We start from the raw sequence: 103,728 nt of genomic DNA on the forward strand, positions 1-103,728 counted from the left end.
TTAACCTCATCATTGATGTACAATGCTACTCCACCACCTTTGCCTTTCTTCCTGTCTTTTCTAAACAGCACATAGCCTTCAATACCTGTACTCCAGTCATGAGTACTATTCCACCAGGTTTCTGTTATCCCTATAATATCTGGTTTCACTTCCTGCACCAGTAGCTCCAGTTCCTCCATCTTGTTCCCTAGGCTCCTCGCATCTTATTCCCTAGGCTCCTCGGGACTGGGGATGGAAGGGACAGCAGGCTGGGCCTGCTTGCACAATGGTTGGGTACAAATACCTAGTCTAAATGCCAAAGGTAAAGCAGATATTTGTGAGAACTCAGTCTTTCTTGAAAGTCTCCGGCCACCATCATCATTATGACTAGTATTGTTGTTGCTACAGTCGTGCCTCCCATGTGCTAGGTGCTGTATAAACATGGAGGATGACACAGTCCCTGATGGAAAGAGCTTATGCTATAAAAAGGCAGGGAAACAGACAGTGGGGAAGAGAAGCACATCATACAAGGAAAGTGTTCATGGGGTGGTTTTCCATGTCTCAATAATAATAGAGGGGAAGATTTTCAAAAGTACAAAAGTGAATTAGGCATCTAACTCCCATTTGCCCTTTGCAAGTCTCGCCTGTGAAGTTTTAATAAACACAGTTTAAAAGAGAGAAAAACTATCTGGGTGTGCTCTCCAGCCTTGCCATAGTTATAACACACCCTAAAGTGGAGCAGATGACTGGTAACACTGTGGGACTGAAGGGATTAGTATTTAAATCAATTTCCACTGAATGTCTGTGGGTGGTGGTGATAGGTTTGTCCACAAAACTCAGCACAGACCTCAAGAGGCACAGCTTTAGGGGGCTGAAGTCCCTGGGGGTTGGGAGGCTGGGGGGGAAAAACATCCTGCCATTCTCCTTCTGCCATGATTCAGAGGAAACTGTGCAAAGCAAACCTTGCAGAGGGCCTGGTCCAAAGTCAACTGAAGTTAGTGGGAGCCTTTCCACTGATTTCAATGACAGGATCAATAAATTGGCTCATTCCCCGAGTTTCCCGCCTTATCTGTCATCTTCCCCAGACCTCACGGCATCCAGAGCTGGTAGCCTCCATTCTAGCCTTCTGCCTCACCACGGGGGCAATATCAGCTGTTCATCAAAATCTTAACCATAGCGATGATAAGTGACCGTCTACTTCTCTGTTGTTCCTCTTGCTCCCTTTCCCACCTTGCTTGCCACCATTGCAAATTCTTGCTTTGATTATTCAATTTCCTGATTCTCTCCCTCTCTCTTATATCCACTACTTTCACTACCATACTCCTTGTCTCCCATTCTCACGCTGCCTTCACTCCTCCCTGTCAAACCTGGGCCCTTTCTCTCTCTCTCGTTTTGATCATTGTCTCTTTTCAACGCCTTTCTTCCTCTTCCCTCTCTCTTTGGGGCTGGTTCCTTTGCAGGTACACAGCAGTGGTGATGCCAGTTCAGTATCAGTATGGCACAGGGAAGAACTCCCGCAGGAGGGTTTCCATTATGATCGTGATGGTTTGGATGTTGGCGTTTGCTGTATCCTGCCCCCTCCTATTTGGCTTCAATACCACAGGTAACAGCAATTTCCAGAGCAGGATTAGAAATGGGGGTCCCCAAAGTTGTCCCAAAGGCCAAACGTGGCCTACAAAGTCTGACTGTCAGAGTCAGCTCCTGAGAACTACAAATACTGCATCTAAAGAGGGGAAGGGGTCCAATTCACAAAGAGGCCCTATATTTTAGGGCACTGTCCAGTAAGACATTGGACTGTGGCACCTGCTGCCGTTCTAGTGCATTGGTCTGTGCTTGATTAGCTCAGCCTAGACTTTACCCAGAAAGTGGAGGCACTCACACAGACAGACAGATAGGCCAAGATGTAACTTTGCTGACCTATATCTCTGGAGATGCACCTCTGTGGCATAGTCCCTAGGCTGCATTAAACACAGGCTACGAGTCACACTTTGGTTCACCTTGATGTGCACCAAAACATCCTTGTAGTTCCTGAAGTCCATAGCAGCCTAACCACTCCCTGTGCTCTCTCTCTCTCTCTCCCTCCAGGGGACCCGAGTGTCTGTTCAATATCCAACCCTGATTTTGTCATCTATTCCTCAGTGGTATCCTTTTACCTTCCTTTCATGGTCACCTTGCTGCTTTATGTCCGGATTTATTTTGTGCTGAGGCAGAGACAGAAGAAACGAAGCCTCTCCAGGCAGGGCAGCCATAGCATCAGCATCAAAGCCTGTTACACACAGAAAGTAAGACCCAAATGAAAGCAGTCTGAACTCACCAGATGTCAGAGAATTCTCTGCCTCCATCCCCATCCTTTAAACTGAGCCTGGGGAGCCTATTACTTAGTGCTTTCCATCACTACATAGGAAACCCGGGTTTGACTCTTGCTGACTAATCTGGGAGGGGTTGGGAGTCAAGGCACTCAGTGTTAGGCGTGAAGGAAGAAAAATACCTCCTGTTGCTCAGCAGAAACACCCCTAGAATAGGGGCTCCAACCAAAGCCTGGACAAGTCCTCACACAAGGGGATACTGTTCTGGAGCTTGTATCCATATCTCCACTTTCTAAGACCATCACAGCAGAGAAAGGCAAGGCCTAAACAGATGTTTCTTCAGAGCTGTGACAGAATGACCCTGCAGCATTCTTGCTCCCCCCCCCCCTCACCATTTTTATGGATATTTTAATTATCAGAACCTCAGGATGTGCAAACTGTTAAAGCTCTCCTCACCTAGCAGACTCAAAGGGTCAAACAGCTACAGAATTCTGCTTGCTCTGTTCCATATGTGGTGCCACAATATTGCATTAATGTATGAGGTTTCCTCACAATAATGCTACACTGGAAAATATGCATAAAGGGAGGCAGGGAATACCACTAAGCAAAAATATACTCCAAAGTCAGGTGGCTGGGAAGTGAAGGGTTCATATCCAAGGCTCTTGTTCACCCAATTAAAGATAGAGCTAGGGCACAGGTCCTAATTTAGGCTCCTAACTTCCACTGATATTAGTACAAGTTAGGAGCCTGATCACTTTTGACGATCTGGGCCTCGGTGCAAAGTAGAGATGCACGTCTAAGTCATCCCACTGTAAGACAGTGTGGGAAGTTCAGCTCCAGCTCCAAGAATGGATCTGGAACTTCCCCAAAGTTTGAGTGAATTTGCATCCTGTGCATTGATTCAGGCCTACTCTTTGCTGCCAAAAGGGAACAAGAGCTCCTGAGTCCTGCTTTACACATGGCCTGGCAAACTGCATTGTTCACCCATAGTTCCTGACATTTCTGTGGATTCCTCCATTTCAGGAGCACAAAGAGAGGAAAACTTTGCACCTTGGGCACCAAGACCCCCTCTCATCCCATCTGCAGCTAAACTCCCCAATTCAAGAGCTCTCCCCTGAAAAGAAGCTGCTGACCCCCTGTGACTTGCAGCAGTACTGCAGCTTCTGCCACCAAGCTTCCTTCCCCAGGGCCAGGACCAATGGAAATGAGCTAAAAGAGAAGAGGAGAAGCAGGGAAAAGGGCTTGGAGGTGCATACACTCAGCAATGGCAATATCTTGACCTCTTTGAAGCTAGTCCACCAGCAGCCCCGGGCAGTACAGCTGAGAGAGAGGAAGGCCACACAGATGCTGGCTATCGTTCTGGGTGAGTGAGAAGCATTCTGCTTAACCATCTCACAGGGCGGGGTTCTGTGAGGCTAAGTATTTGGAAAGTGCTTGGAGATCTCCACATGGAAGATGCAATTGAAATGCAAATTACCAGCATAAAGTAATAAGGGATTTTTGTAACTCAGGGCCCCAGCTGGTATGAATTGTTACAGTGCCACTGAATTCAGAAAGATCTCTTCTTCTGCAGAAGGAAACATTAAGGGACAAGGAAGAGACTTAAAATTTCTGATAATCATCTCAACTTTTGGGTGTCTCTCTGGACAGTGAATGTTTTGATCTATCACTTATTTTTGACCACCACCACCCCAGGTGCAGGTCAATAAGAAAAGTCCCTTCGGGCTTGTCTTTACTCAGGGTAAGTCGACCTAAGTTATGCTACTCCAGCTATGTGAATAACGTAGCTGAAGTCACCGTAACTTACTGCAGTGTCTACACCGTGCTAAGTTAACCTGAGTTGACGGCAGACACTCTGGTTGATGTCCCTTACTCTTCTCAGAGAGCCAGAGTACTGGGTAGGGTTGCCACCAGTCTAATCAGACAAACCCAAAACACCCTTTCCCTGCCCCTGCCCTGCCCCTTTCCCGAGGCCCCGCACCCTGCTCACTCCATCTCCCCTCCCCCCCCCAGTAACTTGTTCTCCCCCACCCTCACTCACTTTCACCAGGCTGGGGCAGGGGGGTTGGGTGCAGGAGGAGGTGCAGGAAGGGTGAGGTGCAGGCTCTGGGAGGGAGTTTGGGTGCGGGCGCAAGGCTGGGGTGTGGCCTGTGGGAGGGAGTTTGGGTGCAGGCTCAGGGCTGGAGTGCAGGCTTGGGTGCAGGCTCTGGGAGGGAGTTTGGGTGTGGGAGGGGGCTCAGGGCTGGGGATGGGGTGCAGACTCCACCCAGGCAGCGCTTATCTCGGGTGGTTTCTGAAAGCGACTGGCATATCCCTCTGGCAGTGGTTACTAGGCAGGGAGGCCAGAGGGTCTCTACGCGCTGCCCCCACCTGCAGGCACCTCCCTGGCAGCTCCCATTGGCCGTGGTTCCTGCCTCTCTCTCTGTAAATAAGACCACACCTCTCTATTGGTTTCTGTAGTTTAGTGAGTTACATGTGTTTTAAAGAGCAGGAACCAGCCTGAGTTGGTGAACATGTGCATGCAGGGAACATAACTGTGGTGGGTGTTGTTAACCTCACTTTACAAAAGGGGAAAATGAGACATGGAGAGGTGAAGTGACTTGCCCAGGCACACATCTGGCAGAAGTAGCCAGTCTGGCATGGATATAAGTGGGGGCAGAGTTTAGCCCTGAGCAACAGCATTAATCCAAAATCAATACATTCTCTCATCTCTCCTTTAAACCCTAGGGACATTCATAGTCTGCTGGCTGCCATTCTTCATGACCCATATCCTGAACACCCACTGCCAGGCTTGTCACATAACCCCGGAGCTCTACAGTGCCACCACATGGCTTGGTTATGTAAACAGCGCTCTCAACCCCATCATCTACACAACCTTTAACACTGAGTTCCGCAAAGCTTTCCTCAAGATCTTGTGCTGCTGACAGCGGGCGTGGAAGGAAAAAGGCTTGATTTAATAGTAAAGCCAGGAGGGTAGGGCAGGCAGGAGCCTACTGAGACAGTGCCATAGTGAGAGGCCAGATGGATAGATGCTCTCAGCAATCAACAGTGAGAAAGCTTGGGATCTTCTATCCCACAAGTCCCAAACGCTTCAGCTAAAGAAGAAGCTCCACTGGCTGTTGCTGTATCAGGGTTTCTATCCCCTGCAAGCTGTAGCCACTAGAGAGCAGCCTGGCATGAGAACACACACTTCAGCAGGTCAGGCGCTCTGGTCTCTGGAGTGCAGAGCACATACACTGCCCAGTGCAAAACAAATGGGAGCAGGCCAAGTTTGGCTGGCTTCATTCACTGAATCACAAAGCTCCCACTTGGATTCCCTTAAATGCTTAAGGTTTCCGCAAAAGCAGGCTAAAGGTTCTGGGGAGGTGGAGAGCCAAAGCAACACCACACACCTCAGTGGCTCTCTAATTCAAACACGAGCACACACCGGAACATTAATCACAGCTGTGTAGCCTCATTAAGAGTTCTCAGGCATCTCTAGCCTTTAGGAATATAGCAGACACATGGGAGTCTTTAGGGTTTGTCTACACTGGGATGGGAGGTGTGATTCCAGCATGTGTAAACATACCCACAACTAGCTTTAATTTAGGGTTTATCCACACGCACTTTATTTGTGGAAAGCTGGAGTGCGACTATCCCACACAAACCTGCCATGGGTTAACTATATATGGGGACTATCATAAGCATAATTCTCAAATCTGGACCTTAGCGTCCAGAAATCTGGGTGCCTGCATGAAACCCTCTAAGCTTAATTACCAGCTTAGATTTGATATCGCTGCCACCATCCAAAAATTCCAGTGTTTGGATTATTCTGGTTCTCCCCAAACCTTCCTGGGAACCCCAGACTCGATGCCCTGACTCTACACAAAGGGAAATACCCTATCCTTCCCCCTCTCTCCCACCAGAATTTCTTCTCTGTGCTAACCTGTGAGTTTACTGAGTGCAACCCTTCTTTACGATCCATACCGAAGATGTCTTTCCTCTCCTTCCCAAAGACAACCAATATAAGGAAACAGAAGTTCTCCGCTCTCTTCTCCCGCTTGTTATTCTCCTCCCACAATTCCCTGTGCTGACAAGATTCAACCCTCCGTAGATCTACACCAAGAGATTTTTCCCTCCCATTCTTCTTCTTAGCCTACCCAGAGAGAAAAACGCAAAGTCTTATAAGAAAACTTTTATATAAAGAAAAGAAAAGACATATAATATCTTTGTAGATAGGTCAATACAAAAGGTTCAATTGCTTAGAGAAAGGAATAACAGCTCTTATTCGAAGAGATACAGATTTTATATTCAGCAACTACACACATGTAAATTACAAAAACATAACAGCCTATTATTTTCTCCTTTGTTACTTTACACTGGAACTGAGATTAGCGTCTTGAGTTATAGAAAAGATCCCTTCACTAGTGAGAGCCAGACAAAGACACAGACCCAAACATTCCCTCCCCTGAGCTTTGAAAAATCCAGTTTCCTGATTGGTCCTCTGGTCAGGTGTTTGGTTCTCTTTGTTAACCCTTTACAGGTAAAAGAAACATTAACCCTTAGCTATCTGTTTATGACAGGGACCCTGCTGATGAGCCGGGACTAGATCAAAGCATATTAATGAACTATTAATGCATGTCAGGAGGACCCACACAGTCGGTTTGCCCATGGCAGGCTAGCGCAAGGTAGATTTACAGCCCAGCTTGCCATGAACAAAATGTTTGTGTTGATAATCCCCTAGCTAACATGAGTACCAATAGCAGTGAAGTTGTGGCAATATGAACCTAAGTATGCACTGGCTGCACAAGTAAATACCCAGGGTCCTGGGTGGGCTTGTATAGCCTGCACTGAAGCTGGTGTTACTGTGACTAGTATGATGCTAGCTAGCGTGACAAAGTTCCTCCTCTACCTTAGTGGGTCCTGCGCTTATTGGCAGATTTGCTCACCTCACAGATTCACCCTGTGGGTCAGGAAACAGCCCAGAGACCTTCCCCTCTGGTAGGGGTCACAGTCCAGGTTTGGAGGGGAACCCAGACCCACCCTCTACTTTGGGTTCCAGCCCAGGGGCCTGTGGACTGCAGCTGTCTAAAGTGCCTCCTGGAACAGCTGCACGATAGCTACAACTCCCTGGGCTACTTCCCCATGGCCTCCTCCAAACACCTTCTTTGTCCTCACCCCTGGACCTTCCTCCTGATGTCTGATAACACTTGTACTTCTCAGTCCTCTAGCAGTGCCTACTCACCTTCAGCTTCTTGCATGCCTCTTGCTCCCAGTTCCTCACATGCACTTCCTCTCCCCTGGCTCCCTTTAGCCTGACTGGAGTGAGCCCTTTTTTAGCATCAGAGGGGCCTTAATTAGAGTCAGGTGCATAATAGCCTCACCTGACTCTTAGCAGGTTAATTGGAGTCAGGTGTTCTCATTAGCCTGGAGCAGCCCCTGCTCTGGTCACTTAGGGAACAGAAAACTGCTTATCCAGTGGCCAGTGTATCTCCTTTCTGCTACTCTGCTGTTCCCAACTGGCCTGGGTCTATCACACTAGATCAAAGCTTATCTGGGTCTGCCTACATGTGCTGCACTCACACCTCTGACTGCAGTGTAGGCATACCCTTAGCTTCTGTGCATATGCTTTAAGAACTTACTCATCCTTTCGTTGCTGGTTTCTCTCACTGTGGAGAGCACATTGCTAACAACGGGTGTGTTTGTACTGTCTTCTTGATGAGATGTCAGGAATGTGCCCACTGGGGTGTATAAGAACAAGAGAGAAATTGCTCCCCACAAATCTACTGATGAGACTAAGTGAGCGAGCTAGTAAATAATGTACAGAGGAACCAGTGTTCCCCTGTTGTCTCCATCGAGGGGTTGACCTCTACAATCAGTTCAGTTTTAGTAGTTAAAAGACCACAATCCAAGCACTCAGACATTACAGAGCAGTGTAGTATGAAAACCTAGACAGAGTGGATAGGATAAGCCATTAAACCAGCTCAGGGGCCAGACCCTCTGCTGGTGTAAATCAGCATAGCTCCACTGAAGTCACTAGCACTATGCCCATTTACATCAGCTGAGGATCTGGTCCTAAGATCTGCCTGTAGGTTTCAAAGCTTAGGTTGTTTTCACTCCTAGCAGCGATCTCATTCACTTCACACAGCCTCTTTGCTGCTGGTATCTTTTTGTTGTTTGTTATATATAAACTCATGTGACTATGCCTAAAATTAAGTAATTTTAGAATCAGTTTTGATGATGCCAGCAAAGTCTAGCTTGCATACAGAGTCTGTTGTGTTGTGCTGATAATGCAGGAGGGGTTCTTGTTCCCTGGGTGAGATTTGTATTAGTAAATTAGATTGTGTCAGCAGCAGCTCACCAGGTTGCCATATGTATAATGTTGCCTTCCAAGGATCAGCAATAAATTGGCAACTAATGATCTACTGTATATGCTGTCATCTCTTAGGGCCATTAAACAAGTGATATTGGTTTGGATTCCACTATAATATGGGTGGCAGCCACATATTTCTGTCTTCTGCCATGAGTGGTCTTCTTGCTGCCTAGCTACTATACAGGAACCAAGAGCTAGAAAGAGACATAGGTGGAGGGAGGTGACTACTGCTGAAGGGTTTATCCTACTAGTCCCTGACCCATTTGACTGCTCTATTCACATTGCTGTCCCTCACAAGAACACAGCTTGAGTAACGGCTTAGCTTTGTTTTTACTGATGTTATAATATTCAAGTACACACAGCTATGGCAATTGCCCCATAGTGTCCCTCGTGGTAGGGAAGAGTGGGGAGTCAATTGTAAAGACTAGAATAGAAGGAACCCACAAGGGGAGAGGCAACTTTTGATTTAGTCCTGAGTGGAGTGCTGGAGCTGGTCCAAGAGGTAACTATAACAGGACCGCTTGGAAATAGTGACCATAATATAATAATATTTAACATCCTTCTGGTGGGAAAAACATCTCAACAGCCCAACACTGTGGCATTTAATTTTAAAAAGGAGACCTATGCAAAAATGAGGGGGTTAAACAGAAATTAAAAGGTACAGTGACGAGAGTGAAATCCCTGCAAGCTGCATGGACCCTTTTTAAAGACACCATAATAGAGGCCCAACTTAAATGTATACCTCAAATTAAGAAACACCAGTAAAAGACAAAAAAGAGCCACTGGCTTAACAACCAAAATGATAAAGACGAGTAAAGCAGTAGAGAGAGATAAAAAGGCATCTAATTACAAAATGAAATCAGATCCTAGTAGAGTATAAAAGGATCATAAACACAAGCCAATTAAGTGTAAAATGTAATAAAGAAAAGAACACAAGAGGAGTTTGAAGAAAACGATAGGCAAAAGAACCAGAAGGTAATAAAATTTTTGTAGTTATAATGAAAAAGCAGAAGCGCTAAACTAACAGTGGGGCACCCTGATGATTGAGATACAAAAGGGCGGTTAAAAGACGATCAAGTCATAAAAGATAGCGAGAATAAAAACGGCATTCTTTGTCCTCTTCAATGACTGAGGATGTTTAGCGAGAGATTCGCAAACCTAAGCCAGACTTTTGTAAAGTGACAAATCATGAGAACTGTCACAAGTGGAAAGTGTCACTAGAGGAAAGCTTTGCGAATAATGAACAATAACATTAAACCAAAAGCACGAGACCAAAATAGAAGACAAATCACCAAAGTTCTAAAAGAAACTCAAATGTGATTGCGGACTATAACTAAAAGAGAATTGGTAACCTGTCACTTTAAATCGGTTCGACCAAATACTGAAAGATAAGACTAATGTAACTAATATTGTAAAACAGAAAGCTCTTATAGGTGATACCCGCAAGAAAAAAGATGGTAAAGTCTAGAAAAAAACTAATACCAGGGAAATTAATGAAACACATAGAATAAATTGCTCAGACACATAGAAGAAAAACATAAATTGTGGGCAAAGTCAAATGGTTCTGTAAAAAAAAAAAAAAAAAAAAGAAAAAAGAAAAAAAAAAAAAAAGAAAACAAAAAAAAAAACAAAAAAAACAAAAAAAAATGAAAGAAAAAAAAGGAAATCGTGCCTACTAAAGTCTAAAATTACAAGATTACTATTAGAGGAGGTCAACAAAACGTGGACATAGTAATATTAGATTCCAGAAAGCCTGTGAAGCAAAGGTCCCTGCGACCAAGGCCATCTATCTAGCAATTCAGTTCGCAGAGATGAAAAGAAGGCAAGTCACATTTCAATGACGAAAAAGAATCTGGATAAAAGACAGGAAAAAACAGGGACGAAGAAAATGAAACTGTGCAAATCTAGACATGAGAGAGCGGACATGAGCAAGGGGCAGTGGTTTCCCCAGAGTGCAGGATCAATCCTATCAGATACAATTATTCATAATGACCTGGAGAGAAGTGGATAAAACAGTGAGGTAAAGTTGCAAAGATGATACTAAACTGCTCAAATAGTTAAAAGAACCAAGCAGACTGTGAAGAATTAAAAAAATCTCCAAACTAAGTAAGACTGGGCACAAAAGGGCAAATGAATTCTAATGTGGATAATGTAAAAGAATAAGCAGCATATGGAAAATACACAACTATCACAATACAAATAGAGGGGCTAAATTAGCTAACAGCAACTCAGGAAAAAAATCTTCGAGTCATATGGGATATTCACTGAAGATGCCACACGCAGTGTGCAAAGACGTCAAACAACGCAAACAAATGTAGAAAAAAATAAATTAAAGGGGACAGTGAATAAAGACTGAGAAATATTATTGCCCTAAATAAACTCCAGGTAAGTCGCCACAATACTTGAATAACTGCATACAGTGTGCTCACAAACTCATCTCAAAAAGACATACTGGCACTAGAAAGGTTCAGAGAAGGGCAATCAAAAATTATAGGGTTGTGGAATGAGTCCCATATGAGAAGATAAGAGGCTAGGATTTAGCTTGAAAGGGAAAGAAACAAGGAGATTGATAAAGAGATGAGTAAATCATGAGTAATGTGAGAAAGTAGATAAGGAAAAGTTATTATTATCCATAAATCAAACATAGGCGCCACCAAAGAAATTAAAGCAGGCAGGTTAAAACGAACAAACGGACGTTCATTCTCACAACAGAGGCGAGTTAACTGTGGAACTCCAAATTGCTGAGGTTGTTAGGCTAGGACTAAATAACAGGTTAAAAAAAGACTGGAAATAAATTCATGGAGGAGTTAAGTCCCATACGGCTATTGCCAGGAGGGGTAAGGCAATGGGGTCCTTCTTATAAAAGCCATCTGTTTGTCAGAAAAAGAGAGATGATCACTGATCATGAATCCTGATTAGCTCACTCAATATCTGGGGCACTCATATAAGCATTGTCCCCCAACACAAAAAAACACCCACCCCCCCCCCCCACTGTCATAAGAACAGAACCGGGCTAGTATGACCTTTGGTCTGACCCAGATAAAGGCATTCTTTGTAGTATCATTTATGAGGCTGCGGAGGCCCTGTGACTCAAGAAGATTCTCAACGCGCTCCGCCGACTGGACACAGCCTGTGCTGGCTTGGTACGTATCAACTAACGCACGTACGGCGGTAACAGAACAAAATGATTGCTCGAATACGGCGATATAATAGAATCAACATTAACGTGATATATCGATCCCCGAACATGCTTATATCGATTCCGGAACTCCACCAAGCCGAGTGGAGTTGCGGAATCGACAGGGGGAGCTGCGGACGTCGATCCCGTGCCGTGAGGACGGTGAGTAATTCGATCTTAGATACTTCGACTTCAGCTACGTTATTCACGTAGCTGAAGTTATGTATCTAAGATCGATTTTCCCCTGTAGTGTAGACCAGCCCCTTGTGTCACCACACAGGGTCTCCCTAAGTCCTGGCCTGGAGTCAGCAATCATGGAATGAGTTACTAACTAGTGTCCCTTTATGATCCTATCCCTTACTGGCGGATATTCATCCCTTGTAATTCCTGAATAGGTTGATCACGTCAGTCCTGCACGGCATGGGCCCCATCTCAAGAGCCAAGGCATCTAAAGCTTGTCTCCTTTCACAAGAAGCCCTTTCCCAGCTGATCTCACGACATTTCTTTCAGATTCTCTCACCGTACAATATTAAGCCTGATACATCAGTGGCTACAGTTCAGTCTCTTGTCTTGCTCCTGAGCTCAGACTTTGATGTGTTGTTACCCACACACTTGTCATCTGAAGCTGTCGATCTATTCATGCCCTTGCCTATGCCACAGCTCCTTTGTTTAACGGCTAAACATTCTCCTTAGCTTCTATATAGCTGAGATCTATTAATATCCTTTCGGATGCTAGTAATTGGCATCCTTGGGACTCTGCTTGGGAAGGTGCCCTGGAAACTGTATCAGTCAAATAGAATGATGCAAAGCAAGTTTGCAGCCACTGGTTGTGGCTTGCTATAGTATTGGCACTTCTATACACCCTTCATCCACCGTACCCAAAATGCTTTACAAACATTAAGTGATGACTGGCCTCCCAACACCCTGTGAGACTGGCATCGTTACCCCCTTTTTACAAAGTGGGAACATGAGGCACAGAGAAGAAAAGATTTGCCCAGTGTCATACAGTAGAACAGTGACATAGCTGGAAATCAGTCTGTGCTCTAAACATCATACAGTAATATTTGTACTTTGAAAAATGTGGCAGACGTGTTTTTGATCTGTGCCAAGACAAGCCCATGGTGTCATCCTTTCACCTGGCTTGTGTCTCTGGGCAACACAAACTGTCATACACAGTGTTTTCAATAAGTGGAACATTAGGGGGGTGGGGCAGGAATTTAGCCTCTAGCTCAGAGGTGGGCAAACTATGGCCCAGGGGCCACTTCACTCTCCAGACGTTTTAATCCAGCCCTTGACCTCTTGCAGGGAAGTGGGGTCTGGGGCTTGCCCGCTCTGGTGCTCCAGCTGGGGTTGGGGTCTTGCTCCATTCTGCACAGCTCCTGAAAGTAGCAGCATGTACTCTCTCTGGCTCCTATGCATGGGGCAGCCAGGGGGCTCTGCACACTGCCCCCACCCCAAGCGCCGGTCCCACAGCTCCCATTGGCTGGGAACCGCAACCAATGGGAGCTGCAGGGGCAGCGCCTGCAAACAAGGCACTGCGCAGAGCCACCTGGCTGTGCCTCCACATAGGAGCCAGAGGAGGAACATGCTGCTTGGGAGCTGCTTGAGGTAAGCGCCACCTGGAGCCTGCCACCCTGTCTCCCTCCTGTGCCCCAAACCCCTGCCCCAGGCCTGATCCCCCTCCTGCCCTCTGAATCCCTCCATCTCAGCCCAGAGCACCCTCCTGCACCCCCAACCCCTTATCCCTAGCCCCACCTGAGCCCACACCCCCAGCCAGAGCCATCCTGCACCCCAACCCCCAATTTTGTGAGCATTCATGGCCCGTCATATAATTTCCATACTCAGATGTGGCCCTCAGGCCAAAAAGTTTGCCCACTCCTGCTCTACCTTGTCTTGCTGCTAATGCTCTGAGCCAAGAAGTTTGCTGCCCCTCTGAAACCTCTATTAATTATTTGTATTACAATAGTGCCTAGAGGCACCAACCTCAATTGTTCTGTGTTCGTAGACTGCTTAACACAACTATATCCCCAGAAAGTGAGAACACAGTCCCTCAGATGGCGTGTGCCCCATTGGTTCAAGATCAAACTGTTCTCTAACCTCTAAGGTCATTTCAGAATTGAGGGAGGCACACGGAGGGCAGTAATAAAAGCCCAAGCTGTAATCAGAATGATGTGATTTTAAGGTCAGATTTCTTGGGAACCACCAGGGGTAGGAAAGCTCTTACTTTGTGCGGTTGCTAGCTGTCCACTGGCGTACTGTTTAGTATTAGTTTATGTCCCTGGTTGTTAATGAGCTAGGGGATATCAGATCTTAAAACAATCATTGATCTCTCCAAATACAAGCTACCTACCTAACAAGTAAAGATTTTTTTAGGCATTCCAATCACCCTGGTCCAGTCCGTCACACAGGCAGAGTTTGGCTCCAGCTAATGCTTTGCATCTCTACAGTTAGTGCCTTTCCAGCAGAGTATTTCAGACAGCTCACTTTACAAGCAAATACCCTTTTGACCAGCTCTGCCAGTGTGCATCGTTGGGTGCGTCACTTCACTGGTCTGTGCCCTTGTTTTACAATGGGGATGGTAATGCTATTGTTCCCCAAAGGAATGGTGGGGAAACTGAGACACAGAAAAGTGATTTCCAAGGTCATTCAGCACATCAGTGGTCAAGCTGGGGTGAGAACCCAGGAACCCTGCTTCATGATCCTTTGCTCTGACTAATGGACTGTATTCCTTCCATTGTTTCTTAACTGAAACGTTTTCTCTTTTAACTTCCAGTTCCTATTATTTTTGTCCTTGCTGTTTAATTTGGTTTGTTTTTTTCTAACATCAAACAACAGGGCGGAGAGATGAGCCATGACTTTGTATTCTCTGCTCATGGACACCAACCAGCCTGAGCTGTCTCGTTTTGCACCTTGGCTGTTTTATTGATTTTCAGTAAGATACCGATAATTACATTAGGGGAGACAGAGTATACAAATACACTCATGGATGCCAGGAGGGATGGGGGTCAGCCTCCGGCTGCTGTGATGCAGCTCCCAGTGCCAGGGATGAGGAAGAACCTATGTTGCCATTGAGGCTGGACAAGTGGCAGGGAACAGGGAAGGTTTATGTAGCGTGTGCCTGGGTTGTAATAGTACTTTCCCCTTCACCCCTTACCTGCCAGGCAGCAAGAGCGCCTTAGCTAGGCTGGGTACTGTGCATATGCACCAGCTGCACTGAGCACCAGCAGATGGCTCCTTCATGGCTGTTGAGAGATACCAGTCTCTTTGATAACTGGGACGGTGGGTGGAGCCCACCAAATCAGGAAAAGACCGGCCCTTCCTTAGGTGTGTGTGGTGGCAGGAGATGCACCATGCACCATTTTGACAGTCCTGGAGACTGACATCCTCTCTCCATCTGCCTGTGCTGCATAAATCAGATGCAAGCACATGTATCTCATCTCTGACTTGGGAGGACAGTCTCTAGGGATGAGAGGGAAGTTCAGTCTCAACGGTCAGAGCCATTCAGTCTTTGGCCTCTGCCAACAAGGGGACCCTGTATAGGGCTGTCCTTAGGATTTATGGTGCCCTAGGCGGGATTTTTAAACTCGTGCCCCTGTGAATGTCTTGCTCTTAGCAACACAAACATAAGCTTAGACTATTGGAAAACTTGCCACATGCATGTTATTAAAACCAGTTTAACTTAATTAAGCACACTGTATTGCTGATGGACTAGCACTAAAGAAGTAGCACTATAGAAAAAATTCTGATTTGACAGAATGATGCAAATAAATATAATTTTTTAAATTTGTCAACTTTATTGAAATTTTATATGAAGAGGTATTGAAACAGGATTTGTTTTTAATTAAAGCAATCTTCCCATGGCTTTTTTGCTTGCAAAATCAGTAATAATGTCATTGAATGACAAAGACAAAGTGATGTCTGTTTGACTGCAAAGAACAGCAAGACCAAGTCAAGTGTCCTGACTCCTTAGTAGAGCGAGAGATTAGTTTTTAATGAGCTTTAGTTTTGAGAAAACTCCGTTCTCCTGATGCTACTGTTACAGAAATTGTCAGTAGAATACAAAGTGGCAATGTACACATTAGGATATATGTCAACAAGTTTGCTGGTATGGAATAAACTGTACAATGTCCATCCATATCGATGTTTTGCATGTGGCAACATTGATGACAGCATGTACTCAATTCTCATACAGTTCAAGTCCATTTAAATCAAAATTGATCGCCGGTGCTTCAGGAGGCTCTCTAGGTCAGGGTCCCCAAACGGTGCACCGGCGGTCGGTGCCATGCGCGCTGCAGGCCTCTCAGTGCATCCCGCCTGTGCCCTGGCCGGAGACGAGCACTGTCGAAATGCTAACCCAAAATTCGGCGGCCATTTATAGGCGGCAATTGCCTCTGGGATGATCCGCCGGCTTGCTGCGCACACAAGCAGCATGTCATCCAGAGGGTGCCGCTGAAATGCCACTGCGAATCACTGACAGCATTTTGGCAGATGCTCATTTCTGCAACCTACCACGGCCTTCATCTGGCACCGCCAGATGAAAAGGGGAGCCACTGCTCTAGTTCTTGCACTTTGTCATTAGTTGCTCTTGTTTTCCTATTTCGTTGATAATTTAGTCCTGCTCAGCGAACCCACCTACCAGCTGAGTGAATAAGAAGGGTAACAGCCAGGCCGACAAGACCGGGTTGAGTGGCTCAGCCAGGGTTATCAAGGCCTGCTCAGCCTGCTGCCTTAAGCCTGGGGTGGTCTTGGGGATCCTCACAGCCATGAGTGCTGGTTTGGCCAGTTGGCCGGGTGACCTGGATGCAATGGGGCAGCAGCCGGAACCCCAGAGCATTGGTGGGCTAGAACCACATCAGCCGCCGCTGCCATCAAAATCAGCTTCACGTGCCACCTTTGGCAGCATGTTGCGTAGGTTGGAGGCCCTGCTCTATCACACTGTCAAGGAAGCAATAACAGTTGTTGAGGGCTCTATTTAGCAGTAAAGGCTATAGGAAAGTCAGTCAACATTTTTGTTTCTCTTGATGAAAACTGGCCCACTCCCTTCCCCATACCAAACTTGTCACAAAATAATTGTCAACAACTTAATTTCTGTTTTGGCTAAGATATGATTGATTTAAAAAAAAATATATGAAATTGAATTCAGGATTGTTAGCAAGCATTTTGGCGAACAAAATTTTAAATGACAATCTAAATGGCAACGCAGTACTGCTTTCATGCTTGGCTCACCCCAGCCTGCTGGTCCAACAGCTGGCAGTAGAGGAGGAGATAGGTGGAAAACTGCAGGACCCCAAAATCCACTCCTTGGGTGCAGAGTGGCAACAGCAGCAGAAAATCCTCAGGTCCAATCACACGCCAATGGGCGCCACCGCCAGCCCAACAGACCATGGTGAAGTTAGCACAGCATCTGATCTCAGGGACGGGGCACCCATGGAGCCACAGCAGCTCATCATGCCCTGTACAGCTTCCCCCGAATGAGATGGATCACTGCCTGCCCATGGGAGAGACATGCTCCCCAGCTAGGGTGACCAAATCCAGATGTCCTGATTTTATAGGGCCAGTCCCGATATTTGGGGCTTTGTCTTATATAGGTACCAATTACCCCCACCTAGGGTGAGCAGACAGCAAAGTGTGAAAAATCAGGATAGGGAGTGGGCGGGGGGGAATAGGAGCCTATATAAGAAAAAGACCCCAAAATTGGGACTGTCCCTATAAAAGTGGGACATCTGGTCACCCTACAGGTGAGTTTCCTTCCCCCACCCCTTCCCAGAGACCCTAGCAGCCAATCTCCTCCCTCAGACTGTGCTGCATTTGGCTCTCTCTAGGACCCAGCAACCCTGCTCTTCCATGCTCCGCTGCTTCCCGTCTGTCTGGGCTCCCAGCAGAGCGGTTCCCCCAGACCTAGTGGTGCCCTAGTCGGCTGCCTGTTCTGCCTATGGCTAAGGACGGCCCTGACCCTGTAGTGCAATGGTCTTTGCTGCAGACATATTGTCTGCAGATCAGACACAGAAGGGAACCTATAACACAGACTCACGCCTGGGGATTACGCTTGCAGGAAGGAACCACATCGCCTAGGCTGTGGTGTCTCTTTAGGTGGAAGAGAACTAAACCTAATTGTGAAGAAGGTAAAACAAGCTTTAGGAAGGGGAAACTGCCTGCAGCCAGGTTACGGAAAAAGAGCAGGAGACATGTTTGTTCAACAAGTCTGGGCCCTGTCATTCTGCTGCTGAATCTGTTTGGCTGATTGACTCAATTACATCTTCGGTTTGATGTGATTATGCAGCTCTGTGTATTTACCAAACCCTGTTGCATCCAGACTTAAAATGAAGCAACTTGCTGGAATACGGAGCAGGAGCAGAAAAAAAAAAGACACAAAACAAAGATACCATACCAGGCAGTCAATTCCCTCCTCAAAAGTCCTTATGGTTTTGATCAGCTGATCTAACAGATTGAGTTCAGTAGAATACTGTTATAAGACTCGGTGTGTGCAATGCCCCTTCAGACAATTGCAGCTAGACAATCACTACATACAGGCAGCTCCACAAGAATATACAACCTACCTGGGACAGGCTCAGGGAAGAACATCTGCCATCTTGCCTAGTGGAACTCATTCTCTGCTTGCAATTTAGTGTGGATGCAGGGCCAAGGGGTTATCAGCTCCAATCAGCTCTTCCAGTTGGGACCAGCCTTAAACACAAATCAGAGTATTTATTGATCATTAGCCAAGCAAAGTGAGGCCCAACACTCAATTATCTGTTTGTATCTCATGTGATGTGATAACTTTGGAACACAGCATCTGATCACTTCCAAAATTTCAGGGAATGTTCTATGCATCAATGAGCAGAAACCAGTTGATGTTGGTGAAAACCAGAAGAAGAAAAGGAGCGATGCATGGAGTCCCTGGCATCTGGTTAGCAGACCAAGTGGCTTCAATCACCTCTATAATTGTTTATAGAGCAAAGAATCCCTTGATAGCAGCTATTAACACGCTAGCATAACAACACCCCCCAGCTCAGCTCTGCTCTTTTCCCCAGGGGAGTTGCAAATGCTGACACTGTGAGTAACTTTATCTCTCAGACAAAACTATCATGTCAGTTTTATCTTACACATCATCCAGGCACTTAGTCTAAATAACTACACTGCCCTCTGGGTGAACATTTTAACTGAGCATTTTACTTCTCAAGAGTAACAGTGAATAAGTTTGGGAGCAGTTAGCCATTCTTTGATTGCTTCCCATCTGATCTTCTGCCTTTATACCAAAGAAAGATAAAATATCATAGTTTCAAATGATTGCAGGTAGTTGGGGTTCGACACTTACCAACAGCTCGTTCTGATACTCCCATTCAGTAACTGCATGTCTTTATGTCATTGTGCCTCAGTGAGTCACAGCTGAGGATGCCAAATTCAGGACAAACTGCTGAGAAATTGGGCAGACTCAGCCCAAACTGGTGGTTATTCTCTCATTAGATTATACCAAGCCAGTAACAAAAGTTAACTTCTGTCTCACCACACTGGTCAACAGGAAGTCAAAAATGCAGTTTCCTTAGGCATTCCAGCCCTAGTCTCACCACCCAGACACTAGACTCTATGATGAGTGGTTACTGAAAACCAACGTCATCAAACACAGGGTTCTTCTAATCCCAAGAGAAGAGCCACTTAGCCAAGTCAATATGTAGCTCAGATCTTACCCAATAATCACACTGATGCCAATCCTTTAGTAACTAAGAGCTAAAGGTTTAATAATAGAAGAAGAGAGTTAATAATGGTTACTAGATAATATACGTACAAATAACTGTAAGTCCTTATGTCAGGTTTGTAGCAGTGATATTACAGACTGCTAGCTTGTAAAGTCTCTGGTAATTTCCAAGAGGTTGGTAGGTCCTCAGTCCATAGTTCAAAATGTTCCTTTTAGTTGTAAATCCACAGTCCAGAGAATGAGGGCAGGAAACAGGCAAAATGGAGATATCTCAGGGGACTTTTACATCCTCTGCCATCTGCCTGGAAATTTACTGTTTCACAACAAAGCTCACCACCCAGTTTGTGGAAAGTTACTGGCTCTAGATGGAGTCCAGGGTCACATGAGCATATCACATGTCCTTACATGCTTTGATACTCACAGCAGCAGCCATTGCCCATATTCTTACTGAGGCATCCACAGGCAGGCTTACTGGGTGAGATGAGTTTCTTCAATTTCCCACTGTTTGAGTGAGGAGCCCTTAGTGGGCCATCAACACATAGCTATATGGCCTTGATGTAAATTTTACCTGGTGAGTGTTACCCAGGAATATAGCACATGTGTAAGCTACCAGTGCATAGTCAATATTCATAACTTCAGATGCAAAGATAGTACATGCATATAAACAGAATAATCATATTTAGCAAATCATAACTTTTCCATTTACACATTACATGACATACTTTGTTCAAGATTTGTTGCAACTGTATAAAGTGGTAATATCAATTAAATAAATGATCGTATTCAATCATACAGAATTGCATGCTGGCTGGCTGAGGTTGGACAAATCCTAAGCATGGTATCTTCTAGCTTTTGTTCAATGAGTCCTTGCATGGTCAGATGCTACTGACACAGTCCAGCTCTGTTACTCCCAAACTAGCCATTCTCAGCCCCCTGCAGGGCAAAAGCCCTTCCAGCCTGTGCTTCCCTGGCCATCATCCATATCAGCCCTTCCTTGGCCCAGCAACTCTCCGACTGCCACAGATAGAACTTACAATTTCCAACTCCTAGTTCCACTCCCTGCTTTAACCACATGATAGTGCTGGGGGCGAGTGAGGAAGGCCAACGAGAGACTGTCTTATGAATTTGGTCACATATAGTTAAGTATCTTCTTGCTGCCAAGCACCAGGCAGAAGCTGTATCTCTCACCTTCCTGTCCCCCCAGGAATATGAGGCAGGGAAAAAAACCTCACAACCAACAAAAGTATTAATGTAATTAAAAATTAATATCAGCATAATTACTTAAATATCATTAAAGGGCAAAACCAGGCTGCTGTCTGATCAGCAAATGTGGCTGATCTTTCTGGCTCCCTGCTCCAGGGATCATTGTCAGTTTTAATAAGCTTTATCCCATAGCCACAAATGAGACTAATTGAACAGTACAGCAAAGGCTATTTCTAATCAGGCAGGAACAGCTCACCATTTCACCCTGCGGTTTTCTCAGCAACTCATCACTGCCTGTGTCAGCAAGAAGGAGTCTGGACATGACGAGGAAGTGGATTCGGGTGACCGGGCACATTGTATCAGCTGTCACATGACAGCCTTTCTGTCCAGCCGTGGTGTGTGAACCGGCTCGGTAAATGCGGGTGGCTGATTGTCTTGTAGATGTCTGTGGGTTGGGAGGGGATGGCATAATAGGCCTGAGTATCAGGTGTGAAGCAAGAGCATCCAGCTTCTAGCTTCTCTGGAAGCACAGGCTTGAAGCTCATCAGTTCCATTTTAGCCTTTTGTCCTTCTAGTCAGACATGCAGCATTGGTTTAGAATAGGGCTGTCCATTAATCGCAGTTAACGCATGTGATTAATCTCGATTAAAAAAATTAATTGCAATTAATCGCAATTAATCACACTGTTAAACAATAGAATACCAATTGAAATTTATTAAATATTTTGGGATGTTTTTCTACATTTTCAAATATATCAATTTCAATTACAACACAGAATACAAAGTGTACAGTGATCGCTTTATATTTTTATCATTTCTACAGTACAAATATTTGTAAACAAATCATTTCATACAAATACTGTAGTGCAATCTCTTTATCCTGAAAGTGCAACTTACAAATGTAGGTTTTTTGTTACATAACTGCACCCAAAAACAAAAAGTAAAACTTCAGAGCCTACAAGTCCACTCAGTTCTACTTCTTGTTCAGCCAATCGCTAAGAGAAACAAGTTTGTTTGTATTTACGTGAGATAACACTGCCCACTTAATTACAATGTCACCTCAAAGTGAGAACAGACATTTGCATGGCACTTTTGTAGCTGGAGTCGCAAAATATTTACATGCCAGATGTGCTAAAGATTCATATGCCTTTTCATGCTTTGGCCATTGTTCCAGAGAACATTCTTCCATGCTGACGATGCTCATTAAAAAAAATAATGTGTTAATTAAATTTGTGACTGAACTCCTTGGGTGAGAATTGTGTGTCTCCTGCTCTGTTTTACCTGCCTTCTTTCATATATTTCGTGTTATAGCAGTCTCGGATGATGACCCAGCACATGTTCATTTTAAGAACACTTTTACTGCAAATTTGACAAAATGCAAAGAAGGCACCAACGTGAAATTTCTAAAGATAGCTACAGCATTCTACCCAAAATCTGAGAGGGATGAGGTGTGGAGCATGGTTTCAGAAGTCTTAAAAGAGCAACACTCTGATGCTGATGCAGAAACTACAGATCACAAACCACCAAAAAAGAAAATCAACCTTCTGCTGGTGGCATCTGACTCAGATGATGAAAATGAACATGCACCAGGCCACACTGCTTTGAATCGTTATCAAGCAGAACCCGTCATCAGCATGGACACCTGGCTTCTAGAATGGTGGTTGAAGCATCAAGGGACATACGAATCTTTAACGCATCTGGCATGTAAATATCTTGGTACAACATTGCCATGTAAACACCTGTTCTCACTTTCAGGTGATAGTCTGAACAAGAAGCAGGCAGCATTAACTTCTGCAAATGTAAACAAACTTGTTTGTCTGAGTGACTGGCTGAACAAGAAGTAGGACTGAATGGCTTGAAAGCTCTAAACTTTTACATTATTCTATTTTTGAATGCAGGGTGGTTGTTTTTACATAATTCTACATTTGTAAATTTAACTTTCATGATAAAGAGATTGCACTACAGTACTTGTATTAGGTAAATTGAAAAATACTCTGTTTTTTACAGTAAAAATATTTGTAATCAAAAATAAATATAAAGTGAGCACTGTAGACTTTGTATTCTGTCAGGTTTCAGAGTAGCAGCCGTGTTAGTCTGTATCCGCAAAAAGAACAGGAGTACTTGTGCCACCTTAGAGACTAACAAATTTATTTTAGCATAAGCTTTCATGAGCTACAGCCCACTTCACTGGATGCATAGAATGGAACACACAGACAGGAGATAGATGCATGTTGTGACAAAGTTCCTCCTCTACCTTGGTGAGTCCTGCGCTTATTGGCAGATTTGCTCACCCCGGTGATCTTCCCCACAGTCTGGGTCAACTCCTGATCAGGAGTTGGGAGGTTTGGGGGGAACCCGGGCCCGCCCTCTACTCCGGGTTCCAGCCCAGGGCCCTGTGGATTGCAGCAGTCTATAGTACCTCTTGTAACAGCTGCATGACAGCTACAACTCCCTGGGCTACTTCCCCATGTCCTCCTCCAAACATCTTTTTTATCCTTACCACAGGATCTTCCTCCTGCTGTCTGACAATGCTTGTACTCCTTAGACCTCCAGCAGCACGTCCTCTCACTCTCAGCTCCTTGTGCCTCTTGCTCCCAGCTCCTCACACACACTTCCTCTCTTCTGGCTCTCCTTTGCCTGACTGGAGTGAGCTCCTTTTTAAACCCAGGTGCCCTGATTAGCCTGCCTTGATTGGCTGCAGGTGATCTGATCAGCCTGTCTGCCTTAATTGGTTCTAGCAGGTTCCTGATTACTTTAATGCAGCCCCTGCTTTGGTCACTCAGGGAACAGAAAACTACTCATCCAGTGACCAGTATATTTGCCCTCTACCAGACTCCTGTACCCCACCTGGCTTGGGTCTGTCACATATCCCTCCCCACTGCTCAACACCAAAGGGTTGGGGAACTTGGTATGCCAGACACTGCACACGTGACAAGCCATCAGCATTACCGTGACGGCTCCCTGCTCTGTGTTGCACATGGAACTGGAAAGGTTGGAGGGGTAAGAACCACCTGGTCACCCTTGTGTTCTTCTCCTTGTTCCGCTGCATCCATTGAAGAGGGGCATGGTTGGTCACGAGGACAAACCTGCCCCTGACCAAGTAGTAGTACAATGCTTCCATGGCCCATTTTATGGCGAGGCACTCTCTGTCCACCACTGCATATTTTTGTTCTCTAGGAAGGAGTTTCCTACTGAGGTAGAGAATTGGGTGTTTCTCCTCCCCGACCATCTGGGATAGAACGGCCCCTGTCATAAACAGATAGCTAAGGGTTAATGTCTCTTTCACCTGTAAAGAGTTAACAAACAGTGACCTGCAACACCTGACCAGAGGACTAATCAGGAAACAAGATACTTTCAAATCTCGGTGGAGGGAAGCCTTTGTTTGTCGGTTTTGGGGTTTGCTTTGTTCTCTCTGAGTCCTGGAGGGGACTAGATGTGCAACCAAGTTTCTTGCCAATCTCCCTGCTACAGTCTCTTATATATTCAGAATAGTGAGTATTGAGTAAAATGGCGGTTATAGTCTTTTGATTGTTTCTGTATTTGCAACTGTGTATCTGGCTGGTAGAGTTTTAATGTGTATTTGGCTGAAAGTATTTTAAATTGTATTTCTTTTGGAGAAGGCTTTTCTCCATTGTCTATAAGCTGAAAGACCCTGTAATATTTACCATCTAGATTACAGAGATAGAAAAAAAGTAAAAGTTTTCTTTTTATTAAAGGTTTTGCTTTTTAAAGACCTCTTTGATTTTTTCCCCAGTTGAGGCTCAAGGGAACTGAGTCTGTACTTACCAGGGAAGTGGTGGGAAGACAGAGAGAAAGAAGGGAGGGGGAAAGGGGGAATCCCTTTGTTTAGATTCACAGAGCTTGAATCTGTATTACCTCTGGGTGAGGTGGAAAACCTCTGTTTTAAGATTCAAGGAGTTTGGATCACAGTATCTTCCAGGGTAACCCAGGGAGGGAAAGCCTAGGAGAGGCACTGGTGAGGGAAAGAGTTTACTTTCCTTGTGTTAGGATCCAGGGGGTCTGGATCTTGGGGGTCCCCAGGGAAGGTTTTGGGGAGACCAGAGTTTATCAGGTACTCAGAATCCCGATTGGTGGCAGCGTATCAGATCTAAGCTGGTAATTAAGCTTAGAGGAGCCACTGGCACCCGATAGGGCCTCATTGTTATTCTGGCCCCAGGGTTCGTGACGATGTGGTGATATGTCTCGGTTGTTCGACCTGGTTTTGTCGAGAACACATCTGGTTCCGGAAGATCATCTCAGATGCTAGTACCTCATTTTGGACTCTAAGGTTCAGATTGGGAAAGTATACTATGACAGTGTGCAGCGTTGGATAGACCAAGAAGCCATAGAATATTATTTCTTTTTCTCGCTAGCTTCTAATAGCAAGAGAAGGTTTTTAAACTACTGCTAGTACCTCATTTTGGACTCTAAGGTTCAGATTGGGAAAGTATACTATGACAGTGTGCAGCGTTGGATAGACCAGAGAAGCCATAGAATATTATTTCTTTTTCTCTGCTAGCTTGCTAATAGCAAGAGAAGGTTTTTAAACTACCACCTGAAGGTATCAAGGACTGCCTCCACCTTCTCTAGGTGAGTTTCCCAGTCTGGGGTATGAATGACCACATCGTCCAAGTAGGCAGCAGCATAACTGTTATGCGGGCATAATACCTTGCCCATGAGGAGCTGGAAAGTAGCTGGGGCCCCATGTAGTCCAAAAGGGAGAAGGGTATATTGAAAAAGACCCTCTGGTGTAGAGAACGCAGTCTTTTCCTTTGCGTCTTCAGCAAGGGGAATCTGCCAATACCCCTTTGTCAAGTCTAGAGTAGTCAAGTACTGGGCATTACCCAGACGGTCCACTAGCTCATCTATGCGAGGTATGGGGTACGCGTCGAACTGGGATACTTCGTTAAGTTGCCGAAAGTCGTTGCAAAACCTTGTGGTGCCATCAGGTTTGGGCACCAGCACGACTGGGCTGGACCACCGACTATGGGATTCTTCGATGATCCCCAACTCCAGCATTTTTTTTAACTTCTGCTTTTATTTCCTCCCTTTGGCCACTGGCACCCGATAGGGCCTCATTGTTATTCTGGCCCCAGGGTTCATGACGATGTGGTGATATGTCTCGGTTGTTCGATCCGGTTTTGTCGAGAACACATCTTGGTTCCAGAAGATCATCTCAGACACCTCATTCTTCTGGTCTGGTGTTAAATCGGGACACACTCTCACCTGTTTGGAAGGCTTGTTTTCTGCCGTGGGTACCAACACCATTACCCGATCCCTTGGTTGGAACTGTCGGACTTTTGCCTGGCGACTGTAATAGGTTCTCTGGGCCTCCTGTGCCTTTTCCAAATGTTCCCGTACAATAGAGGTGACACCGGCTATCCGGTCTTGCATCCGTATTATATGTCCTATTATATTTCTCCCCTCATTGGGTCCTCTTCCCAGATCTCTCTGCGATAGCTAGTATGCCACAGGGGTGATGCCCGTATAATAACTCGAAGGGGGAAACCCAGTTGAGGCCTGAGGTAGCTCCCAGATAGCGAACATAAGATAGGGGTAGGGTGTCCCAATCCTTCCCGTCCCGACTTACCACCTTCCTTATCATAGCCTCGAGGGTTCAGTTAAACCTTTCTACCAACCCATCAGTCTGCGGATGGTAGACTGACGTTCTCAGGGTATGCACATGTAGCAGCGTACAGAGGTCCTTCATTAGCTTTGACATAAATGGGGTTCCTTGGTCTGTTAATATCTCCTTTGGTAGCCCCACTCGGGCAATGATCCCCACCAGCTCTTTGGCTATTGTTTTAGAGGCTGTGTTCCGCAGGGGGATGGCTTCTGGGTAGCGAGTAGCATAGTTCAAAACAACAAGTATATATTGGTGGCCCCGAGCTGTCTTCTCCAGGGGTCCCACTAGGTCCATGGCTATTCACTCAAAGGGGACCTCTATAATGGGAAGGGGTACTAAAGGTACCCTAAGGTGGGGATGGGGACTGTGCAGTTGGCACTCCGGGCAGGACGCACAGTACCTCCGCATTTCTTCATGTACTCCGGGCCAAGAACCGTCGTAGGACTCTTGCCAGGGTCTTCTCTACCCTCAAATGCCCCCCAAAAAGATGACTATGAGCAAGACTTAATACAGCGTTCTGGTGTTTTTGAGGTACTAGGATCTGCTGTACCTTCTGCCCCTGTACCAGTGCAACCTGGTATAAGAGATTCTTCTTCATTATGAAGTAGGGCCCTGGTCCCTGGGTTTTCCCTTCCACGGTGACCCCACCTATTTCAATCATCTCCTTCCTAATGTTGTCGTACCTTTGGTATTCGGCCTGGTCCCGTCCAAAATTTCCTCTCCCGGGGCTAATCTGCCCAAGATCTAGGGGCCTAGTCTCTGTTGCCTTTACTGGTTCAGAAGTGTTAGGGTGAGGGTCAGAATCAGGTGCTTCTCCCTCCTGGGTGGCCCCTTTTCAGCTGCTCGGGTCCGCCTACCTACGAGAGGGACCCTCTGGCTTTGAGTCAGTATTTGGGTTCCCAAGGCTTTAGCTGCCCTCCTTTCCCTTTTCGACTTTCTACTCTGTCTGGGAATGGAAAATAAATCTGGGGATATTTCAGAGAAGACTAGGGGTTGACAGTCTACTGTGGATGCCTCACTAACTTGAGGCACGAAGGTCTGACGGTAGTCCCCTCATGTATCGGTCGATGACCAGAACCTCTAGTATCTGTTCCGGACTCCGGGACTCCATTTGCAACCACTTTCGTGCGAGATGGATGAGGTCATACAATTGGAACCGCGGGGTTTTGTATTCCTGGTACCTCCACTCATGATACCGCTGGGCCCGCACTGCGGTCGTTACCCCAGATCTGGCCAGGATTTCTGCTTTCAGCTGGGGGTAGTCTGCTGCAGCCTCTTCAGGCAGATCATAGTAAGCCTTCTGGGCCTCCCCACACAGGAATGGGGCAAGGATGCCAGACCACTGATCTCGAGGCCAGGCCTCCCATAGGGCTGTCCTCTCAAAGGTCAGAAGGTATGCCTCTACATCATCCTCCCGTGTCATTTTCTGCAGCCAATGGCTGGCCCGTATGATCTGCATCCCATCATGGCCACGGTTCAGCTCTGTAAGGATCTTTTCCTGGTTTACCAGTTCCCGCAACATAGCTTGGTCTTGAGAAGCCTGGTCCATCAGCAGGCGATTAGTCTCTTGTTGCAGTCGCACTGCCTCCTGTTGGGCAGCTGCCTGGACACGGGTGGCCTCCTGCTGGGCCACCGTAGCTTGTATCAATGCCCGCACTAGGTCATCCATTGTGATGAAAAAAAAAACAAACAAAAAAAACCCTCTACTTTTTTTTTTTCCAATCACCCTCCTTCTTCAGCCGCGCTGTGCACACCAAATCCCACCCCTGACACCAGTAGTGACACTGAGTTGGAAGGTAGCAGTCAGCGGGTGCACAGCAGAGCAGAGGGAGCAGGGAAAAGTCTGGCCAAGGATCTAGGAACAAACCCCTCCACGTGAAACATCAGTGAGATCTAATGTCTAAGCACAGCAGATAGGACCTTGGGATTTAAGTTGTTTCCTAAAGGACCCACGTGATGAAAAATGCTGTGTATCTACCTTAGAAGGATGATGGGCTAGGATAAAATTGATGACTTTCATATCTGAGGTTCTATTAGAGCGTTTGGATGCTTCAAACTTGATACTCAGACCCCTATGCCATTCCTTTGGCTAGAATGTGTTATGCATGGTGGAAAATATTAAGGCTGAGATGTTCAAAGCTGTCTAATGGATCTAGATGCTCAAATCTCAGTGTGAACTACCTGAGCATCCAAGTCATTTAGAAGCAGCTTTGGAAATCTCAGCCTTGAAGTTTAAATAAGCCAGGTCAACACCACAGCGAGCCCCCTCCATCGAAACTACAGTCACAAAGTGCTCTGTGGAGTATTCATACGCATACAGGCATAAAAAAACTGCAGGGGTGGGGGCAAGAGCAAGGAAGAGGGGAGGGGTTTTTCTGCTGCACTTTTAATGAGATAGAGGTAGTGAGACAGAGACCTACTGAAATTGTCAGAAGCCTTAGATAGTGTCAGTCTGTCTCTTGCCTTCACAGCTCTCATTCCTTATCCGTTTAATTAGACTGAATGGATGTAGAAATAACAGGGCAGCCAGCTTTCATCTCTCACCTCACAGCACAGAAGTCACTGCATGTCCCATCTGATATGCCCTAATGGGAAGACGGAGGTAGATGATCTTGTACCCTCTGCCCTTTATACAGTGGCAGCTCCAAAGCAGAAAAAGCAGAAGCCTTTTGCTATGGTAGATGTTAACTCTTCTTTTTCCCCCTTTCATGCCAGAGCCAGGTCTGTCTATAACCAAGTTATCAGAGGGTTTTAACTCCACTCCCTCTTTGTTGGATTGCTGTTACCATGCCTACAGACTGGATGGCACATGCGCTCTAAAGCCATCTCCAGTGTGTGCACAGGTTAGCTGCATTACTGATGAGAGACGAATCTACTAGTGAATTATGCAAGTCACCTCAAAGCAGCACCAATTAATCCTTTGGACTGCTCTGCACTATCAATTCTATGCATCTTGTCCATGTCTTAGGCGGTCCACACTGGCAATTGAACAACAAAACTTTTGTCTTTCAGAGTTGTTACTCCCCACCCAAAAGACAAATGTTTTGCCATGACAAGTGCCAGTGTGAACAGCGTGTTGTCGGCAGGAGTGCTCCTGCCGATAATGCAAATGCCGCTTATTGGGGGTGGAAGTTTTTTGTCAACAGGAGAGCCAACAAACATCAGGTGCACTGCGTGATTGTTAGCAGCACGGCTGTGACAACACAGCTGTGTTGCTAAAAGCTATGTAGTGTAGACAAAGCCACAGAAAAACTATTTCAGAGACAACTTAGAGGGGGGTAAACTTTTTATTGGAGATGGTTTTTATAGCCCTCTGCCTGCAAGGCAAGGTCATGACTGAAAATGAGCAGGATTCAGTTAAAAAAAAAAAGAAGAAGAAAATAGCTACTATTTAAAGCACCTCTAGAATTTACCAAACATTGATTTTCTATCCAGAAGAGTGTCATGATTTTAAATCTCTCTGGACCAGCCAGGTTTAGAAGAAAATTGTCCATTCAGTTGGAAAGCTGGAAACCCCCCATTTCTAGTGGGATACAACTTCTGTTATCCTGCAGGGTCACATGATATCTGTCCTTAAACCTGCCATTGGTGCAGGAGTGAACATGGCCTGTGATAGGTATTAGGATTGGATAATTTATGGGAGGGGAAGAGAAATCACACATCTGGGGGAAAGGAGAAAATATTTTTTGTGACAGACTGATATGAATTTATAAAATAAACAGATCTTTGAAACTGCTGAGAGGATAGAATGCTAAAACAGCCCTGGGAGCAATGAAATAGTGAGCAGAATGCAGGGACAGTGGTCAGAGAAGCGTGGTAAATATGATTTATCACAGAGCCCTGTGAACTATCACCACATGTGGTAAATAGAACAACATTCCACAGCTGCTGCTCAGGGCTAAACAGGGCAGCTGAGATAATGATATTGCAGAACATTACACTTCTGTCCCTTACCCACTCACTTCTACCCCTTGTCTCCAGTAATTTTGGGGAGTTAGCCACCCAAGAAAGCTTCCAGAGATGGCATTTTGTACAAGGTAGCACTCCACTCCCATCCCTTCTAGTTTTTGCATCTCAGTAACTAAACAGATAGGGAGGGGAAATTGCCTTATAGTGAGAAGGGTATTATAGGCCACAAATGAAACTAGGTATCTGGTTGGAAGCAGATCTGAGAAGTTGGTAGGTTATCAAGATAAGAGCTGCTTACTCTTTTCAGAGTCACTAAACACCCTCAACTCACCCCATGTATAGCACAACCTGGTCTATGGTCTGGGTTTTCTCAGAGGCATTTGAGATTGGCCACTGTTACAGGATGTAAGCTAGACCATTGCTCTGTTCCAGTATGACAATTCATACCAAATCAAGACATCTAAGGCCAGGTATTGGGGATGGATGTGGAGGTACTCCACAGCAGAAGAGGTTCCCACAAGCATTCGGCTTAGGGAATTTTCAGGCAGGAGAATGCCTTTGATGGGTGTGGGCGGTGCAATTCTCACATGTTTTTTGAGATGCTGCATGCACACCCCTTTTCTGGGAGCACCAGGGGTATGAAGAGTCAGTGCTGTAGCCCCCACCTCACACAACCCCCTTTGGGGTTTGTTTTGACCTGCACATTGTATTCAAGGAGCACAACCACCAGAATTCTGGGTCACAAGGTGTGGAGCATGTGACCTCTCTTCCACTTTGCAAATCCATGCAGGGGCATTCAGAATCTAGCCCGAAACTGACATATGTAAACATTCATGTTAGCTTTGGTTTTGATCCTAGTTCCCAACTGGTGAAAAAGAAAAATAATCAATGAATCCATCTCTACTGCCAAATCAAAAAACCGCAACTAAACAACCTGTCAATATGATGTCATGTGCCAACAGCTCAAAAGAGTCAGAAAATTAAAGACTGGCACATAACATGATGTATAAAAGAATGTAAATCCATAAGGCCCTAATAAAGTCAGGACATGGGAAGGCAGCAGTATTTGTGGGGTTGACAGAAGATAGACTTGAAAACTTCCCTGTGATACTGAGCAGCTTTTCTTAAGGAGAAACAGGTGCAGCTGCAACTCCCATGTAGATTTAAAGGCCGTAAGAATGAAGTAGGAATTAATACACGAAAACCCTATGGCCTCTGGTCGATTGGTCAGACTAGGAAGCAATTCAGAGTGTGAAAAATAGTTTTATTGATGTTTTCGTAAAATGAGATAAATACATCAATGATTCCAGTATAAGGGACATAAAAAACCTAGGAAGAGGAATATAACAGAGAAAAATTTTAAAAAAGGAATCATATGGTTTTAAAACAATGCCTTGTCCTGTGGGGTCTCCATCATTTAATGTGGCTTCATCTCACATCAGTGTTTGTGTAATCCACTAGGATCTCAGCAGCCAAATATAGCCAATGTGACCATAGCGTGTTCAGTGCCATCCACATGCCAGTCTGGGAGTGAGATTCTAGCTCATGAAGGCAGAATGGCAGACTCAAAAAACCCCTGTAGCAGAATATATAGCCAGAAAGACTATATCAAATGCCCAAAGAGCCATGGATGGGGACCAGCCCTGTGGCTGATGCTCTGCAGTACCATGCAAGGTCAGACCTAGTTTGGAGGGTCCAAAGCTACCAAGGGGGATTGGTGTGTTGGCTTATTGGCAAGTGCTCTGAATTGTGACATGGAAGATAGCTATAAGCTATATACTATCCTTCTCTCCCTGGACTGGAAGTGTGAGGCAGCATGGAGGAGAGGAGGGAGAGAGGCTGGCATTGAACAGCTTTGAAAGCCTCCCATGCAGTCAACATCAGTAGGAGGAATGTTGGCTGTGGCCTTGAGAAGAGAGGTGTTGGGATGAGGCTGAACCTCATTCCAAGCAAATACGTGAAGACTATCCCTTCCTTTGTCCCCCACAAGGATTTCTTTAAAGAGATACAAATCCTAATTAGACTGACATTCATCTCTTTCATTCACTGAGGTTGAAGCAACAGCCCAAAATGGCAGCTGGGAGTCTCCCATAATGCATCTGTCTCCTTTTCTCCCCACCCCAAGCCTAAGAGTTCTGTTACCCCCAGAAATGCTGTTTGATCACTGACTACAAAGGTAGTTGCACTGGTCCTGCAAGCCTCTAGAGGGTCTTCTCCAGCTAGTCTCCCTTCCAATTCCTCCACTTAACTGGTGTGAGGGGAAAAATCTTCCTTTCCTGTCATCTAGCCTCACAAATCCAGAATACACTGCAAGGCACTCCAGATAATATGATCTCCTTGGGAAGTGACAAAACCTGGAGCCTCCCCCCGTTCACTAGTTCTCTCTCACCTCTTCCCCCCACACTCATTGGCCTGGCTATGCATTTCCTGGGTCTCAGAGTGCCTGCCTGAAGATGAGCTCCTTCAGCTGATCCAGCCTGTCATCTCTCAGTGCATCTCGGATGGAGTGGAAGAAGCTGAAGTAGTGCTGAAAGTTATGCATCATGAGCAGGACACTGGCCAACAGCTCATTGGTCACCAGGAGGTGATGGACGTAGGCTCGACTATGGTTCTGACAGCAGTAACAGGTGCATCCATGCACCAAGGGACCAAAATCATCCCGATACCTAAGAAGGTAGAGGGGGTAAAAGGGCAATGGGAAAAAAAATTAATCGCAAGTAGTGGGGAGCACCCATAGTTACCACGTAGCAGCTGTTTGGTGGCCTGAGTCAAAAGGTTTGTGGGTTTCAGTCCAGCTCTTTGGGGTGTGGAGTCTGATGTGGTCCCTTCTGACACTAATGGCATTGCAAAGAGCACTACATGCAGGTTCATGAACTGAGTGCAGTAAAGCATTGTTTTAATGCCAGTTGACAGGCTATATGAGTGGTGATATTATAGCCACACATGAAATAAATCATAACAGCGTTGCCTGCATTACTGTATGGTATTATCAAATCAACAAATTACTGCTTTTAAAGTCACACCCCCACTGCATCACAACACACTAAAATGAACTGACAGACCGGGGGAACAAGAGACATAAACACAGTTTCATTCATGGATATAATGTGAGAGCAAACATTAAGGGCCTGACCCAAAGCCCACTGACATCAGTGGGAGTCTTTCCATTGACTTCAACGGCTTTTGATTCAGGCCCTAGCTCAGTGGTTCTTAAACTTTTGTACTAGTGATCCCTTTCACATAGCAAGCCTCTGAGTACGACCCCCCTTATAAATTAAAAGCACTTGTTTATATATTTAACACCATTATAAATGCTGGAGGCAAAGTGGGGTTTGGGGTGGAGGCTGACAGCTTGTGACACCCCCCCCACGTAATAACCTCACGATCCTGAGGGGTCCCGACCCCCAGTTTGAGAACCCCTGTGCTAGCTGAACAGAACAGCGGTTGCAACTGTGTTCTGAGGGTGCCACACCGGTGATATTTTAATAATTTTCCACATGGGGGACCTTTACATCCACCTCTGAAATGCAGGATTATCTGGTATGGTAGATTAGATCATCGCTACGTTCGCCATTTGTGTAATGGTAACATAGCTGATATTATGGTGGGTGGAGGGAGGGAGAGAAGGAGTATAGGCCAATATGTTCAGAAGTGTGGGCGCCTCCATTTTGGTGCCTCACCTGAGACACATTAGAGGTCCTGATTTTCAATGGGAGGGGGCTCAGCATCAGCTGAAAATCAGCACCCTCCAATGAGTCTCAAGTTGGACAAAACATACCGTGAAAATTGCCATAGGATTTTTAGTAACTAAATAGTCAGAACATTGGTTATAAGTCATTTGAAAGATGACAGATTCAGCAGTGCATTGCCCCCCAGTATCAATCTGAGGCATTTGTCCAATACCAACTCAGAGGGAAGAAGGACACCCATTTAGTGACTAACATTTCCTGCAGCACTCTAACTGTTCAGTGGACGTTCCCTGTCCAGTGACTGTCCAGGTGTGACCCTGGATGGAGGATGAAATCACAGCTCAAATTGTGAAGGCTACAGACACTATTTAAAAGCCACCACACACAAACCCACTTACCTTTTCTCTTTCAAAAATATCTCGAATGAAGTTATTTCTGGGTCAGCTTTTGAAGTTTCATTTATGTCTTTTTCAATGCCATTTTTTCCTGCATCCTGGATCCCATTTTGTTCAAGGACTGTAACAAAACAGTATCACTTCATCAATAGGCAGAAGCAGACAAAGGTGAAAAATAGTCTGACAAGAGGCATCTCAGCTGCCCCTTGTTACAGATTGAACTTCCATCTCCATTATCTTCCTTTAATTATCAAACAACAGTTAAGCCAAATAAATTGTAAGTGATCAAACAGACTAGAAGAGTGAGGTGGGAGGGACTCAACTAATCTGATAAAAATTCAGAACTGAAATAGCTGCATAGTTTTTTGCTGATCTGAGTTTAATTCCTTTTATTAAAGTCATTAAAAATCCTTGCAGTCTAAATTGCATTTTGTACAGTGTGTGATCACCTGGATTACTGATCTATTTAACATAAAATAAGCACATAAGAACAGCCATACTGGGTCAGACCAACGGCCAATCTAGACCAGTATCCTGTCTTCCGACAGTGGCTGGTGCCAAATGCTTCAGAGGGAATGAACAGAATAGGGCAATTTATTGAGTGATCCCTCCCCTGTTGTCCAGTCTCTGCTTTTGGCAGTCACAGGTTTAGAGAACGTAAGGTTGTGTCCCTGACCATATTGGCTAATAGTCATTGATGGACCCATCTGCCAGGTAATTATTTAATTCTTTTTTGAACCCAGTTATACTTTCGACCTTCATAACTTTCTATGGTGATAAGTTCCACAGATTGACTGTGTGTAGTATCAAGAAGTACTTCTTTTTTCTTGTTTTAAACCTGATGCCTATTAATTTCTCTTGGTTATTGTGACTCCTGGTTATTGTGTTATGTGAAGTGGCAAATAACACTTCCTTATTCACTTTCTCCACACCATTTATGACTTGATAGATCTCTATCATATCCCCCTCAGTTGTCTCTCTTCTAAGCTGAACAGTACCAGGCTTTTTAATTTCTCCTCATATGGAAGCTGTTACATACCCCTCATCAATTTTGTTGCCTTTTTCTGTGCTTTCTGCAATTCTAACATATCTTTTTTGAGATGGGATGACCAGAACGCAACACAATATTCAACGTGTGGGTGTACAATGGATTTATTTAGCAGCATTATGATCTTTTCCGTCCCTTTCCTAATGGTTCCGAAAATTTGGTTAGCTTTTTGGACTGCTGCCGCACATTGAATTGATATTTTCAGAGAACTATCCACAATGACTCCAAGATCTCTTCCTTGAATTGAAACAGCTAATTTAGACCCCATAATTTTGTATGTATAGTTAGGACTATGTTTTCCAACATGCATTGCTTTGCACTTATCAACAATTAATTTCACCTGCCATTTTGCTGCCCAGTCACCCAGTTTTGTGAGATCACTTTGTAAGTCTTTGCAGTCCACTTCTGACTAAACTATCTTTAGCAATTTTGTATTGTCTGTAAAATTTACCCTCTTTTCCAGATAATTTATTAATATGTTGAACAGCACTGGTCCCAGTACAGATTCTTGGGAGACCCTGCTATTTATCTCTCTCCATTGTGAAAGTTGCCCATTTATTCCTGCCCTTTGTTTCCTGTTTTTTAACCAATTATTGATCCATAAGACGCCTTCCTTCTTACCTCATGACAGCTTACTTTGCTTAGGAAATTTTGGGGAAGAACCTTGTGAAAGGCTTTCAGAATGTCTAAGTATACTATATAACTAGATCACCTTTGTCCACGTGTGTTGACCCCCTCAAAGAATTCTAATAGATTGGTGAGGCATGATTTCCCTTTACAAATGCAGCGTTGATTCTTCCCCCACATATCAGACATACAGATGAGCACGATAACTCTGTTCTTTACCATAGTCCACTATAGTTTCACGCGATTTGCCTGGAACTGAAGTTAGGCTTAATTGCCAAGATCACTTCTGGAGCCTTTTTTAAAAATCAACATTACATTAGCTATCCACCAGTCTTCTGGTACAGAGGCTGATTTAAACATTTACATACCACAGTTTAGATTTAGATTCTGTTGGAGTTGACAATGGATTCATGTGCATCCAAACCATGTTTTTGCAGTAGCTGAGTTTGATTTTTTCTTTTTTTTTGCCGAACAATTTAAGTCAGAAAGTCTTGACTGTTGTGGCAGCGATAGTGCAGTTACGGGTGAAGGTTCCGCACCTGGATTTTCAGCAGCACATAACTTTCACAAATCATTACCTTGGCATCTGAAATTTCTCAGGCCTGCTCTCAAGTCAGAGGGGATGTTTCTGGGAAATTATTACTACGATGTATTATTTTTATTGGGATAGCGCCAACGAGGCCGTGTCATGGACCAGGACCCCACTGTGCTAGGCACTAAAACACAGAAAAGAGGTCGTCCTTGCACCCAAAGAACTTACAACCCAAGTATAAGACACGAGACACAAGGATGCAGATGGCTGGAGGAGGGAACACAAGGAAACAATGAGACAACAAATGTGTTGAAAGTCTATTCAGCTGGTTTGAATTACCCAGGCATGAAAAACAAAAACTAGATTCCAGCCATAAAGAGAACGGTTAGATACTTGTATTAAAACACTTGTGTATAAGAAGGATGACAGTCTCTCTGCATTGCTCAGACATTTGGTGAGACCATGTTGTAATACCAAGCCTTTACTTACTCATTTCAGCAGATACCTTGTGTCATGGGGATTTGACTAACCTGCATGATTTTGGCAGCATTTATATTAAACAAGGGAGCAAACTGGGTGAAGGCAGGGAAAAAGAACTGCCCAAGAAGAATGGCTTCCCCAACACTGCCCAGCTGGAGAGGGAGAGAAGAGCCACATTACACACTGAATTTGACACTGGCAAGTGCGTTCAAATCCCATTGAAATGTATAGGCCCAATCCTGTCCTGCTGAAGGTAAGGGCAATTCTGCCATAGACTCCAGTGGGCGCAGGACCAAAGGGAGAACCAGGGACTCAGCACACGACAGGATCAGGCATACAAAGGCTTCTGTTCAATGAACCTCAGAGGATTTATAACTATGTTTTGGTTAACTGGATTTGGATAACCCAGGTCCTAAATTAAGGTCTCAAGTTCTCTTTGCTTAACTTCATCCCAAGTAATTTTTCCCCTGGAACAAGCAAGACTCAGCTGCTTTTCTCTGATTTCAGTGGTTACAATACTTTTTCCCATGACAAATGAGGTATGTGGAAGATGACTGTGGAGCATGAACTATGTTGGGCATGATACTACTGTTACATCATCTTACGACCACAACGGCAAGGTTATCATGAAAATCTACCTGCAGCTTCGGGGTCAGGATTGTAATCGTAGCTGAAGGATAGGGCACAGCCCCGCTCTGTCACCTGGTAGGGAAAAAAGCTCTCAAACACATCCACTCCTCTTTCAATGCATTCGAGTACCTCGTCCGGCTTGCCAATGCCATGAATGAGTCTAAGAGAGATAAAACAATATAGGTCTAAAGTGGACTCAATGGAACTTACTGGGTCACTGTGGTCTCTATCCAAGGAGAGGACACAGGTACACAGGAATTGACTTAACGGATTAGACCTGAGAGCCAACCAGTCCAGCATCCTGTCTCTCATGGTGACCAGCACCGGATGCTACAGGAAAGGTATAAGAAACCCCAAGAGTGGAATACACTTGAATGCGTTTTAGCCAGTGAAAACAGTAACATGTGAGCCCTGCAGTTATTAAACAGGGTGAAAGTTGACACTTGGTCTATCGCCAGTCATGAGACCATGCTTCTCCCACATCCCATCTGTCTGGTATACAGCAGCACAGTTGAATTCCCCTTACTTCCCAGTACTGACTGTTCTGCCTTTGTTTAGAAGGTTACACCAGCCACACATTAACTCAAGAATAATGTCAAAACACTATAAATTGCGTTTAAAGTGATTTGGCTCCCTCAACACCCATGTACAATGATTCTATCTTACAATCCATCTCACACCTGACGTTCTGGATCAGATACTTTGTTGCACGTTCTACACTCTGGGTAGCAAATGATTACCAGGTATGGGGATTTATTTACTACATGAGACTCCTAACTAGCAAAGCACCATTCCATGTGTTAGAGGGTCCTTTTGAAATCCAGCAACAAAGTCACAAATCCACCCCCAGGATGGTGGGTGGAGTTGGATTCCCAAAACTGGAACCCACAAACACATAGGTAATGTAAGTGACTTTACTTATGTGTAGTCCTCCTTAAGGCAGCGGGACTATTCATGCAAATAAAGTTACTCGTGTTTACAGAATTGGGTCCTCAGAGCAAAGAAAGGAATTCATACTTATTTCACCCTACTGTCCCATCACGGTGCATGGGAGATAATCGACAGCTGATCCTCAGTAGAAGGTATTTGGAAGGCCATGGGAGTAGATTCCAACAGGTGCAAAGGGTATTAGGGGATGATACATCTCAGCAGTGGGGAGGCATTCCCCTTCTGGGAAGCACATATTTACTTTATCAAGTGTTTGGGATCTGTCTGCATGAAGAGGCACTAATGTGAAAAGTCTCTGTGGGAGGGCTCAGTTTTCCTCCCCATCCCTCTCCTCCCCATGTCCAGCTCAAATGTGCCGAGTTCACACAAGGGGATTTCCTTTTAGCTGCTTTTCCTAAGAGGCAATTTCCCCCCCCATCAGCCAGCACGATCAACTCCCCCAGGGCTTGGCAATCCAGCTGGGCTCTTCTTGCCTCTTACGCCATCAGTGGTAACACATATACTGCTCCTGCCCTAATTTAGCTGGCAGCTTTGTCGAGGATGGGTGAGGCAGAAGAGAATATAATAGTTGTGCTTTCCTCCAGGTGCACTGGCTGTGCTGACAACAGTAAAAGCTAATGTGCAGCAAGATCACTAGGAAAATACACAGAGACTGAGAAGTGCAGTAATAAGGTGCCATTTTTAGTCGTTTTTCCGACCATAATTACATAAGACCCTGTATGAGCACAGAATATGGATGCAAAAAGCTTACAAGATGATTTTGTTACATTCTCTGCTCCAGATAGGAAGAAAATGCTATTTAAGAATTGAACAATCAGTACTTATTATACATGTGATCGGCTTCCTGACTGAAATGTTTCTTACAGAGGGCAAGGGTACAACCTTTCTTGCAGATGCTGAGATTTCTAAGAATGCTCTGGTTAAAATGAGAAGACAAAACCTTCTAAGCAATATGTTTAGGCAGCATCTTTTATCCTAAAAGATCCCAAAGGGCTTTAGAGACTATGTAGATACGCTATACTCCTTCACCATCAGATTTGTGTCCATTTATCCTTTTCCATAGAGACTGTCCAGTTTGGCCGATGTACATAGCAGAGGGGCATTTTCTCTACGGAAAAGGATAAATGGACACAAATCAGACATTAGGAATGGCAATATACAAAAACCTGCAGGAGAACACTTCAACCTCCCTGGCCGACACTACAGCATTCTTAAAGTGTGGCATCCTGCAGCAAATAAACTTCAGGATCAACTTCAAGAGAAACTACTGAGCTTCAGTTCATTCTGCAAAATTTGAATCAGCTCAGGATTAAACAAAGACTGTGAATGGCTTGCGAACTACAAAACCAGTTTCTCCTCCCTTGGTTTTCACACCTCAACTGTTAGAACAGGGCCTCATCTTCCCTGACTGAGCTAACCTCGTTATCTCTAGCTTGCTTGCATATATATACCTGCTCCTGGAAATTTCTACTACATGCATCCAACAAAGTGGGTATTCACCCGCTAAAGCTCATGCTCCAAAAGTCTGTTAATCTATAAGGTGCCACAGGATTCTTTGCTGCTTTTACAGATCCAGACTAACATGGCAACCCCTCTGATACCAGGTACCTCTGAGCAAGAGATAACTGCAAGGCTAGAATCATGCACCTAGATTTCCCTTCCCTTTGACCATACACCAAGGGTTCAAGTCTCAGAAGGTGGCCAGGACAATGGGGTCCTGAGAGGGAAGCTCAGTTACAGGAGGTAGCAGAGCGTGAATCATTCTCCTCATGAAACACTAGAAAAGACAGCATTCATTGAGTTGATACATGATTTCCATAAGAGCCACAGAAGGGTATAAATGAGGCATCTGTTTTTACCCCTTCCTCCCAAAAGACTCCAACTGTACCATCTTGGCACTCTTATGCACTGAATTGTGTTTTCTGGAGCCTCTGGCATATTTATAAATATTTCTGGGAATCATGAATGAGTGTCTACCATTTATAAGATTTAGGATATTGTTGCAAATGGCTGGAGCCAGGCACAGTTCATGTAGGCAATGTACAAGCGTTCCCCATCCTCATCTGCCAATGCCCCTCACTCCTGACCTACAGCCCCCGATATTCCAGTCTTCTGAGAGGAGACACTGCAAGAAACTGGGTAGGAGTTTTTGCTAGGTGGATAACCATTCACTCCAGATTGCAATGACTGAAAATTGTTTTTAGCTATGTTCCAAGTTAGTTATGATCCACGAAGGCCAAAGGTGAAGGGTTCATACCAATCCTACCCATGATTCTATCTAGAAATAGGTTTGAACCCAAACCCTAAATCCTCCCCAAAGGAAGAGATCACATCCATACTATGGGCTGTTCCATATCTCTCGCCCTGTGCCAACTATGCCTTAAAAGTAAAATTGGGGCCATCAAAGTCAGCATTTCAATAGGAAAGGATGCAGCATTTGGCTCAGACAAGAATTTTTGAGAGAATAAATGGGTTTCCTGGACACTGGCAGGAAGCAGCCTGTGGTAACTACCTACAGTAGAACAAGTGGGTTTTGATCGATCTCTCCTTAAATCTGACCTTGGTTTATCCTCCGGCAGCTCCGCTGTGACAGAGGCCATCAGTTTCAGCTTGGTCTCCTTGGCCATGGCTTGTCCCTGAAAACCATCCAGCAGAAAACCACCCACAGGTCGCTTGGCAGTCTCTCTAGCCGATCTGAGTCTCTCCTCCAACACGTCCCCGCCTTCAATCACTCCAACCATCATACTGCCCTGCAGCTCCTGGCCCAGGTGAAAGTTGCAAATGTAAGAGATGTGCACTTCCCCAAACAAAGTTGTTCCAGGAAAGCCCACCACCCCCCCAAGAGTTGGTGCGTTGGCCCAGAGTCTGGACACTTGGCACTCTACATTTGCTTCCTGGGGACCGTTGGGTTCAGTGGTAGTTGAAACTTCCTCAGATGTATCAATTACGGCACAGTGTAGTCTAGGGTTTAGAACAGGGGAATATGAAGTTTCTGTTTCTGACTCTGCAAGCAACTCATTTCATCTCTGGGTCTCATTAGCCCCATACTCCATAAAGAGATAAGACGACTGACCCACCTTCGCAACCTGCCTTGTGTTTCTTAGGCAAAGGCACTACAGAAATGCCATGTATCAGTGCAGAACACATTAGGGAAATCCTGCCCCCATGCCTTGCTGCTACCGTGGCTTTCACCCACCACTACACGTCTTGTGGCCTTTCAAGGGATTTCTAGCATCAATTCCTGGCAGGCCCATGCTGGGCCCTTGGTCTCCTCACTAGTCAGGTCCAGGCATGCCCCCCAACACTAGGAACAGGGGAAGTCTCTCAAACCCACTGGAAGGGCTAAGGAGTAATAATGACGAGTCCTATTCAGTTCCCCACAGCTAGGCGGACTGTGCTTGCAACACAGGGCTCGACAGGGTTAAAGCTCGAAAAAATAAAATGAAAGGCAGGGTAGGTGGGATCTCTGATTTCTGAACAAGGAGAAAATGCTATCCCCTGCTCTACCCAGGAATACAAAGTGACTCTAAAGGATAAGAGACCACTGTTCTGTGAAAACGGAGGAATTAAAAGCCATGGGGGCTGAACTCCTTCTCACTCCTAGAGATTAGTCCGTCTGGGTCAAGGGTGAGGCACAAGGGCAGCAGGAGGGAAGTTTGCTGGGCTGCTGCCCATGTTATGCCTGATCTGTGGATAGCCTGAAGACTTTCATTTCCACTCCAGCCCTAAAATAACTCAGGTCTAACCCCACCGTGTGCACTAGGTGTTCTTTTGCTCACACGCTGGGACCTTCACAAGACTCAGCACACACAGAAAAGCAGCTGCAGTGCTGCTGCCCCTGATACATTTGGACCTTACCGGTGATTTCTCCTGCAGCTGAAGGCACTCATCAAGGAAGGAAAGCGACCGGTCCACAGACTTCTTGGCCCGCTTTCTGGAGGTTTCACCAGAAATCGTGTCTCCATCTGAGAGGCACTGAAGCCAATCTGGCTGGAGTGCACGCTGCATGCTCATGAACTTGGAAGCTGTCATTTCCATTCGCCCTCCGTAGCCCCATATGGACACTGTCTGTCAAACGCAAGCAAAAGGAACACAGGAATGGATGTTAATTGAAGAGGTTAAGAGACCTTTCAGGGGAACTCACAGACTTTAAGGTCAGAAGGGACCATTATAATCATCTAGTCTGACCTCCTGCACAATGCAGGCCACAGAATCTCATCCACCCACTCCTGTAACAAATCCCTAACCTATGTCTGAGTTATCAAAGTCCTCAAATCGTGGTTTAAAGACCTCAAGGTGCAGAGAATCCTCCAGCAAGTGACCTGTGCCCCACACTGCAGAGGAAGGCAAAAAACATCCAGGGCCTCTGCCAATCTGCCTCGGAGGAAAACTCCTTCCCAACCCCAAATATGGCGATCAGTTAAACACTGAGCATATGGGCAAGACTCACCATCCAGCAATTGGTGCTGGTAAAATGCCTGCCACTGCAATAACATTCCCTGGACAAGCTCTCCAAGGGACACAGCTCAGAAAACCAACCGCCTCTAACATCAGGCATGAAGTTCCAGTGGTTTGAGCAGGGGACTGGGAGTCAGGAGTGCTGGGTTCTCTTCCTGATTCTAACATTAACTCCCTGTGAGACCTTTGGCAAGTCACATCATCTAATGCCTCAATTTCCCCATCTTTACAATGGAGATGGCAACACTAACCGACCTCCCAGAGATGTTGGGAAACAGGCTTGAGAGCTGAAGTGACTTCCCCGTCGCCATCCAACAAATCAGTAGCAGAGCAAGAAAATACCTAGATCTCCTGACTCCCAGCCTGTGCTCTACCCCATGAATAGTTGCCAACTATGGCAAAAGGAATCGCAGGTGATTTTGCAGTGCCTACACAACAGTGAACTTATACATACACACCCTCCTGAGGGTAATTCCATCATTTCCCAAGTGGTCAGATGTGAAGCCTGAAATTAAGTTCTCACATGTTTTCCCATTCTTCCTAGCATTTCTGTGTGTGTAGGCCTTCATCTTCCATTTTTATTATTCTCATATTATCCCATGCAGGCTGTGACGCTGTACCCTATAATGCTTTATGGGAATATGACATAACTAAAATATGCTTTGTACTACCTGTGCCATGTAATATATCTTGGTAAAAATTATGGTCTACTATATCTATTCATCCTATTTGTATACATATATCATTTTGTATTTGAAGTTAAAAATATTGGCTGTATTTGCTCGTAAGGCATTTGGTTAGCCTCTTTAGGAAGAAATTTGCAAGGTTAACTACCCTATCAGGAAGCACTTGGGGAACAATGCATTTTGAAATGCTCCAATCCACATAAGAAGTCTTCCTGAAGACATACAAGATACCATATGGACAATGGCTTCTGCTTGTAAAGACTGAGTCATGTGTGGACATGTGACTTGCCCAGGTGACTCCAAAACTCCATTTTGTAGAGGGAATTCTACATAGGGGGAGGGAGGGATTTCTACCCACAATAGAGAAACTAGGTAAAGCCCTGGGAGACCCCTTCATTTGGTCTTCAGCTGGCTAAAGAGGGAGCCTCTCCACCCCCCAGGATATTTGGAAAAAAAAACGGGAACAAAGGGGTGTGAGTGATTGTTGGACTCAGGCTAAAAGGAAATAAGTCTGTAAAAGGGAGCATCCTGAAACTGGTGAGGATTTTATCTGTATTCAGTTTGAACAGACATAGATTTGTGCATTTTATTTTATTTTGCTTGGTGACTTTGTTCTGTCTGTTACTACTTGGAACCACTTAAATCCTATTTTCTGTATTTAATAAAATCACTTTTTACTTATTAATTAGCTCAGAGTATGTATTAATACCTGGGGGAGCAAACAACTGTGCATCTCTCTCTATCAGTGTTATAGAGGGTGAAAAAAATTGTGAGTTTACCTTGCATAAGCTTTATACAGGGTAAAAAGTATTTATTTGGGTTTAGACCCCATTGGGAGTTGGGCATCTGAGTGCTAAAGACAAGCACACTTCTGTGAGCTGTTTTCAGGTAAACTTGCAGCTTTGGGGCAAGTAATTCAGACCCTTGGTCTTTGTTGGAGCAGACAGAAGTGTCTGGCTCAGCAAGACAGGGTGCTAAAGTCCTAAGCTGGCAGGGAAAACAGGAGCAGAGGTAGCCTTGGCACATCAGTTGGCAGCTCCCAGGGGGGTTTCTGTCACATAGGTTTTTTATATTAGAAAGATAAAGCACTGGCCCAACATTGTCATTCTTGCATGCAAGCTTCTGAGCAAACGACGTTGCTCTTCAAGTGCCAGCCTTCTTCAGCGTCATGCACGGGCCTGAACGTGAATTCAGGAAGAGTTACTGAAGCCATCACCGCTATGGGCATAATGTGTTTCATCTCTATCTGTGGATAATGTAATTACGTTGTGTGGGCTGCCTGGTAATTGCTCCAACTGAGTTGTTATTGTTCTTGCTACACTTGTGTTCTTAGGTTTTTAATAGACATCCAAGGAATTAGGCCTCTACATTTAAAAAAAGAGGATTTTACAAAAGCTAACATGAATACACGTGTTTTCATGTTTTTTTATTACTTTTTTGGTTCACTGAACAGCTTTTCTGTATTTAAATATAAAATTCACTCTTCTGCTGCATTGGAAAACCATAATAATCAGCACTGTGTTAGTGCACAAGACCCACGAAGTGAAACTAATCAGATTTGTTTCACCTCTCAAGCTGATGTGCAAAATGTAAACACTGTTTTGATTTTTTACCAGAATGGCTATTTTATTTAATAAAACTAAACCATGGGGAAAGAGATGGCCCAGATGACTGGTGAAAGACTACAGAGCCTCACACCAGAGGTTCAAATCCAACCTGGCACTTTGATTCTGCAAAAGCAGATCTTTATGACTACAGTTGCAGTAACTTTAAAGAGACTTCATACCAGGATGGGCACCTGCCAGTGCAGATCCAGTTACAGTATCAGGCCCTAACGGCCTGATCTTATTCCCTTTGAAGTTAAAACTGCCACTGACTTCAATGACAGCAGGACCAAACCTTAAGTGAGTAGCGACAAAAAGTTGTTGCCATTTGACAGCATTGTAGCCTGTGTGAAATGAGTAGGGTGGGATTCAGCCCAGTTCCCAGGCGTCCTCTTCACAAAAAGAAAAAATAATTACTCCCTTTTGTTGACACCTTCACCAGATACTTCCAAGACTGAATGGTTCATGAAAATTAAACTCCCTCCTGCAGCCCCTCAGAGGTGGCTTTCCTATGGTTGTGGCACAACAGTAAACCGTAAGGGCAGAGCAAAGTGTATGCAAGGAGCCTGAACTGCTGATGTACATAATCTGTGAATATACACAAGACTTCCTACTCTTGGGTACTCATGTCAGCACCTTCCACCAGCACTAAGTTTCCCTTCATGTGGCCCTCCTGAATGTGTGGCTGTACAAGTGAGACTCAAAATATTACGTGGTCTCCTAGGGCTTCATGTTTATTGCCAATAACACTGGAGAAAATCTGCTTAACTTATAAGCCATGATTTTTTTTAACTGACATATAATAAACTGCACATGAATCCAGTCTGTTCATCCATATTTGTGTGGCCCTACAAAGTCAGAAGACAGGACAAGAGCACCCAGGACCAGGTCTGGTGCATAAAAAAAGTGCCTCTGTCTCACTATACCTCCACTTTAAACCCCAACGGAAGATGGTGGGAAAAATCTGGACATTGTATCCTAGTATACACTGGTTCACTTTCCTATAACCCCAAAGAGTGCATTCTATAGCTGCTAAGCAGGGCACACACAATGGCATCTAGGAGACATATGTTTTGTGAGGTTTCATAAGTTTTTACACTCACTGTACCTTGTTGCTGTTGTAGCCAGGTGGGCAGGGGGTACTGGAATCATGGAGAGAGCAGTACAGCACTGACTCTGGCATACCTGGAGGCACAACAGAAAAATAAATGTCAGCTGTAATCTTGTAGACCACTACAGTTATGTTGGCAACTTGCTAAGAGATGGCTATTAATTTACAAAAAGGGTAACCCAGGAATGCACACACCTGACATCTTTGTCAGAGACAGACATGGCTTGTTTGATCTCCATAGCAACACCACATTCAGTTGGACAGCTCTGTCCACACTCTACTAGTTACAGGGAGGGGCAAAGACAACCACAAGAGTAGCATTATATAATGCCACAAATTATGTGTAGCCTTTGGACTGTTTACTTGATTAATGCTACTGCTGCCAAAAGTAAACCAGACGCAATGACAGCTGACTCACTTGTCCGCTGAATGAATGCTCTGGGGACATCTGACACTTGACATCGTCTAGGCTGGGTGACATAAACAGTCTCAGACCTGGAGTTTAAAGGAAGGGCAATATATACACCAAGACAGTAGAATGAGCTGTAGCAATGAGAGATTTATGATCATTTCACAAGAAACAGAACAAGCTAGATGCATTGAATGCAATAAAGGTCTCTGATTTATAGATACAAGTAGAGATTTGTCAAAGCCATCTAGTAGTTCTCAACCAGGGGCCTGCGGGGGTGGGGGGGGGGCCCACAAGAATGTTTCAGGTGGTCCTCCAAGCATGGTCACGGTTAGACTTGCTGGGGCCCAGAAAGCCAAAAGCCTCCCCGTATGGGGGTGAAGCCCAGGGCCCTGAGTCCCGTTGCCCAGGGCTGAAGCCACGGCCTGAGCAATGTAGCCTTGCGGGGGCCCCTGTGGCATGGGGTCCCAAGCAATTGCCCTCCTTGCTTCCCCTGCCTGCCCTGACTTTTATATGCAGAAAACCAGTTATTGTGCTGCAGATGGGCCATGGAGTTTTTATAGCATGTTGTGGGGGCCTCAGAAAAAGGTTGAGAACCCCTTATCTAGGGGATTTGATGCAAAGGCTGAGACTTCCAAAGGAGCCCAAGGAGTTAGGTACCCAAATGCCACTGAAATTCACTGGGAAGTGAATTTCACCTAATGTCCTTAAACTCCTTTGAAAATTCCAACCATAACTTCCACTACAATTAATTAAAATTGTCTAAATCTTCTAACTGGGCATTCTCTGCACTCAGAACTCTCTCCAGTAGGCGTTTTGGGTGTATAAGGAATGCAGAGTCAGGTCTTTACTCACATAAATATATTCCTAATCAAACACAGGGCATATGACAAATTTGTGTATATACCATAAAAAAACTATATCAGGAGAACTCAAGGTTGCAATGTTAAGAATTCTAGAACAAGGAAATGCCACAATTAAGGTTTCATGTGCAAACAACGCCTTTAAGGAGTCCTGGGGACAACAGAGGATGACACTGGTTCAGCGCTGCTAGATGACTGTGATGCAGTGGGGACAGAGGAAGACAGGAAGTGTCTGTTTGTCTAAGAGAGATAAGTGGTGCCTTGGTGAAAGGCCCTGGAGCCATTACTTCTCTTTCCCTGGCTAACTGGGGGGTGAAGGGCACAACTGGTCTTAACTCCCGTGCATGTTTCTTCCTGAAACAAAGGAGCATTCTTGTAGCCAGCCAGCCACCATGGAGCAAAGCAAAAATAGATGGAAAACAAAGAGAGCAAAATAAGGAGAAGTTTGGTGGGATAGGTAAATGTGAGCTCTCCACTGGTCCGAAAGGATGGCAAGATAAGTTTGTCCACATCCTTAAGATGGCCTTCAGGGATTTCTGAGGGCCTGTAACATGGTTCCTTCCCCAGGAAGCCACCCAAAACAGTTCCTCCAGTTAACAGATCTGCTCTACAGGCAGGAATATCTGTCAGGAGATCCCACCACTTTTCTAAGTGAGACTGACTGCTCCGTGCTGCTCTGCACTGTTGAGGCTGAATGAGGGCTTTGTATCAAACTAAACTGATTTTGTTTTGTGGGGGAAATAACCTAACCCAGATCAGCAGGGACCTGAAAGCTGTTACCTTCTGGGGACTGTGTGAAGAAAGTTGTTCTTTGTATTGTTTCTAGTGGGAGAGGTGTTCACATTGCCAAAAAAATCATCACAAATGGCAATCATTAACACTCACAGCACAGAGGTCAAGGACTGAAAAGTCCAGGGATACTCAACTCCCTTCTTAACCCAGAATTGGGTCCTTCCAAGTGACTGCTGAAGCCCATTGCTGGGGTGTTGTAGGGGAAGCTGTAACTGTGAATAAGTACTTCAGTTCTTGTAGTGAGTGTAATAGTTTACAACTGCATTAAATCCACTTTGAATAGAAAAAAAAAAAAAGAGCTTCTCACACAACTCACTTGGGATCGACAACAGATTTGCACTCAGTTTTCTAGGGATGGACAGCTTGTCCCCTAATTCATTGCACCAAGCAACATGGAAGTATAGGGGATGCATTACATGGGATCAGACTGCACCTAAACACACACAAAGAATTTTACCTATAAATTTTCCAATTCCTGCTTTATATTCCTCCAGGACCTCGTGAAGTTCTACCCTGTGTCCAAACATAAAAGAATACACATTAGAAAAAAAAATTATGAGAATGAGCCTGAAGAGAGGACTGTGGATGAGCTAATTTCTCAGTATGTTAGAAGACACACTCCAATCTTTGCAAAAAGAGTCTTGAAGTTTCAGCCACAGACTGGAGATAGAGGAATGACACAGTCACTACACCAAATCTCACAAGATCATGTTACCCCTGTACCCGCAAGATAGAGCTGTCATATAGATAAGACTCAGGCTTCTTCATTAAAGTGTTGTCCAAATTTGGATTAGACTAGATAATGGAAAAGAAACCTAAACCCTGTCTACACTACAACTTCCACCATTAGTGCCACAGTGGATCTGCACAAGGGAGAAGTTGCAAGTCCCGTTTTTGTCAAGGTACATGCAGCCTAAGAATACAACTTTTAGAATTAGATTAGGGCGATTAGAGGTTTCTCATTAGAGAGTTTTACAAAAAGTCATAAAGAAATAGGGAAAGGCCATTTACACCATCCTGTTCACTTTTCAAAAAAGGCTTCCCCTTACATATATCTGCTCTTAGCTCTCACCTACAATAAATCAGCCGCAAGCCATCCATCCCGAAGAAATCCAACCATAAGGAAAACAGCGTGATGGTCAACATCTTGGCCGTGTTGGCTGAATCAGGGACTTAACTGATAAAAATCATGAGTGGCTATATCTTGAGCTAAAATGCCAATACTCTCTTACTGGGGCTGTAACAGTCTCACATCATGTGGTTTGAGGTGGAATAGCTGTTTCTCTATAATCTCATTGTCCTGATGAACTTTAAGGAGGCAAGTCTCAAACCCTTCTGGTGAAGAAAGGAAGTATTGTTTCTTGTTTCCAGTGGGGAAACTGGTAACACAAAAGTGGTGTCCCAGCTAAGCTTGATACTCACAGAGTTGAAAGCGTGAGCTGTACAACAGCAGGAACCCCTTCAATTGCCTGCAGTGTGTCATGGGTGAGGTGTGGTGGGGATCCTGTTTTGGTATAGAGTAGGCAGCCTGGAAGCTCCATGGTTTGAACCCCATTCTTGCCAAGGTTTGTCAGTGTCCCAAGACGACAACCACTGACCACTCTGGAGAGACTCAGCTTCATCCTGGTTAACTGGTAGGCAGTGTCCTTTAAAGAAAGAGATTATTTAGGTAGGTCTTTCTCCATCAAGATTTTGGGTTAATATTTGTATCTGTAAATGCTTAGTAATTGACAGAAATGGAAAAGTAAATTGTTTATTTCTAAGGCTACCTGGGATTTCAATACACCTGCAATGGATCCATTAGTAGCAGTGACGGAAGAGGTAGTTCACAAGAGGGTTATTATGGTATGAACTTTCACTCAGCAGACAAGGGTGGATAAAAATCTTATGATTTTTTTTTTAAATCGGATTTTAATAAAATTATTTTTGAGGAAAAAACTTATCTAAAGATAAAGATATTATAACTCAAAGGTACCTCATCATCGAATAGGGATTATGAATTCTAATTTTATAGCATGAGACAATACAGTCATGTAATGTTTAAGAAAAGTGTTGTAAATGAGTGCCAATAGTTCATGGATTAGGGACCCAATTTTATGGGGTTCCAGGGCCTTCTGTATAGATTATTTACGTTAATCTTTCTATCTACCTAATGGGACTCAGTGCTAAGTCTAGAAGATACCATCAGAGATGCTTAGTTTTGCAATTCTCAAACTGTGGATGTGTGTCTCGAGATAACATGCTTGTTAACAGCAAAACTGTTTTAAATAAATAAATATAGCGAGGTGAGAAATAACAGATCTTAACCCTATTGTCCCTCTGCAAATCTGCGTACACAGAGGCAATCCCTTACCTCCCTCTGAAAGGTGCAAAGTTTCAAAAACTTCAATGAATAGAAGATTGTTGGAGGCAGAATAGATCTGCACAAGGAGAAGTCTGAAGATAAATGTGAGAAGGGAGGGACAGGCAGTAGAAACAAAAGTAAAACTGTTTGAGCAGCATATTCCACAAGTCTTGAGGTCTTTCTGAGGGTAGCCTTCACTCATTTGAGATCTACCATAGCATTCTCTCACCAGAAGGGAAAACCAATGATGGCAGCAGGCCATAAAAGAGACCCAGTTTGGGTCTCATCTATCTCTGAGTTGTGAAGAATATGTATTAAGGTTATAACAACCAACAAGAATGCACTTTTATGTAGAAATCCATGATTAAATCGAGTCTTCCTGACTAATGATTTAAATCATGATTTAAATCAAATCCACCCTGCAGGATACCTTGATCTGTTTCTAGTTCTGTCACTGTATGACCTTGGGTAAGTCACTTCATTTCCCAGGGGTGCCATCTTTTCTCCCACCCTTTGCCTGTCTTGTCTATATAGATGGTAAACTCTTCTGGACAAGAACTGTCCCTCACTGTATTTGTACGGCAGTTAGTGCAATAAGACCCATGTTTTTACAAGGGCCTCTGGATGCCAATACAAATTATTATTAATAACTTAGATTAGTCAAGACTAAGGAAGATTATGAGGAACTTAAATCAAGATAGTACAATGGCAGATAAAATTTAGTGTCCATAAATAAAGGTTATGTACATTGGGAGTAATAATCTGAACTATTCACAAACATGGTGGCAGGGAGGGGAAGATTCTAAATTAACTGTAAACACCCAGGATAAAAGATCTGAGCAGTTCAAGGAAAACCTCTGTTCAATGCATAGCTGTGGTTTAAAAAGACAAATAAACTGACTGATAAAGGAATAAGATAACTCGGGCAGAGTTGCTGACTTGTGATATTTAGGTGTCACAATTTGACGTGTACCCCCAATATTCAATATTGATCATAAAAAAAAACCCTGGAGTTATGCAAACCCTTAGAATCTCAACTTTCATAGAATATCAGGGTTGGAAGGGACCTCAGGAGGTCATCTAGTCCAATCCCCTGCTCAAAGTAGGACCAATCCCCAGAGAGATTTTTACACCAGTTCCCTAAATGGCCCCGTCAAAGACTGAATCATAGAATATCAGAATTGGAAGGGACCTCAGGAGGTCATCTAGTCCAACCTCCTGCTCAAAGCAGGACCAACACCAACTAAACACCCAGCAGGGCTTTGTCAAGTTGGCTTAAAAAAATTGTCTATAGCGGAAGGCCAGTCCACCACCTCCCTAGGTAACCCATTCCAGTGCTTCATCACCCTCCTACTGAAAAAGTTTTTCCTAATATCACAGCCTTAATACCCTCCCCACTGCAAACTTTGAGACATTACTGCTTGTTCTATCATCTGGTACCACTGAGAACATCTAGATCCATCCTCTTTGGAACCCCTGTCAGATAGTTAAAGCAGCTATCTGAAATCTCTTTTGCAGGACTAAACAATCTCCAGTTCGCGCTGTCAAAACCTCTCTCAGCTCCAGCATGCCATAATTATTGTGGGTCACTCTTGATCTCTTGTCTCCATTCGGCCGTCTAATAGGCCTCTTTTTGTTCCTCTCTGAGACCAATACTGTACTCGAGGATGTCTATCAGTTGCCCAACACCATAATCTGTACTGTGGCCCCAAAAAGTAGGAACGGATAGATGAGCCTCAACAATTGCGAGGAGTCACATTCCACAGTACTGCAGGCGAGTTGCCTCCTACTGATGAACAGCCCAAAATGCGTTAGCCTCTAAGCAACCAAGGCACACTGTGGACTCATATCCAGCTTCTCATCCACTGTAACCCCTAGGGTCCTTTCTGCAGAACTGTGGCTAGCCATTCAGTCTTCTAGTCTTAGCCGTGCATGCGATTCTTTTGCCTCTAGGTGCAGGACTCCTGCACTTGTCCTTGTTGAACCTCATCAGATTTCTTTTGGCCCAACCTCTAATTTGTCTAGGTCCCTCTGTATCCTATCCCTATTCTCCAGCATATCTACCACTCCTCCCAGTTTAGTGTCATCTGCAAACTTGCTGAGGGTGCAATCCACGCCATCCTCCAGATCATTAATGAAAATACTGAACAAAACCGGCCCCAGGACCAGCCCCTGGGGAACTCCACTTGATACCAGCTGCCAACTAGACATGGAGCCATTGATCACTACCCATGGAGCCCGATGATGTAGCCAGCTTTCTATCCACCTTATAGTCCATTCATCCAGCCCATACTACTTTAACTTGCTGGCAAGAATACTGTCGGAGACGGTATCAAAAGCTTTGAACTCACAAGCCTGGGTTTAGCAGGCCAATGCTCAAACCACTGAGAGATCCCTCCCCCCTTCACACGTTCATTTTAAGAAGTCTCTTTCTAGCCCTCCAGAAAGGAGTTTCCAGCAGGCCCTGCCTCGCTCTTTCGCTCGCCAGGATCTGAGTCCCCGCGGCCTTTCCCCACTTTCCTGCTACTTCATTTCACCCCGGGGCGGGGGGGAAGCCGGGCAGGTCTCGGGCCCTGCGCTGGTGGGGGCCAGGGGAGTTGCGGAGCAAGCCCGCCCCGCGCTCACCCCATAGCGGCTGTCGCGCGGGCCGGGCCCTGCTGCCGGCTTGGGGCGCTGGGACCTGGAGGGGGCGGGGTCGCAGCCCCGCTCGGGTTAACTGGCCTCGACAGCCCCGTCGTGATGACCGAGGGCGGCCGCGCCAAGTGCGCGCGAGCGGCACCGAGACCCCAACAGGAAAAACCAACCCAGCCGCTCGCTCCCCTCTTTACCTGGCTCGCGCCAGCCGCCTCTGTCACACAAGCGTCTCTTTCCGAGTCCAATCAGCATCCGCCACGCCATCACCGAGGGACGTAGGAGAGCCTTGTTGCGTGGTCGGGAGTAAAGAGGGCTGCGCCGTTGCCATAGAGAAGCGACTCTCCTGGCGCGCTGCATTCTGGGTCTTGTAGTTCGCTCTCGTCCAAGTTTCCGGGCGCCCCGTCCAATGGGGAACTCCGTTTCCCACAAGGCTCCTCTCTCCCCGTGTGGCTGAGGCGGGGTGGGGGTGGGGACGCTGCTTCTGTCCGAGCCTTCGCAATGGCCTTCCCAGCGCCCAGGTCCCAGCTCTATCGCTGGCAGCGCCTCACCACCGCGGCCAGGCCCAAGGTAACGGAGGGGGCGGTATCACCGCCCTCCATGTCCCCAGCGCCCAATCCCGGAGCCTGCCCGGGGCTCGGCGCTGCCCGGGGGTCACCAGCAAACCCATGGGGCGCCCCCGGTCACCAGCACCCAATCGTGTTCCACCCTGGGGTCACCGGCGCCCAATCAGGGGGCTCCCTGGGTCACTGCCAGCCCCATGCGGGGTTCCCTGGCCAGCGCTGGCCAATCAGGGGGCTCCTCCCGCCGCCCCCGGGTCAGTGCTGCTTAGAAATGAACGAGAAACTTGGGGAGTTGTTTGAGGATGGGAGTAATGTTTCTGGGGAAAGAGCCCAGGCTTTTTCATTGTACTCAAGTCACTGGCTCTAGGCCTGAAAACATTAAAATGAGAGTTAAAAATAAGCAAAAAAGCATTTTGAAGTTAACATTTTGCATCTTGTTTCCAGCCAAATTTTGACTCTGATAATGTGGAGCACTGGATCAAGGTAAGGTTATTTGGAAAGGAACTTGTGAAACAAGTAATTGAGTCAGGGAACATGCAGGCTCAGTGGGATGGAAGTGGGACAGAAAGCCTTTCAGTCTTATGTTTGCATCCAGTTCAGGTTGACTGTGACAAAAAGCTGGTACCATCTGATAATTGCTTGATGGATTCTACGGAGTAAATTGATGGGTATCTGGTTTCCCTATGTCTACAACGTGCTGTCCACCACCACAGCTGGTAATCGTGAACATATCAATGACTAACTTAATTATGTATGAATCAAGTATCTTCAGACATGTCAAATGTAATAAGTCCATGAGGAATGTGAAGTTTCAAAAGAAAGCAAATTTTTGTGGCAGTCCATATTCCCCTTTTGTTGTGATCCTGTTAGTACTTGGTTGAGCCAGTGAGTATTTGGATAAGATACATCCAGGAAAAATTAGCTAACTGCAGGATGTGGTTTTCATGATTCAGTAGATGGTACTGTTCATTTAGAGTCCATACTGTGCCAATGCCTGGCAAGATGCACAAGGTCTCTATGCTACTGGTGGTTCCTTCTTTTGCGTGAAATGTAAATTTGAGGTCCAGACTTCTAGTGATTGTTAAAAAATCCTGTGAAACTGTTTGCAAGGCTGGGTGTTAAACTCAAGTATAGTGGCCAAATTCCAGTTTGGTAATTACATTCTGCCTCCCTGCATTTTCTCAGCAGTTAGGCCTGCTTACAGTATTCTGTACATCCTATCCTGCACTGTTGTGAAGTATTGATGTGGGCTGTCAAAAAGCTGCCGCATTCCCTGCAGGTGACAGCAGTTGCATAAGAGCTCCCCTTAACATTTTGGCATGGGCTTATGAAACACAAATCTGTCTGCCCCAGTCCTACTTATAACACATCTCTGTTCTCTGTTAATCACCTTGCAATGCTAACAGTCAGCCTGAGAATTTGGGGGAGAGATTTCATGATTGCTTAAGACATGCTTTGTTATAAAAAGCATGTGTGAGTCTGTTTAGGTCCTTTTGCTATAGAAGTGAAACCCCATTGTGCTTGTTTCCTCAATCCTATTGATTGATTTATGTTTTCAGTGCTGTCTTCATGAGGTCTAGAAATGCATTATTTTTTTTTTTTTAAAGTTGAATTTTTCTGCTACAGTTTTACCTCTTCTAACACAGAAGGGCCTACAGGCTGGGGTCAGTGGGGGCCTCTGGCCAGCTCAAACCCTAGAGAGTGAAATGTTCCTTAGATACAATCTGTAAAGCCCTTTATCCTTTTTCAGGGTGAAAGGTGCGATACTGATTCAAGACTAACTATTCATTTTCAGTGCTCTGAGCACACACAAAGAAGCATCAGAAGATTTTATGTAATCCTTTTTCCCCCACATTATTTATCTTAAAAACAACCAAATGGGATGTGCCTAAATCTATCCTCTGTCCCAAACAAATCCACCACAGCCTCTGGCCTGAGTACAAACCTCAGAAATTTCCACCTCATGGGGTAACATTTTTGGAACGTTATAAGCATCTAAGGGCAGGCTCTGATCACATAAGCGCTATCTCAGCCTTATCAATAGCATCATGCTCATGACACGAGTCATGCTTTGGGCCCCAGTGCTATATATATGGACGAACCTTATTTCATGCAGCTCCCTCTGAAGTCAATGATGCTCGCACACATGCAGGGGGGGTACACTCCTCCAGAGTATCTTACAGGATCAGGACCTGGAATCTGTAGCGTCTGAAACTGAGTATGTGCAAGTTACAAGAAATATATTTCTTCTCTTATTTATTTTAAAGCGAGTGGAACAAGCCTCTAGGTTTGCTGTTTCTGAAGCTTTTTCCCTTAAAAAGTCAGCTTATCGTCAAAGGCCATATGGTCCTGTGATGGATCTGGAAACAGTAGAGCAGCTGCAGGATCATGATGAGGCTTATGCAGAAGGTGAGTTTGAATAGCACCGGCCCAGAGCTGCTTAAAGGGACCTTATGAAATCCAACTGGGCCAGTAGGTAGATTTGTGTATCACCAATCTTTTTCAACACCTGAGACCAAATAGAAATATTTCATAATATGGGTTAGATTTGATCGTGTTAATCTCGAGCAGAAAGTCCTAATGAAAATCAATGGCTGGAAGCTGAAGTCAGACAATTTCAAATTAGAAATACACATTTTTGACAGTGTGGCTGATTAACCATTGAAACAAACTACCAAGGGAAGTGGTGGATTCTCCCTGAAGTCTTCAAATCAAGACCAGATGCCTTTTTGGAAGATATGCTTTAGTCAAACACATGCTATTGAGATCCATATATGAGTAACAGGCTGAAATTTTGTGTTATACAGGAGGTGGGACTAGATGACCTAAATGGTCTCTTAAAATCTGTGAATAATTGTATTTGATCTTTTTCATTCCCATGGATGCTTTTCCTTCCCCAAATAAATAAATGTTCCTTGTGCAGTGTTGCAGCCCAAACCTGCAGAACTACAAATCTGAAACTTAAATGTCTATAAGCAAAAGGGAAACTAACTTCAATTATTTCTGCTGTCCAAAGCGAAGGAAATGCAAAAGCTAAACTGACAGTAAAAAGAGTTGGAAGCAAATTGGATTTTTATAAATATTTATTATTTTGCAGCATCTAAAAATGTGCTAGGCACAGTACTGAACAAATAGAAAGATAAGGTCTCTGAGTTCTCATTCTAACAAATTCAGAGTCAGTTCTTTCACTTGCAATAATATGAGGCAGTATTAATAGCACAGATGAATAAATCTGGGTACACTCTGATTTCTATATATAATGTCAAATGTCTCTCACAGATGGAGCTAATTCTCTGCAAGTGTCTGAAATATGGAAGATGCCTTCTTTTTTTCCTCCCCTGCCTTTGTGTCTTTTTTTTTTCTTTTTACATATAGTAATCTGTTTGAGTGTTCCAGAACTGCCTATAAGCCTTTAATCTTTGCACCACAATTATAATACATAAGAATATTGATTATCTGCAGTCACACCACCATGTTAAGAGACATATTGATAAGGAAAGTGTTAAAGCTCATTTACTCCAAATATGAGGAGTCTGCACTCTCTTGTCCAAGTATGACACAGCCTCTACAGGACAAACTGACTTCTGTTTTTCTCATTGAATAAACGTTGTTAAATTGGGCTAATTATAGACTGAAAGTTGGGATAAAAGGACTTGAAAGGGATTAAAAAGCTTCAGTATGTGTCTGTCTGGGATTTTTTGAACTTCTTTAGAATAGACTTATAGACTCATAGACTTTAAGGTCAGAAGGGACCATTATGATCATCTAATCTGACCTCCTGCACAATGCAGGCCACAGAATCTCACCCATCCACTTCAATAACAAACCCCTAACCTATGTCTGAGTTATTGAAGTCCTCTAATTGTGGTTTGAAGACCTCAAGCTGCAGAGAATCCTCTAGCAAGTGACCCATGCCCCATGCTGCAGAGGAAGGCGAAAAACCTCCAGGGCCTCTGCCAATCTGCCCTGGAGGAAAATTCCTTCCCAACCCTAAATATGGCGTTAAACCCTGAGCATGTGGGCAAGACTCACCAGCCAGCACCCAGGAAAGAATTCTCTGTAGTAACTCAGATCCTATCCCATCTAACATCCCATCCCAGACCACTTCTTTAAAGAAGCCTGAAAAGGAAATTGGTGGTGGTGGTGGTCTTTGTTTTTTTAAAAAGTTGCTTATATTTTTCCTTAGAAATATCTGGAATGCTAAATTATATCCTCCATCATTTTTATTGTATAACTTAGTTGCAGTACCAGAGAGACTTGGAGTGAGTGCTTTCTTAGTTCTGAATTAAAGGAGTAGGGTTTTGTATTTTTTTTTAAAAAGCTTTTCTTCCAGCTGTCAGGCATTTGAGTTAACTAAGTGTTAGCCAACAAAACAAAACAAAAAAAACCAACCAAACAAAAATTGTCTCATTCCTGTAAACAGACTTACATATGGTTTTAATTTTATGCCCATATGTAGTCCTGTTGAGGATACATGTACGCATTTGCAGGATCAGGGCCTGAGTGAAAAACCAAACGTTTCAAGGAGTCAGTTTAAAAAAAAAAAATCACTTGATCTGTCACTCAGGTTTCACCTTTATTGGTATCTATGATGTCATGATCTTAATAGTTCTCTTGTTGTTGTCCAGAGAGTCTTGCAGGAAAAACAGACTAGACAATTTCTAATGCATATAACACAAAGAGAAATAAAAAAAACCCCAACTTTCAAGCCTATTCACAGATCAAGAATGGAGAGGTGTGGAAACACCAACCCAATGAGTTTTTCCTTTACAGATCACCCTTCAGTCATTTTTAAACAAACTGCATAGCACATTGCGTAACAATCCTAAGAGGACAGAGTTTTGCCATCTTACACTTACTATGAAATTTCTAATCCTAGTAAAACCCTTGATCCCTTTCTCACCATAGCCCAGGAGCTGCTCAGTGATTGGATGAATTCCAAACTGAGACTGGAGCTAGAAAGTGACCAAGAAGAGAATGTTGGAGATGCTGCTGCTGCTGCTGCTGACTCTACTCCTGTTGAAGAGACCCCTGCTGGCTTTCTGAAGTACGAGAGGTTTGATGGTGAGAGCACAACAAAACATTTCTTAACTTATTTTTAAAGGTAAGGGAATAGCAGTGGTTAGTTTGTAGGCTTGAAAGCCAAGAGTCATGTACATACCAAGATGATAGTCTCCTTAGGAACAACCAGGGTCAGTAGAGCTTTTGGTTTTTCCTAGCTCGGACATTAACTTGCTGTGTGACATTGCAGAAATAAGCCTAAAACCCTTTGTGTTTCATGGAGATAATATTTCCCTAACTGAGAAGGGCTATAAGGTTTGTAAGATTTGTGTAACAGTTTGAGATCCTCAGATGCAGGGCAGTAAAGATTGGGAAAGTATTATTATCATCATCTAAACATAGTGAATTTGAGACTGCTTTAGATTCTTGAGGCTAAATGGAGTGCAATCAATATGACTTCTTTCATCAGGATTACATTCACAAACTGGGCAATTCTCTGTTTAATCACTTTATGCTTGATGGCTTTAGGCTCTGAGGTTTGTTAATTACAAACTAGTGTGAGGTGATCTGGATTTTCTGTTACAGATTTGTGTAGTTATCTGGAACAAGAAATGGAAAGTACCACAGTTCAAGATTTTCTGCAGAATCTTCTGCAAAATGAAGTGGTAGATAGTGGGATATTGGAAGACCTCAGGATTGAAGAAATCAAAGAAAAGAAAAAAACAAGGGACCCACGAATTACCATGGAGCTAAGACACAAGCAGGTGAGGAAAAGGCAGTACATTGAAACTGATATGAGGAAACACTCTTTATGTAACATGTATTAACCCATGGAACTCAATGCCACATGATATAATTGACGCAAATAGATTAGGATAGTTCTCAAAAGGATTAGGCATTTCTGTGAATGAGGATAGTATTTGCACTAGCTCAGGGCTGTAATATCCATCTCCAACATGGATCTGTGCACTCCAGGAAGCGGCAGCAAGCAACTGTTCTATGCTAGCCTCCCTGCTCAAGCCAGGAGTAAGCAGAGTGCTAACTGAATAGGGAGATGCGTTAACCAACCTCTTAAGCATTAAAGTCTAATCATTCTGTTAGTACTCATCTCACATACCTGGGCAAATGGGTGGAGGAAGGAATCCTTCACCCAGGCTGCAAAATGGCTATGAAGGTGTTCTACTGAGGCAATTTTAGCCTATTTGCTGAAGTGTCCCTCTGTGCTGCCATTTACCAGGCCCTTTTGTGCCAATGCATACAGAGGGCCGCACAGAATGCAGCTCTGTTCTACATATGGGATGCTGCTTTCACATCACCCTACCTCTAATCTAGCCCTCCATTTGCACTGTGGAGCACTGACGTAGGGTCAGGGCCCTAGAGATCATATGGAACTTATACAGTTGTCCTGTAGGCTTAGTACAAGAGATTCACAGATAGCTACAGTATCCACTATACTACAATATCCATCACCCACACTCACAGGGTCCCAGATGCTGGGCTACAGCCCTAGCTGGAACATCTGCACTGCAGTTAAACAGCTCCTTAGGCTGAGCCCTGCGAGCCCAAGTCAGCTGATACAGGCCAGCTCCGGATGTCTAATTGCAGTGAAAATATACCCCGTGTCTCTCCTTTTTCTCCTCCCCAGAGTACCTTTCTTCCTCCTGGAATGGAAGGGATGGGTGCACAGCTGGTGTCTTCCCCACACCATGGAGCAGGCTTTGAGGAGGCCGGAAGGAAGTCTCCTTTTCTTTCCTCTCCCTCAGGCTGAGCATCCATCCCAAAGCTATTCCATGGCTCTCAGCAGGGAGACTACCGTATAAACTTGATCATAAGCCGGTTCATTTATAAGGTGACACCCCTCTCAAGATGGATAAGTAAAAATGGAAAATTTTTATAACAGATCAGCAGACTTTGGCTCGCGGGCCATCAGCATAATCCGCTGGTGGTCTGAGATGGTTTGTTTACCTCGAGCATCCTCAGGCACAGAGGTAAACCTAAGTAAACGAAGTGTCCTGGCATACCAGCTGCTTATCCTGACAGGCTGGGACAGCAACTGGNGCCAGCTGCTTACCCTGATGGGCCGGAACAGCAACTGGTGGGGAAATTTTTTGTGGGGGAAAAGCTGGGAGTCGGGAGTAACCCCTGTGGCCACCCCCCACATGACCCCACCCCTAGCCAGGGATCCCCTCACTCTCCCCATCTCATCCCACCTTATCTGGGGAGGGCCAGGGGAGGATGTCTCTGGCTTGGCTGGAGTGGGCAGCACGGTTGCAGCCTGCTCTGGCAGGCCAGACCAGGCGGCGCAGCTGCAGCATGTTCCAGCATGGCCACAGCCTGCTCTGGGGGGGTGGGGCCGAGCGGCATAGCTGCAGCCTGCCAGCCCTGGAGCTCCAGCTGCTGCGGAGGTGGGGGGAGAGCAGCGTGGCCAGAAGTGGAGAGACTCTGGCCCCACCTCTTCCCTTCTGGCTCTGTTGGCTGTGCATCCTTTCCTTGCTCCCTCTGTTGTGAGGAGGGACTGTGTCCCACCTCTCCCGCTCTATACCTGTTCATAAGCCGACCTCCTTCTCTGGTGCTTCCCTTTTTTACTAAAAAAATTCAGCTTATGAACGAGTATAATAAATAATTATTTCTCCTCAAGATGTCAGCATGTTAAATTCTATTGAGAGGACAGGCAGGGTTGAGATGGGATGGTATTATGTGGGTAGCTGTTGTTTGATCTGTAAACAGTTGCAGAGGTGCTTGAAGCTGTGGCTGTGCTAAAGAGATGGTAGGGGCTCCATATGTCTTCCATTTTCCCCTTTTTGGTTTTCCTGATTTTCCTCAGAAGCAGTAGGGTTGTGCCCTTTGATGCCTAGAACACTTGCATAAATTTTGGAATTGATCATTATTGCATTACATATACCCACACACAGAAATGTCACTAAGTTAAGTGCAGTGTTGTAGCTGTGTTGGAATATTAGAGACACAGTGGGTGAGGTAATATCATTTTTTGGACCAACTTCTATGTGTGAGAGAGACAAGCTTTTGAACTTATACAGAGCTCTTCTTCAGGTTTCGGCTCTGTGTAAGTGCGAAAGCTTGCCTCTCTCACCAACAGATGTTGGTTCAATAAAATATTACCTCACCCACCTTGTCTCTCTCAAGCAAGTTGAGTGTATGGCCCCACAAACTCTGCCCGTCAACACTACTACCTTTATCAACCAAACTTGTAATCCTCTAGGGTGATCAAGTTAATTTGACAAGATCTGTTTTGCATAAACCCATGTTGATTGGCATGAACGATGTTACTCTGTTAACACTTTATTAATTGAGTCCCATATCAACCATTCCGTTACTTTGCCTGGGATAGATGTCTAGCTGACAGGCCTATAATTATTCGGGTCATTCTGTTTACCCTTTTTAAATATTAGCACAACATTAGCTTTCTTCCAGTTCTTTTAAACTACTCCAGATTTCTAAGACTTCTTAAAAATCAACATTAATGATCCAGAAAGTTCCTCAAACTTGGATGCAAGTTATCTGAACTTGCTGCTTTAAAAATGTGTAACTTTAAAAACTGCTGTTTAACATCCTCCTTAGTTACCATTGGAATAGAACATATTTCATCATCATATGATATGAACACATCATCTGGATTTTCCCAAGTACAGAATAGAAATATTTATTGAATGCTTCTGCTTTTTCTTCATTATTATTGACAATTCTACCATTTCCATCTAATAATGGACCAATACCATTGGTAGGATTCCTTGTGTTTCTGATATACTTAAAAATGTTCTTTACTATCCTTAACTGTTAACTTTCCATAGATTTAGCTGTGTGTACTTTTGCTTCCCTTACCAATCTTCTACAGTTCTTAGCTTCTAATGTGTTATATTCATTACTGTTAACTTCTTTTTTCCATTTGTTGCATGTAGTATCTTTTTATTTCTGCTTTCACTTTCCCTCAAAGGACAGGCTGTTTTTTTAAAACAAGCATAGCCTCCTCTTAAATGAGGCTTTTGGGCATCCAGTAGAGTGCTCTTAGGCAGTCCCTGTTATCATTCACTGTTTTCTGTTTAGATTCTTCCACTCAGCTGACTTGTTCATAATTGTTTTCAGCTTTCTGAAATTGGCCATATTAAAGAACCAAGTGTGTGTGGAATCCCAGGGGAGCCACGCTGAGGTCACTCAATTAGGATGAACTGCAAAGAATGGGACAAACAATCCCCAAAGCGGGTGGATATTCCAATACACCTCTACCCCAATATAATGCAACCCAGTATAACACGAATTCGGATATAATGTGGTAAAGCAGCGCTCCGGGGGGTGGGGCTGCATATTCCGGTGGATCAAAGCAAGTTTGATATAACGCGGTTTCACCTATAATGCAGTAAGATTTTTTTAGCTCCTGAGGACAGCGTTATATCCGGGTAGAGGAGTACTTAGATTTACCAAACCAGCACGAAATGGCTTCTATAATACCTTACTGGTTACTCAGAAGCAAGCAACTCCATTCCCTTAAAGCAACCCAGCCTCAGGTCTCCATCCAGACACCCAAGTCAGATATGATGAGGATTAATGAAAATCTTATTCATCACATAAGAAGGTTTTACCAATCTCAAAAGATCAGACACATTACCTCCCAGGTTAATGAATATTCCAGATTTTACCCAAATACATGCTTACAGCCAATTCTTATTAACTAAACTAAAATTTATTAAAAAAGAAGAGAGTATTGGTTAAAAGAACAATATACATACAGCATGAGTACAGTTCTGAGATCAGATTCATAGCAGAGATGGTGAGCTTTGTAGTTGCAAAGAATTCTTTCAGAATTAGCCCATGTTATAGTCTAATGTTCGTATTCAGGGTGAACCAGATTAGGACTAGAGATCTCAGTCTTATGGCTTAAGTTTCCCCTGCATGAAGCATCAAGCAGATCAGCGTCTATTGCTTTCAGGCTGACCCTAGCTGCAGCAGCTTGCTTTAATGCCCACCAGTGGGTACCTGGTAACAAATTAAACCACAATCAGCATCAGGCCTGCCTTCCCACAGGGATACTCTAGCAGCCCATAGCCTCCAGTCAGCTTTTGGCTGCAACCAGGCTTCTCACACAATACAGAAGCTGCCATTCTGCTTCCCTCTTTAACTCCTCTTTCCAGGGCTGACTCAAGAACAAGTATAGCAGGGCAGGGTTCATTGCAGACACTGCAGCTTGTTAACCCAGGGGTGGGCAAACTATGGCTCGCGGACCACATCTGGCCCGTGGGGCCATCCTGCCTGGTCCCCGAGCTCCTGGCCCGGGAGACTAATCCCCCTCCTCCGCAGTCTCAGCTCGCTTGCTCCGCCACTGGCACAATGCTCTGGGCGGTGAGGCTGTGAGCTCGTGGGGCAGCGCAGCTGCAGAGCCCGGCCTGGCTTGGTGCTCTCAGCTTCGTAGTGGCGGCAGTGGCAGCAGCGTGGCCCAGTTCCAGCGGGTGGCATGGCTGTAGCGCCGCCAGCCACTGTGTTCCAGGCAGTGTGGTAAGGGGGCAGGGAGCAGGGGGAAGTTGGATAGAGGGCAGGGGAGTTCGGGGTGGTGGTCCGGGGAGGGGGGGATTGGATGGGGCAGCAGGAGTCTGGGGGCAGTCAGGAAAGGGAGCAGGGGTGTGTGGATGGGGCAGGAGTCCCAGAGGGGCTGTCAGGGAATAGGGAGGTTGGATGGGGCAGGAGTCGGGGTGGGGGTAGATAGGAGGTCGGGGCCGGGCCACAACCCTCTCCCCTAACCGGCCCTCCATACAATTTATGAAACCCAATGCAGCCCTCAGGCCAAAAAGTTTGCCCGCCTCTGTGATAACCCCTTCCTGGCCAGTGTGGGGTTCACATACCCCATCCCACCCCCACACTGGTGTGCCTAAGAACACAGTCATATCCAGTTAATGCCAAATGTAGCGATGATAGCTTCTTATTAATTATCATCATCGTCATTGCACCTAGAATCCCCAGCCAGGGACCAGGACCCCAATGTGCTAGGTACTGTACAAACATGAACAAAAAGACAGTCCATGCCCCACAGACCTTACAGTCTAAGTGTAGGACAAGAGACGACAAGTGGAAACAGACAGATCAATGAGGGAGTACAAGGAAAGAATGAGATTTTGTGTGGTGTGGCCATCTGTGTATTGGTAACCTGATTGAAACCCACCCTCTCAGTTCAAAGAGACTCCCAGAAGCCTTTCTTCAGATGATATAACTCTTGTCACTACCGCTGCCTTGACTCATTGCTGTGCTCTTCCATCCCAGGTTAAAGAAAACTGTTTAAGGCGTCAGAAGGAGGTAGAGCTCCAGAGACGAGAAAAGATCCTGAAAAAACTAGCCCTGGCTGAGGCCAAGCAGCAAGTGCAGGAGGAGAACAAAAGGCAGACTTTGAAGGCCAGGAAGGAGGAGGAGGAGATCCAGCGGGAGATGGTGAAGCTGCGAAAGAAGATGGCAGAGAAGAGGCACATCATGGGAGAAGCACAAAGAATGTAAGATGGAGTGGGGAGGGAGAGTGGAACTCAAGCTCCATCTAGTCATTTGGAGCTACAGGGCCTGTGAACTCCAAATGATAGGGAATTTCTTCAGTCATTTGCTTCTGGCTGCGGTGAGCTCTGTAAAAATAGAAGACATGGTAGTCTCAAAGGAAAACTGCCTCCTGGGGCTCTGACCTCTCATCATGTATATATTTTTAAATGACTAATCCTGGAGGCAGCATCATTACTGTCTCTAGTTACATCACAGAAGCTGACAGATTGAAAGAAGGAATCAAATGCTGATATCTATCAACTTGTACACATCAAAACTCTGGTATTTAAAATTGGAGACATCCTCTCTTTAGCGAGGGGAAAGAACGTGCCTGTCCGATGGAGCTCAAAGCTCCTGCAGAGGCAGAGTCTTTGCTTCTGCTGAGCTTAGGAGCTCCATAGGGCTCATACCTTCCACAGTGCTGTGGCCCCCAAAGGGCCCTGTGATGGCCACTTATCTCCATACGCATCTATGAGATCCTAGTTCTCCATATGTGCTTTCTTGACCTCCCAATTCCTTCTTACTGCTGTGTACTGGAACCCCTTCCTGACTGTGTTGAATTTGTGTAGCTCATGGGCACCAGGCGTCCAAATCCCAAAGCTACCCCTGTTCTCTATAAAGGCTGGGCTTTAGTAGCTATCATCTGTCAAAGCTACAGAGGTCTTTCTCAGAGGATTGGTTCAGAAGAGGGTGAGACCCATACTGCAGTACTCCCTTTATTTACTCTCTACCTTTGGTTCTTGGTGTTTGTCTTACTTGCAGAGAGAGGAAGAGGCAAGAATTAGAACAAGCTCAGAAACTGGCAGTGGTGGGTCTGTCTCACACTACTCCAAAGCCCCTGAAGCAGGAAAAAGAGGAGAAACAAAGGAGATTGCAAGAGCTGCTGAGCAAGATTTACAGTGAAAACCAGAGAGTAAGTATCTTCCTCCTGTATTTAACACTCTGAGCCAAATTCTGCCCTCAGCTATGTGCTCACGCAACTCTCACTGAAGTCAAAAGCCTGGCTGCCAGGCCTTCTGCCTCCTCCTGAGTGTCTTGTGCAGGGAGAGTAAGATAAACGCTCCACTGAGAGAGAAAGTAGAGAATCGCTTGGGAAACCGTTTCCTAACGGTTAGAACAGGGAACTGGGAGCAAGGGACTCCTGAATCCTAATCCTTATTCTGTTGCTGGGTGTCCATGGGCAAGTCACGTAATGTCTCTGTGCCTCAGTTTCTCCAGTGGGGCTTCAAAGGGAGTTGTGGGTAAAACTTCGCTTTTGGAGCAGTTGTGGGCAGAGAGCAGCCCAGTGTGATAGATCAAGCAGACACACAGAGGGTGCCTTGAAAAACTCATGATGAGATCCTCACCCCAAGTCCAGCCCTTCAGCACCAAGTAAAAGGTCTGGAGTGGTATAAAGAGGCCCTAAAATACCCACTTCTGCTATAAGCACCGTGGAGCCAGCCATAAGGCTGCCCTTTGAGGACTCCCTCTTTCCTTGGCATAGGAAAGGGTGGGAGTAGGCTGAAGCAGGCCAGGGGGTGGGGCCACAGCATGTGGGGCTGTGCAGATTCCATGAAGCACTGTGGCCCCTTGGGAAAGCCCCACGAGCAGTGGTGGGCAACCCGCAGCACGCGAGCCACATGTGGCCCATCCGGATAATCTGATTGCGGGCCACGAGACATTTTGCTGACGTTGACCATCTGCAGCTACGGTCCCCCGCAGCTCCCAGTGGCCATGGTTCGCTGTTGGACATATGCCCCGAGTACTTTCTCCCACCTCTCATAATTCAGAAAAATAGCCCAGGAAAGAAACGTTGACTGGCCACAAAGTTGCAGGTTTCCTGCAATGGCACATCATAAACCTGTCTCCTCGCTTCTTAATGTCAAGTTACAGTTTTAGGTAATGCAGCTTGGTTAAAACAGCCGATAGGAAACAGTCTCTTACAGACTTGCATGCCGAGACCAGCTACACTTTGTCTCATGAAACACAGATGTAGGCACAGAAACTTCTATATGTTTCCCCAGACATTTCCCTTGCCGTTTCTGCTAATTGTCAAAGACAGAGTTTGCAGAATGGAAGAGAAAGTCTCAAACAGCAAGACAAAGTCTGTGCTAAAAATTTAGGTTTATTAAACATCTGGAAATGAAAAGAACCTTTTGTATTGAACATCCTATAACGTGAGTAAGCTCATTATAAGGAATGACATCATAATATATTTTTAATTAATGTATAAGTAATCATCACTTACATCATATATACCTGTAGCACATTTAAAACAGAAGAATCCCATAGCACTCAAATTGAGAAGCCAGCTATCCTGAAGGATCACTTTGTCTATAACTCAAATGCCACTGCTGCTGGAGGGAATGTGCACAGCAACACTACACCACAATTTAAGACAAGGTGCAAAGAGTCCAAATGAAACTATAGGGGGATTTATGACTGGTATAATGTGAGCTGTACATTTTCAAGGGCAGAAACTGCAGCTGAGCAGAGATAAGCAATAATGAAGGATTCATTATTAACTTAAGTAGCTAGCGTGTTGACATTTTTTCCTCTTCATAATTCTCTGTTTGGATTTCCATGTCTGAGAATGTTGATGCAATTAATACAGTACATTATGACAGAAGAGGAACAACTAAGGAATTGTTATGAGCTGACCCACTTGGAGGATCAAAATGAACAGCATCTCCGGTGACAGGGCTAGAATTAAGAGGTAGATTAGATAGCAAATTGCCCTTCTGTCCAAGATAAATCACTTCTAGAGGTAGCCAGTATGATTACTACTTGGGAGAAAACTTTAGCTTCCCAGTGAAATGAGGGTGAGTCTAGGTCACACTGTAAATTTTAGCACTGGGAATTGTCTTGTTTGTGCTTGGTCTTTAAAGAGCAGCTTATAGTTTATGGAGTAGTTTGAAAACATTCTACATAGAGGGCAGTCTTCTCTAGAATCTTATGCTTTCTAGATTCAGGGACAATCCTGATTCTAGAATTTATATTTCTCTCTCATGGTTTATTCCTTTTTACTTGTAAACTGAGCACATTTTGCTTTGGAGTCACCATGAAACAATAAACATGGAGTCCCATGATGCTATTTTTATAGTCAGTTTTCACAGTAGAACTGCACAATAAGCATCGTTCTCTTCACATTAGTTCCCTGCCTCCCAGAAGTGTTTGCTGGGGATTTGAAGATATAAGGTTGTTCAAAAGGAAAGGCCAAGGGAAGGATTGTGCGGATCAGCACTTGTGTGATGAAATCTTCTTGCTCACTGGCTCTATATACCTTTTCACTGCAGTGCCTACAGCAGCATTTCTCCGCTTGGTACAAATTCATTCTGGATTGTAGGATTAAAATGGGGAAAGCCAGGGCCCTTGCTGACTGGAAGTGCCAGCTGAAGGCCCTGCGAGCCTGGAGGGACTATACATGGGTCCAGAAGTTGGAGCAAGAGACCGAGCAGTTGGAGACTCATCTCAGGGATCAAAACAGGTAGTGGCCCTTAACCTATGGAATGCTTCCTTCTCACAGAGAAGCTGGCAGCCTTCAAACAGAGTCTACTGCTAAGCGGAGGGTTGTGTAATGGTTTGGTCTGTTATGTGTGTGTGGAAAGTCTTGTTTCTAGTAAATCTACACGTCACCTGCAGTTGGAGACACCATGGCATAGACTGAAATGAAGCTGGATCTGAGCAGGGACTTGAACACCTCTTTCCAACAACTTCCAATTTCTCTGTTTGGGTGTCCTTCATGGAACCTCCCTCATTGGCTCACTCTTTCCTCCAAGCCCCAAGCACGTGAAGAGACAAATTCATCTCTGATTAATCCAGTCATTACATCAGCGATTAGTTAGGCCTGATGCCTTCAGGAAGGAGCTTGCTGGTTGGACTCCCCATAGAGAGCAGCATATTCTGCAAGTGGGACTATCCCTCACTTTCAGACAACTGGAGAGGGCAACAGTGTATCCCTTTTACTCCTCTTATAGCACAAAGATAAGAATGGATGGGGACTGTGAAACAAGCAGGAAAATATATTTAAAGAACTATATTTAAATAATAGATGGTTTTCAAAGTCTTCCAGAATCAAGTGATATCAAGCAGAACTCAGAAAAATATGAAATCTTATGATGTCTTCTGGATTGCTCCACCCATTTGGTAAATGCCACCACCTGGAGAGACAGTGTGGCCTAATGGATAGAGCACTGGGATGGCACTTAGGAGACTTGGGTTTTAGACTCAGCTCTGCCACTAGCCTGCTGGGTGTCCTTGGGCAAGTCACTTCAGATCTTGGTGTCTCCATTTCCCCATCTTTAAAATGGGGATAATGACATTCAGTTCCTTTGTAAAGCCCTTGGAGATCCACTGATAAGAAGTGCTAGATAAGAGTGGGGTATATTAATTTTAAGCAGGCTAGGAGAGAGGCCTGTTCAATGTCTGTTGTTAATGGAAGTGCTTTATTTTCCAGGAAAAAACAGTTGGCTATTGAGCATAACCGGAAACAAGTTTTACGGTGCTGCTTCATAGAGTGGCAGCTCTGGAGCCGAGCTGAGGCTGAAAAGAGAGAGCTACAGCTGAGACAGGAGGAAATTAGGAATAAGATGGCGCAGCTGCTGGAGGCAGCATCAGTGGGGAAACTTGGGACAGACGGATCATGGGATGTCGGCAGGACCAGGATGAGACAGGTGACCCCGGATCAACCTGTCAGGCAAGAGGGGGTAAAGTTCTTTCCCATATATTTCCTCATCCCAGTCCCTCCCACAGTGATTAATCATAGCTCTAAAAGTTCACCTCTGTGGTGTTTTATGACACAGGGATGGGCACTCTCCTAGTACAGCTTCATGTACCTGCGATGTCACGTGCACATTTCAGCAGTAGTTCAGGCACTCCAGAAACAAGTCTTTAAAGATCAGAGGTGGATGGGAAGGTAGTAGACTTTACAAAAATAAATCTGCCTCTAGTGCTTTCAAAGTATAATCCCACCATATATTGTCTACCAAACTGAGGCATGCGCCCTCGGGATCTCTTTTGAAGGGAGATTAAAGTCACTTTCTTTTTTTTGAATGACTCAATATGCCAAAGAACCATATATGTTGACTAAAACCAGAGTATTAGAAGAAAGTGCTAAATTTTGCCCTTGGTTAAACAGAGTGCAACCCTCTCGACTTTAAAGAATGAGAGAGCTGAATTTGGCCTAGGAAGTATCCAGGTAATGCACATCAAAGAAAAGAATAAGTACGTGCACAATTGGATTGTAAGCTGTCAGGCAGGACCATCTTCCTTAGGTGTGTATCGTTCCTAGCATAATAGGGCCCTGATACTTGATTGGGGTCTCTAAGTGCTACCATAATATAGATAAATAATAAAACATTTATATATACTCATGTCAGGCCAAACTTTTCCTTCACTTACACCAGTGTAACTTCTGAGCTCAGTGGGGTTGCATGGGGATAAGTGAAAGCAAAATTCCCCAGTTCCATCTTGCAACCCCAGTGGGACAGTTTCTTCACTGAGATACACCATTCTAATGGGAGTGTCATATTTGTAACTGAGGGCAGAATTTGGCCTAAGAAGTAGATCTGAGACTTAAGTATTCACTAATCATACAATCCTAAGAGGGGAGGCCACATGTCTTAAAGTTTGGGCCTGGTTTGTCACCATGCTCTAGTTTTATGACCGTGTAACTACTTTAATTTCAGTGCAGCTTTGTGGTGTAAAGCTAGAGGAGTATCATGGTGAATCTGTCCCGTTTACGTTTTCCTTAATGAGCCAGATTGGTCCTGTAGACCACCTTGTTGCAGCTGCATTTCTTTTAATCTTAGCCTTAATGGCTAATCAGAACACTTCAGTCCAAATAAGATTGCATTAACGTTGTTTGGATTTAGACCCACTCACTGAATTCATATCCCCCATGTCATCAACTGCATTACAAAAATTCTGAGCCACAGGGCCTCCTCATAAGAATCCTGTCTGATGCCCCACGGGTACATACCAGCCATAAACCAGATGGACTTGGCCAGTTCAAGAGTCTTGGATGGTGTAGAGCAACCTTGTAGTCCCTGTACCTCCTCCCACCCTGGGACAGCACTACAATTGGTAAGAATTGTATCGAGAGTACACACCTGAGGTTACCCTGCCTCTCAGACTGATTTCACTGTTGCTCCATTCAGAAAAATGCTCCCAGCTCTTTAAGGGCAGCAGAGGTCTTGACTTCAGTCAGTGCAGAATTCTTCCCTTGCAGGTAACTGAAACGGCCCTTCTTCAGGAGGAGCCCATCAATCCTGCAGAACCCTGTTGTCGGGATGCTGGTCAGACCCCTAGTCTTCGTTCATGCAAGAAGCCCAAGTATGCCTGGCAGGTTACCCTACAACATGTTGCTGTGAATTCACAGAATCACGCCAAATCCAGTAATCAAACAGTTAGTCCCATACAATGGTTTGGGGCACCTGGCAAAAAAGTGGCCCCTGCCTTCAGGGGCCACTTTGAGCACCGCCATGCCTTCCAGCAGCAGCTGATTGAGGAGCAGAGGAGGCAGCTTCAAGAACAGCGGGAGGTGATCCTCGAACTGCAGGGAAACCAACGGCTGAGGAGGGCTAAGCAAGAGGCGGAGCAAGCCACAGCTGTCACCATGGAACTCAACAATCCAGTCCTAAAAACTAAGGAAAAAATGCTAAAGAGAGGGGATCCGTCAAGCTGCCAGAGTGTGTCATCTTTAAGGTACAACCACCTTACTGAGCCATAGTGTGGGTGGACTGTACTATCCAGAGCACCTTACTCCTGCTCACAAACCGAATAAGGTCATTTGGGTCAGCACTTGCATAGTAGACCTCTACATAATACCTCTGTGCAGCCGAAAGTGGTGTTAATTGTGCCCTAGATGTTGCTTTCTTCCTTTTGAGCCAGTGCCAAGCCTGGTATTAGCTGGGCCAGATCCTTGATACTGCTCTGACTGCTTTGCATTGCCCTGAAGGCATGTTAAACTTTTAAGGCACCTTGGCATGCAAAATGCTCTATTGTTGTTAAAGATAGGAGCAAAGTGGATTTATTTAGTACAACACTACTATCAGTACTTTGTGCTTCTGTAACATCCTTCAGCCAAGGATCTTAAAACACTTCACAGGCGCTAATTACTTGAGTCTCACAACCCTCTTGTGATGTAGGAATATGTTATTAACGCTGTTTTACAGATGGGGAAACTGGGACCAAGAGAGGCTGAGTGATTTTCCCCAAGGTCACACAAGGAGACTGCAGCAAAACTGAGAATGGAAGCCATGAATCCCGACTCTCACCCTTGATTATTATACACAAGGCCTCTTTGCTATGGAAGGTGATGATACTAGTTCTCTTTCACTTCACAGTTCACCTGTGCCTTTGGGGCCAGAGAGCACAAAGACAGTGACCCGAAGCAGGAGGAGCTCAAATCTACTGACCTCAGCTCATCCCATACTGAAAGGTATCGTTCTGCTTGGTAGTAAAGGCCATTCCTGTCCTCTTCCCAGAGAATAGCGTCTTTTTCCTGTCCACATCTCTCCTTCATATAGGTGTTCAACAGTGCATGAGCAAAACCCACTCAATCCCCTCCCAGCAGGATCAACACTACTAAACAACAACAGGATGGATTATTTAAGCATGCACTGGCAGCTTGTTACAGGGTCTGGTCCTTTAATATCCAAGTCAGGCATTTGAAACATATAGGTCCTTGCAAGTTCTGTGGTTTGTGGTCAGTAAATCAAAGTGAGGAGTTGTCCCCAAAGACCATGCTCGATTTTTCCACAAGAAATTATAGAGCTGGCATCCTGTTCACTTCACGCTTTATCCCTTTCACTGCAGGCTAAAGCTGTAGAGACAAAAGCTATCTGGCTTCCCTTCCCATTTGCCATCCCATGTGATTTCACATCCTCCCCCCTGCAGTCTATATCGAGTGATGTGTAAATGTCATCAGAGATGAGGAGGTTGCATTTATTAAAGCAATATCAGGTTCCTTTAACCATTCCCAGGGCCTGTAGTGTTGTATGAACTTATGTAAGGCCTTAGCCTGCTTGAAAGATTTCCCAAAATGTAGCCACAGTAATATTTTAAACAGACCTAGAAATAACAAAAATTCAGTAACATGGTTTTTTGGCTGTGGTGCCTGCCTGGCTGCAGCCTTTTCAGCGCCCAAGCGTGTCTTCAGCATCTTTAGTACATGAGCCTAGATATCCCACACTTTGCTTCACTCAGACTCTCTGCTGCTCTAGGCGAGTAAGCACTTCTCCTGCATTAATGGGTGTTTCTCTACAGACATCCCAGTGACTAAATTATAATCAAGAGAACGCAGTGCAAGATCAGGTGCTGCTCAGACCTCTTCCATTGCAGAGTGTATAGCAGATGTTCTTCAGACAACATAGAGCAATCTATACTTGTCTCAAGCAATAGAGTCCTGTGGCACCTTATAGACTAACAGACGTATCGGAGCATGAGCTTTCGTGGGTGAATACCCACTTTGTCAGACGTACGCTCCAATATGTCTATTAGTTTGTAAGGTGCCACAGGACTCTTTGTCACTTTTTACAGATACAGACTAACAGGGCTACCCCACTGATACTTGATACCTGTCACAGGGTTTGCTACTCACCACGGGGACATCTGGTGGCCATGTCTAGGGATTAGCTCTATTCTGGTCTGATGCCCCCACTTCCCACAGTTGCTCACACCACGCTCCTCCTCACTTCCCAGAACTCCCTCTTCCTCTTCATGGCTGAGCGTTCTGGCCAGGCCACTGTACAGTCCTCCCCTACTACAGTATCAAAATATCACTGGATCAGCTGTTCTCATGCTGCTCCAGTCTTCCAGTCCAGGGGCAGGTCCTGTGCTACTCTTCCAGCAGCTGGTGGGGAACCCAGGCCCACTCACTACTCCAGGTTCTAGTCCAGGGACCTCGTGTCTAGCAACTACAGTCTGCTTGCTCCCAGACACTGCTGCTATTTTCCTAGACTCCTTCCTACTTCCCTGCTCTAGACTCTGCCCCCCTGCCCTTCTCTGGGTTTACCAGCCCTTATTCCTTCCTCACAGAAAGTAACTAGAGGCTATTTCCCCCCCTGACTTCTCACCAGACTGTGTAGCCCCAAACACACTTCCATTCTCCCAGAGAACAACTGCAGACTGTTTCCCTGCAGCCCCCTTCTGGTCCCAGCTTGGTGGCTGTATACAAGCTCAGCCTGCCTCTGCCCAGCTGGGCTTCATCATCAATTAGTCTTTCAGTCCTGGCTGTCCCCTGGGTGCAGCCTGTCAGGTTAACTGTCCTAATAATCTGCTCTGCCTTGTGTGAAGTGGACACCCCATTGCAGTACCACCATAGGACAAAGGAAGTAACCACAGATTTTGGTGGGTACTTACAGCTGGAGTCTCCTCAGACTCCAGATCTAGTTCCACATGCTATCCATTGCAAAGGTCACAAATAAGGATCAGCTGGTGCCAATTGCTTAGCCCTGAGGAGCTCCAAGTCTGTTCTAGGCCACTTGGGACTAATGTTATTCCATCTCTAACAATACAGGCCATCTTAGTTTGTTCCTCAGACCATCCCCTAAGATCACACCAGATGAGAAGTTACCCTCCAGACCCCTGCTCTCAGCCTTGCCTCTCCTTCCCAGCTGAGTAGTACCTGAACCGCATTTGTATATGCAGGAGATCCCCTTAGGGGAGAGGCAGCATTTGTTTTGGCTAGATCCAGCTCCTGTGCTCCATAGATCTCTCAGCAGCCATTTTCCAGAGTCCTGGCACCTGATTCCCTTTAGCATGTATCAGTGGGAGATGGTTCTTTGTGGGGAGTGGTTTAAGGGCTTTCCCTGTGCATTTGAGACACTAGCCCCTGTCTCAGGCCTGGCTGACCCCTTTGCTCTCTGAGTTGGGCAATTATATGCTAAATAGCCCATTGACTGGCCTACCAGCACTTTCCCCCTTTATCCCTGTTTTACCCTTACAGGGTGACCTGGAGTTGGGCTGGACTGTGGCCTCACTGGGTCATCACTGCGTCTGGGCCTGTCTTTCTGACCATGTATTCTGTCTCCTCCTTCGTGCCAGCACTTCAGGGTCTTGTGTACGCTGGACATGTTCCCCTCTGTTGGCACGGCAGCCTCTTGAAGGGATTCACACAGAAGCCTTCACAATGCCCCTTGGGAGCTGCTTTAAGGCTTGTGTGTCCCTCATTTCCCCACAGTGGCAGCCTGCACTAACTCCACCTCTTTATTAAATGATTCCGTATTGGACTTTAGATTCACCAGCACCTTCCAGAGGCAACAACTGAATTGGCCGGTACCATTTCATCTCTGGCTGCCGCGTCTGTGGCTCTCCAGAAATGGTGATTATGTAACAGAAACCCCTCATGCTACAGTCACTCCACGTGAAATTGTATTGAGTCAGTATAAACCCCAAATCAGGGCCAATTATCCTGCAAAATGTGGAGGCTCTAGGAAACTGAAGTGTCCATAGCCGCAGCCAGAAAACAGGCAGGGCCAAGGTGACCCAACAAGCGAACCCCCTGCAATGGCAGGAGACTGGTGTTTGTGCGATAGGCCCAGGTGATCCTAGCAGATGAACCCACTCGATGCTCCAGAGGAAGGCAAAAAAACTCCAAGGCCTGTGCCAATCTGACCTGGAGGAAAATTCCTTTGTGACCCCAAATCTCATGATCAGTTTAACCTGAGCATGTGAGCAAAACTCACACAGCTAATGCACATCTAGCCTCATGGGATTTGTTGTTACTGCCTCAGACCATTGGCCCTCTGGGCCAGTGTCCTGCCTTCAGCTGCGACTAGGATCAGATACTTCTAAGGAAGGAAAAACTCCACATAATTGATTCAGCCAGTTGTAAGTGTGGGGCGGGGGAGTCCTTTCTGACCTCAGCGGAAAATCAGCTGAAGACCTGAAGCATGAGACTGGATTCCTCTAATTATCTCACCAACATGGATACCAGTGTGATCATAGTGAGGGCAAAGCAGAGGTGTGGGTGTGGGGGATGCAGAAAGGGAAGGGGCTGTCATCTCTCCATGGCATGGAAGGGAGAAATGTGGGACCTTTGTGTGTTTGTCCTATTTACTCGGTTAGCTATTCAGGACAGGGATAGGTCTTATGCATGTTCTGTAAGTGAAGTGCTGGTAAGCGCCATTTATAGCTCAGTCAATGTGCACTGTGCTTTACAGAACCCAGATAAGGCAGGTCCCTGCCCCAAAGTCACAGGCTAAAAGCACAAGACAAACATACCTGCACCGTTGAATGCTGGCTTCTCTGTGACGTGTGGGTGCTGATGCTGTCCTGAGGGGCTTGGGCAGCTTTACTTATGGGTCCCAGTCTCTTGCTGCAGCACTTTGTGCCTCTCCGTCTTTGTAAGCTGGAGATGCTTGTCACTGTGAGACCTGTGCAGAGAAGTTTAATTAGTCTAGCAAAATGGTACAGTTCAGCTTTGGTGTTGGCTCTGCCTCCCTATCCCCCAGCCTGACCCCAAGGGCCTGGGACATGAAAGACAGTGATAGAAATACGGTGCCATCCCCAATGTGACATCCCCATTGAGACAGCCCTTTTGAATTGCAGCTCCCCTATGAGGTTGCTGCATTTTGACTGTTCTATCTCCCCAGTCCACTATTTCAACCACCCAACTTCCACCAGAATTGAATCCTTGTTCTTCCTTTTAGAACTAGTTTTCTGGTTCCATTCAAGGCAACAGAGTCCATAGAATCATGCACAGTAGGGCCAGGAAACACCCTTGGGCCAGTACTTGAATATTTACCCCCCAAAAAATCAATCTTTAATAATTGCAAAGCATTTTGGTTAAAAGAGGCAAACGGATATAGAATAGAAGATCCACTAAGCCAGAAAGTTCAAGACAGGCATGAAGGGAGAGACAGATAGGAAAGGAACTGTATGAAAAAGAGAGAACTATATACGAGAAAAGGAGAGAGAAACATTGATAAAGGGTTATGGACAACAGATCATCGTGTCTGAAGCCTGCTTAATGACTATGGGTGGGATCTGCAAAAGTGCCCTGGGATACAAGTTCCACTTATTTTGATTATGCTCCTACCTCACCTAGGTACTCTTAAAAATCCCACCCAAATGCCATTTGTGCTAAAGCCTTTTCTCAGCTTTTCATGAATCTCTGCACTGGTGGAACTGCCCCTGCTAGTTTATTCCAATAACCAGTCCCTCTCACTATTAATATATTTCCCTATATTTCCCTAGTCTCTAAGCTCTGTTTTCCCCTCTTTGGCTTTGGCCATCGCTACTGCTCCTACTACCATGTGAAGCCGTGAATAATTCCTGTTCACTCTTCATGCTGTTCCCTGGCAGAAATGTATCAACACTCATCAAGTCCCCTTAGCGCATGGGTCCTTTTTGTGTTATGTTGCATAGATTTAACACCTTGGTCATTACCCATGTCTCTTACTTTCTCTCAAGCTGCCTTATTTCAGCCAGTATCAGGCTGTACTAACTGGGGAAGGGCCTGAACCAAACTCACAGACCAAAGGACTCCCAAACTCTGGGGAGGTTTGGAATCTGAACCAGGATCTGGACCAGAATTTCAGAGCTGTTCACCCTCACCCCCCAATCCTTATAATGAATCCAACCAAACCCAGGATTCGGGCATTGTGGTGTTTGAAATCTGGATCTGAATTTAGCATCTCAGTCCCATCTCTAGTGTTGATTATGGCTACATCAGTTAGTGAGATCTCGGGGAGACCTGTGAGCCTTTTCTTTCTCTTCCTCACTCCCACAGAGGGAGTGAACCCTGGACAGCTGGGGAGTGGGCAGCCATCCCTACTAACTCCGGCTAAGTAGAGTCCAGTGACTCATTGCACTTACCTATTGGAAGATGAGATCCTTTGCTGAGGGTTCCCACTGCCCTGCTCTGCAACTAGAGATGCGGCTGAACCAAAACCCTAGATCCCAGCACCCCCCACTCCCCTCTCAAGTTTTTGAAGGAGGGGATCAAAATCCAGATCCATTTGACTTGGGCCCATCTCTAACAGCAAAACAGTCTGGCTTGGAAAGCCCTGGCAGAACTGGGGAAGCAATTTCTTTACTGCGATAAAAAGACTGAACTGCCTTTGGTTATTGACTGCACCTGTCACTGCCTCACTCTGACACTGAGGGGCAAGGCTAGCTCTGACAAAACATACACGAGAGATGAGGTCATGAGCACTATGACACCTTGATGATGATTTCACCCTCTCTGCTGACCAATGAGAGTGCTGCATTTCAACTGATCTCACAAAAGCCGTGTGAGAAGCAGTGGCATCTCAATAACTGTACACATACCCCAAGAGTCAGACTAACATGAAGAGCTCCATCCTGAAGTCCTTGCGAGTAAGCCAAGGAAGCTGCTTGCATGAGTAACATCTCCAGAACTGAACCCTTGGGATTTTACCTCTCTCACCAGCCAATCTGTCCAGGTCTCTTGGAGATCCCATTGCAGCTCCCCTTCAATCAGCTACTTTGCACCTCTGCGCCCAAACAGAAGGATCAGGAAAAAAAATTCTCCATGGGACTGTTCTCAAAGTCTGACTGATGAGTAATGCCAGTTTTTATTGGTAAGGGAGGTAACAGCCCCAGCCATTGTAGGATGGAGAGGCTGGCTCTTGAAGGTTGCAACAAGAGCTGCCTCCTAAGCATCCCCTTGTGGCAGCTCTGTGGCACTCTGCCTCAGTTTCCACTCCTGGAGTCTTGTCACATGTCCAATAAGAACAGCCTGTCTTGGGGGCTGGTTTATTAACATAAAGTTCAGAATAATTCAAACCATCCTTAAGGTCTCAAAAATAATTGAAGCAGCCACTCCCAGGCTTTTCCTTCCCAGGCCTCTGCCAGCCTTGTCCAATTCTCTGGCTCTAAGAGGTCATCAGGCAAACCCCCCTGCTGCTGCTTTCCTAATTTCTCAGGGTCCCTGCAAAAGCCTAGCTGCTCTCAGCGGCTGGGCCACTGATGAAGTTTCTCTCCCTGGCTACCTCTGAGTCACCTCTCTATCCAGGCCTCTCCCTCATTTATCCAAGAGGCCCTGATTGAATCACATGTCCCCACCTGGGGAGTGCAGTTGGCCATGTCACAGGTAGGGCTGAGACTAGTGCTTAATTTACAATGAAAGAAGTACTGAGGCTCAAGCAATTTTTTTACATTTATAACTGATGCAGCAAGCCCTGACGTGCTGGGGCTATGAACTGGGAAGCCTAAAGGTGCTGCGGCTCAGTCCTGGCTAGGCCTGGCACAAATTAAGCACTGCCTGAGACCCATCTCCTTTTAAAGTGCCAGCCACACTGTGACAAGAATGTTATATGTGGATGGCCTGAGAATAGAAGAGTAAAACCTAGAGACCATGCCCGATTGTCTCTTCATTGTTATGCTGGCAACTCTCTCTATCTCTGCTCCCTGCCTTGTAAGTCCGTTTTCAGTTACCACAGGGAGAGTAAATCTATTCAGTCCCATCCTTGGACACTTTGTCTTTTTTTACTTAGGACAAAACTCATCACTTTTGAGGAGTGTAGAGCAAAGGCCTCTCCTGTCATGCCCATAACCCAACTTTCTCCACTCAACGAGAGGCCCATCTTATAGCCTTGGGTAGGAGTTTTGCTATGATACATGCATCAGGCTGACATTTGCTGCGAGGCCTTTTTAGCTTATGCCTTCTCTCTTAGTTCTCGCCGTTTTAACTCTAGTACTATGTGATAAGCTGTGACTTTGAACAGTAGGGGTCAAAAGTCAGCCCAATCACTCTGCCATGGACTAACCTCTGGTCTCAAATCCATTGTTCACTCAGATACGTGAATCCCCAGAGCTTTTTGTGATCCTGGATCTGATGGGTGGAAACTGACCATCTAGGCATGGTTTATTTCCAATGTGAGAGATCTTCTCTGCTGGCAGAGGCTTCAACGGACAGGCACATGCATTCAGTAAAAACAAAATTGCAAAGACATGAGGCCTTCTGGGGGTTTGAGTCTCCTTTAGTATTAGTTACCCCAGGTGTGGGTCACTTTTGCTGACTAGCTACATGAGACTCTTGTGGGTGCTGGAATAATTTATAACCACACTGAATGATTCCCCAAGCACTGCAAGGAAGCATTGCTTGTCTTCTCAAGCAAAATCAATGTGAACACTCTGCTACACCTAAACTGGCCATTTCTAGGGGTGGAGAAGGGCTGCTTGTAGAATGTCCTGTACCATTATATTAAACCTACACTCTTGTACTATCTGCTCAATATCCTTAGCACAGTGATTCTCAAACTTTTTTCCCGCAGACCACTTGAAAATTGCTGAGGGTCTTGGCAGCCCACTTAATGATCTTTCCAAATGTTGTTTGTACCGTTAGCTAAGTATTGTAAAACGCTTTGGATAAAAGCGCTCTGTAAAAAAAAAACCTTAATAATAATTAATGATTTTTTGTTCTACAAATAAAAGCACACAACTCATATTTTAATATCCGTAGTCTTACCTTTCTAATGCGATGGATGTGCCCTCTCTCTCCCGCCGTGGCAACCCCTGAGCTGATGCTGGGGGGGCGGGGGCAGTCTCTCTCCGGCAGCCGCAGCCCTGGAGCTGGAGAAAGTTGCCTCTTTCTCTGGCCACTGCAGCCCTGCACGTCCCAAATTCCCCCCATCCCGTCTTCTCACCCCACTGCCCCCTCCCACCTACCCCTATTCCCCCCGAGGCCACCACCTCACCTTACATGTGCATCTTCTCCAGCATCCAGGGACCTAATTAGTGGAGCCATACCTGCAGTGGTGGGTGGCCCTTCATTCTCTTGTGTGTGGCTACCCAGGTGTACACCTTTATAGGGAACTATCCGCGGACCATCTGAATAGAGCTTGGACCACAGTTAGAGAACCTCTGCCTTAGCATACCCTGACCACATGTATAGCTTTTTACTGAGGCCACCATGTGTCTCATAGGGATGGAAAGAGGAAAGGAACAGATTCTCTGCATTTACCTCCTTCTCTTAAAGTTCTGTGTTACAGAAACTCTGGACATGGCTCCTATCAGAGCCCATCAATGTTGCTCTGAGAGGTGGCCACAGGGGGTCATAACCAATGTCAGGCACTCCCAACTCTTCCCACAAGTCCTCCACTGCACTGCCAGACTGAAGAGCTGGCAGGACTCGCTCCTCAACACTGACTGTGCCAAGCCAAGCTTGAGTGTGAGTTTGGAGACAGAACTGCACATTCGTCCTGTTCCCAAACTGCTACCATGGCCTTGTAGCTTGCATATACTAATCCTCGTGTCCCCTTGGTCCAAATTCTCTAGCCATGGAAGAGAGAGCAATTCACCGAGCAGAACGGAGGAGGGAACTGGAAGAGGCCAAGAGAAAAAGAGAGGAGGAGAAACTGGTAAGTAAAGCCGAGAGCTAAACTGAGACATCCCATCTGAGAGAGTGGCTGTAAAAGGAAGCCTGTCACAGTCAAGTGCTGGGAAAAGCACCTCCTTCATTTACATGATGAACTTGAGCTCATTGGTAAGTGTCTGACAGACACCCCAAAAATGGATAAAAAACCCTATCACAGCAGGACATCCCCACCCACACAACCTGGTGAGTGATTGACCTCCCTGCTGGAGCGCTGAAGGCACTCATTTCTCCCCACTTCTGCTCCTCTTCCAAGCCCCTCCATCATGCCTACTAACCTTCCAGCCAAGGTGGGTTTCTCTTCAGAGCCCATCAGTTCCATTACTGAATGGTCCACATGGGTCACCATTGAATGATGTGAAATACTAGACTCTCTGCTTCTCTTGCTCCTGGGATGAACGTGCTGCATCTTCAGCACTCCTAGAAATAAGAAATCTCTTATGCATCCAGGGAGAGTCCCTGAAAATCCTGGGCTCATCCTGAGTGTCACCGTCTCTTCATCTGCCAATCCGTCTCTCCCTCCACAAGGTCCTCGAACCTAAGGAAAATGGTTGGACTTCTGTTTTTTGTTATCATAGATAGGGCTCAGATGGATTTTTTTTCCCCTGCTCCACCCATTGCACATCTGGCCAGGTATGTGTTTTTTTTCTACCTTCCTCTGTAACATCAGGAGGACACAAAGTTTGATGGACCTTTGATCTGATCCAATACAACAAATCCTATAGTTCTTTATTTAGTAGCAAATGTCTGCCAGCAAATAAGGATGATTTACCATGTATGTGTGTGTCTGTGTAATTAATGTGGTTAGCTCCACTCTACCCTGTGGAAGGTATTTTCCAGGATCTCCAACCTTTATATCCTCAGGCAGCAGTTTCAAACAAATGCCTGGAAGGTTAGAGGCAGGAAGGGAGTTGTTTTAGATGTGACTTATCTTTATTATAGGGAAATAAATCCTGAAAGTCAGAAGATCAGGTAATCCACCTGAAATCCTGAGCCCAGCTGCTTTCAGACGAAGCAGCATCTCACCAAGGACCTGAGTTAGGTGGAATGGAAGGAGGCCAAGCCAGTCTCCCTGGTTCTTCTATCACAGGTGCTCTCGTGGGTTATAGTCTCTGCTGGAAACTGTCATAGATGTTCCTTTGACAGAGGGACCCTCTTAAATTCAACCAACCGTTACTGTAATGCTAAGATTCTGATGTTATCTGCACTGAAATCAGGAAGTTCAGAATAAGGATCCTCCAGAAAATGATATTTTGCCTCCTGTGGGAGGGAAGTGGGTAGAAGAGGCTTAACCAAACCATTGAGTTTGGTTATGTTAATTGGTGGGCAGGCCAGGATCCAGATTGTTTCACTGTGTACCCAGATAGGTTTGCCCATCTGTGACTGACATGCCTCAAGGGGTTAGGCAGTGTGGTTTTTGGTTCTTTGATGTGTGTGCTCAAGGTGACAACATTGTTGAATTGAAAGTGATTGTGCTACAGAAGGTGTTGGGAGGTGGGAAGTTTGTGACAGGAGAGGGCGAATGCTTGGAGAATGGTGTTGTGCTGGGTGTGAATATTGCCTCAGTGAAACAACTTCCTTGATTTTTAGTGTCTGTGGCACATCAGGGAAATACAAGTTGAGCCACCATAACACTAACTTCATGATGGTTTTGTGTGGGAGTAAAAGTAGAACATCCCAAATCATAGAGGCAGCCTGTGGCACTCAGGGCTGAGTGAGAAATGGAGGCTGGATAACCTTCAGTAATGTGTAAAGTTATTCAGGCACCGAGAAGGGTTGTCAAATGCAATGCTTCAGGCTGAACAGCGATCACTTGCAGGAAGCAATGTTCTTCCCCACCCTAATATATGTCATTGCACAACAGTTGCTGGTCATCACTAGAGGTAGGACACTCACCTTGCTGGTCTTTGGTCTGAATATCCTTTGTTCCTGTGAACATTCAAATGTGATGAATATGGTTTTATCCCAGCCATGTCCTTCTTTCCAAGATGCAGCTGAAGGCTGAAGAGGAAGAGCGTCAGAGGAAGGAGGCTGCTGAAAAAGAGGCCCAGCTGGAGAAGAGGCAGGAGGAGAGGAGACAGCAGAAATTGGTGCGCAGAACACTGCATGCCTCTGCCCCACAACCACGATGGTAGAGAGCAAAAGCCATTACCTCTGGCAACTGTTCAGTGGCCAGAATGAAAAGAGTTGGGATCTCAGTTAGTGTACTGGTGTCCACAGAGTAAAACCCACTATCGCTGTTGGATGCTCCCATACTGGCAGTTTCAACACAGGCTGAGGATTGAATGGGCTGTGGACGCTGCACTCACTGTCCAGTTGTTGGTCCCTACAGATGTTTTGTCAGGTTTGAGGTGCATCAGTGAGGCTGTGTTGGGGAAGCCTGCACTGTGGCTGGCTATGCTGTATCCACCCCTCGTTCTGGGTTGCTCCTTTCATTCATGTCCCTATACCCTGCTGCACCACTAACAAATATGTAGCCTAAACTAAATAAGCCCTAGGAAGAGTTCTATAGTGTGGCAGCTTCCCCCCAAAGAATGGGAATATCTCCTCTGGTACACCAGCAGTTTCTGCCAGGCAGGAACTGCCATCTTAAGGCTGGTGCTTGGACATGAGCTGTGGCAATAGCCCAAGTAGCAAGATGCTTTTAAATCCCAGAGATATGCTTTTGCTCTCCCATTCAGTGACCTAAACCCTGCTGTAGCACTTCAGTAGCACTGCCTACCCCAACGGGAGTGTAGATAATTAACCTCTCCGAGAGGCTGTAGCTAAGTCAATGGAAGAATTATTTTGTTGACAAAGCGCTAGCTACACAGGGGGGTTGGTCGGTATAGGTGCATCTATCAGGGGCGTGAATTTTTCCACACCCCTGAGAGACAGAGCCATACCAATGTATACATGTGCTTGATTCTCCATTCCTTTGGCATACAAGTTGGGGGTGACCTTCTCTAGTGCTGTGGTCATTCTTCCATAATGGTTTTAACCTTCATGATTTCTTGAGGGAGACTGTTCCCCTTGCTCCACACAGTCATGGTTGGCTCATTCCAGTGGCAGCAGATGCATTTGTATGTGTCAGAGATGTTTGGCCACCTTGTGGTAGTAGCTAGACAAGCTGCAGATTCCTATTTCTGGCCAGGTCAGAATCCCCATCTACTCACTGTCTGAGGTTATGTGCCTTACCGTCCATTTTACCCCGGATTAGTTAAGCTGCTGCTCTTTGAATTGCAGAAACAACTGGAGAAGCAGAGAAGGCTGGAGAAAGAGCAGCAGCTCCTGGCAAAAGCCAGAGACCATTACAAGAAGGTCCTGCTGAGAAAGCGGGGGCTGGAGCCCTGGAAGAGGCTGAGGGAGCAAGCCAAGGAAAACATGGTGGTAAAATGCCTACAGAGGACACAACCGAGGAAGTGGGTTCTTGAGTGGGGAAGAGAAAGTGAGGAAGCAGCAGCCAAATGGGCTGTGGGGGAGAAATGGGTAATGGACTCTGAAGTCAGAAGGAGATGGAAAAAACTATTGACTGACTGAGTCCCTCCCCCTGCAAGAGCAGGGCACTGCACCCTTGCTTAACAGAGGATGTTTCCAGTATTAAATTCACACAGCAGTGGATCCTCAAAGGTATTTAGGTATCTAACACCAATTAATTTCAAGTACCTAAATACCTGTGAGGGTCTGGGCCTTAGTGCTTTGGAAAATTTGACTCTAGGACTATTTAATTTGAAAGGAGAAGAGCAAGAGGAGACATGGTAGTTGTATATGAAATAAAGAAGGACAAACAAAACCTCAACTGGGTGCTCCCATGTCCCTGCTTACAAGACAAATGGCACACAGTGAAATAAAGACAGCAAATTCAAAGCTGATGAAAGCAAATAATTCCTGATTAGCATGAAGTTACCTGCGATGCTCCCGTGATTTGAGGCTGATAGTGTGGTAAGAATCAGTGTGACATTCTGAGTAAGGTGGGCATCTGCAGTTATACAAAGACAGAAATGACTCGCAATCATGAGGGGCTTTCAGTCCTCACTCATCAGGCCATAAACTGATCAGCCACTTGGTCACATAGTCAAGCCAGTGTAGAGCGTGGCACAGTTGGGCATGGTGCGTCATGGGACCTTTTACGTTAAAGCTGAGGTAGTTTTGCAGTGGGGTTTCCATGGCTGCGGCCCTACAACATATTTATTTAGGTAACTTCTCTTCCTCCTAACTGCTCAGATGGCACAAAAGCACCACTGCTCAGGATTGCAAAGAAAGTGCCTGCTGGCCTGGCTCTGGCACGTCCAGGAGAGCCTCACTGAGAAGATGGCTCAGGCTGAGGAATTCTCTTCCCGCATGTTACTCAGAAGGGGCTTCAGGAGCTGGTTAAAGGTGAGCCCAGACGAAAGGGGAGGGAATGTTACTAACCTAACCAACTGCTCTCGCACTCCAAACCCAACTTCAGGGCCTACCACATGCACCCACGGGCTCTAGGTGAGCCTTGCATCACCTGGACATTGCATGCTGCCTGCTATGTTACACTGAACTCCCTTTCACATATGTCACTTGCCTCCTCAGCCCCTTTCTCCCTTCTCCCCTATCCGCATCACTCTTTGCTCTGCTCTGCTCCCTTCCTCCCCTTATCACTCCCCCTTCCTATTGCTCATCTTCTCACCCTTTCAGTCACAGCGTTCTCTTGCTCCCGTCAGTCATTACCCCTTTACTCCACTGTCTGTTGCTCCGCCCTGCCTGCCTTTCTCATTCCCATGCCCATTACCTTCACTAGAGGTTTTCTTGATACTCTTCTGTGGTTGTTTAGTGGGGAGGCCAGGAGAACATGCTTACCTCTTTCCCTCTGTCCATTCTCCAGTACAAGGATTATCTCTCTGCCCTGGAAAAGAGAGCTAGCAGGCTTTATGCAGCCTCTCTCAAGAAGAAGTTGTTGTGGGCATGGTTTGACCTGCTCAACGAGGAGAAGAGTGCATTATGGGAAAAGCAGAAGATCGCAGCTGACCACAGTGATAGGTAAACATATTCCCCTAGTGGGAGTTGTTCTTACTTGGCATGTACCTACCCTGTGGGACATTTTTAAGTGTCTGGCCTTTCCCCTTCAATCTACTATATTTAGACAAAACCCTGCTGTCACTTATAGGTATAAGGCGGTTCTTGCTTGTGATGTTCTGGTCTCATGATATGCAGGGGGCTGACAGTGAGTGCAGAACATCTGAGATAAGATGGCTCCATGCAGATTGGAAAAGGAAGTTTTTGGTTCTTAACCTTTTCAGCAATTCTGAATTCCCTGGAGGAGGGGCAGGGAGAAGTTGATGAATGGCTAAGACTTCCAGAGTCAGTCAGTGGACCTGGCCACACAGCTCCTGTTAAAAAGCCAGCTTAGAAAAAACTTTTAAGTACAGTGATAGTGAGTCAAGTGAGTGTATGGGAATAACACTGCAGGGTTTTCAGAGCTGTTCTTCTTGATGACCTTGCAGATTGAATGGGCTCAGTTTATGAATGCAAAACTGATTAGTTGCAAACGCCACTTGGGATCTGAGAATCCCAGTTGTTCTTCCTTCCTCTTACCCGATTTCTGCAGTAGAAACTCAGCTGACAGTCTTGTGGATGATGAACGAAGCTGAATAGATTCCAATTTACTCTCCCATAGCTGTGCTGTAGTGCAGGTTTAACAGGACATTTGTTATAGTCAGTACCGTGAAGAGTTAAGTCTCAAAGTCACTTCAGGAAGCAGAGAGGTCAAATCCTGTTCCCCCTTCTGACTATAATGGCATTTCAGCTGTGTAATAAAGGTGGGATCAGTGCAGACAAGCTCCATCACTGGCTCATGGGAAGAGTCAATGAAATCAATGTGGTTTTGGTTTTAGTTTGCAAGTTTGGCTCACACACCTTCATAGTTTAATGCTGAATCTGACTGACAGGGCTAAGATCGAGATGGTACCTGGTTATCCGTGACAGGCACAGTGAACTTGAGGAGAATCCGGAGAGACTAGAAGTGAAATGACTGGGCCTGCAAGCGACTGAATTGCACTGAATGAGGCTGCTCTACTCTCTCACTCGTTCCATGAGGGAGCCTCCCATGAAGAAGCCACTTTCACCTCCTCTTTCTCAAGGACCCTCGTTAGCCTTTATATAACACCTTTCTCTTCAGAGTGCTCAGCAAACACTGACTAATGAATCCTGCCAGTGAGAGGAGTGAAATCTGGAGGGAAGGCAAGAGAGAAGGGCAAAGTGTTAGTATTCTGGGTTGACTGACATTTATAATTAAACTGCTTGCACTGGAGACTTCTAACCTGTCACTGCGCTGACTGTAGCAATAGAGGGGGTGAATCCTGGGGGGTCTCTGGCTGCTCTAGAATAGAGTGGAGGCTTTTAATGGTCGTATGTGATGGCACTGTCCATTCATCTCTTTCTCTCTCCCTTTTTTAAAGGAGAATAACACTGACCATGTTCAGGGCCTGGAGGCAGTACCCAACACTGATGAAGGAGGAAAGAGAGAAAGAGGCAAGGAGAGAGCAGCTACGCAAGAGAGTAGCCGAAATTCTCCCTGACTTCCGAAGATGACAGGAAGGACTCTGGGCATCGCTCCCTCCTGGATGAGCAGAGTGGACCTAAGTGGAAGGATTCAGCTAGTAATGTGAGCTCACCCCTGTGAATGACAGGAACTCTTCCTGGTTTGGTGCAGTGGGGGCAAAGGGGGCGTTCTAGGGCCCATGGCCACTTGTGTTTCAAGTGCCACTTCTAACATTCAGTCTAACCTGAGTATGACAGTGGAAACTGGACTGTTAGAGTCACACTGTAGCCACCAGGCTGCTTTCCCACAGTGAGAACATGCCAGGGCAACACCCTGTCAGATGGGCAGTGAGTGGGGCTAGAGCACGAGAATCAAGGCAGGATAAATTCCAGGCCAGATGCAAACCTTGCTTCCAAACCTCCCCAGGGATTTTTGCTGCCTTTAGCATAGGACTGTCGAATTGAGACACTGAACTTCCCCCCTAAGGGACAGGAAGCGCAGAACCGGAACGTGCCTTTTCGTGCTGGAGCAGAGCCCTGGATGCCTTTCTGTTGTCAGTACTCTCCTCTTGTGGTTTGACACAATGTGGCTGTATCTGCAAATACATTGAGTCCTTTTACCCTCAAAGAGATCTGCATCGCTGAACAACTCATGTCCTGCTGAGCATTTCACAAAGCCTTGCCCACATGAGGAACTGTTACTAAACCATTGTATTGCAGGGAGGAAAGGTAGGCTAAACTTTAGAAGCAGGTGTTTTGCCATTGAGTTAGCTAACAGGATTTGAAACACAAACATAGCACTTTGTGTAGACTCTTGAACACTGTTAAAACCTTTAGTTGGTTGAGAATTGACCCTAGCAGCGAGTCTAAATTATTGCACAACCAGCTAACTCAAGTGTATAGGCATGAAACTATCTATGCCTGGTGCTGAGTGGTGTTTCAAATCATGGCAACGAGGTCCATTTTTTAAAAAGCCTCATGTTTCCTAATCTGTTCCTACTGCCGCCAGATCCTTTCTTTGTATCCACACGTAGGCTTTGTCTAGACTAGCATTTAAAGATGTATTGTTAGTTAGATCAAGCTAGTTACCATGATCAGATAACTTCTAAAACTCTAGTCCAGAACAAGGCAAACAACGTTAGCATAAGCTAAACTGGTGGTGTTGAAGCCTGGGCTCCCCCCAGGTTAATTTAATTCCACCAGTTTAGCACATGCTGAAGTACAACTTCCCTTATCTCGATTAGAGGTTTAGAAAGTGTTTGCTAGACACTAGCTAACATGAGCTACCATCACCCCTTTATATCCTAGTCAAGATTAGGCATTAACATGTTACAGTATTGCAGCTGAGTTAAGAAACAGTGCTGTAGCCTAGTGGTTTTCAAACTTTTTTTTCTGAGGACCCAGTTGAAGAAGATTGTTGATGCCAACGACCCAATGGAGTTGGGCATGAGGGGTGTGGGAGGGGCTCAGGGCTGGGGTTTGGGGTTGAAGGCTGCGGGGTAGGGCCCAGAATGAGGGGTTCAGGGTGTGGGAGGGGGCTCTGGTCTGGGCCAGGAAGTTGGGGTGTGGGAGAGAGTCAGGGCTCTGGGCTGGGGGTGCAGGCCCTGGGGTTGGGAATGAGGGGTTTGGGGTGCAGGAGAGGCCCTGGGTTTGCGGAGGCTCAGGGCTGGGGCAGGGGGTTGAGGTGTGGGAGGGGGTCAGGGCTCTGGGCTGGGGGTGCAGGTTCTGGGGTTGGGTAGGGAATGAGGGGTTTGGGGTGCAGGAGGGACTCCAGTTTTGGGGGGGCTCAGGGCTGGGGCAAGGGGTTGGGGTGCGGGAGAGAATCAGGGCTCTGGGTACAGGCTCTGGAGTGGGGCCAGGGAAGAGGGGTTTAGGGCACAGGAAGGGGCTCCGGGTTTGGCGGGGGCTCAGGGCTGGGGATTGGGGTATGGGGTTTGGACATGGGCTTACCTCGGGCAACTTCTAGTCAGCGGCGCAGCAGGCGTGCTAAAGCAGGCTTCTCGCCTGGTCCGGTTTCTAGGCAGAGGCACACAAGCTGCTTCATGCGACTCCTGCCCGCAGGCACCGCCACCCACCACACCACACACCCCCCGTTTCCATCGGCTTGTTCTCAGCCAATGGGAGGGCAGAGCTGGTGCTTGGGACAGGGGCAGCACACAGAGCCCTGTGGCCCCCCTGCCTAGAAGCCAGACCCACTGCTGGCCACTTCCGGGGCACAGCGCCGTATCGGAGCAGATAGGCACTAGCCTGCCTTAGCTGGGCAGCACCACCCACAGGCCTTTTAACAACCCAGTCAGTAGTGCTGACCAGAGCGACCCAGTACTGGGTCACAACCCAAAGTTAGAAAAACACTGCTCTAGCCTACACATGGGGATTTGGTTAGTACAGTTGTTTAGAAAAAATCTCCTGTCTATATTAGATAGTTGTGATTCCTGTGCCTGCTGAGATCTGCTGGGGCATTCTTGCTAACAGTCCTCGGCTCTGAACACCTGAGCAATGGAGACAGGCAGTTGGGAGACTGGAATTTGCTTCCCTCTCATTAGTGGAGCTGGAAACAAGGGCTCCTCTCTTCTCAGGCTTTTGCCTGCTTGGGTGCAAGGACTGGATGGAGAGCAGGGTGTGTTACAAAGTAGACCCTGTACCATGACAGGCCGACAGGTTCTCAGTTCTATCCTAACAAGTTAAGACTAGCATTCCCTAATTTTTCCTCCTACAGCCTACTTCCCAAATGCTAAGGAACGTAAGACAAGCCTGTTGCCCAAATCTTGGTTCCAGACCTGACTGCTGTCAAGTCATGTGTGCACTTCTCTAGCAGTGGAAAGGAGTTGAAAGTGTGTGGATGGAGGATAGGTGACTGTGGTGGGAGATCAGCTGTAAGGTCAGATGATTGTGTGGTGAGAGAACAATTGGAAGGGGCTTGCGGTGTCGCTTGTATAGGGGAGAAGAGGGTGGGCAGCACAGAACAGATAAGATCTCCTTAGGAGAAAGATCAGCAGATAGGGGACATGGGTAGAGGGGAAGAGCAGAAGACCAATCTAGCCAGCTTCAAGTCCTCAGTGCAATTTACAGACTCCCCTCCACTCATTGGTGCGTTCCTGGCTAACGTATGATGATAGAACAGTAGCAGCAGTGTCTGCCTGTTGGTGCACACTGGCCTCACTGAAATCTTGCCGGTGCAGATTCTACATACTAGGATGCATTAGAGCCAGCCCTTCCGTTCTTAGGTTACCGGTCTCCTTTTTATAGAGAGAACATTTTAATCCTCTGTCATCCGGCTGTATTCGTGCACCAGCCAGGAAGTTGCCATGAGGGAATGGTATGGTCACCTACTCCCCCCTCTAAGGCTGAGTTCTTGGTATAGGTAAAATTGCAGTTAGTGAGATGACAAAGGCACAGTCACACTGGGTTTCTCATCAAGATTGATCTGCAGGCAGTTGGCACCAGGACACTTCAGGGCTTTTCTAGGGACAATTGTGGAAATACAGGAATTGCTGTACTGGAGCAGACCATCATCCACCCCTACCCTGTCTCTGGCACAGGCAAAGGAAGATTCTAGAATAACCTTGCCCTGCGGGAAGGTTCTCCTGAACCAACCCCTCTTATGGCTTGAAACAGATGGGTTCAATTTCTGGATGCTTAGATTTGTGATACCTTGGGTTTGAACTGGGCGCACACAGCTCTTACTAACTTCAGTTAGTGTTCAGCACATCTTTAGTACAACACACAAAACATGAGGCACCTCAAACCTGTGGCCATGCCTGAGAGATGGGCCCTAGGCACTCTTGAGCATCCTCATCCTCCCTTTTCTTCCCACTAGTTTAGCAGATCCACCCATAGTCTGGCAGACTTCCTTGGAGGATTCCACCAGAGACCATGTCACTGGGATTTGCTTAGCTTTTTTTCAGATGCCTGTAAAGGCCTGGACTGCTGCAGTTATGTCCCTCACAGTCAGGATTTAACAGTTTAAATAGGTGCAGTTTCTCATGAATTTAGTGCTAGCAAATGGGTTAGAAATGCAGCTCTCAGGACTAAAGTCCACAGGGATGAAACTTTACCATAACACTAGTTTTCTTCTGAATCTGACCTTGCCCCCTGCTGATTTCAGACAGTTAGCTGAAATAATCTCACACAGAGCAGCCAGAGCCCAGGATCTTTCTGATAAGGCTACTGGCAGGTTGTACAGGACACCTGTAAAACTGTGAGTGGATGTTAAGGTTTTCCAAATTTAAGCTTTATCCCATCAAACACTTCCTGCCAAGGGCGTGAGGTATAGGAGATTTTGGCATAATGAGAAAATAGATTCAGCCTCAGCTAGTGACTGTTTCCAAGTTTGCTTCTTGCTTTAAAGCTTGAATTGATGCAAAATTTAATGGTAGAAACCTTTGTCCTTGAGATTATGAAGAAACGTGGGGAAGTTCAGTCCTTTCCCTCTGAGACTACGAGTGATGGGACCAGGCAATACTAGATATGGTGATGGTGTTGTGCTATGGCTACATAGTCACTGAGAAGTGGACTGACTCTCAACAGCCACTAGATGGTGGTAGCTTTCACTGGCTGGATTTGAATAGAAATGCCAGTCTCTGAAACCCAGTACAGTTGGCTAGAAGCATTCAGTTCATCTCCACTGTAACATAGTATAAATTAACCAAGACCACTCTATAGATAGTTTTTATTTGAACTCATAACTACATCCCTCTGCAGACACTGGGCATGTTACAAAGTGGCCACTCAACACAATCCTTTTAATAAAGCTCACACCCACAACATTTCACATTTATTTAGGGTTGCTCCTGTCATGTAGGAAAACCCCATCCAAGTTAGAAACAATTCTTCTTTCTGACCCTGTATTTTTCCTTTTACTATTAAAACCATTTCCCTAATGATGTAAATTCTTGGGAAGTCAGATTCCTGATTTCAGGAAGGATCTCACCTTGTCCCTTGCAGGGTTTTCACTTGACAGACATCCTTGCAGTGGAAGAAAGTCCTAGGAAGCAGATGCCTCCATTGAAAACATAGTAGAGATAGGGAAAATACATCCATAATCTCGCTCTTACACACACACACACTGCTGTAATGAGGCAATATGCATTTATACAGAGGAGGTCATAGAGCGTGTGATTATTAAGACAGTAGGCAGAATTCATTTGTCTAGAAAAGAAACTTTACAGCACATGATTTTTTTAAGACACTTGAAAGCAGTCTATTTTGAAGGGGAAAAGCACCATTACAGCATGGAGTCTGAAATGTAATTGGAATCTCTGGCATTTCTTGGGCAGCAGTGACTTGAGTCATTTGGGTAAAGGTGAGAGACAGAAAATGGTTTTTACAAGTGCAAAATTGACAAGAGGCAGTTACGGCAGAGCGCCAAGTTATCACTCACTCATACCATGCATCTAACTGTGCAACAGGCTTCACTAAATTCACCAAAGAGCACACTGGTATCTGTGCAATTCTCGTAGTATTAGGACAGTCCTACTCCTTTAAAATTCTTCCTGGTCTGTAAAGTGAATCTCACTGAATAGCACTGAAAGTTTCTAAGAAGGATGCTACCAGAGCAGGATACATCTTTTTACATTTCAAAATTTTGAGGCAGAAAACCAAGAAAAACAATTTAAAAAATTGCTAGAGTCCCCAGTGTTTTACCAGCTCTAGACACTCCTCCTCTGCAGCTCAGGAGAGCCTTTAAAGGGTCAGAATGGTAATGATTTCTTCATTGTTATGTGTATGCATGACAATTTGCAGATAAGTAGATAGCTGCTCCCTGCCCCAAAGAGCTTACATTTAAGCATCTGTTGGACCTAGCTGGGTGCCCACCCTGCAGCTGATCTGTCAAATGCAGCGTGCTCCCGTATCTATCACATTACTCACATGACTATCCCTCAGCAGCCTGCCTTGCTTTATTGCATGAACTGCATCTCTATCCCTTTTTCACAGCCCCAAGACACTCTCTTCATGTCCACTACTGTGGTGGATTTTAACATTTTGCTGCAAGTTTGCCCACCCTTAGTTCAGTGAGACAAGGTTAAAGCAAAGAATGAGAGAGAATCCATGCTCAATAGAAATGAAAAAGGGGGGCATTGCCCTTGGACTTTCTGCTGCACTGTGAGTACTCAAAGGAAACTCCAAACCAGAGTAAATCTGAAGCTCATGCTATTCTGTCCTTTTCACGGTAATACTTCCCGCTATTAGTATTTATATTACTATAGTGTCTAGGAGCCCCAGTCATAGACCAGAACCCCATTGTGCTAGGCACTGTACAAACAGAGCAAAAAGTGAACATTGTGCTTTCCCTCTCCAAAGACATTCATGAGGTAATCCTCTCTGAGGAAGACTAGGACTGTAAACAAGAAGGTGGCCATTTCAGACAGTGAATTTCCCACCAGAGTGCATTCTATGGCCACTTAGAACTTCCCAGGCAGGACTAGAATTCAGATCCTCCTGCTGCAAAAACACAAGCCTCTAACAACTTGAAGCTCTGGTTGGGCCAAACCTGCAGTTGAGCAGCTCCAATTCCACTAGATGGCACTGATACGTACACGTACACACACACACACTCTCTCTCTCTCTCTCTTCAGAGTTTTATTCCCACTTTACAGAGGGGTTAACTGAAGCATGGAGAGGTTAGGTGACTTGCCCAAGGTCCTGGTTCCTAGTTCTGAGCTCTACACCTCTGGTGGCTTTTTTCTGCCCAGAAGGCAACATTATCTCAACCTTTCCAAGTTCCCAACAGGACAAGTTTGTGAGAGATCACTGCATGATGCAGAACCCCTCAGTCTAGGCTCCCACAGCCCCTCTAAATGTATTTCTGCTACAGTCACATCTGCAGTTAAGTAGCACTGAGCAAGCTCTTGCCATGAGCATAACTCCAGTCCCAAGAGAAGTCAGATCATCAAGCTCGTCCACTGGCATGATTATTGTGATCCATGTGACTGCTTTCTCATTGAAATGGGGATAATAAAGGGCCAGAGGTCTCCACATCTCTTGATTTTCTTCTTTCCTTCCCTCTGACTGGAGACAGAGGTTTCTCCCTTTTAAAGTGATCACAAAGAGGGGACTGCACAAGTCAGGAGCTCTTTCCATGTCACTGGGCTCCAAGCACAGCCTTTCCTAAGGCTCATTAATTATGCTCTGGGGCACAGAAGTTGCATATACCACTTTAGCAAGCAACAGAACAATGCAAAGAGGGGCATATCAACGTGAACTTGGGCATTGTATCATGAGTGATGGTGAAAGATGCCAGACCAGCAGACTGGGGGCTGAATGTAGAGAGAGAGATGGGGAGGGCAAGCTTGCCCTGCTGCTAGCTCTCCTCCACCACCACCCCCCACACCCTTTATCAAGCCTGCCCTAAAGAGATGACCTCTAAGCAAGGAGAGGGGAATTCAAGTCTCCAGTCATTCCTTGGTCTGTCTGCCACCAAAGGGGCTACTCTCTGACTGTTGTTTTTGTGGAGTGGACACACAATAATTAGAGTGAGATTCCTCCCAGCTCTGCCTGTGCATCTCAGTCTGGATCTACAATACTCCAGCGCTCTCCAAGCCCAGCACTTATCTAGCCAGGCATATCAAATTACAGTGGTGTTTACAACCAGGGCTTGGGATATAATCTGCCAAATGACATCACTTGTGATTTCAGCTAAAAGTGGAGCCCACGTATGTGCGGTTGAAAGGCAGGTGCACTCAGTCCTCACAGGCCTCTAGCAACCCCACTGTAACCCCTGCCAACAGTTTCATTTGCGAGACGCAGTGGGGGAGGTAATATTTTTCACTGGATCAACTTCTGTTGGTGAAAGACATGGGTTTTTTGAGTTTACACAGAGCTTTTCTTCAGGTCACATGAGCTTGAAAGCTTGTCTCTCTCACCAAAGAGATGATCCAATACAAGATATTACCAAACTCACCTTGTCTCTAATATCCTGACTATAGAACATTGCACCAACATTTTCATTCAGCAGTCTTCTGTGAGGCCTAACAAACCCTCCCCTCATCCCCAGGCCTCTGAGTTGAATCTTGCCTTTCCAGTTCCTTTGAGAAATATGTCTACTGGGGACAGAGCACATTCTCAGTGACTGGGGGAAAGGGGATCTGGGCAGCTGTACTTCAGCTGTGAGCTATCTTCCAGGAGTACTATTATTCCTCTTTCATCACGGGGAGGGGGAATCACAAGCCAGTAGCAGCCTCAGACAAGGGTTTATTTACATCCCACCTGGACCACTGCCCCAGCATGAGTAACAGCTACTTGGGAACTTACATCTTTCTTACTTGGAAAATGTTTACCAGCTGTGTGGTGCTAGCAATTGCTAATGGAACAAAAATATTTCAAGGGAGTCAAGCCCTTGGATCAACTCAGAAAAGCAAAGGGAAGAAATCACTGGCACACAGAGGAGGGACCAGTCCTCCCCTCTCACACATAGATGGAATAGTCCCTGGGGGGGGTGGGGGGGGGGCGCTAAGCAAGGACAGGACCTCAAACAGCCCTATAGATGTACTGCTCACAAAGGCACTTAAGAGAAGCACTAACAGCTGATGCAGCTTTATGGATGGGATGGAATGAAAGATTGAAAAACATGCCCACAAGACAGAAGAGAGGTCTTAGTTGGTTCTTGAAGCTACCACGAGACAAAGCCTCTTTTAAATATCTTCCCCTTGGTCCATTATGATTGCGATCCTGTCTCTTGGAATGGCCTGCTCTTGGTACACATAGTTTGCCTCATCAGCACAAGGCATCACATCATTGGTGAAATGCCGCATGTGCGTAAGAGAGGGGAGTCTGTCCTGACTCCTGCAGTGTCCAGCTGAGGCCTGAAGCCTGGCATTTGATTATCTTGGTTCTGAAATCCAGACGTGGAGTACCCACATTCTCAAAGTCTTGTGCTGTTGTTAATCTTGCTGAATTATGCATAATTTCTCTGTGTGGAGGCAGGTGGGAGAGGAGTTTGATTTTGTCTCACCAGGTTGGTACATATGGCTTAATTTATTCTGCACCCTACTTTTGACCTCTGGTGTACAAGAGCTCTCTACTTTAATGTCTCTTAAGACACCAGTGATGAGATGGACCCAGCCTCCAAGTCAGTGGGGAATAGCAGTGGGATCCCTGTGGAAGGAGCCATTCACTTTCACAGAACATCACGGTGATCAATGGGAAAAGGGGTTCACACAATGTCTTCAGCAGAGTGCTGAGGAGTGGGTGACCCCAGGGTCAAGAACTGGCCCCAGTTGTACAGGAAGCCCCGGTTATACTTGCCCGTGTCTACCACAATCCCGCCCAGAAGCCTGCGCCCGGTGTCCTCTCGCAGAGCCAGCCGAGCTTCCCTCTCAGTCACGTTGTAGCTGATGTTCAATAGCTGGATAAGGAGGATGTAGCCCATCCCGGCCGTTATAATGGCACAGTACCACACACACGTGAATGACAGAGCAGAGCTGGCAGTGGGGAAAGAGATGGGAAGGAAGCCATTTAATGTAGGCACGGCTGCTTTAATCTGTCGCTTCAGAGCTTTAGAGAGAGATTTCCCCTGGTAACAGATCTCCCTTCTGTCCCTTTCCACATCTGCTACAACAGCCCCTTTCATCAGATGATCCCAAAGGGTTTTACAGACATTAAAGCCCCACAACATCCCTAATAATGATGCTTAGCACCTACACAGCCATACGCATTTCCAATAATAATAATACCCAGCTCTTATTCAGCACTTTTCACCAGTAGAATGCCATGTGTTTTACAAAAGTCAGTATCATCCTCCTTTTACAGCTGGGGAAAATGAGTTCCAGACTGGGGACTAAAACATCATAATAAAACTAAGCTCTTTATCTAGTGCTTTTCATCAGTAGATCTCAAAGTGCTTTACACAGGAGGGCAGTATCAATGTCCCCATTGTACAGGTGGGGAAACTGAGGTCACCACCAGAGCCAGAATTTGAATCCAGGCCTCCTGAGTCTCAGTCCAGTGTTCTAGCCTCTTGCTCAGGACTGTATAAACATTAATGTTTTTGTCACTGTGCCTGGGAGAGAGGCGATCACTAAGATCTTTTTATAGCTGGACAAACTCATGCACAGAAATGTGAAGTGACATGCTCAGAGTCACACCAGCAAATCTTTTGTGACGCTGGATAAAGGACCCAGGAGGCCTGACTCACATGCTTCTGCCCTAACCACTATATCACACTGTTTACAATCAAACTCTAAGGGGCGCTCAACTTATAGTCACAGGAGATAGCAGCTGCAGTCGGGGACCCACCAGCCCTCATTCCCTGTCTGTTCACTGATCTGGCCATTCAAATGCTCTAGACACTAACAGCCTCCACTCTCCCACACCAGTTGCAGAAAGGGGTGAGCTTTCAGGGCAGCTTATAAGAAGCGCTAGACTACGAAGGCCAACCTCCACATGGCGGCAACCACTTGATGTCCTGACACATAACTTGGACTGGTTAGGTCTCTGCTGCAGTCACAAACCCAACCTCTCCATTGCCCTCCCACCTCCTTTCCTACAACTCAACCTCTTTCCTTCCCTACATCACTGCCATTTCCCAGCTACACCCCATCAAACTCTTGGACCTGGCATTTCATCTCCCAACCTCCTTGACCACTTTCTTGTATACTGAATTTCTTCTCCCCACCCCTGATCTTGTCTATTTAGACCAGGGGTGGGCAAACTTTCTGGCCCGAGGGCCACATCTGGGTGGGGAAATTGCATGAAGGGCTATGAATGTAGGGCTGGGGCAGGGAGTTGGGGTCCATGAGGAAGTGCAGGGTGTGGGAGAGGGTGCGGTGTGCAGGAAGGAGCTCAGGGCAATGAGTTGGGGTGCAGGAGAGGTGTGAGGTGTACAAGAGGGCTCAGGGCAGGGGGCTGGGGTACAGGAGTGCAGCAGGGAGCTCAGGGCAGGGGGGCAGGAGGGGTTTGGGCTCCGGCCCAGCTTACCTTGAGTGGCTCCGAGGTACCAGCGGCGCACAGCAGGGCTAAGGCAGACTCCCTGCCTGCACTGGCCCTGCACCGCTCCCGGCAGCGGCTGGCACCATATCCCTGTGGCCTGGGGTAGCGGGGGGGCGCAGAGGGCTCCACGCACTATCCTCACCTGCGGGTACCTCCAGCCAATGGGAGCTGTGGGGGGCAGTGCCTGCAGGCAAGGGCAGCGCATGGAGCCCTCTGCCCCCAACTCTTCCAGGGGCTGCAGGGACATGGTGACAGCCGCTTCTGGGGGTGGTGTGGGGCCAGGGCAGGCAGGGAGCCTGCCTTAGCCCCACGGTGCCATGGGGGTGGCAATTCCATGAGCTGGATTCAGCCCATAGGCCATAGTTTGCCCACCCTTGATTTAGACTGTAACCTCTTCAAAGCAATAGCTGTCAGCTATTGTGTAAGCCGTACAGGATCTAGTCCAAAGGGGAGCCCATACCAACGACAGTTTCTAGATGCTACTGGATAAATAAACAAACACACACTGGAACTATAGGACAATACAGAGGCAGCTGGATGGAAGGAGGGTCTGTGGAGCTGGTGAAGGGGTGGTGGGATGCAGCCAGGCAACATGAGGGCTCCTGAGCACCAGAGAGGCAGCGGAAGGGAGCAGGTGAGGGGTTTTGGAGGGAGCCAAAGAGTAAGAAGGGAAGTTTGAGGGCTCAGACAGCAGGGATTGGTGGAGGGAGTCAAATGAAGAAGCAACAGTTTGGAAGACTCATACACTGAGGATGAGGTGAAAGGACAGAAGAGGAGGGACAAACAGTGAGGGGTAGGATGGTCTTGTGTTTAAGGCACAGGACTGGGACTTAGGAGAACTAGGTTCCAGTCCTGGCTCTGCCACTGACTAGGACCTTGAGAAACTAACTCTGTGCCCCAGCATCCCTTGCTGTAGAATGGGGACAGCACTTCTCAGTCCCCCAAGAGTTGTGAAAATAAATTCATTGTTTGTCAGGCATGATGGAGGCCACAGGAGATGGACTGGGGCCTCTGGAACTGGAAGCAAGTAACAGGTCCGAACTGAGCTACATGATCTGACCTCTGAGGAAGGACCCATGTCACCCCCCTTGCCGTGTCCCTGAGAAGATTTCTCACCTGTAGTCTGCATAGGTCCCTGGGCAGTAGAACAGCGCTATGAACATATTTTGGCCCCTACAGATGGTGTCCAGGGTCAGTGTAATTCCATAAACGGAGGTAAGCAGGAAGAGTGACAGCGCAAGGATAAAGGCTCGGTGGTTCCGCTCCCCTACGCAGCTGTTAATCCTCCAAAGGAAAGAACATTTTATAAAACTTTCTTCTTTACTTAAAAAAATAAAGTAGTATCTCTCCCTTGACTGGCAGAGAATTTGGCTCCAAGGTGTATCTGTATAATACACTTATCAGAGTGCACAAAAATCCACTCAAGGGCACAGGCTAGTAGTTTAGGTCAATAATGAAGGAAATGTAAAAACAGCATATTCAGACGCTGCCAGTATTAATATAGCTCTGGGAGAGCCTCCCACATCCTGTCGATTGTCTGTTGGAAGGCTGTCTTTCCTAAAAGCCTAAGAAAGGTGATGTCTCCTTGCTTAATATGGCTGCACACCACCATCCCTGGGATCTTGGGCTGCATTTACACTGGCAATTTTAGGGAGACTCCCCCTGCTGCTGTAGCACCAGTGCAGCTCCAGTGGTGGAAGCAATTGCAGGGGTGCTAGCATATCACAACATTTATACCTGCTTAGAGCACGTTTAAACATCATGGTGGTAAAAACCTGAGCCCTTTCTTACATCACTAGCACTCCCCTCAGTGGAACTGTACTGATTCTAGAATCACAGTGGGAAATTTCCCTAAAGCTCTCATTGCAGACAGACTAGGGGCCCAGAGACCAAAAACTGGTCTTGAAAAATAGCTCTAGTTATCAGGTCACCCTACTTAGGACAAATGACAGCTCTCTGTACCAAGAGGAAAGGCACCAAATCCAAGCGGCAGCTTATTTGACTGGTAGCATCTGGATCAAAGAGCAACAACTTCTTTAACCTTAAACAACAACCTCAGAAATCTGTGGCACCTACCAGACACAGTGATGGTCCAGTCTCCTTACACATATGCCACACAACCGGCAATGTCCAGCCCGAGGTGGCCTAATCAGCTGACATTTGGTGCACCAGTCCTCCTTTGCTCTGTCTAGTCCCTCGGCCAACATTGTGGAATAGCCCTTGGCATCATCGTTCTTAGCATGACAGCTGGCAATGCCAGAGACAGCCGCTCCGTGAAACCCACTGGAGCTCCCCAGGACTTTCCTGTTTGGAAAGCCATTGCTGCCTTGGCATGGTGATTTGTCATTGCTCATTTGGCTGGCAAGGTAGCCAGGGTCTCTCTTGGCTTGAGAGAGGGCCATAAGCATGAGAATTAGCCCACAGGTGAGAATAACCACCTGAGTGTACCCCACATGGCCTCGCGGAACCACTTCCCGGAGGAACACATAATACATGTACCCCAGAGAGAACAGCCCCAGGCTCAAAAAGAAGAGAGTCCGTCCCTTCCTCCTGTGTGTGAGGTAGTAGTACCACAGCACCACCACCGGAAGGGATGTCAGGATAACAAGTGCCAACAAGAAGTGCAGAGCTGCTACGTGGAGGAAAACTGGCAGCAGGACGAGTGGCGGGAGCAGGGTAATGTTGATCTTTATGGCCCCCTTAAGCCAAGGGATGCGGAAGCGATCCAAGACGGTGTCTGCAATTCTGTCTAAAGTCCCTGGGGGCAAAGATCTGCACGTCAGCCACCTGTTAGGGAAAAACACAGATTTTGCTCTCATACATGAGACACTTCTGTGCTGTCTGCTCCCCTCTTCATTCAATCTCTCCCTACGATCTATCAGAACTCACAAAATTCAATCACTTCACATCAATCACATTGACTCTCACTCCCATTTCTTTAGCCTCTTCCTGGTCTATGCCCACGTGATATAGCCTGTAATCTTTCTGGGACAGGAGCTGTGCCTTTTTAAAGAAATCTTTAAAGTCCCATGCAAGGTTATTCTATTAATAATATTGGGCCTTTTTGCTCTCTAATTTCTGTGATTCCATCTACCCACTTCAACAAAATCTAGCCCTGATTCAAAAACCAGCTGAATAGCAGCTGTGAAACTGACAAGAATCAGGTCTGGGTGTTCACAGCTCTCTGGCTCTGGGGCAGTCCACACTGTGGGACTAACCCTAATGTTGCAGACCCTGGAAGTCCTAGGTCTCTAGCAGCCCTGCTTGCGAGCTGGAAGGAAACCAGGCAGGCAGCAGCCCTGCCTGTGGTTCAGTGAAAGTTCTTTGAACCCAGTATGTTTCCACAAAACATTTTGGGTTTGACAAACGAGAATTTTCTGATGAAATCCTGTGTTGCTGCAAAATTCCTAGCTAGCACTATTGCCCCAGCCTTTATCCTAACTGGGCAGAAGGCTTTTGACATTCCCAATATGGCCAGACACTTGTCAACTGGCACAGACAAGCACTCCTATCTGACAGATGTTTAGAAGTGCCAAATGGAGCAGCTTTGTGTAGACTGGGTTTCCAAAGCTGAGCCTGACCACACAGTGCCCCATTCTAAAGAAGCTGGCTAAAGGGGGGGAAAGACACTCAAGATACCATGGTCATGAGCGTGGTATGAGCCCCCCTATGTGAAGGCAGATGAAAGGCCCGGCTCTTTACCTTTCACAGCCCTCATCGAGCTCCTCGCAGTCACAGCAACAGGCCACTAGATGGTTCTTTTCCCCCCTCCGGTCAATGTACTCGCAGCAGCAGAGCGGCTCCTCCATCTCAGACCCTTCGACCTTCTTCCTCCTTTTCCCACGTTTCCTGCTGCTGATTCCTCAGGCACTCGTGGCTCCCGCTTGCTCTGGCCAGCATGAGACGGTGACTCTAGCGGGGGTGTAGCGAGGAAGGGCCCAGGGACCCGGCTAGCCCAGCGCTGCTTGCTGGGGTCCGGCCGAAGTTAGCAGCCGGCTATTTCTGACACAGGAGCAAGACGTGAGTTGAGAAGGGGCTTCAGGGGCAACTCAGCTGCTCCCCGGCTTAGCCCAGCAGCCTCGGGGCCCCGCTGCTCTGGCTCGGGCCAGCCCGTCGGAGGGAGAACGTGGGGTCCCAGCTGCTCAGCCCGTCTTGCCCCGCCCCCGCCCGCTCGCTCGCTCCGCACAGCCCGGCTCCCCCGCCCTCGGGAGAGCGGCTGTGATTGGCCACGCCCCCTGCAGGCTCTCACCCTAGTCACTCGCCTCACATGAGCAGGGCGCGTGGCTCCCCCTCCCGGCCGCCAGCAGCGCCCGCCGCTCCCTGGGCCCTACCGCTTCCGCACAGCCTCGCCTCCCATGGCTACGTCAACCTGGACGGCCCAATGCCGACACGGGAGGGGCGGGGCCAG

At 46.0% G+C, this 103,728-nt stretch overlaps 4 protein-coding genes and 1 long non-coding RNA gene across 21 annotated transcripts in view; 2 read left to right on the forward strand and 3 right to left on the reverse strand.

The window, feature by feature from the left end:
• DRD3 (dopamine receptor D3) overlaps window positions 1-5,209 on the forward strand; it is an 18,888-nt gene extending 13,679 nt beyond the window's left edge. Inside the window, exons 3-6 of the mRNA XM_032776836.1 lie at window positions 1,440-1,582; window positions 2,065-2,261; window positions 3,309-3,648; window positions 5,013-5,209. Coding sequence (XP_032632727.1) covers window positions 1,440-1,582; window positions 2,065-2,261; window positions 3,309-3,648; window positions 5,013-5,209 — 877 coding nt within the window. The remainder of the gene's footprint in view (window positions 1-1,439; window positions 1,583-2,064; window positions 2,262-3,308; window positions 3,649-5,012) is intronic.
• Window positions 5,210-31,488: 26,279 nt separating this feature from the next.
• On the reverse strand, window positions 31,489-53,736 carry QTRT2 (queuine tRNA-ribosyltransferase accessory subunit 2). Of its 8 annotated transcripts, none has more exons than XM_032776821.2 (11): window positions 53,690-53,736; window positions 49,940-50,163; window positions 48,975-49,030; window positions 46,872-46,948; window positions 46,451-46,527; window positions 45,638-45,734; window positions 42,453-42,662; window positions 41,154-41,353; window positions 37,655-37,806; window positions 34,333-34,450; window positions 31,489-32,911 (listed from the first exon to the last, which is right to left on the reverse strand). In XM_032776821.2, the coding sequence occupies exons 2-11, from the start codon at window positions 50,137-50,139 to the stop codon at window positions 32,680-32,682; spliced, it is 1,419 nt and encodes a 472-aa protein (XP_032632712.1). In that variant the 5' UTR covers window positions 50,140-50,163; window positions 53,690-53,736; the 3' UTR covers window positions 31,489-32,679. The 8 variants fall into 8 exon arrangements, with proteins under 8 accessions (XP_032632712.1, XP_032632713.1, XP_032632714.1 ...); XM_032776822.2 differs by lacking the exon at window positions 53,690-53,736 and adding an exon at window positions 53,487-53,591; XM_032776823.2 differs by lacking the exon at window positions 46,872-46,948 and having other exon boundaries at window positions 46,446-46,527.
• Window positions 53,737-53,920: 184 nt separating this feature from the next.
• Window positions 53,921-89,026, forward strand: CCDC191 (coiled-coil domain containing 191). Of its 6 annotated transcripts, none has more exons than XM_032776826.2 (17): window positions 53,922-54,062; window positions 54,500-54,538; window positions 56,323-56,464; window positions 58,964-59,119; window positions 59,642-59,820; window positions 65,321-65,544; window positions 66,344-66,494; window positions 68,857-69,047; window positions 70,017-70,266; window positions 71,790-72,265; window positions 72,907-73,001; window positions 81,809-81,891; window positions 83,894-83,995; window positions 85,131-85,274; window positions 86,109-86,261; window positions 86,740-86,894; window positions 88,313-89,026. In XM_032776826.2, exons 1-17 carry the CDS (start codon window positions 53,994-53,996, stop codon window positions 88,443-88,445), a joined length of 2,742 nt encoding a protein of 913 aa, XP_032632717.1. In that variant the 5' UTR covers window positions 53,922-53,993; the 3' UTR covers window positions 88,446-89,026. The 6 variants fall into 6 exon arrangements, 4 of the variants coding, with proteins under 4 accessions (XP_074928221.1, XP_032632717.1, XP_032632718.1 ...); XM_032776827.2 differs by having other exon boundaries at window positions 85,131-85,271; XM_032776828.2 differs by lacking the exon at window positions 85,131-85,274.
• Window positions 72,125-81,155, reverse strand: LOC116822758 (uncharacterized). Of its 3 annotated transcripts, none has more exons than XR_012656973.1 (4): window positions 81,000-81,155; window positions 78,839-80,434; window positions 76,793-76,938; window positions 72,125-72,204 (listed from the first exon to the last, which is right to left on the reverse strand). It is a non-coding gene; the product is annotated as an uncharacterized LOC116822758 (long non-coding RNA). The 3 variants fall into 3 exon arrangements; XR_004373241.2 differs by having other exon boundaries at window positions 78,839-79,023; window positions 80,299-81,155; XR_012656972.1 differs by having other exon boundaries at window positions 78,839-81,155.
• Window positions 86,904-103,489, reverse strand: ZDHHC23 (zDHHC palmitoyltransferase 23). Of its 3 annotated transcripts, XM_032776829.2 has the most exons (5): window positions 103,023-103,489; window positions 101,397-102,107; window positions 100,437-100,604; window positions 94,945-97,813; window positions 93,050-93,462 (listed from the first exon to the last, which is right to left on the reverse strand). In XM_032776829.2, the coding sequence occupies exons 1-4, from the start codon at window positions 103,127-103,129 to the stop codon at window positions 97,546-97,548; spliced, it is 1,254 nt and encodes a 417-aa protein (XP_032632720.1). In that variant the 5' UTR covers window positions 103,130-103,489; the 3' UTR covers window positions 93,050-93,462; window positions 94,945-97,545. The 3 variants fall into 3 exon arrangements, with proteins under 3 accessions (XP_032632722.1, XP_032632721.1, XP_032632720.1); XM_032776831.2 differs by lacking the exons at window positions 93,050-93,462; window positions 94,945-97,813 and adding an exon at window positions 86,904-88,083 and having other exon boundaries at window positions 103,023-103,481; XM_032776830.2 differs by lacking the exons at window positions 93,050-93,462; window positions 94,945-97,813 and adding an exon at window positions 88,837-88,990 and having other exon boundaries at window positions 103,023-103,481.
• Window positions 103,490-103,728: the final 239 nt, after the last annotated feature.

This window comes from Chelonoidis abingdonii, chromosome 1, assembly GCF_003597395.2.
Source record: "Chelonoidis abingdonii isolate Lonesome George chromosome 1, CheloAbing_2.0, whole genome shotgun sequence".
Taxonomy (NCBI): domain Eukaryota; kingdom Metazoa; phylum Chordata; order Testudines; family Testudinidae; genus Chelonoidis; species Chelonoidis abingdonii.

Excerpts from the sequence above, each read along its gene's own strand:
- QTRT2 (XM_032776821.2), bottom strand. The coding sequence starts at position 50,139 with ATGAAGCTGAGTCTCTCCAGAGTGGTCAGTGGTTGTCGTCTTGGGACA. Across the intron at positions 46,528-46,871 it reads AGCATTCATTCAGCGGACAA|GTATGCCAGAGTCAGTGCTG; the intron begins GTGAGTCAGCTG and ends TTGTGCCTCCAG. Across the intron at positions 42,663-45,637 it reads TTTGTCGCTACTCACTTAAG|ACAGTGTCCATATGGGGCTA; the intron begins GTTTGGTCCTGC and ends TGCGTTTGACAG.
- CCDC191 (XM_032776826.2), top strand. The coding sequence starts at position 53,994 with ATGGCCTTCCCAGCGCCCAGGTCCCAGCTCTATCGCTGGCAGCGCCTC. Across the intron at positions 54,063-54,499 it reads CCACCGCGGCCAGGCCCAAG|CCAAATTTTGACTCTGATAA; the intron begins GTAACGGAGGGG and ends TCTTGTTTCCAG. Across the intron at positions 85,275-86,108 it reads AAGCCAAGGAAAACATGGTG|ATGGCACAAAAGCACCACTG; the intron begins GTAAAATGCCTA and ends CTAACTGCTCAG.
- ZDHHC23 (XM_032776829.2), bottom strand. The coding sequence starts at position 103,129 with ATGGAGGAGCCGCTCTGCTGCTGCGAGTACATTGACCGGAGGGGGGAA. Across the intron at positions 100,605-101,396 it reads CTGGACCATCACTGTGTCTG|GATTAACAGCTGCGTAGGGG; the intron begins GTAGGTGCCACA and ends TTTCCTTTGGAG. Across the intron at positions 97,814-100,436 it reads GGGACCTATGCAGACTACAG|CTCTGCTCTGTCATTCACGT; the intron begins GTGAGAAATCTT and ends CCCCACTGCCAG.